The sequence below is a fragment of the Symphodus melops genome (assembly GCF_947650265.1).
Source record: "Symphodus melops genome assembly, chromosome: 5".
NCBI classification, from domain to species: Eukaryota; Metazoa; Chordata; class Actinopteri; order Labriformes; family Labridae; genus Symphodus; species Symphodus melops.
In genome coordinates, this window is record NC_136695.1 from 15,236,670 (window position 1) to 15,364,414 (window position 127,745).

The following is a 127,745-nucleotide window of genomic DNA, read 5'->3' on the forward strand; positions in this document are numbered from 1 at the left end:
GATCCAGAGCAAGATTTCATTTTGTAACTATTAATTTGTACCTTTCTCCCTTGCATGGCTCATTGTCACACGATTGTAAACATCTCTGCCTTTGTTTTGCTGTCTGCTACTTGGCAAAACTGCATGCTTTTAACTGTCATTTAGCCTAATGCAGCATCCAGTTCTGCTTGTTTACATGATGTTTGCCCGACTACTACCACATTAGTTTCTCAGATTCCTAAAGTGATTCAACAAATAGAGTCAACATTACCTACAGTGCAAGTGTGAGTCTCCACTTTTACAATAAAAAAGAATATATTACATACAGTTGACATCTGCAATATGTTAATGGGATTGGATATATTGTTTTTTCATTTATAACTTGTGTTAATATGTAATGCAGGACTTACTTACATTTGTGGCTCTTAAGACTTACCGAAATTAGAAGCATTTGTATGATTGAATCAACATGAGCTCTACATGTATGTTTGTCCTTGGTATTCTACTTGATATTCTACATTTCAGATGGCATAATACATACCTTTGCAGTGTGTTTCTGGTTCAAGGTGTCAGTCTTTAAAGAAGTCACGGTTCTGGAAGTGACAACATTTTATGTATGTATTAATCCCACTTGTACAGGAAAAATAAATACCACACCTGTATAAATAAATAACAATGAACATATATAAACACATGTAAATAATAGATGAGTTGGTTTATCCAATTTAGCGAATATCTCTTCAATGTCTACAAGAAATGTGGATGAGGTATACTTATACTTAAAAATACTGAACAGTGAAAATACCCATACAAGATACAAAAAAATAACAATTACGTACATTTCCTCCTCCTAAATCAAACAACATCCATGAACTCACACAGACAAGTAGAGTTCACCAGGAAGTAAAAGCACACACGCTCACACAAACTGCTTTGTGCCCCTTATGATCCCCTTGTTATCCCCGTATGGCATCTTGCTGAATGAGTGAATCCATCCTGACAACAAATGGGATATAAGACAAAGAATATGTTTCCCCTCACTCTCGCGTATTACTAATAGATAGACTGTTGGGTTGCATAGCATAAATACTTTAACCACGTCACCTCCATTTGTAACTGTGTGGCCCAAACAGATTCAAACAGGAACATATGAAATATAAATTGGCATTTTATAATGGCCCTTCGTGTATAAGTGTGTATAAGTGTGTCTAAGTGTGTCTAAGTGTGTGTGTGTGTGTGTGTGTGTGTGTGTGTTGCATTGTTGTGAAGCTCTGCAGGGGCTCTGCAGCCCGAGTAGACAAAGTAAATTGAGGAGGATGGGAGACCGAAGCTTTTCTGTGGGGATTTGAGCTGCAACAGCAGGCCAGTACAGGGAAAATCATTTTCATCCAGCAACTTTTCTGCCCTAATTAACCCCATGTACCACACACATACACACACATCACACACACACAAATGCTCAAACGCAGAGAGACATAAACACATGAAAATATAAAACAACACCCATCACACCTAAACATGCTCAAACATGGACAAACATAAGAATAAAAAAAACAATTAAATGTGAAAATTTGTTCAAAGCCTTTTGATTCTCAAAGTTCTTCCATAAGCATTCTAATGTTGAAAGTATAATGAGTAAAATTTCAATAATTTATCGTACTGCATAATATATTTTTTAGTTAAGCTTAAGTGTAAACATCTCACCAGGATGAAAAAATATCATGTCCTTGTTTTTTCACTCTTTATATTGAACAATTATTGTTAGAATACAAGACAAAAAGCTATTCAATCAAAGAAGAAGACGCAAAAGACACTGAAATGTGTATTTACAGACGTACGAGTTAAACACAACAGTAAAGGAAGGAGGAGAGGAAGGATACCACAGAGGAAAGAAAGCTGCCTCGAGGTGGAACCTGTTCATTCCTCACCACAAGAGGAAACCTAGTTAGCTGAGTAAATGCACAGAGCATGTTGACCAGAAGCAACATGGTTTCTCTGAGCTTGTACTACAATCCTGTCGGACATCATGTCAACCAGGGCTGATCCATCACACCCAGGAACGCACATGCACTCACACTAGTTGTGCATCTCAGACTGCAAATCTGTCATTGTAAAAGCTGGGGAACATCTTGTCTGTCTTGCAAACACACCAGAGTTAAACTGCTGTATTACATCTTAAATCAAGGATCCATCATTGTTCTCAGTGTAGAACATCAAGCCTGTCTTGTTACAAATCAAAGACAAAGCAAAGTGAGGCGATGACGGCTTCATTGATTTAACACAAACACACACACAAAGAAAATGTTATACTGACTGGACTACATTGACATAATGCATCTGCACACACCATTAGACAGTGGCTTAATTACATGAACATAAATAGCAATTTATACATGCATATTGATTGTGTTTCTTGAGAGAACCCTACAAGCAGAGTAACCAAAGCCAAATGCTTTACTCTTACTTACAGAAAATAGTGCAGAAATCCTGAGCTACGTCTCTAAATCGGTCACGTTTTTGATGGCATGGTTGAAATTGTATTATTTTGCAGTTCAAAACTTTATTTTTGTGCTTTTATTTTGAATTTGTGTACTGTCTTAAGCTGGTGGTACTTCACTTCCTGTTTAGATATAAACATGCTTTTATTTTTTAAATATAACAAGGAGCGTCCAGTTGATTATGGGTTAACACATTAACAATGGAGAAGTCTTTGTAAAATGAACTGAACGAAATACAGTAATCTCAAATAAATTCAGAGCATGGAAAACAATACTTCAGTGGCAAAAAAAAAAAAATAGATTGGAGACTAGCATTTTAGTAAGAAGAGAAAAAGTGGAAATTGGACAGCAAAGTAGAGACAGAGAGGAGACAGAGAGAGTCTGTGGGAGTAGAGACAAGCCTGTCCATCCGGCTCAGAAAAGAGCCAGTTCTGATAGCGCTGAAAACCTTTGATTTAGAGATTATCTCCTTATCCTCTCCTTTGTGATAAGTGGACATTGGATATCTGAAGTGACTCACTGCTGCTCTGTGTCTGTCTGCCTGATTGCCTTGTCTGACACACACACACACACACACTCACAGACACACATCCATGCACTCAAGCAAAAGCTGGTGGCCATACACGAGAAAAATTACATATTTTGAAAACATGGCCAAGTTAAGTTTGAGATCACATGCAAACTCAGTTTTTAGCGTTGACACTAGTTGTGTGTCAGCGCTCTCTCTCTCAAACACACACACACACACACACACACACACACACACACACACATTGAACAATGTGGGGGATCTGAATGTCCGGGGAATGGATTGCATCACATTTAAACACTTAACAGACCAACTGGCTGTCTTAATGTATCTCAGACTCTTGCTCTCCCTTGTTCAGCTGCTGTGAGAGATAGACTGATACTTGCAGGTGTTTCTACTAATGGATCAAAAGACAAATGGGCCTTTAAAGGGGAGAGCTGCCCCACAGGGGTGGTCTGTCTCGGGGAGATAATTATATGACATATATTCTCTGTCTGATGATTACATCTTGCGTTATTTTTATCAACACTGCTGAGAATATATTCTGCAACTTCAGCATTACAATGTATCACATTGTGAAGCACATGTTTTAATAGATTTCAATTTCTATTAGTTATTTGTTTCCCTGTCATCATAACAGAAATGGGGGATTCATTTTGACATTCTAGACATTCTGTTTTTTGTTACTGTCATCGTTTTATTTCCCAGATTAGTGCAGGTCTAAATGCTTTAGTAAAACTTACATTTTTGGCTATGACAAGCTTCTATCTTTTAAACGTGTGCATACTTCACTCTTTATTGCTAAAGATTTTATTTCAGAGAGTAAATGTAAGCAGAAATGTTTGGTAAGTCTCTTACTTTAGTCTCCAGACAGATTGGCTACACTGACCCTGATCTGTTTTTTCAGCTTTCTCTGGCCTGTCTTGAATTGACCAGAGAATGCATAAAGGTGAATAAGCTTTAAAAGAGAAAGTCTTTTGTGTCAGATTTACACAGGTTTTCTGAAAAAGAAAGAGAAATAAAGAACACCAGCCAATGATCAAATGCATATTGTGAAAATATTAACCGATAATTTGTGACTGACTATAGAGGAGAGGTATTCAGTATCCAGAGTTATATAGAGACACAAACATTCACCAACATTATTATTTTTGATTACTAAATCAATGAAAACCGCTATGAAAACACAAGATACTTATTTTGTGTTTTTCTTCGGAAGACATGGTTTGGTTACTTATATCATAAGTTATTTCCTTCTGTGAGCTTACTCGAACCAGCTAAGGCAAAACAAACGTGAATATGAAGATATCAATGATGTTGTGTCATCAATTTGAGAGAGGGGAAAGAAGGAAGAGGTATGAGAGAGAGGGAAGAGGGAGAAAAAAAGAATTAGACCATTAGTCAAATGTTATTAATGGCTTGCCCATTTGCATGGGTTGGACAATTAACTATTCACAGGTGAATGTAACCGATAGGCGCCTTGCTTTCCCTGCGGCAAATCGAATGTACTTTGATAACATCGCTGGCATCCCTCTTTTTTCCTACACTCATTCATTCTGCTGTGTGTGGGTGTGTTTATGTGTGTGTGTGTGTGTGTGTGTGTGTGTGTGTGTGTGTGTGTGTGTGTGTGTGTAGGTGTTGTGTTGTTCTTGTCGGCAAGATGCTGGTGTCCCTTTGGTTATCTAACTATCACCAAAATTTGTTTGCACATCTATCGAGGCGAAAAGAGGGAAGGAGGGCGGGCATAAGAGAGAGGAAAGAGCCTAATTACTTTAGCCTGTTCTTCTGTCAGGTCATTAATAAAACCTAGTTATCTTCTAGTGACGCTCAGCCATGAGCCTCCCTCAGCCATATCAAAGCCTTATCTACTATGAAATATTTGGGAAATTTTTCTGAGAAAATAATTCAAGATTTTTGTCTGAGGTGGACATAAAGAAAAGTAAAAAAAACAAAAAAAAACATGTGGGCTAGTCCAGTGATATTCATGGCATAATGGAAAAGTCCCTCTAAGTGTGTGTGGTTGTGTCCACGTGTTTAAATGTGCATGTCTACACGCGCGTGAGTGTTCAAGCTGGATAAATGTGCTAGAATTACACTGGCCTTGGCTTCATAAACATTGATGGATCTGGGCAACCTGCAAATGCAGATAAGGACTGTGGAAAAATCACTGGGGCAGCTTTTTACTTCTTGGCCAATGTATATTTAAAAAGGAGTGTATACGCTATGGGTTACATATGCATTACTTATTCCTTTACCCACATACATCAATGACAAGCAGGGAAAAATGTTTAGTCAATAATAGCTTGGCAGGGTTGTCCCACTGAGTCCAGCTGTGCATATTTTACACCAACCTCTATCAAATAGAAATAGTTACCTGATACTGAGTTCATTTCCTGTGGTGTAACCTTTTTGGCCTGTTTGCTTGGGAGTCTGGAAGATAGAAAACATAGCACAGAGTTTGTAAATCAGTCTGGGAACATGTGGCAACATGGTTTTTTACCTCTTATCATCAGTCTTGCTACAGGCCTGGCACTAAGTTTACATTTTTTATCCACTACCTGCTTTATCAATTTTGGCAAGCTGCTCACATGGCTTGGGTTGAGCTGCGTATGGGTGCATTAGTAAAAGTCAAAGTGATTTTTCATGGATATTATGTTGACATCCTTTGTTATTTGTCTTTTGGTTTGTGTGTGTGTGTGTGTGTGTGTGTGTGTGTGTGTGTGTGTGTGTGTGTGTGTGTGTGTAGGTGTGTGTATGTGTGTGTGTGTGTGTGTAGGTGTGTGTGTGTGTGTGATAACAAAGTCACACAATGGAAGGCCTACACTCTCATATCAACACGTTATTTTTATTTGCAGTGACTTAACATACACAGCAGTCTCCATCTGTTTGGTTTAGCATTTGTTTACTAGCACTTTTGAAATACACCATTTAAATATCCTTTTTTGAAATAAGTACACACATCTTTTATATTGCATTTTTTTACTGTTTGTATGTTTCGTTGAGTTATACTGTATCTATTGATTTCCCTTTACTTGAGTTACCTGGCCGATGTGCTCTCATTGTTTACCTCCTGATTTGCTTGTTTTCCACCTTTGTGCCTTGACTGCTTGTTCCAAAAGTGTGCGTAATGAGTGTAGGATTGTACAAGTGCAGCTGTCTGGCTTAAGTTTCCAAATCCTGTTCTTCAGGTATCACAATTTAATGCATGAAATATGTGCACACATGTGTTAAGAGTGGACGATAATCCTGAGCTTTCAGATACAACCCATTATTGCCATCCATTATCTCCAACCCCCTGTGATGACAACTCGATCCCAGCTGCTTTGAAACAGTAGCGCCCTCAGCTGCGTACAGGTCTCTGATCACACAAGAGCTGCATTCAGCAGGAAGTTGAGTCACTGGATAACTTGATATGGAACATAAAAGATGATGTTCACTCAAAATATCCACTCCAAAGCATTCCAAAGTAACTTAACTCAGCTGAAGAGAGGGAGGAGGACACATGTGTAGAAAACAAAATGTGGGGAGATAACAGGAACAGGTGTCTCCATATGTTCAGCGCAAAGAAACAGCGGAGGACTAGATTCAATGTAGTTTATCCCAAGTCCCTCTGAAAGTCTCACTTTCAGACTGCTTTTATAATGGTACAATGATTTGATTAAGACACTTTTTTTAATTGTAAATGTAATCACATTTTTTATTCAGTAATAACCAAACTAGGATTTCTGGATTTTGCAGCCTTAATCATAACCAAAAATGTTTTATTTTTTATATCTTTAACTTTTTTTGCATGATTCCGCTTAATATGAAAAAGCTGTAATATTTATTCTTAGCCCCATACTGACAGATTAATTTTGAATATGATTCTTAATAAGCAATGATCTAGAAACTTCACCAGGACATACTGTATATGTATAACTGGTAAATACTGCATGCAATACTACGATCTCCAATTTGAACGCATGTTTTAATTGAGGGATACAACTCAAGCACATCTGACATTTTGTACAAAGAAGTGCTTTCTGTTTGTAATTTTAGCAACTTACTTTTCTAAAGATATTAATACATTCAAAACACGAGATCAAGTCAAATATATATGTGCATGGGAAATTCGGGACGCAAAACCTCCAACCTTCTGCTTGACCTCTTCTGTCATTGTCAGAGTCAGAGAGGTGAGTTTAAGCAAGATCCTTCAACAAGTTTTAATAAAACATACTACTGTATATGTTCTTTGTTTGGCCCTGTAAATAAAATAAACATCATAGCTGGCATAGTGAGTGTGATTCAATCAAACTGCTTTAATCTAATATCTCCCCACCCCCACCCACACCCCACACACATATACAAACACACACCATGGTTCAGGGTCAGCCATGCCCATCTCCTCTGCTCTGCATTTAGGACTCATGAATAAGTAATGACATCTCTCATCACCTCAGAGCACTGACAGTCGGGCCAAGAGCTTTCATCTGCTCCTGCCCATGTTCAATGTTAATGTTTTTCTTCCTCCCTGATCATGTGACAGACAAGCAGCTGACCCAAAACCACCAGAAACAGAAGCAACCTGTAAGTGCATGACGGTGAGGAAATGGAAATATCCAGCTAGATCATTTTGATTTAAAGTCATTAGTCAGACAGGGTCAACACTTTAGTTTCGGAACTTTGACACACCCCAGTACAATGTAAAGTTTTACAACAAATGTCCTGGAGAAGATCATATTAGAAATGATTTTGTATTATTCATTTTAGGAGAATATAGTTTGGAGACCTATAAAAAAAATTCTTAGAAGCCTACAGGATGGAAAAATACATTAAATAAAGAGATCAGTGTTTGGGAAGGACTTAAGGAAAGAGGTCGCTCTCAGGTCCAGGGGAAACAAAAAGATACAGCAAATTCAATAAGAAGACAAAGCAACAACCACTGACTGGAATGTTCATTGACTTTTCTGGACAGCTACCTGAAACAGACTTGCCTTGCAGTTTCTTAGTCCCCTAAAGAAAATTCAGAACATTTGATGGTTAGACTCACTTCAGATTATGGAGATATTTAATAGGATTTTTATTTTGGTGAAGGAACATATTGTGTTATTCTTTATTGATTGTCATCCTCCTGAAGTTTAAATAGGCGTCTTACTCTGTCCATCTCTCTCTAACAACCACAGACATTATTACACATCAGAGGGTCATCAACATGAATTAGGATTATTGAGGTGAAATACTAGAAACTGTGCTCCTCTTTAACTTGTCATATTGTTTTTGATGTAAGGATTGTTACCACTACAGTTTCACCAACAGCTATGCATGTTAACTTGCTTACACATAACCTCCACCTGTAGATGATGGAATTATTCTGTATCCATTAGCAAGAATGTGTATGTCCAAAGCTTGTGACCTTGTGTATCAGCATACGCAAAACACAGAAACTCATACTTGAAAACAATGTTCTTGTCTGCTTGTAGAGGTCAACAGGTCTAAATTGCCAGTTTGAAATTAAAGTGTATGACAATATATTCTAAATCAGATTAGAACAAGTTCAAGCATCTTATCATGTGCATTTAGTCATTTACTTATTTAACATTTTATACTGTATGTAGTCTGAAAAAATATTCCCTTGCAGAGTGTGTCCTTGTTCTGATGTATACAAGTAAAAACTCATTGTGGGTGTTTCCCAAGCAGTTCCACAAATGGCCACTAGAGACAGCCTCAAATTCTATTGACTGTATCTAAGAGATGGTTGCCAAAAAGCAGCATTTTGTCTAGAAGCAAGCAGGAAGAGACTAAGAGGCAGCTTTATGATCTGTATAGCCTTTTTTTCCCAAGACTAAGATGTAACAATGCATATCCATCCTGTTTTGTGCAACTATGGTCATTTTTTGTTTTTATAAAATAAACCAAACCATACTAACGCAGGTTTGTAGCCCCGCTCCCCCAAATGAGTGCGAGAGCCAATAGATTACAAGGTGCATTGGTGCTTTCATGAAAAAAATGAAGCGATCTTTTTCAGTCATAATTTGTCTTAAGTCTCATTTTGTAAAATAAATCATGAGAGAATTGTATCATGAACCCAATATCGTGAATCGTTTCGCGAGTTGAGTAAATCGTTACATCCCTCATGAATCTTGATTCTGTTTCGGTTTCCCTGCACCTAATTCATCATTTAGAAAACCTTAACATCTGAGATGAGTGGGGGGGTTTTAGGTAGTAGCAAATAATATCAAACTATCCTCATAAGTTTTTTGTTCTTTTGTCCTTTTGTCCTCCTATTTTCTTCATCATAGTTGAAGACGTTGGCCGTCCCCCCCCCCCATCCCCACCACTACCCATTCTTCCTCTCCCTCATTTTGCATATTCATTTCATGTTAAATTGATGGATTAAGTTATCCCTGGCTCAAAATCAATCGTGGCTCGCATCCCCTTATTCCTTTACACTGGACCACAATCCCAGGGAGGGGGAGAGAGATGAGGACAGAGAGAAACTGGTGGAGAGAGAGAGAATGCATTGAGACACTGATAAGGCTCAGTCCCATTATGTGTCATTTTAAACAAAGAAGCAAAGCAGCCTGTGGAGACTTCCTATCAGCTATTAAACAGAGACGTAGCATGCAGCCTGAGATTGATGATTAGCATTTTCTCCTGGTAGAATAAAGATGCCGGCCTGGACCATTGATAACCGAGAGTAAAGAAAGAAATTGCCTCCCTATTTTTCTCTCGCCTTTTTCTTTAAGTATTTTTTCTCTCTGTGTTCTTGAGTCCATACATATCTATATCTCTAAGAATGACTATGTATACATCTTTTTTTCCACTTGTTTCCCTTTACTCTATCCATTTTTTCCCTCTCCTATCATCCACTTAACTCTCCCCTCTCTCTCTTTACCAAGGCAAATAAATGCACAGGCCATGTTGTTGTTCTTTTGTCTTGCGTCCTTGTGTAATCTGTTAGGAGTGGACAACATGGAATCCCTTATGTCACAGCCGGAGACTTGTAAGTCCTGGCCAGATACAAGGCAGAATGACACAGAATGAAAGCAGGGTAAAAGAGGGGATTTAAGTAAGGGTTTGATAGGAGCATGTAGTGCCATTGTTTTCTTTGCTGCAAGACCAATGTCAACCATTGTGCCAGGACAGTTATAACACCATGTAAGTGCTGTGAGATGGCCTCAAGTGTAAAATGTAGAGAAGGGACGTTTCTGCTTGATAATCTGTCTGCTGCTGGGATTTTTATTGAATGAAGCCACGGTCGAAATATACAGTCACTCTTCAAAAGTTATTGGACCCTCATACTCTTTTTTGCAAGTAAAATATTTGTCATTATAATAAAGTCACAGAACTTATAACCCCAATTTGCAGCATTAAGTGGAAACTGACATTAACTGTTGCTATCCGCTGCAGTATGTCTCTGTTAAACAGTTTTCTATTTTGACTTTTATTTCATTGATTTAAGTCATATTACAAGGGATATGTGTTTATCTATTTGTCATCTATGCATACACAGCATCCATAACTTAAGCTATGAAACAGATATATCAGTCTGTTAAGGAACATTGTGTTAAAACAGATACCTATTAAATTATTCCAAAGCTCTAAATGTCAAATATGTAGGTGTGGCAAGCTTGTGGAAACTCTCCAACCCATTTTTAAAAACCTGAAGTTCTGAAAGTTGAAGTGCCTTTATATTTTCTAAATCCTTTTTATCTTCCAGATTCCTTCAAATAAATAAATAAAACACACACACACACACACACACACACACACACACACACACACACACACACACACAAACACACACACACACACACAATGGATAGATTCAAAGCCTTGCTGACATCTCAAACAATCAAAGTTCAGCTGGTGACACCATAAACTTGTTAAGACTCCCTTCAATTACAAGAAGTATCTGCCTTTCTCTATATGGACTAAGAATCCCATGAAATAGCCTCTAATCATCTCTATTTGGTGTGCATGATGATTAACACATTTAGTACAACACAGTTCTTTGAACTGTATCATTATTACTTTGTCAGTACTTTTTTTTTTTTTTTTACAATGAAACCCCCTTAGGCTACAGCCAAAATACATTCTTTGCCATTCATAAAATAAAATACAAATGTGCAAAAGGTACAAACATACAGCAAAAATACAGAAAGAGGACATACCCTCGTTCATGCAGATGTAGTCACTAAGAATCACACACTGTCATAATATAAATGTACTGTGGTCCTACCAGTGGTCTTCCCTAGTGATCAAAAAGAAGCACTAGAGCTCCTCCACTTGCTCACAGCAAGTACTGCATCAACAACAACAACAAAAAGTGCTGATTACCAGAAGCAGCTGAAAAAAAACAGAGGGATACTGTATATACTACAGAAATATATTTGAAGAAAAGGAGACAAAGAGGGACACAGTGTTTATTTAATTTTAAATGGGACACATGTCTTTCTTTATCTTAAGTACCAACAATGAAAATTATAATAACTGAAATACCAACTTAGAAATATGTTCTAAGACCCAGAGCTATGGAAAATATTCTGCAATGATTAAAGCTGAAAACATTGATGACTATGTTGACAGGAACAAATCCCAGGTAAGAAAAATGCTGAAACTATTGTTTAATCTACATATTGATACAGTAAAACAGTTATTCAAACTGTTTAGAAAATAATAATAATAATAATAATAATAATAATAATTAGTCCTGTTTTTATTGATTGCACACAACATTTTACATGTTTATCATGTGGATTTTTTGGTAACATATATCTATCAATTTGTTTATTTCCTAAGTGGGCATGACAGCAAAAACTTGGTGTCAACTTGATGACCAATGAAATAGTGGTATATGGCATATAAAATGGTTTGCATTGCTCAACATGAACATGCCAGTTAATCAAAGTCAAAGAGGCATGCTTCTCTTTACTTGTTAATACACTACAGTCATATTTTTCAACTTTTAGGATAAGAGGTGAGCCCTGAATTATACTGAAACTTTGCCTCTGGGTTTTCATCATCATCCATAGGGATTTGAACTTTTGATGCCTGGGAGATCATGGGAAAATGAGATGAAATTTTCAAACAGGGCAATAGAGCATTAAATCAAAATTCTTGTAACTTTGATAGCACATGTTGCAGGGTTGAAAGTTGTGGAGAAATGTCCCCCTCAAAAAAATTAAATAACAATGTGTGACACAGGATGATACGATGTGGGCAGATATCAACCTTTCACCAATTTGACCCTACTCATGTCCAGACTTCTTGATCAAAGTTCCCATCAAAGAGGTCGACTTTGTTTTTACGTTTGTCTTTTCAATAGCTTGTGAAGAGATTGGCTCACCTTCTGTTGGCTGAGGTGATGAAAAAGTACAGGGTAATTTCTATAATTTTAACCCAGAGAAATCCAAACGAACATTTGCAAGGTAGCTGAGTCCTTCCAAAGATAATACGGCATGTATGATTCACTTGTTGTCCCATTATTTGCTTGATTCTGGCTACTAGTAGGAAGACACTTATGACACTAAGATTTAGTTGAGGAGCTCAAAAAACAGTTGCGGCACAATGAGTATGGGACAATCAGTATGGGCAGGCACAATCATTTTCTGGAATTTACTTCAGTGTCCTTGCAATCTCACAATAATGACCAATAACCTATAAAGTATGATGACCACGATCAGTGTTTTTAAAGTTAGTTAGTTTTTATTTTGTTTTTTTCCTTAAATTCATATAGGACAGCTGAAGAGAAAAGGGCAGAGACAGAGAAATTGAGCCTGTGGCCGATGAGTCGAGGACTGTCACTTCTGTATTAAGAACACCTGCTCAACTCACCTGGCTAAACTGAGACTGCGAGCCCTATGCTTTTCAATATTTTAAATTATTTTGTAATTTGTTCTTCTTTCTAAATTAGAAACGCTGACTTTACTTATTCTGCATTTGTGCTAAGGTACAATAATGACAGTCAGCCTGAAACCATGATACTGCTTGACTTTCTATAAATGAAATAAATGACATACAAATGTGGACATACCAAAGCAATCTGCTTTTTAACTTAAGGATCATTGTGAAAAAACATTACATTGTCCAAGTATATGTCATCTTCTGTGTGCGTTTGCACACATGTCCTCATGTGAGATTAAATACATCCACTGTGCACTGCAGCACTTGTTTATGCTTGAAAACATGAAATCTACCTTTAGAGTGAAAATAAGATTTGGCAAGATTTGGCGAAGTGAAACCTATTATGAGACATATAAGAAATGACAGTTATCAAAGTGAAACACCTCACATATATCATTGGATATGGAAAACTGAAGTGCTGGATGCGCCTTTTAGTGGATATCATTTAAGCCAAATCATATACATAATGGATTATTCCTACTAAATAATGAAGCATAACACCTGCCACACTGTAATGATGGCGGTGTTGTTTCTTCACTAACTAGAGTGTTGCTTATTTAAAAGACCTCATTCTTAACCAGTGTATCATGGTCGTGTAATGTGAGATCTTGTGAGCATAAAAATAATTGTAGGAAACAAATATGAGATTAAAAAAAAAAAAAAAAGTTCAAGGCAAATATCCCACTGAGCCAAAGCTTTGGTTTTCCGTTTGTCACTCCGCACTCAGATATAGGACATTTAGGTCCTAGTTTTTTTTTCACCCCTTTTTTAGCACTGAGACGGATCAGTGGTTTCTGTCAGCTAACACTCAACCCTCAACGATAGCACACCAGGCCATGGGTAATTGAGTGTTGTGGGTTTGTGTGTGTGTGTGTGTGTGTGTGTGTGTGTGTGTGTGTGTGTGTGTGTTTGTGTATGTGTGCAAGGGGGTCATGCAAGAGTTTATCTGCTTCCTCTTCCTGCTTTTTATCATCTCGTCACATTCCAAAGCCATGACCTCCCGTTTTAGGCTGCTAATGTCTCCATCAGTTGTCGATCATCTCAATCCTTCTCTAAGTTTCTCTCAGTATGTGAAAATTGTAAAAATCAAAGTTCTCAAACATTCAGACACTCAGTGTTCAGACAAGTCACAATCCAGCTTTCTCTCACGCTCAAAGGTCATCCTTTGAATATTCTGGCAAACGTTTTCCAAAAGTGGCAAATGTCACATTCATTTGTACAGCATCAGTGTCACCTCTTGAAAAGCTGCCACTACAGAGATGGAGGGTGATGATATTCCCCTTCAAACATTGCCCTTCAGAAGAGGGCACTCTGCACCACTTACTGAATTCCTCACAATGAAAACACACACATAAAACAAACGCCTGTATAATCCCTCTTTACATGCCCCCCTGTGTAGCATGTCTTTGTTTTTGCCTGTGTAAAATTACAGTCGTACAGGTGTCCGGCCAGGAAAGCACCGCTGACAGACAGGCATGCAAAGGACAGCCAAGCACTTGTGTTCGCCACAAAGATCTTTCTTGTCTTACAACTGTCTGTCCTGCTCAGCATGTGGCTTTGGTTACAAAACCCTGCTCTTCTACCGCAGCAGCCGCCTTCATCTCCCCGAGGAACACAGAGGACGGACGCTGCTTTCCAATATAAGCGGCAAAGTGGCTTCCCCTTTCAAAGGGCGGAGGATGTGCATGGCTCACGGATTCCTGTGTTAGCTGTGAGATAGTGCGGCACCTGGAGAGGCCAGACAGGAAGAAAGGACAACAAGAGACTAGAGGAAAGAGATGAGGAAAAAACACACACAGAAGCCGCTTAGATTCCATGCCAGGGAAGCTCTCTCAGATTTCAAATGCCTGTCCTAAGAAGTCAAAAGCTTATCAACAGTATATCGTAAAATGTAGCTCTCACAAAAGCATGCTGCTTACAAAACATGCAACCCCTTTATGGGATACTTATACAGTGTTGTACTTTGAAGTTTTTAGTTTTCATGTGAAAACATCTGTTTCTTCCTGCAGTCAAATTTAAACAAAAAATTGCATGCTTTTCACGTATCCCATAGACAAATGACACAAAAGGGAACATCTTTGTTCTTGGAGCTTGAAACAAGAGTAAAACAAAGGGCCTTTGGTGATTGACACATCCAGACTGTCCCCTGCCAATCTTGCACACAATCCATTTCCCCAAGCCAAAGTGTTCTCTTTGTGTGTTGAATATGTTTTGGAACATGCCGGCCATTGATTGACATAGGCGCAGGGTCTGGTAAAACATTATGGAGAAGTGAAGGAAACATTGGCCGTCACTCCGTCAGTCTGCCTCAGATGTTTGGCCTGAGGGGTGTGTACTGATTTAATAGAGGTACACAAATCTGGACATTCCCGGCTTTTGTTCTCGTTCTTCTTTTGAATTTCATTCAATTCTTACAGCTCTAAAACGACCTCATTTGTTAAATTGCTCTATTTAACAAATGATTTTTAACTCCTGACCTGTTCTCCTGAGTGTCTGCACTGATTTGCTTTATGTATTTTTTCCTTTTTTGAGGAGTTTTTTGTTGGTTATGAAACAGATTTAAATGAAAACTTATGCTTAAACATATAGCTATAAAACAAATGAAACCATCAGTAGTAGGACTTTCTTGTTCCCGTGTTGTGTTATACTTTGAGTCATATGGTCATGAATAAATGTTATGCTGCTCAGTCTGAAACCGTGTTTCTGTCAGGTGTTATCATGCTTTGTTATTTTGTATTTTTAGAATAATGCATTAAAAACATTTTAACAGAAAACAAAAAGGAGGAAAAAGTGTTGCAGTTGTGATGAGAGCAAGAATGCCTGTGTTTCTCTTTGTAAAACAACAGAATGGAAGTTGAAATAAGTTGGACAGAAGTTCCTGCAGCCCTCGAGTATACGATTGAGTTCCTATTCCCGGTTAAACCAGGAGTGAAATCCATGCTGACAACCGGGGCTATAGCTAGCCAGCTATAGGCAAAGGCATACTCACCGGGGATTTCGAGTCCCACAACAATTTCTGTCCACCTCCATTCCTTTACTCTATCATGGTGCAGAGGGGAGGACACATCAAAGAGGCATTCTTACGCTCTTCTTTACACCTCCCACCCATGTTTACTATTTGTCAGCTTCCTGTTTGGTGCTGGTGAGACTGCTTCTTTTGGCTATTAACAGTGGCCACGGCACTGAACAACCAATTTGCATAAGACAAGATCCCAACCTGTGACATTATTAAACATGTTAAGTCTTATCGTAACAACAAGATGCAAAGACTGCCTGCTATTGACCACCTAAAACCATACGGCCGTGTCCCAATTCCAGCAAAACTCTCATGATTTCATTTGGACCTTAGACATTTTTCAGTAACTTTGGAATCGCTAAAATACACAATCAACTCATCAAACATGTTTTAAATGATTACAGAATAGATTAACATGTCACTTTGAAAATCCAAGCATATTTATGTTTACGGCATGGTTGATTAATTAATTTCAATCAAGCAATGAACTCTGGATAAGTCCCACACGGAAATCTGCAGAAATGAGGAGACAAGGAAAGTAAGTAATTTGGCTTATAGTCCACATGATTGTCCTCTCTCCCCTGTCCCTCTGCTGGCCTGCACTCACAATCCTCCCAGCCAAACCGGACCTGAACAATGGTTACCACTTGCACATATAGCATATAGTGTGATAAAACTATAAAGTGGCAGATTTTCATTGCATTGGCATTGGTGTATGAGTTTATGTGAGATGTATCCAGCTGACTTGTGTTTGCCCATATTCTGATTAAACACTTGACACCTCTGCATCAGATCAAGCAATAGTTTTAAATGATTACTGCGTGGAACGATCCCATCAATAAGGTTATACATCACGTTCATGTTGCATGTCCGTGCTTGTGCATGAGCAGTTTTACTGTGCCAAAGCCCACCTCCTCCAACCGTGTCAGGGCAAGAGAAGTGTATCGTACTGAGCGTTCAACAAACGAGACTTTCAAATATGCTTGGGCACAGTATGGATTAACTTGGCCCTATGAGCTCTACATGCTCAATAATTTGTGAGTTGATAAGCAATATGAACACACACACACACACACACACACACACGTGGTTTGACCTTGAGATTTAGCCGCACTTCTTCTGCTCACCAACATGACTGTGTCCACTTGCAGCTATGATATATGGTCAAAAACTGTCACGATAGTATAAATGTTATTGTTTGTAACAGCATCTATAAGCGTGTATGTGTGAATAGAGCTAATGATTTTCACCATACTGACATTGTTACAACAAAATAAATGGAATTCATATAATGGACCTTTTGAGTATATCCAATATTGAGCAATGCTGGTGACATATTCATACTTGTTTAGGATATTGAAACTTCTCTTCTCCCCTCCAAACAGTTGGAAGGCATAGTAGTGACACCCAGTGCCACCTTGCAACTTTCAGTTTCCAAATGAAAACAACAGAAAAAATGCTGTATATATAAAATGTCCTGATACTTGTGTATTTCCAAAATGTCATATGGATTGATTCAACTCTGGCATTACAATTTTAATCAGCGGTGTAGAACCAGGTGTTTAAACGCATGCGGCAGCGCTCCAGGCCATATGAAATTGGACAAGGCACCAGGAAATTGTGTCTCCTCCAGAAACAAGTGTTTTGTGATTGTTTACCCCATGTCTTTAAATTGCATTTCTTCCTTTTTAATTTAAGCACCTTGGCTATGGGATTGGAGGGGGAAAGAAAGAGGGAAAGGGAGGTAGGAGGAATGAATAAACCTTTTCTATTATTTTCCCTTCTTTCTTTCCCTCCATCCTTACTAGCGTTAACCCTGTCTGATGTGATTCCTGTCAAATGCAAATGTCACGACCTGATATGGTCAGCCCACAGGGCACTTTAACTACATGTTCTACAGCCAAATTAAATATGTAGTTGAATGGTGTGTGTACTTGTGTCTTAGTGTGTATATGCACCTGTAAAAACACATGCATATGTGGGTGTTCTTGGCATATTTGCAATTACTAAAAGATGTCAGCAAAAAAGGATCACTGGGAAGACAAAAAGAAGTCAAGTGTGATAAATAAATTACAGTTTTCTAAATGTAACACTTGCATTTTCACTTCATGCTTTAGTACCTATACAGCATATGAACATGCAATGCAATCAATGGGTTTGGAAATGAGGAACTCAGGACATTTTAAAAGACTCTTCAGAAAGTGCTGTTTCAGCACAATTCATTTTACCAAAAACAGACAAAGAACTGATAAAAGGTGAAAAGCAGCTTTTCTCTCTGTGTTACTTAAGTAGCGTAACATGGTTATTTTTTAACGAGTTGAATACAAAAAGATTAATTTTGATTCAAGTTGCTCAACTGAACAATCAGGTTCAAGTTTTTTTTAAAGGAATATAAAATGGATTGCCATAAAAAAGGACGTACAGAGGCTAACTTCTTCGTCTTTACAAAATTCACTTTTTTTAAAGAAAGCACATTTGTCATTAACATTTTGTACAAAATAATGGCAAAGCATACCTAACTTATATAAATGCTTTGCACAGTTTTGTGGGGTTATAAATGATAACTGATGAAATTACTGAAATTACAATACAGAACAAATATATTCTCTAAAATGTATTGTATACCTCGATGGAGTTAGTTATCTAAAAAAAACAACCTGAAAATTAGATATTCAAATGTAGGTTGGTTTGGAGTTATTTCATTGCCATTAATGTATAAATAAAGCCTAAAATATGTGTCAAACATTAATATTATTAGTGAAAGCTGAGGAGTTGGAGTAGTTAATCAAAGTTATAATCTTGGAAACACCCATAATTCTTGTAGACATTCTTGTCACTAACCTCCACCGCGTCATTATGATCATCAGAATAACACGATCACCTTTCCCTTTAGGAATTCTCCTAACACATTTGCTTCGCCCCATGGCATTATCACAGGGTTAAGATAAAGTGGATGGTGAAAGTAGATGGGAGGGAGAATCCGAATGCACACTATCTGCTGCTGACTTAGTTGCAGAGACAGTTAGAGGAAAGTCAATGGACACATGATGATGAATATAAGTCTTTAAAGGTCCCATATTAGGCTTTTTCTGGTTGTCTGTGTTTTCCAGGTATTTTGTGCATGTTTATGCACATCTATTTGCAAAAATTCAAAATCTGTGGAAACGCAGCTTCTCCTACCTCCTCCTGTTAGCAGTAGCAATAACTGCATAAAATGCTTGGCCCCCCTTGTTGAAAATGTGTGGTGTGACATCACAAGACAAAGACGTCAGTGATCCAAGCCCATGGGCTCGTTGTAGCAAGCACAAGTTGCCCTCGGACTGACAGTAGCATTCCCAATGTGGTAAAAGGGGCAATGGGGACCCTTTGTTTGTTTATTTTTTTCTCTTTTGTGGGGGATTCTGATAAAAAAATACAGGTAGAAATACAGGTAGATAAGAGATCTGCATGGAGCGGCAGTACATAAAAACAGACACTTGTGTTGAACATGGGGAATTGTGAACTTACTTTAGTGTACACATAAATTAGATATGAACACCCAAAAACGGCATAATATGGGGCCAAAGGCAAGTTTAACATTGTTCATATTTTACCTATGTAAACAGCCTGATCACATAATGAAGACAGACAGAGAAAAACTTGCCAGTCTGCCACATGTTTGTGATGAAGAGCTGATAGTCATTACAGACTGGTTGCATTGCAAATTTAGATATAACCCACAATATTTATTTCTTCTTTTTATGCTCATAAATCAGGTCAGGACGGATTACATATAGCTTTACTTTATGCACATACAGAATATTGTAGACATGTCAGTGATATGTCCGCTATATGTGTGTAACAAAAGGTAAACATTTAAACTTGTATCAGCGTTTACATTTGTTTTAGTCTAAACTTTCTGTAGCCAACAAATGATAGTTAAATACAGATTTTGTTTGCAAATGATCTGTTAATCTGTTCTTTTATTAATGTGTGTTCGTATTTGTATTTACTAATATTTCAAGTAAAGGTAGTGCACTATATTTCCTAACTATGCTTTGAAATTAAAGGGATACTTCACCCATTTGCATTAAACTTTGTATCATTAGAAACATGGTAGTAGTGTTGAATGGTCGTGAATCCAGCCCTCATTTTGCCCTGACGCTTTAATATTTCATCTTTTGAGTCAATCTTTTTCTAAAAGGTTACCTGTATTAGTAGCATCTAGATAATTGAGTGTAGAGTCTTTATAGGCGATTGGAGGAGAAAGTCCTAAAACTGTACATGTGTTTGTGTGTGTTCATGAAGTGGGTATGTAGATGAATGATGGGCAGTGTGTAAGGGTCTTAATGTACTGTGATGTTTCCAACACTAGGGGGAAGCATTCAACCAGTTATGAAGATCTATTGAAATAAAACAACCCATAATACTACATCATGTAGCCTAGGTATAAATATTGGTATAATAATTGAATGGTTTTCCACAACCTTAAAATGATAAAAAATGAATGATATGTTGGATATGATGTAATTCTAAATGGTTATGACACATTGCACAGAACCAATGACTGCACTCAGAGCATTACACCTGATCTATTACACATACACACATTAAAAAACGCGTTTGTAGAACATATAGCCTACAGTTCATTTTCACTTTGCAGTTTAATAATAAGAACCAACTTTTACAACACCTATTCTACTCATCTGCCACATGAGGCACTCATTATGGTCTGCTAATAATAGGAGTCACCTTTAATATGTAGGCTACTTAAAAAAAGCAGATGGTAACACCTCCCGTTTAGAAGCATCAGCAACCGGACAGACACACAGACAGGCAGATCTCTTCACTCATTCATGAATTGAAATATTTCCCCATGCTGTGTCTTTTATAATTTCCCGATAAAATATAGGGAAACACGAAAAAAAACGAAGATGTTCAGCCATCTGGAGAGCATTGCGAAGTTTGAAAATACGATGTCTTGGAGAGCCTAAAAAGCAGCATCACATCTTGTACTCAGAGTAGGACAGATACAAATGATGTATCTTGCGCATGCGCTCTGCCAGAAACGAAATCGTGGCTCTGTTAGCATCCTGAGCTAGCGAGCTGGTTGGGGAACACCGTGTGGAGGAAGGCGACCTGCGCACTGTAGGCACTAAGATATCGGCGACTTCAAAGCTAATCCTTGAGCTAACCATTATCCCTCCATGCTGTCCGGGAAAGAAAGATAACGGTAATAACCCTCAATTAGCCACCGTGCACGGAATATTGGGGGGAAACTGTGATTCGCGTGACGAGTTTTTATTTCAAGCAGAAATAATTTTCTATTTTGAATATACAGAATTAAGCTTCAACCTCGACCTACGTTGCTCCTGTAAGAATGAGGTTGCCGAGTCACAGACAATGTGTGGTGGAGGGAGATGGAAAGAAGATGGACCAAGCTCCTCCGTTCAGAAACCCTTTTGTGCACCTCTTGAAATTTACCCCCCTGGAGAAAGCAAAGGTAAATAAATCCACTGCAAATGTCCTACTCTCCTACAGATATGTTAACAAGCAGTTTAGGCGTGCTGTCGTACATTAACACCTCAGTGCGACAATGGAGAGGCTGTCATCATCATTTAACTTCACAGTTTTTTTTCGTTTCATGTTGTCAGCTGAGCTAGTGTTAGCTGGTCAGCTAACTGTAGCTACATACATGTTGCTCTCCCCTTCTCTCGCATTGGCTTCCTTTTGTGCCTTAAAGCTTCTCAAATGACGGAGTCTGTTGCTTATGTGTGTTTTTTCCCCCAGGTGTTGCAACGTCATGTATTTCTCGTACGAGCACAGACAAACTAACGTAATATTTTGTTCTCATCCAGGGATCCGCTAACTAACCACTAAATGGTACACCGCTATTTGAGCATGACCGCCTGTCCATGATGGGCCTAGCTTGTTGCTCTTTAACTGTTGTCACATCCATTATATTGTTGCATGCATGCTTTTTTTTCTTCTTCTTATTGCAGTAATATTTAAGTGGCCTTTAAAAACAATGTTAATACAGAAATTCCTGCAGTCACACAAGCTTTGTTGGTTAATCACGGTGCGTCCCAACAACCAACACGTGTGGATGTGGAGGTTTGGAAACTGTCAGTTGTGTCCTTCCTTGGTCTTTCACAAACGTTTCTGCCAATCTCTGAACTGGTGTATGAATTGTAGAAAAACACATTTAAATAGTTTTACAGCACACGTCATATTTGTGCAGACCAGCCATCCTTAATTGTAGCTGGACGTGCGATTACAGCTTTTATCAATCATCAATCTTTATTTGTATAGCGTCAATTCATAACAAGTGTTATCTCAAGACACTTTACACAAAGCAGACCTTTCTGTAAAAAGATTTTTACACGAGACATAACTTGAATCTTCTAGACTCTTCATATTTTTAATGTATTTGGACACAGATGCATAGCCGTTACAAAACAACAATTTAAAATCCTCCAAGCTGATTCATGTTGCGAAGCAGAAAGTAAAAGTTGTCTCTGCCTTGCTAATATTGCAACAAGCGTTATTTCAAACTGAGGCTGATCAATTTGGAGGCACATGTGGGCTCTTTGTGGTTCACCTTAAAAGATCTCTCTTTGAATAGCTTAGTTAGGTAAGTGTCCACGTGTTTATGTCTGTGTGTATCCACACTTAACCTTGGGTGAGCATTAAAGTAGATCCTGGTTCAGTAAAACATATATTTGTACAGTGAGGTACGAATTGGATTTGACAGCCAGTCTTTGTGTATTGTTGATAGACTCACTCCACCCTGAGCTTAAAGATAAAGGGGAGAAAAAAAACATCTTATGTCCTGAGAAAACAACTTAGCACACCTTTTTTTTAAAAGCTTTGAGGTGTGAAAAAAGCAGCAGTTATTCTAAACTACATTCTGATAGATGCCAAGAGTCCATCTTGTTATATCTTTAATTAAATGTTATGCACATTCATTTCAAGTATATGTAAACCTTGCAATTATTAGAAAAGCACATACGGTACATTGTTGAGTATTTTTAAACTTAGCTCTGAGGTATTTTCAGAAACTGTTCAGTGTGGTGGGAGAGTCTCAGTTTTATGAATGGCCTCTGCGTTGGCATAGCAAGCGTACAAGCGTGTCGTATTACAAGTTAGAAAGGTGACCTAGGGAGGTTAAACAATGTTCTTTGCCTTCAGGCTTTTGTAAAAGAGACTGAAAGAAAAACAGGTGTGATGTTAGGTGGATCAAAGTTAAGGGAGTAGCCAAAATCATGCAAACATAATGAAGGCAAGGAAGTTATTCATAAGCACTAAAGTTTTTCAAATGACTTTAGAGCAAGTCTAATGTAAGTCACAGGAACCAGCACTACATGTGCAAGTTAACATTCGTAAAGAAGTGTCCAAAAAAAAAGACAAACTATTACTCTTAATTATGTCATTTCCCCAACAGTGACATGTCATTGTGATGTCCTTTGCTGCGGAGTTTCTCTTTCTGTACTCACACACAACTTTACATAATAGAAGTCAGAGGGGCTGGGCACTTAAAAACAGGTTCATTGTAAACACAAAGTGCTGAAGCAAAAGTGGGTCGTCGTGAAGCGGTGGAATTGAGTTTCCTCGTTGTTCTGATGTAACTGAGGAAAAAGTGTTTTCAGCATGTTGCGCAGATCTTGCTTTTGCATCTGAAGCAGCGAGAAAACAAAGTAAAGTGAAATTTAGCAACGCTAAAAAAAAGGCGATGAAACAGTTGACTGACAGATGAACCGACAGAAACTGAGTTTAAAGAGAAAAGCAATCGTGTGCACCCATATCTATCAGTAGAAAAAAAGATTACTGTGAAGTGAAGGTCTGCAACGGAAATGTCTGAAATGAGTCTGAATAAATGCATCATCGTTTATAAATGCATTGTAGTTTATAGTGCATGTTGTATTGGCTGGATGAATACACATTTATTATATCCATTTTTCTTTTAGGACATTATTTTGGCCACATTTATAAACCCATCAGGTGCATTTTAATGGCATCATGTCATGTTGTCTTTTCAAATTACATGTATTTTAAATCTGTGCAGTCATTATGTGTAATCTCCAATGACCAAGCACTACTTTTCTTTTAAGGGTAGCATAAAGGCCCAAAAGATAATTGTGTTTATCATCTCAACAAACATGTTTGTTTCTGATCACTTTTGTGCTGCTGCTGACAATGAAAGAGTCGTTGTCGCAGACCTTGAAAGTATAAGAAACCTGTTCACTTCACACCCAACGTGTGGCCCTCCAAAAACTCATTTGGCTTCTTTTTAAAAAATCACATTTATTAGCTCAACCTTTCAACCCTTTTAATGACCCTCTTGCATTCCTGAGAAGCTAATTAACTGAGCTGATCTGACGTTAGACGTGATGTCATAATGACGTAGAACTGTCATTTTGTTGTTTCTCTGTCCTAATCGACCAAAAGTTGGTGAGGCGTCAAAGAGCGAGCTGCTACAAGGCGAAAGCTAACTTGATTCCTTCCTTTACTTTAACAAGCTTAATTTGTGTGCATTGTGTGGTTAATGGGAAAACCAAACAAAGACTTCTTTTTTTAATCCTGCCAAAGAGACAGGAAGTCAATAGCCCATTCCCACAGCACAAAGATCAGTCATTCCAGGGCAACATGTAGGTTTCTCACTTGCAAAGTTGTTTTCACTAGACAGACTAACAAGGCGCCGTTGGCTGAATTTAAAGCTTTAAGTTGAGGAGGTTAAATGACTCAATGTATTGTTTCATTGGTCAATTTTTCAAATTCCTTGTCACTGAAATCTAAATGCCTATTTATATAGTTCAAACTAATTCATGAACTATCCTCTGCTGTCCCAGATCAGTCCCCTACAAAACCGTCATGCAAAGCAAGGACAAATTCTGCTAAATCCGTTTCCATCAGCTAAAGGCCCCAACCTTACCTCACAGTAACCCTGTCACTGGGCCTGTGAAACTCAACTTGCTTCTGCAGCATTTCTCCGACCAAGTTCACCAAACGTGTTCAGACTTGACGGTGTGAAACCTCTTCATATCCCATTCTGAGTAAAGGAAGCTGGTGCATTTATTGACCCTAGAAGGTGTCGATTCGAGCCTTCATATCATACGGGGTTTCACTGCGTTTAGCAGCACTTCCTGTTTCACTGAGTGTAAGGTGAAGATGAGTCAATGACACCAGACAGAAAGCATATCACATAACCATGGCTGTATCTTTGTCACTGGGAGAACATTAAGGCCTTCACACCCATTAACACAGTTAGAAGAAACAAATGTGACACATTGCTATCGGCTACATGATGGGCCGCCGACATTTTCAAAATGTTAGTGCTGACAAAGTAACATGGCTACTGTGAAATTGCCATTAAAACAGATGATTGTAAGCATGTACAGTCTGTTCTTTGGGGACTAATTTAAGCCTTGCATGGTCCTTTTCTTGTGTGGAGCTCATAATTCAATGTTGTATTGACTTACATTTTATGAATGCAGAAATGGCTACACCTTCCATGTCCTTGTTATAATACAGGTTCTACTTTTCCCACTACAGTGTTTATTTTATTTTCACGTTTGGCCAAATCAGTCTGAAGTAGGCCTGGGCAATATGACTGAAAATGGTGTCACGCTAAAAAGTTCCTTATCAGTTGATATGGATAATTATCACGATAAATGGTTAAATCATTGAGTCTTTCCAATTATAAAAACATATTTTGGTTCCTGAGTGAAAGTTGAAGAAACCAGATGGTTAAATTATGGTTTAATCGAGGCGGCAGCAGTAGCTCAGTCCGTAGGGACTTGGGTTGGGAACCGAAGGGGTCAACGGTTTGATTCCTGATGCGAACCAAAATATGAAAGTTGGTTTGGTAGCCGGAGGGGTGCCAGATCACTTCTTGAGCTCTGCCGAGGTGCCCTTGAGCAGCCGCTGCACTCTGACATCTCTTCCATTAGTGCATGTCCACAGTGTCCTGGGGACACACAGGAGAAGCATGTCTCTAGAGCATGTGACTCTCAGACTGTAAATATCCAAACTGTCTCCAAACTCCTGCAGCCGAGCGTCCTCTCCTGTCTATGATGTTTTCTCCGTGCTTTGAATTGGCAGGCTCAGCGATTTCTTCCGTGTCGTTAACACTAATTTCAGCTGTGTTTTTATTCTGCTCCGAGCGATAAGCCCGCCTCCCCATATCCCTGCCACATGATTGGCTGTTTTCGACGTCTTTTTCTTCTCTTTAATGTTGGTGGCAGCTAGTGTTTGATGCACATTAGTGCACCCTGTTTCCCATAGGTTGTGTGGCGTAATAACAGGTTAAATTCTATTGAACATTTTTCACATTTATTGTAAGAAAAATTATATTGTAATAATTATTGTTTTATCGCCCAGTCCTTGCCTGAAGTAAAGCTTACTTTGTTCTCCTATTCACTCTTACTGTTAATTCTTATTGCATGCATTTTAAAGTGCCTTTTAGTACGATGCCTCAGTTCACTCCAACTCCTAAATAGCCTCTCTGCTTTTGTGGCTTTGCTTTTATTTAACTTTAAGTGACATTCATGCATTCTCATGCTTTGGGTCTGAATAAACCTTTCAACAAATGCATTATACAGTGGCTCTCAAACATTCCCTGTAAGTCACCTTTTACTGTGAGAAAAAAGCCCCATTAGTTAGTCAGTCATTTCCTTTTTTTTGTGCTAAATTGTGTTCCTCCTATGTGTGTATAAGAGAACTCTGGTGCTTGGTTTACAACTCATTAATGTATGTTGAGAGGGAAGTAAAAGGAAGCTGTATGAAAAAAAAGATTTAATTGCTTCGGAAGACTTGGAAAAAAAAAACACACATCAATAATAGATGATACCGTCATGATATAAACATAATTTTTTCCTTCCTCTGGGAGTTGTGCGGGTGGGGGCGGTTTACTAAATTCTCCCCAACTCCTGTTATTTAGTCTTTATCTGCTTATTGTTTGTCAACAAACAAGCTTCAGATTGACGGAGCTGTCAGGCTAGAAATCTCTCCGAGTACGATAAGAGAGTGCAGACAACCTCCTGCTCCCCATGGGGCTTAGTTGCTATCAATACAAATATTGACAGAAGATAAGCACCACTTCCACAGAGTCATGAAAAGCTGTAAAGTGAACAGAGTCAACATTGAAGTTCAGCTTTTGTCAGCACCAATGCAGAACATGTTTTTAGACATTTTCAAAATAAAGTTACAGTCCCTTATTACAGGAAGAATACATTAAGGACCAGAAGCACACTCTTTTTTTCAAATATACAATACATATAACACACCCAGACACTGTTCTGTTTTGTATAGCAAAGCTGCAGGATACCACTGTGATCAGCCATCATTTCATCATTGCTATGAGTTTTGTTTTGATGCATCTTACATTTTAAGTGTGACTTTCTAGCTTTTCTTTCTCAACTATTTTGCTTGGATAAAAGTCTAAATAAAAATCTGCCGAGTTCATAACTTCTGACAATAAGTGCCAACAAAGCAGACATGTTGAGAGGGCACTTTCTTTTTTGGGCGTGTTATGACTGTTATCACAATCACTGTTAAAATGCGATCATGTGGGGAAATGAAAGGGATAAATAAAAGTTTCAGCAAAGGTTAAATACTGCATAGACTAAAATCAAAGTAAAACAAGTTTTTATTGGATGTGTTCTTTTCTTAACTCTGTTCCTGTTTCTCTTTTTCTAACTCTCTTGCAGATTGCTTTTATGACAGTCACACTGTTCCCCATCCGTCTACTCATAGCTGCATTCATGATGTTGCTGGCATGGCCTTTTGCCTTCCTGGCCTCAGTAGGGCGCTCAGAGACCACCGTTGAACCCCAGTGCCTCTGGAGGAGGTGGGTGTTTTATGTTCTTCTTTCTTATGTCTTTTTTATTCCAGGAAGAACTCTTACTAACTGGCAATATTACTACTTATCTGTGGTTTCCAGCTGAAACTGAGCAAAAATCAAATCACCAGAAGAGTTGAAGGAGAGTGACACATAGTATGAAAACTAGAGATGAACCGAACCACTTCTTATTTATTTTTTTCAGTTCCAATCGAATTAAGTATTTTTAAACTTTGTGTTGGCTTCACATACAAATGGGTAGCAACAACTTAAAGATGTTTATTGAAAACAATTTTATGGACGTGCAACAATCAAAGTTTTGATCAATCATCATATAAAAAAGCAAATTACGCCAATTTGGGAACAGATAACGGTATGAGAACATATCTGTCCTTTGTACGAACTGATGTGTGTTTTATCTGCTGGTCATGAGAAATGCATTGATAGATTAGTTACAACAATGTTTTTTGTGGCAGTCCTCTGCATGTGTTGTTTGAAAAATGCAGCAGTGACAAGAGCGCTGACATGTTTTGCATGTCAAAGATTAGGCTTTAAGATTCAGTTGTTAAATTACTCATCTCATTTTCAATCAGAGTCATTCTTGAGTTGTCATATTTCAGCTGTCTTCTCTTTACTCGCTGAGTGTTTAATAGTCTTTCGTCTCTTTCTGCCAAACTCATGCCTTTATGAAAAAATAAAATAAAATAAAAAACACTTGAAAGGTAAAATAATCTTTTTTTATAGGAGATATTATTTAAATATGTGCGAGGGTGGATGAGGAAGTGAAATGGTGTTTTTAAAGTGACTGGAGGTTAAAGAGATGAGATGGGACAAGTAGGTGAATGCACACAGGTGGAAACTCATTTTCAGTTTGTCCCTTTGGGCTTGAGAAAGCAAACCACTCAACAAAAGCACTAAATGAAATTATAGTTTGAAGTTGTGCAAGTTTTTGTCACGTTTGAATCCCAGTACCTGCTTCTAAAAAAAAAAAGCCATGTGCAAGATTTGATTGTCATACCTATGTCGGAGTTTAATCTGCTTCTTAATAGCCCTCTTTGCAAACTCTCAGTCTGGATTGATTCATTGTGATGACGGTTTAGCTTTTGACCCATGCTTGCTATGAAGCAGGGAATGATCTGTGACGTGAAGGCAGATCATTAAGAAAGATGACCTCAAAGGATGTTAAAACAGTTTTTGTTCTTAGATGATCACTTTTTATTACTTCACACTCATCTTGTTAATTTCAATCCATAATTCATATCCTTCTTGGCCTCAATTTTAACGATAATTTTTCAACATTGGATTATTCTATGTATCTGTTATTCAGTGTAGGAGATGTGTTATATGAAAGAGTCTCCTAATGCGTGCTTTTTATTATTTGCAGACTGGTGGACATTATACTGAAGAGCATCATGCGGGTCATGTGGTTTGCGGGAGGTTTCCATTGGATGACTGTGAAGGGGCGGAGAGCATTACCTGCGGAAGCACCCATCCTCACCCTGGCACCTCACTCTTCGTACTTTGATGCCATCCCAGTCACCATGACAATGGCCTCAATAGTCATGAAGGCCGAGAGCAAGGATATACCTCTCTGGGGCAGTAAGTCTGAAACCTACTGTATACATGATATTTAGCTGTCGGCACATTTATTGGAATTTTTTGTTAAAGAATAACTACCGTAAATTCCGGACTATAAGCCGCTACTTTTTTCTCACACTTCGAGCACTGCGGCTTCTACTCCGGTGCGGCTAATGCATGGATTTTTTATGGGGGACAGTGAGCTTCTGCCGCAAAAACATTTGACTTCGTCACGTCGGATCTTAATATCAGTCATTTTGCGCTTCATGCACGCACCCTCATCATGGAAAACACACGGAGAAATACATATGATGCAGTTTTCAAGTTAAAGGCGATCGACCTGGCTGTCAAAGAAGCTAACAGAGCTGCTGCACGTTAAGATGACACTGACAGCGACAACAGAGACTGAGGAAGTGAGTAATGAAGTCATTCTGAGGCAGTGAATGGATGGACTTTTTCTTGTGAAATATATTACGGTCATCTTTTTCATCAGCCGTGTTACAGACACCGTCGGCTAGGCTTCGTGTTGTAACGGTTCATGTTGTAAAGTCAGTAGTTGATAATGTGTTCATAATTCCGATTATGTGGAGAGTCAGTGAATGCACCAGCGAGAACGTGTTGAGTGGCTGTATGAGAGAACGCTGGGGGAGAGAGTTGGATTGTTACGGCAAGTTATGTGTTGTTCTCCGCTGTAAACGGCGTGGTCACGGCCGACAGTGATCGGGTTATTAAAAGTTATTATTTGAACGCTCTCGTCGTCCTTTAACGTCCGTACGGACGCTACAGTATTTGCGGATGTTACCGGTAGCCTACGTCTGTGTAAATAGCTCTTGTTATAGCGTGGACACCTGCGGCTTATAATCAAGTGCGGCTTATATATGTACAAATACATTTATTTACTTATTTTTAGCCGGTGCGGCTTATATCCAGGTGCGCTCAATAGTACGGAATTTACGGTAAATCTATGAGACAAAAGATCAAGAAATTCTGTGCATTGTTACCTATCCTGTTCAGCCACATGTTGGCTCTGTTCAAATATAAGTAATTAGGGCGAATAGATTTCGATTATTGGATCACGATGTGATTTAGAATCTAGCACTTTGCAGGGACTGACTGATTATCCCAATTTTTTCTTTTATTTTTGCAAGTTATGAATCTATTTAAAATTTAAGAACAAAAGAATCCAAAGTTTTACATAATCAATTCTCCCCACTTCTAGTCAGTATGTTTAAGTATTTTCATTGTGTTTTACAAAATGAGTGAAGTCACGATGTAAAAACTAGGCTTGGGCGGTATCAAGGTATACCACAGTATTTAGAAATCCCAACGGTATGACTTTGAATTCTGGCTACTTTTTCTGTGAAACTGATGCAATTATAAGATTTTGAGAAGAGGGGTTGTAGTGCACAGCACGGGCCAGCAGGGGTCAGGTCCCATGTAGACTCCTGTTCTCTGGGAAGGTAAACGGCGGGCTAACATGAGACTTCTTCACATCGGGTCCGTGCGTCTGCATGCCTTTACAACGTCACTGCAGACTGAGAGCTCGATTAATGTACTGTAGCTAATAGCAAACTCCTGGAACGAAAAACAAACGGAACTAAAAGAGAGCGTTGTGGACGTTACTGAACACAATGGAAATCGCCACGCAGGAAGACAGGTTTTTTTTCTCTCTGAGAGACATTCAATAACAAGGCGCGTCTTAAATACGGGTGCTTCTTATATTCCGAATTTTACAGAAATTGAAACTCTTCTGCTGTTGTTGTTATACGTGGACTTTAAAAACCTAAAAAGCTCTTCATCTGGGCTGCAAGAGCAGCATCCCAGCAAATGTTCAGCACAGATAGAAAGACAGTTGCACCACAACACTCCGAACTAAACATGTTATGAACTGTGAAAGTTATCACGACAGCAATGGAATTTTTTTTTTGTAACGGATACCACCACAAGCCTATTCCAAGCACTTTCTGTGGTTTTTCTGCTTTATCTGTAAAGCTAGGGGATTTCCCCATCATTTCAGATTTTTGTTTTATTTGGTTTGATGAGTTGAATCCAAGTACACCTTGGGTAAAATTAAACTAGTGAATACCAGGAAATGGGTAGCAAACAGAACAATTTGAGATGTAATAATGTGGATTTAAAGATTACCCAAAAAATCGCAAACATATGAAACATCACTGCAAAAATAACCGTGAGTGATTATATGCTGGCTCCATAGCAAGCTTATAATCATTCAGTTATTTTATAGCTCTTATTAGTGTTGTTTTATTTACAGGTAAATGGAAAGTACAAGGACTAAAAACATACCTTAACCTCAGTCTCTGTTTTTTTTTTTTTTTTGCCAACCTCTAGTGACATTCAAGTCTGACTCGATACCTCTCCAATCAATTTATGAATTAAAAGAATTAAGTCATCTTCTTGCTGTGCTGACACAAAACTGAGAAACTGTTAAGAGCAACTGTTAAAGGAGGATTGATAGCAGCTCACTGAAGCTATGTTGGCACTATGTCCACATGCTGAGGTCAAACAAAAATACTAGTGTGACAGCAGATCCTATTAACTAGCTGGCGGGTTCAGGTACCTGCCTTGTTGCCAGTTTAGGGATTTGTCCTTTTGGCCGTACAGATTGATGTACTTTAAAAGGCCTAGGTGATGGTTATTTTAGTCTTCCTTTCTCCTCCTCCTGTTTTTCCTCTCAGGTCATTATCTGGCTACTTTGCTGCCTTCTGGATGAATGATATTTGCCAAGTCACTGCTGCAGCCTTCATGCTGGTGTTGCAGGGTTAAGACGCTTCATCTGTTTACAGTTGCTCATTGGTCCATTGTTTTCTTTGTCAACTGCTAGCAATCACATGAGAGGTGATACTATGTTTGGCCCATGTACACTGTGCTATCTCCGAAAATGTTAAAGGATTAGTCACTGGCTTATATGATGACATCGTATTTTAAAAGTCCTGCTTGCCTTGCAGTAGGAAGCAGGCCAGGCCTGACCAGACAACTTGTATCCAGAATAAGCATTAAGACCTAATCAGCCATGGTGACATGTGTGAAGTGTCTTTCAAAGTAATAGCCGGAGCTCTAATCCTTTCCTGTTGCAGACAGCTCACAGTAGGAATCAATTTCTACTCCAAAGAACCCTGGCATCAGTCTCTTCATTTTTCATCTTACTCTTGCCAAACTCTTCTTGAGTTATTGCAGCTTTTCTACTTTATCAGGACAGGGCAAGAACAATGTTTCCTCTATCTGCAGAACTCATTTAGATCCAAACGATATCATTAAAAAACAATCTGTGTCTGATAAACTCCTTTGTCATTCTCTTGTAAAATTTTGCCAATCTCAAATTTGAGACCTGTTAGCAATGCTTGAACCTGATATACCCACAGACTAGGGTTTTGGAAGTGACAATTGCATGGCTGATGGCCCTCTCCCATGGAGTCCACTCCCAGTATAGCATTGTGATTAAAAAGTTGCAGCCTCCCACACCTTACTTCCCTTTTTTTCAGTTCAGGTCACACTTGGTTTGACTTTGACTTGTGGTTGAATACCTTTTTTTGTCCCTTGTGAAGAAAAACACAAGATTACCACACTGTTTGAGAAAAAACAGCGAGTCTCTTACGAAAGGTTGCAACATGTAGTAAAGAAGTCGTGTTTGTGGTAAGACTCAGAGTCAGAAATCAGGAAGTTGTGTGTGTTGTTGTTGTTGGTGGTGGTTTTTAAATGGGCTGATGTGTTTTTTGGGGCATTGATAGAAACACCCCAAAGGTTGAAATCAGACTTTTTCTAAAATCAGAAGATTTGAATCAGATGACAGCTTTTTTTTTTTTTTTTTTTTTTTTTTTTTTAATCTTTGAGAATTCCCCTTTAAAATCAGTTGATTTAACCAGTGAAGAATATTTGTAAGAACATATTGAGATGTTTTTCCTGCCGAGATATTTTCAGTTTTAAGCACCCCTAAATGTTTTGCTCCTACCTTTCCATGAACACAGCTGATATGAAACTGAAACATGCTTTGCTGATCTTTGCTCTTACTTGTAGTTCGTTTATTTATTTTTTCAGTTAGCAGGCTATTAAGTCAACAGTGCTGACAGCCATATGAATGTCCCATTAATAGTACAGCCATTAATCCTCTCATCATCACTGTGCTCGTCTGCAGTGGAGTGAAAGTTGAAATGAGGTGCTTAAATTGAGAACACCATTAGAGGTTCATGTAAAGAAGAGCTTTGCTGTCTTCCATGACTTAATTTTAAAAGCAGATACAGTGCAATTGTTTTGATAGTGAATGCATCAGACTCAGTTTTTTAAAGTTTTGATCATCCTGTTTATAGCATCAATATTTATTTTTAAAGGCAACTCACTATTTAACTGTTTACAAGTTTAAGTGTATAGGTCGAAGTTACCTGAAACACTAGATCATGCAGGCACGCTTTAGTTCCTTGGCTGGAAAACATAATTAAAAGTAGTTTTGATTTCCCAATTTGCAGTCTCTTAACTGGTTTTGTTTCTTTCTTTTGCCTCTAGCTTTGATAAAGTACATCCGGCCAGTGTTTGTATCACGGTCAGACCAGGACTCCAGGAAGAAAACAGTGGAGGAGATCAGACGCAGAGCGCATTCTGGAGGGGAATGGCCTCAGGTAAAGGGAATCCAAATTCATCTGCACACATTTTGTTCAATTGTGAGCGCACATGCATGACTAAACATAACCTCATTTTACCAACTTTAAGAACTATATGCCATTTTTTTATTTTTTTTTATTTAACCAGGTTGGTCCCATTGAGATTAAAAACCTCTTTTCCGAGGGAGACCTAGCCAAGACACGCAGCAGCAAAAAAAAACTCCACAAAGTTACAAAAAGAAATACAAAAGTACAGTTCACAAAAGCATAGCACCATGGATTAAAAAAGTGCCATCTAAGAATCAGAAGTTTCAAAAATGTGAAGAAAACGGTTCCAATAAACTGTGATCTTGTACATTTTTAAGCTCAAATCTAATGAATACTTTATATTAACCTGAGTCCAATCTAACAAATAAATATATAGGATTGTGTGTGTAGGATGAATACAACCATGTTATATATATTTGTACAATACTAAGTGCATGGTTAAAAAAGAACAAGATAACCCTGGAATAGAATAAAGGCCTTGTTTACATACAGTATTGTACAAACGGGTCCTCAACAATTACTTTTGTCTGATTACAGAATAAATCAGTGGTTTCATTCTTTCTCATGTCCTTACTAGCTTGTGTAAACGTAGTTTGTGCCTTACAGTGTTCTGTGCATTAAAGTACTAACCAATCAAGCCCCATATTTATTCAGTGTGTTTAAATTTTCAATATGGGATGATCCCTTACATGGGCAGGGTGTGAGACATGTGACAATGACCACTGACATTATAGATTATTTTAATGTAGAACCATGAGGGCACTAGGGTATATAATCTGGATCTCTCTGTCTGAATGTTACCAAAGACTCAAAGAATTGTTGCAATTGGTGAACACCACTTTTATGAAGTTTGTAGAGTTAATGCAGCCGAGAGAAGTAAAAAGCTAACGTTTTGCTCCAAGCGAACTACACCACGACCGGTGGGTTTTGACATCACGACCGTTATGCTTCATCGATCTATTCAGCGTTTGACAAGCTAGTGAAACCATAGCTCAATAAGTTGTTTATTAACCTAATATTTGTATGAGCGCTGAAAGACATGAGTAGAGGCTGTAAGGAGGATTTGTGAGAGAGTTCCTGGTGTGATGATTGTGGACATAAGAAAATAAACAGACAACAATAAAATGTACTAACAACAAGCAAATGTTAATTTATCCAGTAAAATCCAGCATTGAAGAAAACACTGCTACTAAATACTCATCTGATTTAGCAATGTGCACTAAAATAAATGAATGCTAAGCTTTCAGTACTGTATAGTTTCTGTTTGTAATATGTAAACCATTCTGTCTCTTCTACAGATTATGATTTTTCCTGAGGGAACATGTACCAATAGATCCTGCCTAATCACCTTTAAACCAGGTAAATCTTTCATCAGCGTGGTCTCATTCAACTCTTTCTCTTTTTATTCCTTTCACATTATGTTGCACTCAAAGTGTGTTCTGTTGTTTAGTATTTAGTCGAGTGTGCAAATTCACTTTAAATCAATTTAAAGTGTACATCAGATAAATAAGTGTGTGACTTAATGCTAAATAACTCAAAAAGATTGTTGGAAATTAAGGTTTAGACTAATGGTTTCCATAACAGTTAGCTTTGTTTGCTGTTATTTTTGTCTGGTTTTAAGGCATATGATTTTGAAATGCATATCTTTATTTTTCTTGCAGGGGCCTTCATTCCAGCTGTACCAGTGCAACCTGTGGTGATACGTTACCCGAATAAGCTGGTAAGCCAGTTGTCCAGATCAATAACACAGCAAATATATGTATAGAAATTACAAGCAAGTTTGTCTTTTATACAGTCAAGAAATGTACTTTGAAAAATGATATTATAGAACATATGAGGGCTTTTTAGCGTCCTTCACTCTTAATTCCTTATTCTAACCTTTCCACAGACATTTTGAGTAGTTAGCTGGGGTCAGGTAATCACCTGAGTTAGCTTAGTTAGTTTACATCTGCAGTCCCTCAGTAGGTCATGGCAAAGATGTGATTACGTTAGCTGTAGGTAGCACGGAGGTTCATCAATAGTACAGGGCATTTAGAAAGTCTGGTGTTGAGTTAGATTATCATTCAAAAACATCTTTGCTTACATGCTATCTACTGTGGTGTGTAACTGTTTAGGTAGCCTATATTTTTAACAGTCAAGACTGATAGGATTATGTAGCATGGAAACATAAATGTGGAATTTAGGTTTTTAAACTTGATTGAAATATGTGAAAGGCCTCACTTGGTATATATTTTCTAATTTTTTTTTATCTTTCTACTTTAGTTCTAAGTAGCATTTGTAAGGGTTTTGATTGTTTATATCTGTATGGAGACTTTGCATGCTCTGTAGCCTGTGTGGCATCCTTCCAGAGTCTTACTCAGGTAGGCAAAAATGTAGCCGGTCACCACATCAGATGGAGGGTAATGTAGGTATATATAGTATCTGTGAAGAACAAAATGTTCTGGGTAATACACAAGCGTTCTGCATACTCAACAGAAAGTACCGTGGAATCCTCTTTCAGACAATGCTCATGGTCACAGTGTGTCATTTTTGAAGCATAGATGAATTGGTCACTGCTCCAGCCAGGACTCATTTATATGATATTCTTTCTGAACCAATCAGAACTCAGGCTGTGTCTTACTACTTGCACTGATTGGTTCTGAATTGGAGATAGTTCTGCCTTTAAGAACTGACTTTATATTAGGTTTTTTTTCATACAATAATTCATCTAAGAATGTGCAATCCACATCATGACAAATAACAATTCAACTGCTGCATGGATCAGGTCTTCACTGGTATCCTGTGCGTCTATTGTCGGTTTAAAAGCTTGCAAACCAGTTGAGACTGATAATTACAGAGATGCATATTGCTGTACACATGGGACTCATGTAGCAAAAGTGTGCATTATTTATGAATCCATAATTTACATTTGTTTATATAATTTATGAATCATATTTCCTTTCCGTTGTGCTTCAGAACAGCCCAAAGAAATAATCTCGTCAGAGTTTTCCATGTTGATGTTTTAGCAACTTTGTGCTGACCAATAGAGTTGTTTCAGTCCAGTTATGAAAGGAATTCAGTGAAGTGTGCAGAGCAACTTTCTGATGGCCTGACTGGGAATCTGGCTAATCATGGTATGACTCTGAATTCACGTCCAAAGCTCTGCTCAAGCTTGTTGTTCTGTGGGAAACTAGGTGAAGTAAAGACGAAGGGAGAAGGCATTATTGGAGGGTTTTTACATTTCAGTCGACCTGTACTGTTTTCTATTGAATGGGGATGTTATATTTTGATTTCAGAAATGTCCATGTAACAGTTTTCTATTCCAGTTGAAAATAATAAGGAAGTGTGTAACACAAGTTCTATTTTGTTTGTGAGAACTTAGTCATTTCAATCTTGTGCTGAATTTAGATTTCAGCTGAGAAAATTACAAAGGTTAAATGTGTGTGTATATATATTACTCATCTCTCATGTGTGTGTGTGTATATATGTATATATATATATATATATATATATACATATATACACACACACACACACACACACACACACAAACACACACACACGAGAGATGAGTAATTGATTGATTTATTTTTTTAATTAGTCACTTAATGGAGTACGCAATAACGGCTTTGCTGCCCATCTAGAATTTTGACTTTATGTTTGTCTTTGCTTTCCGTATTGTTTAGGACTCGATTACATGGACTTGGCAAGGGCCTGGAGCGTGAGTACACCTTTTTTCTTTTTATATATATTTCACTCACTCTTAATTTATTGTGTCAGTAACAGTAGCTCAAGTGCGCGGTGACATACTGTAGCTTTGGAGATCCTACCATCAATTGTTTGTGAACATTTCAATCCTGGCTTATGTATGCCAGTTAAGGATGGGGGTCATCACAAGTGGCTGATGTGCAAACATGATGGGACATTAAAACAAGGTTTGTGCACAAAAATGCCATTCCACGCCAAGTTAAAGCTATTTACTCATTTAGCACCCAGCTTCACATGATCAGCCAGTTTTAGAGACTGATGTGATCGCTAGAAACTAAGCTCAGGAATCACAGCCTATTGGTCATTGAACACAATTTTGCAGCTAAAACAGAAGCTCCTCTTTCTGAGATGAACTGCCGTCTGAACCAGAATCTCGACAATGAGATCTCAAATAGACTGGAAGCAGATTAGTCATGGCTGCAGGAGAAAGACTGCCCTTGTTATCAGTCTCTGTGGTGTCCTCAGAATACTTTGGCCTGTTTTTGTTCGGCTCCATAGGTGTGATTATTCTGTGAATGCAGTTTGCTGTCATGTAACCACAAAGGATCAGAACTCCATACTATTCAACTTAAAAGTCAGCCGTTCTGTGTGTGTCTCAGGCGTGTCTCTAAACATGATGTAAGTTAAATAGTTTAACTCTTTCCATACCCTCGATCATTTGACCTGAGATGCATACAGGACAAAACTCATCTTAAAAAACACATTTTTATTCTTCGGCTTTCAACCCAGCATGAGACTCTGTTCTTGTTTTAGTGTTTTATTTTTTATTGTTTTAACCCTGTTATTGTTTTTTCTTATGTTTTATGTTTTGTGCTCTTCATGTATGTACATCCCTTTGTCCTAACTATGGCTGTTTTAAGTGCTTTAGAAATAAAGTTGAGTTGAGGACATAATGTACCTCGAAGTGGTGTTTAATAATTTGCTACTTTTTTTTTTGTCTGTATTTTTTTTAACTTGTTTTCTGTTTCCTGTTTTTTTTTATCCAGGTTTGAAATCTTGTGGCTGACACTCTGCCAGTTGCACAACGAGTTTGTGATTGAGGTAATGAAAACGTCTGGACTGCATACACGTGCACTACTAAAATAAGTTAACACTCAAAAGGGCTGTCTTTTTTTTATTTTTTGGTAATGGCCTCATTATGAAAGACGCACTGTACACAGTGACACCATGATGTTGGAAACACAGAATGAGGTGTGTCTATCACCTACAATACATTTGCCTTCCTATCCCAAAAATCACTGAAGTGAAACAAACACTTAAAGTATGAAACCCACTGAGGACTCTCACATTATCCCTCACTTATTGTGAGTATATAAACCTTTAGATAATGCCCTGTTTATTCTCAAGGATCATTCAATGCATGTTGAAAAGAGACTCTGGTAAATAATTCTTCAGTAGATGCTTGATGAATGAATGTTGGATCGATGAACAAATATTCGTCCCCAAACAGTCCTTTTTTTTAATATCAAAGTGTCCATACAACATGAAATAAGAATTGTGATGTCTTTTCATTTGGTTCTCTGCAGTTCCTCCCCATCTACACACCGTCAGAGGAGGAGAAAAAGAACCCTACTCTTTTTGCTAGCAATGTGAGACGTGTCATGGCAAAGTAAGTTCAAATGACTTCTTCATGTTGTTCATTTTTTCCAGATGGGATTGGTGGGAGCTAAATGTGGCGTTATTGTTTCTGGATTTGTTTGGATGCGTTAACCTCAAATACAGCAGTGAACAGTTGTGTCAAAGCGAGGCATAGAGCTGTGGAGCATCTCATTTGTCTGCATGCGTCGTTCAGTTCCTCTTCTACATAGAGAGGGTCATAGTCACAATTTACTTTCATCGTTTCATTGTTGTTTTATGCCAACATATTAGATATAAACTTTGCATGTACTGTATATGTTTCCCTTTATTTCCCTCTCAATAAGTGTGCGTCCTGCATAAGATCATACCTGTCCATCTGCCTTGAACAAAGCTCCCAAACGGATCTTCAAATTCTGTACCATCCAACTTTACCCTCTATTTCAAGTCAAACAGTGCTAAGGTTAAACAGAGTGTACCTAACACTCCCTCACTCTGGGAAATCGCTGTTTTTTTGCAATGGATTAAAAACATCTCAACATCCAAGTATCCATGTGAGCTACTGCTCTGGCCTTAATAAGCCTTGGGGAGGTATCGATTTGCACAAACTGATGTCCCGTCATTGTCTCCTCTATGCTGTGTTCAGAGCCCTGGGGGTACCCATCACAGACTATTCATTTGAAGACTGCCAGCTGGCCATGGCAGAAGGCCAGCTGAGACTGCCAGTCGACACCTGTCTGCTGGAGTATGCCAAGCTCGTCAGGAGACTGGGGTGAGTCACTTCAACCTTCCTATGCACTCCTACCAAAATACTCATCAAACACCAGAGGGACCAAGATGTGGTGTCTGGATGTGGTATCCTCTTTGTGCATTCCAGCATATGCAACTGGTCGTGTGCACAGGTGGGAAGGCAGTTGGAGATTGTGTACTTGTCACTGAGCTGGTGTCTCCCACTGGTTTGTCAGGTGCCTGCAGAAGGAGGGAATCTGTGGAGGGAGATAGTCTGATCGAAACTCAAAGTACAGTTTTTTTTGGTGAACCTTTCTCTGGTGTGGCAGCACTGTGTATATCGAGGAAGAAACTGTCTGCTACTCCCACGGTCCAACAGTTGGCATTAGCACGAACCAATGCAGTGAGAAGAAAGGGGGGCGGAGTTGAAATAGAGTAAAACATGTGAATTGGGAACAATGGCAAATATTTGAAAATGTTGTCAGAGGTGATCTCACTAAAATTGATACCACAACTCTTGAAGACGTTAATAGAAAAAACTTGTCTGTGTGAGAGGAACCTTTTTTTCTTTTTCTTTCTTTCTTCCTTCCTTGAATGCGGCGTTTTTTTGGTGATGCTACGGCCAAGCTGTTTATTAACATGATTTCTTGCCCTGCTGTTCCAGGTTGAAACCTCGCAACACAGAGAAGGTCCTGCAGGAGTACGGGAACAGAGCCAGGAAGCTGGAGGGACAAAAGCTGGACTTGGACGGTTTTGCTCAGTTCCTTGACGTGCCAGTTTCAGACATGCTGCGAGACATGTTCGCTCTTTTCGATGAGGTAAAGGCGGGGGAATCTTTTCAAACGTTATAGTAAGATAGCTAATTTTATGTGCATCAGTTCATGAAATCAGCTAAAATGTCAAAGCTCAAACAAAGTTTTTGGTTATCTCAGTGCTTTTATAACATCTTAAAGCAAGCAGAATGAAGAACTGGATGCTTTTTTGAAAGGAAAAAGAGGAAGTCACAGTAATCAGTTTTTCAGTGTGAGGTTTAAATGTCTTGTGACAATTAAGATTTGAATGCAGCAGTGTGTCCCTTAGCTTAGCTGCGGTCAGCCAAGGGTTCTTCAATGAAATCAAGATTTAGTCCTGCTCTCTTCGTCATATCTTTTCTAACATGTTTTGTTCTTTTGTTTTGTTTTTTTTTAGCATGAAGATAACTGCATGGATATCAGAGAATTTGTGATAGCCTTATCTGTTGTATGCAGACCGGCCAAAACTCTGGAAACGATGAAGCTGGCCTTCAAGGTATGTTCTGTTTCAGGCTTTACGCTTCTCCTACCACCCGGCAGACTACAGTCCCTGACAAAAGTCTCGTCACTTATCCATTTTGTAGAAACAACAGTTTATAACCTGACTTTTAGTTAGCCAGTCGGTTTTAGAAATGCCTCATATGAAAGCTAAAATACTCCAAAATTATGTTTAATATACTAAAATAAATTTGCTTCACTGAAGAAAGATTGATCATTTAATGAACACAGGAAGGTCAGATTTTGGCAAGACAAAAGTTGTGTTGCCTACAGAGTGTGAAAATTGAACAAATCATTTACTTCAAATACAAAAATATGTTGCAGCATGCCTGAGACAAAGTCAGTGATATGTATTTCTCCACTTTGTTCCTCCTCCAGATGTTTGAGGCAGAAGAGGACGGTGTCATCACAGAGATGGAGTTGGCAGTTATCCTGAAGACAGCGTTAGGAGTCAGTCACCTCAACGTGTCGCGTCTGTTTGCTGCCATCAATGAAGAGGACACTGGAAAGATCACGTTCGGTAAGATGCAGAAATGTACTGGGAGAATGGGCGACAGGACTCTACTCTCGTACAGAAATACTCTTAACCCTTACACGTGAAACAGATGTATCAACAAAGCCAATTCAATTTGAAGTGCATGTTGTCCCTTTTTAACACCGTATTTCATGTTGCCTTTGTCTCTGTCGCCCTCTTGTGGTCATTCTACAGACAAGTTCAGAAGCTTTGCAGAGCAGCACCCGGACTTTTCTGAGGAGTACCTGTACACAGAAAACGAAGGCCTCCACAGCAGCCCCTGCCATGGTCACTATACAAATCCCAGCCTGTCTTCCCCAAACCCGCAAGGCACTGCCACCCCCAAAATAGCTAACGGTATCTGCCCCGACTTCAGCCCCAACGACCACGGCACAACAGATGGACTCCGAAAGAAACACAACTAAAAGGGTTACAAATATGTTGAAGCAGAAAGTAACACAGTCTCTCCTGGTGAGAGGGTGCTGAGTAGGTAGTTACTTGTTTTCCTTACCCTTTGTTTTTTTTATTTGTATTGTTTTCATGAAATTACTGAAGTTATTTTCAGCCTGGTAACGGTTTTTTATTTTTTATTTAAACAAATGTTTTGTTTTGGGGGTTTTTTCATAGCAAAGGTCGTCATAATGCCAAACAATGGATGTTTCAGATATAATGCTTGAATACTTAAAGGGCAAGCACTTACAAGGATTCATGGGGCAAAAGTAAATTTGTATTTTTCTTCCCTCTAACATAGTGCAAACTGCATGTTTTTAACACGAGGGAAGCAAGAAAACCAGACTGCCCCAGATGGTAAAGTTTTCAGTTATTTGCGACTTTTATCCATTTCCTCTCTTTAATGGTAGCTGCCTTTTTTTAGCTGAAAGTGCAGAATGCATGGGCTCATGTTATTTTGAGCAGTATTGAAGATTATTCATGTTAAGAAGGGAGACCCGAGGGTACCAGTGACAATTGTGTGACTTCTTTGTACCAGCCACATTTGAGGCAAACCCCGGGTCTCTGTGGTTTGATGGTCATATTTGCTATGAGCCTGTTACATATATATGAATATATATACAGTGATATATTTTTATTTAGCTCAGGGTTCAGTGACAAAAATGAAAAATTTAACTTGTATGATGTCATCATTTTTGGCACTCACTGGGGTCCCGCGCATGTCTCTGTTTTTCTCAGTACTCTTCTCACCTTTCATTCCTTTTTCACATGAACTTCATCAATGTTATTCTTTCAGGTAAGCTTATTCAAGTGTCTTCTTTGATTGTTGAAATTTCACAACGTGGACCAAAAATGCATTTGGTGGTTTGATGTCACCTGTCATCTTAGTGTTTTTCAATCAGTATAATAGCCAAATGGGAGTGTTCACAATGTGTGGCCACTGAAAGCACATTAAGCTTGTTGGCTTTGCTCGGTCGGCTCTAAAGGCAAGGTCATTCTTCTCCCCTGTGCTTTACACGACTACATCTTTGACCATTCCTACATTATTCCACAGCGTATTATCTATCAGCCTAAAGTGTGACAGGATCAAGACTTCAAACATTGGGCCCTTGGTCACATGTAGATTTGACCCTCTTGCTCTTTTATTAGACGTGCTTTAGAGAAACTGTATGCTGCTTTAATTCACTGACAGGGACCCAGGCACCTTTGAATTCAATGTCAATATTTAGGGCCAGAAACAATTGGAAATATCAAACTTTGGTTACATTACTACCAAGTTTTCTGGCATTGGTCCAGTGTTTAATTTACCTCTCACAGGTCTTTGTATTTATTTTTTGCGATATTGGAATGATCAAAGCACGCTGTTACCTTAACTAATACTGGGGAGGTAGCTGACTGTGTTTAATTTGTCCATTAAGCTGATTTGATACTAGAAACTTGACCTGAATGTGTTAACTAAACCTTTGACAAAAAAACGGTCATTTAAATCATTTCACAATATGATTCTTGTCTCTGATGAGAACACAACAAAAACCTTTTAGATTCGAATGGAAAAAATGAAAGTTGTATTGTGATGCAACTTTTTCACATGATGTGAATTTTGGGGGAGAATGAATAGTAAAAGGGAATCTCTCTCCTGAGCACATGAACTTATACGGATCAAGAGTTTGTCTGTAGCCACTCAATACTTGGGATATGTGCATTCATGGCTTAGTGCTGTTGTCTTTTTGTCTATGGCTATTACATTACAATACTCAACCTCAGTCTTTTTTCTTCTTCGTTGTGTTGAAATGAGTTGATCGTGCAGGTGAGCATCACATTTAATTCCCACCACATCCATGACCATGCATTCTGTATTTGTGACCTTGTTACGGCTTTTAGTGAAGCAATATTTCACATCTCTTAAGCCTTCTCAAGACATATGCTTTTGAAGAGTTCTGATATGTATTTTGAATATTCCAAATGCCGGACATTTTGTGAATTTTTGATATACGTATATGAATGATTTTTATTTCCACTGCCATGATAAAGATCTGTGATCTTCTCTCCTCAGCAGATTGTATTGATGGTGAAAAATGAGCCACATTTCTGTTTTTTCTTTTGTATGATACTGCGATTGTCTTTTGTGCTGTATTCCTCCTACACAGTGTAAAGTTTTATTGTTATATTATTAATGTTATCGCTGAGTTGACTGCTTAGAAACAAAATGCAGATTTCTTATGGAAGCCGATAGCCTTGAATCTATAGAATTTTTATGCTAAAAAAGAGAATGTATAGACAATCCTGTCACAATCAGAAGCTACTCACAGCGTTGATCTCTAGTGGACATTTTCTGAAGAAATCCTCGTTTTAAAAATGTACAATTTTTAATCCCGTTTAAAACCTCTTTAATTAACTTTTGAAGTTTTTCGTTGAAGTCGTGCAGGTTGAAATGAGCAGCGTTTAAGTGCACGTGTGTCAGGCCTTGAGGTGAAGTCTTCCACCGCATGACGGGCCGCATCACAAAAACACAACGGCTGTCCGCACGTTAAAAACTCATTTCAAATGTTGATTAACAATCTTATAGTATTTCCCCATCACTATTTTTAAATGATACATATTTGTGCTTGCACTTTATATTCTTTATCATCGAAAGAAATATCACATAGCTGTAAAGCATTTTAAGTTTCCAGGTTACACTATTGTACCTGTTTTTTTATTATGAATCCTTTTTGTTTCATTCATATGTTAACTACAATAGAAATTCGGAATCACTCATTTAAAGAAAGCTTTCCCTTGCCCGTGTTTTCTTGTTATACGATAAAAAATAAGTTTGGTTAGTTGAAACACACTTTAATAGTCCTCTGTTCTGTTTTCTCTTAGTTTTGTGGACATTTTTTAGCTTGGAGTGACTCGTCAACATCAAGACTTCCAAAAACATACAGAGCTGACTAACATACAATCGTTTTGCACCCTGGAATGGAGTGTTAAATGTACTTTTAAGTAATGTGAACTTATAGTGGGTGGAAATAATGTAATTCACTTTGTATGAATGAGGGAAACTACTTTTTTTAATTATTTTTTTTTTAATGGTGGGGAATCTAATTTTGAAATAAAAGCGAAACAAGGAACTGATAAAAAAGACTTGACCCAGAATGAAATATAATGAGCCAACCCTCAGGCTGTTTCATGTCTTTTTAACTGAAAATGTCATTTGAAGGTCAACGGGGTGATAACATGTTTCATCAGCCAGCTGAATATTAACTTTTCTACGTATTTATCTTCTACATTCAGAATAATCTCACATCGAGGCTGTATGAACAATCTGGGACCTTCTTCTTTTTTTTCTTTTTTTTTTTTTTATCCACACCTGTTTCACTTCCCTTTATCCATGATACCTCCATGGAGGTGACCCTTTTTTTGTACTTGCTGTCAATGGAAAATGTAAACCTGCAAGAGGTAAATATGTATATTTATGCTACTGCTGCCTGCCTACCACAGTTTGTCCAGCAGTGAGCCTAAGACGAAAGACTTGTGTACTCTTAACAGAGAGCGATAGTGTCTTTCCGATGGCTTAGTGTCTGTGGACCAAGAAACCGAACTGTTTTCTCTGTAGCTTTACTTCCTGTCTTTTTCTATACTCAACAGGTTTTATTTTATTAATGCATTTTGATGATTAAGAGTCATTACTGCAAGCTACTTTGAATTTGTCTGTTCAGGACTGCTATGATATAACTTGTTAATGTGACTCTTGGATCGAATAAAAAAAAAAAAAAACTCAAATACACAGTTGTCTCTTTCACAGGATAATTGTTGGTGTATTTGGTTGCATGATGTCATAGGGAAGAAATGAGTTTTATATGATGTGTGTACAGCAGCTAAGTCTATTCCTCTCCTGTTGGCCTATTTCAGAAATGTCTCCCTCTTGAGGTAACATTATGCCGGTGCAATTTCAAGTGCTGAATGCTGCTTTCAGGAATTTAGACACTATAGGTAGACACTATGGACTATAGATTTAGACACAACTGATACTGTAATGCGCCCTTCTCATTATCAAAGTCAAGCAGATCCACATATCTCCTTTAAAATTGCTCAACAACTTGTAGATTTTTTTGTGGTTTGTTTTGTTTTTAACAATTTTGTGGACATGTTGCCAATCTGTCTTGGTGACTTTTATTCTGGTGCAACCCAGCAGGTCAAAGATGTGATATTGTTACCTCAGTATCTACATTTATGACAACAAGTTTGTATCGGACCTTGACATATTCTTATCACTTCACTTATGTTCATTTCCTTCTAGCTCCACAGTGTCCATCTATAAGACTCATTGGGTGGACTCCCACAACAGTTAGGCTACATGCTTTGTTTCTGTCCATCATTAATTCAGGTAGTCTGTGCCATATCTTGAACCACGAACAATCATTTGAAAAAGGTGATATGAAGATTAGACCGCTAACTTGCTAATTGACGGTACATTTTAAGCGTTGTAATGCATATCAACTCCTTAACCGAAATGTTGGCGTTGTTATGAAACTTTGCTATGCTAGTACCTAGCTCAAAACACTGCTGTGTAAAGCCACTCAGTTAGCGTCAAGAGACTTGACCTAAAGTGACATCTCCTTGAGTATAGGATTCAGCTTCTGTCCTTCTGTTTTTTCCATGCCTCTTTTAATTAAGTGCATTTCGTGTTTTCTTATTAATTCTGCAGACAGTGCAGTGAATGTTTAAAATGAGCACTTGATAATTGAATGTTTAACTCTTTTTCTCTTGCAGAACTTATTACAGTATGCATCATTTATAACTTAATGAGACTCCCCACTGTGTTGCTCAGCAGGTGAAGTGGTAGTTTCTGTCTGGGGGGGAAAGTTTTAATTGTCTGGAATCAGTGGTTATGGTCATGACTCAATAGACAAAGAATTTGTCCTCATTCTTCTTTTGTGTTTTTTTTTGTATTCCTGCAAGAGTCTGCAGACAGCACTCAGACAAAGAACGTCAGGTGGAAAGAACATTTGGTTGATCTGATTTTTAAGTACGTTACTAATTTCAAGGTTTTAATTACAGCTCTTTTTCAGAACGGTAGTAAAAATACTAGCAAGCAAACTAGTCTTTTTTGAGAAACCAAGATTTTGCAAAGCCCACGACAATGTTATTTGTGTTGTATCATTTTAAAAATCCACTTATTGCTTTTCTCCTTGATTTCCCTCCCATTCGAGTTATCAACTGTTTCTTGCTCTTTCCCCTTCCTTCGACCTCCCTCTCTGCGGGTCTCAGCTGTTGCATTTATGAAAACAAGACACTCGATCATCTTCAGCTCACCATTGTCAGAGCTCCTTCGGAAACCTCATACATCCAGTGCTGCTTAAATCGACCCAACAATTTGTGATATAAGGCCTGAGGCTTGATGGATGATTGCACTTTAAAAGTGTGTGTGCTGAGGTGAGGGTGGTGTTGGTGTTTGGGATTAGTGGCCAATTGATCAATGTGATGGGTTTGCAAAAATAACAGGCTGTCATTACAGACATAACAATCATAAATCTGTCCGTGGGGTGTGGGCTGATCGTGTAATTTGATGTCCCAGTGCTGTTTTGGTTGAGTTTGAAATGGGTGAGGTCTTTGTGCCAGAGCTGATTGTATTAATGCCGGTCAGACATTACAGGTAAGGATGTGTTTGCTTATTGGCAGGTTGGGTGGGTTGCTGGGTGAGTCTTTGAGGTCTATTGAAGGATGCAGCAAGAAGAGAGGAAAACAAAAAGGGGAACTGATTTCATTGAATTTTACAGAATATGTTGATGAAGTTTTAATTCTGGAATTGCAGCCATTTTTGTGTCATATTTTCTCAGCTACAAATGCATTATGTCAGATCAGGTCAACATAGGGCTAAATTAAAAGTGAACACTGATCTGATTCATTTTCATTTTTCACTGGGCTGGTCCCAGTGGTACCAGGCTAAATAAGTGGACCAATGGTGGACTGTATAAAACATGGATCTTATCTCAATCACCTATCACTGATTTGTTTATGAAGTGAAGTTTTTAAGCGTTTTGATGGCCATGGCCATAATGGAGATGGTCTCTTAACCTATCTTTCCAAGGGATAACAAGGCATTCTCAGGTCAGATGGATTTACAATCCCTATAGTAAAGAACTTTTGGACAAACCCAACAACCTCTACAAAAGAAAGACTTCCCCTGATGGCAGAATCCATTCTTTTTCCATGAAAGTGGTACCAGAGTTGGTACTTTGTTGATATGAGCTCCATTTTTAGGATTTGGTAACCACTCTTTGTTTCTTCCTTGGTGCCTTTCACATTCTTTGGACCAAACTGCCATGCCATGAACTTGACCCCATTGCGTATGCCGTTGGGCCCAAAAAGCAGAAGTTTCACATCGCTATTTCCTGGTCAAAAAATGCTTGTCAGAGAGTTCTCCCCCCTCCAATGTGTAGGTAGTGTTTCTTTATTCCCCATCCAAGTAGAGGTTGATTTGATGTTTTCCTATGAATCCCACTCAGTATGGATCACAGATACAGTACACAGGAACCCTTCCATCATTTTAACGTGGAGGGAGATTTCATGTCATAGAGGAGTTCCTACTATAGCTGCAACCCTCCACTTTTACACATTGAAGTTGTTTTAAACAGAATGACAAGAATATAATGACTATCACACATTTGTACTGCCAACAGGCTAACAAGGTGTAAAAACAAGATCATGATATTGAGTCAATTTCAAGTGAAATTTTCTGACATGTATTCTTTTTTTGTAGAAAATTCCAGTAACTGACTAGTCATGAACAACATTCAAATGTTTTTATTTCCATATGGTTTATCAACATGTTTCATGAGGACAACATAGTATTGGTATTCAAAGCGTATTAAAACAGTGTATCAAGCAAGGGACTTACACTACAGGATAATATTACAAAGGAAATATCTGCCTTTCAGTTGTCTTCTTGTTTTCAATATGAATAACCCATCAAATAAAGCGTACATGATCCTGCTGGTATTTTCTAAAAAAAATTGTTTTGCAAACAAAATCTATAATGTATCTACTGAGAATTACAACATACGAAAATATTAAACTGGTAAGCAATCTTATTGTATCCTGTTTTTAGCTTGACATAATTCAGTTGTTTATGTTTAATCAAGAGGTTTACGTTTGCATTGGAAGGAAAGTCATCAGGAAAACAGGTGGGAAAAAAAATGCAATGACGGGAGAGAGGAGGAGGAACAGATGAAGCTTGGATTGGAAGGGAGGGAGGGAGGAGAGTGACGGCGATGGGGGGTGCTGTTGATTGTTTTTTATACAAGAGTGGTATCGCGGACAGATCTCTATTCCAGACCACAGGGTACTCTGGGATCAGGAGCCTAAGAGGGTGGAGAGCCAGCTTGAACCTTCACACTTTACCAGATCATCTTTTTTTAAATCTCACCTACATATCTTAATCTTTTTATCATTTCAATTCCGTTGAACCTTTTTGCTTGAATCTCAGTCTAACTTCTCAAGGACATTCTGCATAAATATGGTCAGCATACATTTTCAGAGCTCTGAAGAACATCATCACAACTGGAATTAAATTGTCCAAAGTGATAACTAAAGAAGATTTCACTCATCATTCCTTAAAAGTAAGTATTTTTTATTCATAAATATCTATTTTTTTCTTTCTTTTAAAATTGCATACAGTTTTCCAAATTGTTCTGATATGTTATTTAACAGCATATTGCTTGAACCTTTAATGTTGTTTTTTTTTGTCTTATGGTGTTAGCATTCCAATACATTGTGTAATCTCGAAACACTTAAACTTTTTAAGTTAAATGCTGATGTGATGAACTGGTGAGATTGTGTTGTCTTAAAATGTTAAATATTTTGCGCAAGATCTGTACAAGAGCAGCTTGATATTCATGTCACAAAAAATTAGAGACTTAAAAAGAGTTAAAAAAAAAAAAAAAAAGGGAACAGTTTGTTTTTGCTAAACTTGAAGATATAGATCATTTATTATTATTATGAAGAAGTAAACTTAGCCTTTAATTTATTTCCTCATTAGTAACAGTATTTTAGATGCACAGTTTAAGTATAGCCATCTCAAACATAAAATGTTTATCTGAACAGCTTGTAGTTGTATGATATGGTTGGTAGACACTGGGCCAAATCTGCAAGCAAAATGGCGATCAACAAGTGTAAAATGAAATGAGCATGCTGTGATGGCCATTTAGACCCGCTCCCCACCCCCCTGCTTTTCCTCAGCCTGGATCCTATTGCCCAGGGTCCCTTTTCTCCCCCCTCCATCTGCTCTTTTTGCATATCAATATTACAACTTTACATGCCGACTAGCTGTTTGATACGACTCTTACAAAATCATCTTATGTGCTTGTGTTTCTAATATGTTTTTAATTTATGGGCTTTTTTCCTGGCTTTGTGTTGTACCCCAAAAAGTACTTATTTTTGTGTTTGGATAACAATCTCTCAAAAAAGGTATTCATTGTCATTATCTGTTTTATTTGAACTCAGCACTCTTCAGTGTTGCTTAACCTCCCTCCTTGCCAACAACTGCCAACATTTGGCTCCAGAGGCTGTGCATCCCCTTCATGCTCACAGAGAAAAGTCCCTGTCGGCCTGATGTCTTCAGTGGTAGCCCCAGAAAAACCCTCCTCCAACACCATGGGTCCCAAAGAGGTCAGTGCAGTTCTGAAACATTTGTACTTGAGTCGATTATATGCCATTCATTTTCCATGTCGAAAACCTAATTGCCTCACTGCATGGCGCAAGGCTCTTAATGAAATGCATTTCTCTCTAAAATGGTCTGTTTGAATTAATTTATACCCAAAGAGCTTGGGTAACAAAAAACCCCATAATAATAACAATGCCAATTTTCTGAAAGCCAAACATCTCCCTAAGAATACACATTGAACTAATCCGCGAAGAAAAAACATAAAGACTGGTAATTAGGCATAAAAGGAATAAAGTTCATTGCCACCCGTTTGTATGTGTGGTAAGTGAGAGAGACGATGACATAAAATTAACTCTTTAGTAACCGAAAAAAACAGCCTCAATACTTCAAACAAATATAATCTACATTCTTGTAATAGTGATCTCGGCACTTGACTTGTATTACTCCTTATATGTCTTTTATTATATCTACTTGTGTGTGCAAGATTTTGAAAAACATGGTAAACATGGTGTGTTTAGGTTAAATATTGTTTAATCATAACATTTTAACTGCAACTTACCATATTATGATTGAAAAACCTATTGCACCTAATTATGTAATACTAATATTTTAACTCTTTAGGTGGAGCTGATCTTGGTGAAGGAGCAGAATGGGGTTCAGTTCACCTCAACCACCCTGGTGGCTCCCACTCCCACTCAGACCGTACCCAGTGGGGAGGAAGAACGGGAGACCTGGGGGAAGAAAATTGACTTCCTCCTGTCTGTAATCGGTTTTGCTGTGGACCTCGCCAATGTCTGGAGATTCCCATATCTCTGCTACAAGAATGGAGGAGGTGAGGAAGCGCATGTCAGCCTCTGTCTAAGAACTCTCAAACTGGATACTTGGTTAAAAAATACAAAACATTTAAGTGATGAAGAAGAAGTGAGAGAGTGGAGAAAGCAAGAGAGAGGAGGACAAGAGTAGGAGAAGGTGGGGTTTTATGTAAGAGAAGAAAATATTTCCCCTGAGACTAGTGAAGGAAAGATAAAGACCTCACCTTGGGATTTTTGTGCTTGGTTGTGTGAAAAGAAAAAAAAAATTGCGGCACAGTAAAGTACTTAGAAATTAGAGGGGAAAAGGTGAGATTTAAATTTTATGTACACTCATTTGCATAGTTCTACATCTTTATATTATGCATGCATACATTTGCATGCATGGGTTATTTTGCACATATATGCACTGGCAATGTGTGTGAAATAGTGCTGTATTTTGTGTTTAAGCTTTTTTTTCCCCAGTTGTCGTTTGAGATTTTTCTTTTGCTCTTCACAGAGATCAAAATAGGGTAAAAACCACCACAGCTGCTCTGAATAGATTAGCACCAACAATCGCCGCCACTAATTATGGCTGTTTAACATAGAGCTTTCATTATGTTTCAGAGCTGGCAATGATACTAACCATTGTCAAGGCTTGTCATGTGTTGCTGATCCAGTATGTTTTCATACCTGTGTTGACAGGAATAGTATTAGCAGTTTAATTTGCGGAACCTTGAATGAAATCTTGTTTTTTTGTTTGTTTGTTTTTGTGCCATGACTTGCAGGAGTAATGTTTTTATTTGATGATTTACCAAAGAGACAAGATATCAAACAGCCATAAATAAAAAACATGTGCAATAAAGTTATTAACTGGCTGCAAACCAGGAACTTTTTTAGTGAGCGAGCTGTATAGGTCAACCCAACCAAAAGCATTTCTGTGAGTTTCAAAAACTCACACGTTTTCAGCCTGTACTGATATCATGTGTTGGCTTAAGGTTCCTATTCCTCATTGAACTTTGCATAGCTTTCGAAAGCCACTCTCTATAAAAAAAGTACCTTTTTAAACTTTCACAAAGTCTATGATGAACTGTTGATCATTGGCAGCTGACATCCATGCTTGGCATCTTGCCTTCGTGGGTTTTTGCCATCAACCACGGCATGTAATTATTTGCCTGACGTGTCAAGAAAGATAATGAAATCAAGGATGAGGTGCCAGTGAACTGACAAGGAATGCTGTCCTTTACTCAGTCCCTCATTTGTTATAAGTTAGGTTTGCATGTTCGGGCTTAGGTTTCACTTCAATCAAAAAAAAACTGCTTTTTTTTTTCTTATCATATGACTGTATTATTTTTGATGTAACCTGTGTGTGCAGGTGCGTTCCTGGTGCCATACTTGTTCTTCATGGTGATAGCAGGCATGCCTCTCTTCTACATGGAGCTGGCTCTTGGACAGTATAACAGGGAAGGGGCAGCAGGGGTCTGGAAGATCTGCCCCATATTTAAAGGTAGGAAATGAACTTACTCGGCCACACATCTTGGTATACAGATAGGCAACTGACCATACTAAAGGTTGTACTCATGCAAATACCTTAGTTTGACACCTGCCTGTTTCAAAGGGAGGTTTGCACAAAATGATCAATCTGTCATGCCGTGTCACAAGTTTCATTCTGTCCCTTTGTCCGTCTGCCTACGTGCCTGTCTATCTTTCTGATAGCTAACTTTAATATGTACATGTCTCTCTGTCTACTAGTCTGCCCACATGCCTGTCTTTTGTCCTCTTGTCTCTGCTCTGAGAAGCGACAGGCGCTATTTATCCTCCGCAGAACATCAGGTTTTGCTGGCACTCAGATGGAAAGCAAATGAAAATTGGGCTTTTAGACTCCCATCTTGATTGTCCAAATTCTTCTGTCAAACAGTGCCGTGGAACACCGGCTGACATTCTTCAGGGTTACTTTTCAACACATCGATAAACGAGGCACAGTTTAGGAAGATGTCATCCAAACTAATTGAGAAACAAACAATATTAGGACAATATCATTTCCCAAAACACGCTTAGTTTGGTCGAACTTTTCATGATTTTCACACAGTTGCTATGTCAGTCTTTTGTGTTTTAACACATTTGTTGTACACATGACATTGATATCAATTTGTTGAAGAATTTCCAGGTTTCACTTCATCCATGTCTGTAATTGAAAGCTGCGACACAAATATAACCTCTAGTCCCATTATTCCAATCAGACCATCTGTTGCTTCAGGATTTGATGACATACCGCCGTCTTCAGTTGCATCATGTCCTTGCTCATCTGAAGGTGGTTCACATTGTGTATGTGCTCCTTCATGTGTTTCTATGCGTGTGTTAGCCTCCTGTGTGTGTGCACATTAGCCGTCTGTTAGGGACCACACTGAGTAGGTTGACGTGCTAATCACACGCTTCACTCTCTCCCTGTCTCTCAGTGGGGGGATAACTGTAATTATTCAAATACACACATACACATGCACATATTGACAGTAATTATTCTGATCAACAAGCTGGTTTCCTCTGAGGATCAATGCATTCAAAGAAAATGACAGGGAAAGGGAGAAGTGGCTAAGATGGAGAGATAACATGGCCGCATGTGGCGCAGACAAAAGGCCTCGCTCTCCGTACAAATATCACATCCACATTACAAAGGGATCAATAAGGCTCAATTGTGGTCATGCCTCTCAGAAAAGTTGAACACTTAAATTCAACCTTAGAAGAGTGGTCAGGGTTTCAGATTTACAGAAAGGGCAGATGGGTTGATAGTAAAGAGGCGATCTTTAAGAGTTGTAATGCTTTCAAAGGCGCCTGGGCTCACACTGGATGAGAGGTCTTGCTTTCCTGCGGTGGAATGTCGGCAAATATTACAGTGATGCCTACTTTGTACTGTTAAAGGAATGCATTGCTTTATTTATTGATTCCAATAGCTCTACATACCAAATATTCCAGAGCCATACAAAGCCTATATGAAAGTGGCAAATGACTCCTTTCAGCTGATAAAGGTGACTCTCTGTTATATTCCTGTTAACGTTTCGGCTGTTACAGAAATCCTTTACCTTCTATCTTCCATTCCAACCAAGTTCCCTCTGTGAGGATTATTTTGGTTCCATTCCTTTTCTTAATGATGTCTAAACTTGATCAAGCCACTCATTATCCCAATTTTAAGAAACTTATTTCATGGCTTTTGAGGCATACACAAACGTGAAAAATGCACTTCTCATATGCACTTCTCATTGTAGTAAATCTACAAGTCTTAAGTAGAAGTCTGGTGTTGTTTGAAATACTTCTAATCAGTTTCTCTGTATCTATTCCAGGCATATCTGGCCTTTTTTGTGCAAATGACTCCAAAGAGATAGCAGCGCTAACAGCCATGCAGAGTTAGAATGACTTTTTTATATATTTCGCTATTGTGGGAAGAATAAAGGAGTACATTAGGGGTGGCAGTAGCTCAGTCCATAGGAAATTGGGAATCGGATGGTTGCCGGCTCGAGTTCCAATGCGGACCAAAAATATAAAAGTTGGTCTGGTAGGTAGAGAGGTGCCAGACCACTTTTCGAGCACTGCCGAGAAGCAAGGCATTGAACACCCAACATCTCAGGGGCCTCTTCAGTGAGGGCAGCCACTGCACATCTTTCCTTTAATGCAGATTGTTTTGCCAGAAGATTCACCAATCATGTTGAATGGTCCCCTGACGTACAGCACCACTGCGATGCTTGCAACACCCAGGGTTGGACTGCAACTAATCATTGCAGTCCAACCCATAACTACCTGCCTTTTGAAAATCATCAACTTCACCTCTCATAACCTCCAAAATCTTAAAACTGACAAAACAGAAATTGTCTCGTGTGCCACACCTAATACTGTTGCTTAGGTTCAGCACAATGTTAGACCCCTAAAACAAAACATTAAGCCAATTACACAAAATGTAGTCATCAGTGTATCTGACTCTGGCCTTTGGAATATATATATATAATAAGGAATTTATTTATGTTTTTCCATTTTAAAGCTCCTGTGAGGAGTTTTTAGCATGCTGTGAAAAAGACATGATTTTTGTATGGGCCACAAAAGTAAAGGAAGAAGATGGAATGTTTTTATATAATTATTTTAAATGCCTGTTTCCAAAGCTGAGGGGTAGGTGTGACAAAGTCTAACCACACCACAGGATTTTTGAGTTGACTTTTGGGCATTATGTGAACTGTTCCTTCGTTATGTAAAAAACCTACAAGCAGGTTGTGAAATACAGGGGGTCTAGGGGGGTCTGAGAGCCCCTGATTGACACTTGAACCCCCCTGAAAACCTCAAAAGCAACATGTTGGGAAGTCTCTGGAAAAAAAATCACCTGCATTTGACTTTATACTCTGCAGTGCACCAGAGAGCCATGTCCGCTGTTTGGTCTGAGAATACATAGCACACAAACGTTGTATTTTCCCGTTTTGTGTAGCTGCTTGCTGCAGATGTGATTTGGCGCTCTCTTGGCGTTTGGCGTATGGACAGATTTGCGGCAATGAAAGCTGGCCATAAAGAGCAAAGACACTGATTGGGTAGTGGGAGATTTGATTCAACTGAGGAACCCCCTGTGAATGTCTTTACTAATTCTTATAGTGTGCACAGCCAACGTTTCGGTCTATAAATGTCTGTAAACACCAACCATTGTCTCCTTTCAACAGGTGTAGGCTTTACGGTGATCCTCATTTCCCTCTACGTTGGTTTTTACTATAACGTCATTATCTCCTGGGCGATGTTCTACCTTTTCTCATCTTTCACTGGCGATCTACCTTGGGTCCACTGCAACAACACCTGGAACAGTCCAAACTGCTCTGAATGGGCTGAAAATGGCTCGGTCAGTGACATTTACAAGGCCACCCCTGCTCAGGAGTTTTTTGAGTAAGTCAGCTGAAATTTCTGCTCTGCCATTTGTCACCAAATGTTTAATGATAAATAAAAAAAATGTTCTCATTGAAAGAAAATAACTACCGGTAGATTACAGTCAGTTTAAAGCCCCACACGGATCATTGAAATACTGAGGTATGTATAAGTCAAACTTACATGACTAAATATTGAAGCTAAATTAAACTGTATTTAATAATATAATTATCAGTGTTGTCATTGTATTGATTAGTTCATCTGTTTTCAATGGCTTTAAACTGCGATTTCGTTTCTCAAAATTAAGTGATGCTACTCTTTGTGTACTGTGTTCAAGTTAGATTGTAGTTTGTCATAATCTAAGTCTTTATACCAACAGCAAATGTGGAAATGGTCATTTCAATCAAACTAAAAAAACGTATTTGATATAAACACCTACTCACAAGTGTGTGTCTTGCTTTGGCTTAGCTTCAAGTTATCTCAATTGCATATATACCAACCACACTTTCAAGAAAAAAGATTTTTGGAAGTAAAGCGATGCATTGTATCCATATCAAATAATAGCAGTAGATTCAAAAAGCATAAATAGCAGATTAAAGTGATGCTCAAAATACACATCAGAGTTTGGCTGCATTTAAATCATGCAGCACACTTTCCTGTGAAGCCGAGCAGGTGTCTCCCTTTTCAAACAACTGTAAGCATGGTGTGTTGTGACAGTTGAGACATGTCAACCATACAGCTGAAGAGGCTGCATGCTATTTACATAGAACCACCTGCAGACAATTTGACCACATCAGTTTAACATTGGCTTATCATACTCAGTCTCATCTGTTTGGCTGTGCATGAAACCATCTGACTCCAGGTGGGATCAGTCATATAGTACACTTACATTAAATTTGGTATCAATATCTTTGTAGATAATTGTTATTTGATGTTATTTGATTGAATTTAACTTAACGTAAAGTAACATTTTGCAACAAATACCAGAACGTCTTCTGTTGATTTCTTCAGGCATCTTTCATGTACACTGACATAGATGAAGCCTCGGTACTAAGCTTCCAACAAAGACAAGTGTTGCTGTAAAACCATTAAGCTCAAGACCAACATATTTTAATATACTGCAGTTTAACTGTTGAAATGAATAATAATTATGTTTATGAAAGTTGCAGTATTCTCTGTATTTGGATTATCATTCCAAGAACATTGCCACATGCACACTGAAAGCATCAGTGGCACATTAGGGATAGGATAGGTGCTGCCAGGTTGCCTCCAGCCGGTCTATAAGAGTTTTTCCTCAGAACATATCTTGGTTTAAGTTGTGGACATTCTGTGAACGTGTCGTACTATATATGAGGGTTTAGAAAGTAAGAATGCAACTAATTGACCCATTTATATTTGTCATTTTGTGGATTATGTTCCAACCTCTTTACAATCACATTAGGAACAGAAATACTCGGAAAACATGACGATCTTTGGAGTTTGTTATAGTGCGCCCAATTTTCTTGAACTTTCCCTTCAATTTATCCCTCTATTTAAGTAAGGTCTGTGCTGTAATCACAGGTCTGACCAGAATATTCCTTTCCTTTTAGACGAGGTGTGCTTCACATCCAGGACAGTAGCGGTATTGACGATCTGGGCCGTCCACGTTGGCAACTGACTGCATGTCTGGCTGTAGTTATTGTTCTGCTCTACTTCAGTCTCTGGAAGGGGGTCAAGACCTCTGGAAAGGTAGGAAATGACACAGTAGCTACAGGTGCTGATGTGGAAAGCACAATATTAGTGCAATTCCTGCAGTTTGTTTTAATGAGAATCATTTTAAGTTAAGTATAGCATTTAAGGAAATAGGCTATAATGAAACTGCTACTTACTTCAAGAAAACATTTTGTGTACATATCAATTTGTGTAAACACATAAATATTTGTGAAGCTTTCTCTGTGAGCTTGATCTGTTTGTGTGTATCTGCATGTGTTTCCACCTTGTGCAACCCTTTCAGGTTGTATGGATCACAGCCACTATGCCCTATGTGGTCCTGACTGTGCTGCTGCTCCGGGGAGTCACTCTGCCTGGAGCCATCGATGGCATTAAAGCCTACCTCTCTGTGGACTTCTTGAGACTCTGTGACGCCAAGGTGAGTGTGTGATGAGAGAGGGTATCAAACTGAGCGTGCAGAGGGGGTACAAGAGAGGGAGAAAAAAAAAAAAAATGCTTGACATTTTTTGTTTTTTGTTTTTTTGTTTTTTGGGGGTTTTTTTTAAATCAAAGTGGAGGTGCTGGACTTGTTTCTTGCAACACATTTGGTCAACTATCATTCTCAAGCCTTAAGCTGGACTTGATCAATGGATAATGATACATGGCAAGTCTTATCATTGCCTGTAGTAATACCAGTAACAACAGCAACACATAAAGTTAAAAAAAAGAGAACAAAATATGTCTTTATTGTTGTTTATTGTCTAATATTGCACATCAGTTGCAGTGTATAAACAACCTGTTAAAAGAGATCATGCAGAGTTTCACCAAAATTCAGAGAAATTAAAGAAACAAGACATGGTTATCAAACGTATGCTGTAGTGACACACAGCAAACCAAAATATTGTACACACAACAAGTTGACTTTTTTTTTTTTTTCTAGAACTGAGCTACAAAAGCTCTGACGAGGAACGTTTACTGTAAACGTCACAACAAAATGAGTTAGTACATCTGAGAACATTAACCTCCAGTCGCTAGCCTTGTATTTGTTTTGTGGTGCTGAAACACTCATATTTCTTATCTTAGACCCTGTGAGAAAAAATAATCAATATACTGTATTTCAATGTGAAGTACTGTTGAGTGGCATTTCACCAAGACATTAGAATTAAATGTGAGAAAATTGTTTGTGTTAAACCGTTGTAATATTTTCCTCACTGTGAAACCTGCTATCACATCAAACTATATCTTATTTACCTGAATAGACACTGAGGAGCTCAATAAGTAAGCTTACAGGACTACAGAATGTAGTTATGGCGAATGAGATAGAACGCAAGAGGGATAGAGAGATGCACAGCAGCAATCAGAGAATTAGATTAGGTAGATGCATGGAGCAGTAATTTGCAAAATTACCCCCCGTATTCACGAGCGTCTTTCATCTACTGCTGTTGAATGAGTTTCCTGCAATTATCCCTAATAATGGCTTTTTTCCTCTCCTGTGCCTTTTGTTTGCCGCTTCACACAAGTGTGCTTGTTCTGTCGCTCCTCAGGTCTGGATTGAGGCAGCAACACAGATCTGTTTCTCTCTGGGAGTGGGGTTTGGTGTGCTAATTGCCTTTTCCAGCTACAACAAATTCAGCAACAACTGCTACAGGTAACGACACACAGAGAGAGGCAGAAGGAGATTTACAGATGGCGACAGGACCGGAAGTAGCACACACACACACACACACACACACAAATACACATACACACAAAGATGCAAACACGTGCGCACAACATAAGCAGTTGAATTACAAGAACCTTTGAATGTCCTTGACACTGCTATGTCTTGTACACCTCGCTGTGCAACTGTCAGCCGTAACACCAATCAGAACTGTCGCGCTCTTTGAAATCAACCGCACCCTGCTAGAGGCTTTGATCTCCCTTTTTTTTTTCCTTTTTTAACATTTCTGATTAAGTGACATCGTCCACCTTGTGCATTCTTCTTTGAACATAAGAAAAATGCTTAAATTACTACTTGGTGGTTACTGGTTTAAATTACTACTAATTCAGCCTTATGCCAAAAAATGTCTGACTTTGATGTCAGGAGTAAAAAATCTGTAAATCGTGCTTGTATTTGATAATTTATTCACCTTTATTCTTCTAATGTATTGTTTCAAACACCTCTTTTTAATAAACACTAATGTGCTACCAAAATCATTATAGGGCGAGTCAGAATTCTTTTCACATGGAGGCTGAGAGGCAAAAGTCTTGGCCGAGCCCTGCTAAACTTCTTGGCTGACAAATGAATTGGCTGGTCAATAATGTTGATACAAATTGTGTAATGGATGATCAACAGATGATGAACTGTTGAATTAATTTAATACTGTCATTCTTGGTTGTTGTATCTTTTTTGTTGTATTGATGCAGAGATGCCATCATTACCAGCTCAATCAACTCTTTGACCAGTTTCTTCTCTGGCTTTGTGGTCTTCTCCTTCTTGGGGTACATGTCCCACAAGCACAATGTGGCCTTGGACAAAGTTGCCATTGACGGTAAGGTTTCACTATATGTCTGTATTTGGACATTAGACGGCCTGGTGATTCTATCACTCACGCCCTATGTAAAGAGGTTGTTTGGAGTTCAATTTTCACCCTCTGTAATAATGCATGTCATTTCCCACTCTCTCATCAAGGTTTACTTGCTTACAATAAAGGCATAATAGCCCAAAACTTGTTTTAAAATAAACTTTGAGAAATGTAGTGCCAAATTACTCGGTTAAAGTTAGGAAGTTACTTAAAAAAAACAGCATACATGTTGCAGGAAGACATGACAATTTGTCCAGAAAATGTACAGAAGCCAAATCATATTGCGTTTCTTTTTTTCATTTAGTTATGAGGCAGACCTGCTATTGGAGGTTCTTTTCACATGTCACAAGCCACATAGGTTTAGTTTTTTCAGCACGACTCCAATATCTGTTTAACAATATGATTAGCTTAGCAACATTTCCAAAGACTTTTTAAGTCACTTCCTCATTCTTTTTGTGTTGTCTTTCACTTTTTTTTGTACCTTAGGAGCTGGTTTGGTGTTTGTTATTTATCCAGAAGCAATTGCAACTCTCCCTGGTTCATCAATATGGGCGGTTATTTTCTTCATTATGCTGTTGACTCTGGGCATTGACAGTGCTGTGAGTTTGCACCCGTACTCACGCAGTCACACATGTACTTTATTTGTAGAATCATAGGCAGCGGCTCTATTCAGACATCCATCTGGCAAAAAAGTAGACCAAACATTACACTACAGTCAATGAGCAGCTCAGCTGCTGCCGACTTTGCGTCCCATTCTAACTATTGTGTCTTGTTTTGCAGATGGGTGGGATGGAATCGGTAATCACAGGGCTGTGTGATGAGTTTAAATGTCTCCACAAGCACAGAGAGCTTTTCACCCTCTTCATCGTTGTAGGCACCTTCCTCATATCACTCTTCTGTGTGACTAATGTAAGTAGCATTCTATGAAGTCATTTGTAACATTTTGAGCTTGTGTGCTTGATTCTTAAAAGTCAACATAAAATTTCCCAGGGTTACTAAAATGTTTATTTATCTGTCATTAAATGAGATTCATATCCATTTTTTTTTTACAGTATTTTCACACCAATTAATTTTCTTTTCTTTTCCTATAAAACAATTCAAATGTCTGAAGACTCTTCCAACCAATTAAAAAGCTTTGTCGAAACTAATTATCCAATCAATTTCATCTGATTTCTATGTCCAGCCCTCTGTCTTGTGATTGGGTCTATCCCCTTCGAGCTGGATATGTCATAACATGATAGTGGGATACTCTCTAAGTTCTGTTTCATGGGGACTTTATTATTCTTCTTTAGTCATTTTTTAATTTGTTTTATTCGTTTATTCTATTGTATTCTTTCTTTTGGTCATACAAAGTTGCTGAACACAATAAAATAACACACTAATAATAAATTCATTATATCTCTCCAGGGTGGAATGTATGTGTTCACCCTGCTGGAATATTACGCTGCAGGAACATCAATTCTCTTTGGAGTGCTTATTGAAGCTATCGGCATCGCATGGTTTTACGGTGAGAGACATCGACAGGTGAATAGAGGAAATAGAAACAGATGATTCATATTTTCATGATCAGCAAAGCTGATGCTATATTAAGGGTTTGATGAAAAATCTGTTGGCATAGGGGAACTGTGACTCAGATGCACATATTTCCATTAGACGTCAGGATACTGCAGCCAGTGGGTCAATCCCCAATAATGGATTTCGCCTCTTCATCTCTGTGCATGTATTGTGAAGGTACAAGGCTATACCGCTGCTGCGGTAGAGTTTGGTTACCTCTGTGTTCAGCCAGCAGTGCTGAGCCACCACATAAGTAAATTGCTGCTAGGAAAAAAGCTCTTCCCATTTGTCATTGACAGGAGTCAGCTGTCTAATAGCTGGGTTGAAGATTGTTGTGGGTGGCAAGTGGAGGCGAGAACAAAGTAAATTTGTATCTCCAGATGTCCGAACACCACAAGAACTCAGTTTAACATAGTTTATAATTATCTCTCAAAATGTTTTTCTTATTTTTGTTGTTTTCAAGGTTTAAAAAAAACAAAAAAACACTACATTTCTTTTATTTTGTTTGTTTGAACTTTAAATTATCCTATCCTATCCTATCCTAATAAGTGCTGTCCTTTTGTTCTTTTTGTCATATTTCTTTTTATTTGATTCGTCTGAAACAAACCCTAAACCTCACCCTTCACAAACCGCCTGGTTACATTGTAACCTTGGTTCTCTGAGTAAAGAAGTTGTCCCTCCACCAAACATATTTCTAATACCCATTTTTGGAATATGTTTTCTGAATGGATATGATGGATGATGCTTATTCATGTATTTTCACCCATTGCACAGTACGCTGACTCGAGAACAGACTTTTCATTGCGTGACTTTTGAAACACCAGTTGGAGGAAATTATTATACAATCAGTCTTAAGATCAGGGAGAATAGTTGACCTGAACTTCTGTACTTTTTTCATGTCTACTTAACCTGACCGTTAGAGGATCCATGAAGGGCTAAATAGAAACAGGCCTCAGGCAGTGGGGTCAGCATATTGCCCCACTTTGGTGGGTCTCGACCTTGGCAAGCCAGATAAATCAAGCCTAAGGCATGAGCAGGCCTTTTTTCCCATCCTCATAACTGCTGACAGAAACCCTTGACCCCTGTCCACTGTGGTCTTTTCTTCTGATATCCACAACAAAGTACATGAAGCTGTGCTGGAATCCTGCTCGTCAGACTGGATATATTCCTCTGCAGAAAGAGGTGCATCCCAGGTAGAAAGGCATGTGGGAAAAAAAATGCACTGCAAGATTTATGAGAGTGAAAGTTATGGGGAGGTAAAAATGGCACACAGATTGGTTATGGTAACATTTTGTAAACTCTTACTTATGGAACCACATAGAAAATAACTTAGGACCTTGATAATATTTCCAATTACCTGGTATTTTCATAATAAGGACCTTACACCAAACCTGATGTGAGTCCACATAGCAGTTCTGTATATTTATTAAATAATATTACCATGAGCTGTTTAACTGTGTGTTTTTAAAAATAATTGGAGGTGGAATGAAGAACTTCCATTTGTTTCAGGGGTGGACCGATTCAGTGATGACATCGAAGAGATGATTGGTCAGCGACCTGGATGGTACTGGAGGCTTTGCTGGAAGTTTGTCAGCCCCTGCTTTCTTTTGGTGAGCCAAATGCTCAGACTTTTTGTTCATCGGAGTCCTAAAAAAATCGATTTTTAAAACACACAGAAATATTAACTTTTACCACAATATATTTCTTCCAAAAGTTCAACAGTTCATGGTTATCTATTGAGCAAACGTTGAACAGATCAGCCCACATATTGCTTGTTTGTTGCCAGTTTTCTTCACAAGTGTTCCTACAGGCAATATAATCAATACGATTCCTCTTTTGTATGAAGTAAGATTCTTACCATGCAAAAAAAGAGGAATCATATTAATTGTTCTTACCTGAAGAACAGTCAAACATTTGTATTCTAGTCTAGTCTAGTCTTTAGAACTTAACACATGGCTTAACATTATCCAGAAATATTCAATACACAAAGTGTCTGGTTTTATTAGTTGACAAACAGAAATCTTTCTTTTTACTAACTCTTCAATGTAACACGCTTGTGTCAAACATACATTCATTGCTATGAAAGTGCCTGAAGATAAAGTTGATTGAAGTCTTTTTCACTCCAATAATTCCCTTCAAGTTTATGGTGATGGTGAGCTTTGCCACATACAACCCCCTAAGCTACAGCTCCTATGTGTTCCCTCCCTGGGCCAATGTGGTAGGATGGTGCGTGGCCATGTCTTCAATGGCCATGGTGCCTCTTTATGCCATCTACAAACTCTGCACACTGCCTGGAAAGTTTTGCGACGTAAGTGCATTTTCCACTATCATTATTCATCTTCCATCTAAAGTTGGATTTGTCTTACAACACCTTGAAAAGATCAAACATTTTCTTCGTAAAAGAGCTCTAACATTTCATCTGAACTTTGTCTCCTGAAACAGAGATTGGCATATGCTATCACCCCAGAAACAGAGCATCATTTGGTAGATAATGGGGAGGTTCGGCAGTTCACAGTGAGTACTGGATTATCTTATTAATATTATTATTTATTTGTTGTTGTTGTGTTATCTCTGATCGGTTTATTTTACAGGCTATGACTTTTCTCACAAGCATTATCCATTTTCCCAACAGCTGCATCACTGGTTGGTGGTTTGAAAAATACAAAAGTAAAGTGAAAGAGAGAAAGATAATGAGAGTATGGGTATTGGGTGGATGAGTGTGTACACAGCAAAGGTCTGAAGAACCAAGAAGATGATTCAATCTCTATGTTGGTGAAGGAGGTTAAAGAGGTGTAGAAGTGCCGTCAAAAAAAGGGGAAAAAAACAAACCTAAATTGTAATGTTCTTAATTTTGACAGTGGATGTGTGAAGCTGTGCATTGACCCTCTCAACTGCCAACACAGGTGAATGGGATTTAATGAAACTAGCAAATTCAGTCTTCAGCCAACTTGTTCCACGAACATGAAACTAGTTTAAGGAATATTGTGCAAGATTAAAGGTTTTGAATCTGCACTAGTAACAATGTGGGACGTGTTGTGCAATTGCTCAAATTCTTTAGAAGTAGGCAGTAAAACGAGAGGACAAATTGTATCATTTTACATTGTGTCAAGTGCAAAGTAACACAAAATAAAATAAAACTCAATGCTGCATGTTATGTCATTGAGACACAGAACATTATAGAGAATTAGCATTTCGTAAGTGTACATGGTTTGAATATATTGAGTTACACGCAGCATCAGGAAGAATTATTTCTAAAAAGGTGGATTTTTTCCGTTTTCATTAGCCAATCATCTAAAAGCAGTTGCTGTAGTATTTATCTCTCAAAAGTCAAACATTTGATGAATGCTGCTGGTTTTAATGGGTCCCAGTCCATGTCCATGTGTGTTGTGTTTACCACTTTACTTGCTCTTTTTTTAAGACTGTTATGACTCACCGATTTTGGTAAACCAAGATGTCTCGTTGCATACAAATCTATATAATTGATGGGCTTCCTCTTAACATATTCAAGCTTGCATTTGCATTAACATCCGACCCAGTAGTACAGTTATAGAGTAATCAAAAGTCAATTTGTTCTAAGTCCACTATATGGTTGAGCATACTCAAAAAATGTTGTTGAACTAGACTTGTCTGTAATCAGACAAGTCTAGTTATAAGTCTTAATCATTTTAAGGGTCCCATATTCAGCTTTTTCTGGTTTTATATGCTCTTTAATGTGTTTTCCACATGTCTTATGCATGTTTAGGCACATCTTTGTGAAAAAATTCAAAGTCTGCGGAAATGCGGCTTCTCATACCTTCTCCTGTTAGCATTAGCAATAGCTGCATGTAACGCTCGGTCCCTAGCCCCACTCATTTAAAATGGGTTTATGACATCACTGATCCAAACCCATTGACTTGTAGTAAAGCACAAGCTCCCCTCGGACTGACTGTGGTATTCCCAAAATGGTAAAAGGTGCCGGACATATCCGAGAACAAAGTCGAATGACTGACCAATTAGAAGAGAGCAGATTGTCCGACCAATCAGATCAGACTTGGCACTGGGGATCCTTTTTTATGCGTTTTTTGTGTCAAGCGTTCAACATACAGGCAGATAAGAGAGCCTGCATGAAGTGGCAATACATAAAAAACAGAAACTTTTTTCTAACATTAGCAATTGTGAAAGTACTTTCGTTGGCACATAAATTAGATATATGAACCCCAAAAAGTGCATAATATGGGACCTTTAACATCCACATAATAACCAGTGACACCTAAGAGCGACATTATCTAGCACACTGCTGATCCAATCAACCAAAGACTAAAAATAACTCGTAAAAAATCTTGTATTCCTTTCTCACCTGAGAATATTTTTGCCAAGGGAATTTCTTTCAAAAGACCAATTGATTGTTAGCTTAATTCTGCTAAAACATGGAGGCCAGAAACTGCCAAACCTTCATAAGTTAAAATACAAAAAGAAGACATGAAGAAGACTTTATAAATAAACTAGTATGAAATGCACCAACAGTAATATAGAGAAAAAAGTGGGCATGATTTGGTTAATAGAATATGATAAATATTTATATTTTGATGCTTTATCAAAGTAAGTCATGGACCTCCTGCAGAATGTCAGAGCTTTAATGTGCTTTGGACCTATAGGAGGACGAGAAAACACATTTACATGAGAACAATCCTCTGAAAAGGAAATTCTGTTTCGTTTTTGTTTGTTTTTTAATTCTGAATTAAGTCAACAACAATTTGATAACCACGGTATGCGCAAGAATTTTAAATTCTTGATTTAGTCATGGGTATTACTTAATTATTATGGGGCAGGTTTTCTTAATTTTTTGGCAGTTTCTGTCTTCCATAGCCCGGCCAGTATTTCTTCCCCATTATAACAGGGTAGTGTCAATACACCTTTATGTCCTCACAAAGTTTCAGTTGGTGATTTGAAGGCTATGACTGTCACATTATCAGAAAGCATAAAGCTTTAATTTTACTGTTTACAGAATCTGATTCAGAATTTCATGACTGTTGCTGCTTTTTATGAACTGCAAATGAACAGTGTGTAATGTAATATATGAAGTCAATCCAATTATATATGCGTAAAGGTTAATGTATTGTGGAGGGGCTTGTATCGTATTGTACTTTATGATACTGAATAACAAGACCAACAAGATTATATATATAAATATATGGATTATTGTTTTGTTACTGTATGGTAGATATATACGTTAGTCTTAACGATCTTTCTGTTTGATCAGAAACCATCAAACATTTCAACGTGGTCAGCAATGGCTTATATTTACCTTGTGGTACATGTACTACAGGATTAATTATGTCCCAAATGGTATGCCTGTGCTGCTGTGCTGTGCCCTGTGGTGTTTCTGACTGTATGACTTTGTTTTGTACTGTCAAATAAAGTACAATTAATTAAATTAAGATGTACATCTGTGTTCTTTCCTTATCTGTGTTGCTTTAATAATGAATGCAAGATATGGAGGGGATGCTCAACATGTATGACCCAGCAGCCTACCTGTCTACCTGTTTTAGGGGTTTTAGTTTAGTTTAGTTTTGTCAGTAATCTAGCCAATATTGCAAAATTACCAATAATTTGATTTATAATATTTTGGAGAATTGATTTTATGATTTTATCAAAAAAAACACATTCTACATTTGAAAAAAAAGGCGATGAATATTCACCATTCAGTCACCCTTTCAGCTCATATACTTTATTCTCTCATCATGGTGAGTTTTTTTTTTCATTCTACCACTGAAGCAATCATCGAAGTTTGAGATTTGCACGCTTCAACATTTTCCATTTCCTTCCTGCTGTAGCAGAAGGGCCAGGGTCTGTCTTAAACACTTAACGATCCATCGTAATGAAATCTGTCATTCAGTTTCCGACCCAAATCCATCCATCACGTTACTTAAAACAAACAGAGGAAGCACTAATAGGGAAAACAACAAAGCCCTAATGTAATGAAGAGAATCTATAACAGCTGTTAGCTCTTTAAAGTTAGCTACGTGTGACCTGGAATAAACACTCTTCATTTTTTTCAGTAATCAAAGAGTCAAAACACACTGATGTACAATCTACAACGATAAAAGATTCACTATCTACTGCCGACATTGTCAGTAGAAAATGACTGCCTGAATGTGATATTACTCGTATACTTATATGACCTTTTATATTTCTAAAAGGAACCAGCCGTATGTATTTAAGGCAAGGCAGGCTGACCTCCTGAGATAGATAGGTAGATAGGGCCTGGGGAACAAAGTTTGTGTCCATGTTTAGTGACCAGTCCAGCTTGTCATCCAACTGCAGCTCCAGATACCCGTAGGTCCTGACCACCTCCATGTCTCTGTTGGGTGGGTTACTCCACCGGCATTTCTGTGCTTGTATTATCCTCCTCAGCGACGGGGGTGCTGATGCTACGTGTACTTTGGGTTTCTTCCCGTCGCGATCCTTCAATCGACTTATTTGACTGGTTGCTTCTTAAGAAGTACTAGTCAATGCAAGGCCCTTGTCACCACTCTCTCAAGCACCCTCTCTTTCCCTGGTGGATCCTCAACCCCCTAAATTACGTTATTTTCACCCACCCACAGGTGCACACCTGAAGTTAGTGTCCAGCTGCTGCTGCTGCTGCAGTTTTCTTATGTGCCGTGTTCTAAAGTTCTAAACTGTAAGTGTACTATAAAAGTATAAAGTGCTGGAAGGTGTCAGCGTGTAGGTTTAGCATCCAATATTTATACTTTATAACTCAGTAGTTGCTCCTTGTTTTTTTTATTGAACCCTTTATAGGAAAAAAGAAGATGTTGCGGAAACAACATGAAATCTTTTTCTTATCACTCTAATTCACCCCTTTGTTTGTTCTTTTGTGACTAACACATGCTTACAACACTATACAACCAACAGCAGCTAAGAGCAGTGACATTTTTATGCAACAAATACAAACATTATTATTTAAGTATTACATTGATTGTTACAATGAAGGATTTTATATATATATATTGATAGATATAGATATTGATATCTATTAACCTAAAGAAAAGTGAATATATATATATATATATTCACTTTTCTTTAGGTTAATAGATATCAATAACCAGCAGATCATAAGTTCTGTAGCATTACGTCACATTAACTGAATTGAAATACTGTTGTAGCAGTAGAGACCTCATGAAATATACACTGTTTTCCAATTCAATTGTAAATGTGTGGCAGTACACTTGTTGATGCTGCTTATGCCAACACCTACCTGTTATTTACTTTTTAAGTTTCAGGAAGTGGGTTTATAGAGTCTGCCCCTCTTTCATTTGATGACACTGCTTAAAGACAGTGACAAATGGTGGCTGTGAGGCTTCAAATTTTGTGTCAAGCTAAGACAATTTTAAAGCAATTTTGGCCATGTGAGGATAGGGTTTAAAAGGTGCCGATGACATCCAATAAATGACACCGATTATGTATAATTCCATGCCCTGCCAAGGACAATTAAGCTGTCAGGATATACTCAAGGAGAGGTTAAATGATAAAATAGTTTTTCAAGAGGATGTGCACTGCATTTTAGGATATTGGCTTTTCCTTAAATTGTGTCATGAGGGTTTTCTGTAATTGTAAGCAAATCAATACCATATTTCAAGGCCATCACTCAGCCCTCTTCCATTTTGTTATATCTTAAAGCAAGCTTTCTTGGCCCTGAAACCTTCTGAAGGTACCAAATTTGCTACATAGTACATGAACCCAGATACACACGCACAATCCACAAATACATATATGCATTGTTTTTATACACTTTATTATCATGCCAAGAAGTTGTCCTAAAACACTTCATCGCTACTGAAAACTTCTCTGCATGAATGTGAATGTGTGTTTGTTCCAGTGCATTCTCTTTCTTGTTCTACACTACCCTCTTCTGACAACATGACTGCATTACACATACTATTGTCTTTAGTACATATTTTTTTCATTTCTATTATTGTCACGTGGGTCTTCAACATCATTCAAAAAATAAAAAAACATCACTTTCTTTTCTCTGCCATTCAAGCTAATGATAGAGAATGGTTGCCAATATACCAATATATCAATCAAACAAAGTTAATTTATAAACAGGACGTCTGGCTAATATATGGTTGCTGGTAGGGGTCAAACGCTCTGCAACTGATGATACTGCAATGAGAGACACCAGTCAAGAGGGTCAGGATGTTGTCCTCCTGCAGGAGACAGGGACTGAATGTACTCAGTTGCATAGCTTCATGGGGATATTTTCCACACAGCCACTCCCAGCTCCAGCTGAGACCTGCTGGATCATTGTCTACTTGAGTATATAAAGTTATAAAATGTTAGGTTGGTTAACGTGCAGCCAATGAATTTATGTTCTGTGAGTCATTTGTGTCACTATGACAGGAAAGATTAAATAAGCTGTTGAGAGCCAGTATAGACATTCAGTATCTTGTAGCTCCTCACTTTGAGTCAAATAGGACGCAGGAAGTTGAGGGGAACTTGCTGTATATGCTGTATGACATTGTCAGTATATAGTAACCAGAGGTGAAAAAACACGGCAATGCACAGAATTTATCTCACTGTCAGAAACATACTGGAGATTTTCATCCACCACCATCTTCCTCACTCTTTCAAAGCAAACATTGAAGTAGTAAACATTAAACAATTGTCGCACATAGGTAGGCTGTTTTGGGATGAGTAACACAAATAAAGACTGTTCTGAGATCAGTAACGTATAGGCAGGCTGCTCTGGGATCAGTAATGTAGGCAGGCTGTTCTGGGATGAGTAACACAAAGATTTACTTTTCTGGGGTGAGTAACACATAAGTAGGATGTCCTGGGATCATTAACACATAGGTAGGCTGCTCTGGGATCAGTAAAACAAATATAGACTGTTCTGGGGTGAGTAACACATAGGTGGGCTGTTCTGGCATCAGTAACACAAAGATTCACTGTTCTGGGATCAGTAAAACAAAAATAGACTGTTTTGAGATCAGTACACAAATGTAGATTATTCTGAGATCAGTAACATATAGGCAGGCTGCTCTGGGATCATTAATATAGGTAGGCTGTTCTGGTATCAGTAGCAAAGACTGTCTGTTCTGGGATGAGTAACACATAGGTAGACTGTTCTGAGATCAGTAACTTTTGGTTCATAAAAATTTTGGTTACAGTTTTTACATGAAATTTTATACATTTTGGACGTGTTTCTTTCATGAAAATGTTGGATTTTTTTTACAATTACTTCAATTTTTTCCGGGGGGGTGTTATGTTTTTTTCGAAAGGACCACAAAAAAAATGCAACTTTTTTTGTAATTTTTTTAATTCTCTCGTAAGGGGGGGGTGTTATGTAAAAAAACAAGTTTTGTGGTCTAATTACTCGTAGAAACTACGAAAAGGTGACTTCCGCTGATGGCAATGGTCAGATGACTCAGGAATGATAGACAGTATTACTTTTGGTGGTGGCGGAAGTCAGAGTATTCATGATGTTATTATTCATGATTCATGATAAGGCACTCACAGTGGCAGCCATGATCTGATGACTCATGATGGCTATGGCCAGATGACTGTGTTACAATAAATTGGGAATGAAGTCCACCAGGACTTTGAACTTGTCAATACCCACCGGGGCCTGAGTGTGACATTGTTTGATGACAGGGAGTTATGTTAAACTGTAGAAAAGAGATAAGCAGCGAGTGTTTAGGCTGTGTTGCCCTGTACTATTTGTCTGCTCTCACTTTCTGTTGTCTCCAGTCCAGGTGAAGTCACTAATTGCCCAACGAGGCGCAGGCCTCAAAGCTGTGTTGTTATTGTTGATTATATTAGTTTTATGTTGATTGTCTTTTGTTGTCTTTGTGTTGTTTAATAGTAATAAACCCCCTTCTTTGAACTTTGTTAAGTGTGTTTTAATGGATTAATTTGTGGATTGTTGTTAGCTCCATAGGGCCATCTGATGATGGGGCGAAACAAATGGGGTCTTGTCCAGGATCAAACAAACATGAGGTGTGTTTTTGTAACTTGTGGCCTAAATTGAGTTTTCTTTTTTGATTTATGGTGATTATTAGTTGAGTATAGTGCAACAACCAACATTATCTAAACCAGATAACCAAACACATACACCCACACAAATAAGAAAGCAATAATAGGCTAATAACAATAAATGTGTTCATATCCAAGAACCCCTTTCAGAACATGTAAAACACACAAATACAATTATTGATGTGAAAAATCTGCAGTCCAGTAAAATTGTTCACTCTAAAATGATTCATCTAATCCAACGGAAAACACAAAGCCTTCCTCTTTTTGTGCATATTTTTCATATAATATTATAACTTATATTATATGTTTTAAGAGCATAAAATCAATATCGCCGAGTGTTACTTTTCATAAATTATAGGCTATTTCTACAGCAGCTTCCGATTTTCCCATTATTTCACATAAAATAGGTAACAACAGCACCATCAGGTGGACAAAACGGAGAATCACATTTCAGGCAGATTAAACCGTATTAGAGGATGTACGTTGGACTACAAGGACTACATTGCCTGCGAATTGGTCGTAGGTCACACTACATTTTCTACAACGATTCCATGGAAGTTCTGTCGAAGGTTATGGGCCTTCATGGCTTTATACAATATCACCCAAAATGTCCCAACCTCGCATCTGCTGATGACAGAGGCCATGGCGACCCTGAGGTGATTTTGATGAGGAACATAGGCTGCAAGAGGTTTTGATTATTAGGTTATTTATTATAATAAATTACATAAATTAATGTATTGAAAGGTGTATTACTTTATTTGAGAGAGAGACTGTGTACATTTAATTTATTATCAATTTTATCAAGGCTACATTACTTTTTCTTTAATCATCGGTTTGTATTACAACAACAACAAAAAAGACATGTCACTAGACAATATATGCAAAAGGAAAAAGCGAGGGTACACATCTTCATGTTGTCCGGCAACACACTAATAATACACAAAACAAACATGTTTTTAGTCCCACATCTGGGATGTCACCGGCAACACCGATTGTGCAATTGGTCTCTTGTTGCCCAATTAACTCTCTCATGTGGCCGTTTAAACGTTTACAGCGACTTAGTCTAACAGGCACATACATAACGTCAAAGAACTCGTTGTGCCAATGTTTTATGTACCTAACACCTTGGCAGAACACTTGTAATGAAAAGAGTCTATTTTTTTAACATTGGTTAAGGATTTACCTGTTGATTGCGACTGTGGAGCTGTCCCTGGTAATAGGTAATTGGACAGCAGCTTGTTCCCATAGATACATCCCAACAGATGAGCTCCCATGATGCCCAGCTGACATCGGGGTATACTACAGAACCAGTTTGGCTCTTAACATCACCTGCTGCTGCGTAACGGTGGACAAGAGCCTGACAACTCGTTTCCTCTGTAGTCGACATAGATTCTACTAAAATATGGATAGTTTTCACGTTTTTCGCCGGGATCAGCTTTTCCATGCATGTGGTTTTATTTTTAATTAGTCATTTACGCACAAATAGTAGCCATAGTCTATTATTGTGCCGGACACCTTCTTGTCCCCCTCTGCTGACCTTCTCGAAGATATACGTGCCACGTCCAGCTCCTCTCAACCCTAAACGTGGTTCCTGGATGGAGCTCTTAATGTCATTATAATGGCTGAGAAAACTTTATCTCGCAATTGGGAACAGTCTCTTTAAAGATAGTTATAACAAAGATCTTCTCCGTCGCACGCCCACTTGATTTTTATGCAAAATTATGAGCTCGGAGAAGCCAAACTTTCTGTCACAGCCGATCGTGAAGAACATTTTCATGTTCCGCAATGGGGATCCTTACTACGAGGCACGACGGATTGTGATCAACCAAAAGAGGGTGTCCAACTTTGAGACCTTACTCAGAGAGGTGACTGGCGGGATACAAGCCCCGTTTGGTGCGGTGAGAAACATCTATACACCGAGAGGAGGGCACAAGGTTGACTGCCTTGAGAGCCTTCAGACCGGGGAGCAATACGTGGCTGCTGGGAGGGAGAGATTCAAAAGGATGGAGTAAGAACAAGATAACATTTGTCATTTAAAAAAAAAATTTTTTTAAATATTTGTTTAAAAAGAAAATCAAATGCGTAATACTGGTACAATATATCAGATAGCTACCTCTGTACTTGCAGGTTTAGTCTGCATACTTTTCAATTGGGACTGTCTGATCATAACAACGAATTAAAGTCTCATTTTGCATACTGTGCAAAATTAAATATGTTTACGTGCAATGTAGGCCTACGTCATAACTCAAGTACACGTAAGTTTAAGCTTTGAGCATCAGACCTTTTCCATGTTTCACTGTGTCCTTTTTTCTGAGAATAAACATTTCAAGTAAACATGCCAAGTCATGCTTAGTCACAGCATTATGCCGATGAGATAAGCAATCAGAAGTATGCGTTACCGGGGGCTAAGATTAAGTGAATTTATGGTCTATATGAACTTTGTGCAACTGGTTATTCATAGAATGCAGTGGTGGAGTAGTTGAACGTGCTGGAAGCAGTGAAAATGTATTACAGCGATTAAGTTGACATGCTTCTTCATAAAGATCGTTCATTTGCCTGAGAAATAGCCTATATTGTGTGATCTGCAGTAGAGCTGATGGGATTAAACAAACTTTTTGTATTGAAAATCTAGTATTTCCTCGCCAGCCACATGTTATGAGTTACGTTTGTACCAATCACGTATAAAACATAGCTGGTATTCTGTTTTCAAGATGACATATACCCCTCCACTTTTTTCAAACAGCCCCCTGTGGTCTAAACGAAATATCTGTGCTGTGCTTTGGTCAACATATGACATGAATGAAGCAACAGAGACGCTCCATTTTGGTGTGTGTCACTTTAAATGATAAGAGCGCCCTTTGAGTTTTCCCAGAAGACATCACTCCTCTGTAGTGAGAATAACAGTGGGAGACCTGAAAAGTTTCCCTCTATAGGCAGGGGGTGGAGATACCAGGGAGGGGGAGGGTATTTTTCTACCACAATCCAGTTTGTGATGTCACAAATTGAGGAAAATTTGAAAATGATAAACACTCAGGTTACCCACATATATGTTGAAAACCCTGTAAAAGTGGATTTTTCACATTAAGTCCACTTTAACTAGTATGTGCTTAAATAAGACGAAGGCTATATTTGCATTTTGAATGAGTTGTGGCAGAACAGTTAGTAGCAAGACAACCCATGATTATAGTTAATAACAAGTTAATAACAAGTACTTGATAAAATAAGATACAATTTTAGTATGATAAAACAAATTGCCCTATTGACTTCATGTTATGGTTTGATTCTAGTTATCTACAGATTGGCTCAAGGAAGAAGAGAATGATGCAGACTCTTCCAATTCAGGTAAGTGGAAAGTGCTGTTAAAATGGAAAGGAGGCTGAGTTTCAGTTTTTGTTTTTTTAGATCTATTGAAAATCGTAGTTTAGAGAAGTCCGTCAAGGTGTGTAAATTCCTATTGCAGACAGTAAAAAAAAGCAGTGCAGCTGTAGCTGTATTTTCTCAAAGGCTTGACCCGATTCCAACATGAATCACTAAAGGAGCTGTGTAAAATTTTGACATTTATGAAGAGACATAAAAAAGAAGCGATGTCAACAGAGAGAGAGAAATAGAGCTGCCTCGAAGAACCCAATGTCCTTATAATCTTTGGCAGCACACTAATACAACCTGCAGTGATGGAACTTGTTTACATAATTAACATGGTCCTGTCCATCAACCAGACAGTTTTGGGGTATAGCAACACACTTATGTTATCTTGCCAAAAGATTCTCAGGTTCCTCTCTGCCTCCTGGTGTTTTAGATTTGCAGGATGATATACTTGGTCTCATTTAATGATACAAGAGCCGCCCGTTACTTACTGTTTTAAATATTCTCTGTTGACTTTTAGCAACATCGCAATAGTTAAAAGAACACAAACACATCAAACATGTTTGTTTGTTCATCTGGATTTTCAATGTTTATGTTCTGTTATGGTTTTATGGGCCAGAATAGAATACAGTGCCTCAATATTGCACATTTCTATTATTTTTTCCATTGTTTAAAACAAAGTTATTGTGATTTATAACATCACTCACCTGCTATATTTTCAGTGCATGGGTTCAGGGGCAATATTCTTTCTTCATCCGATTTAAAATGCCACTATATTCAACATGGATTTGAAAACATCACCTCAGCATTCCTGCCCCAACCCACAGTGTGAAGGTTTTAGAAAGATCATTTAAGAAAGGTGTAATGTTGAGCATTGCTCTCCATTGTTCTCTGTGAAGAATCACTTTGTTGGCGTCTCAATTGCCATGCATTATTGATTTTTGGATCATAATCATCCCAGCCTTTCAATGCATCTTTAATAACCAGCTATGAAGTAACAGCCAAAACAAGAACAGCTTAAAGTCAGGGAGACCACAGGCTCATGTATTTTAGAAGCCAACTGCAGGTCCTCTTTCAAAATAAGTTGTTTACATGTTATAAAATAAAATCAGGTTATGGGATATGAGAGATACTTTAACAAGCCCCAAATATCAAATCTTGTAAGTCTTTATAATAAAATAAAAAAACAATGATATGTAGATTTTTTCATAAAAGTTTTCAGTGAAGGCAGCACACAGCCCATTTACCTTTCTTTGCCCATGACTTTCATCCCTGGCTAAAACGTAAGTATTTTGCCTTTGTTGGTCCTGCCTCTGTTCTCTGGGGCATGTTAATCATACCAACAGAATCACAGTGCTCTACTGCCTTGATTTTGTCTTCCCACTGGATAGCAAGAAGACTTTTTTCTGAGCAATAGCCTTAAGGACTTTGTTGGTGCTGTGATTTTGTGAGGAGCATAATGAAAGCCAATTAACTTCACAAGGACCCTGCTTCCCCCTCAATACCCTTAACCTGTCTGATTGTGACGATTAATGATGAGAACAGTTTGCTGGCTAGATGGAGGGCAAGTCATTTCATGTGCTTATTGATTCTAGAGCATTATTTGATGGGTACATCAAGAGAGTTTACATTGGTATATTTTTCAACATGGCTTATTTTCACCATGACATGCTTCCTGTTATATAAGGTCACATACTTTTGTTTCTTTATCTTTATTGCGGACCCTATCTTTTCTTGTAAGCTCAGTGTTCCTCTCAAGCAACACTGCTGTTTTCAGCAAGTGTACGCTTACAAGACCAGGTCACTGTATTGTGTACAAAGTAGCTTATTTGTAATAGGCTAAACTTTCATGGTCAGGGGGAACAATCACACAACAGGTGCGCCTGAGGAGCTTTTAGCAACCAAGGGGGTGAAGACTCAGGGTGGGGAAACATCTAGGCGTTCTGCTGTTAGGCGTTTCCACTGATAAATCTGTTGTTGAGAGGAGAGAAGACAGAAGAGAAATTTGGTTTGGGGAGGGTCTTGAGGAACAGGAGTTAAGAATCAAGGGGCTTGATTTACTAAGATCTCAATTAAAGAGTACTAAATTGCGTGTTCACTGCAAAAGTTTGCATGTTTGGTTTGTGGGCGGTTTGCGGGTGATTTACTGAGAATATTTGCGTGAATGACATCAGGTGCAGACCTTGTAGAGGCGGTAGTATTTCAGTCAGGCTTTTGCGTGTTCTAATAGTTTATATCACGTTGAATTTGGACGGAAAGCAGAATGACTGCAAGCGCAAAATAGGCATTAGTGGGAGAGAGTGGACATTCATTAGTGGGAAATGAATGTCCAGTATTTTCAAGTAATAGCAGATAAATCTGAATATAACAAAAAGAAAACGTGGCTTATATTAAAACCACGACATTAAAAAGCTCCTCTCTTTTGAAAGAATTGTCATACATTGCACAGGAGGTGCGAGTCCTCTGTGACACGGGTGCTCAGTGTGTGTGCCACTCGTGCCATTGTTGCGCACCAGAAGCTGGTCAGCGCTGTGTGTGATCTGACATAAATGCCATGGCAACAGGTACTCAAGTTGGGGGTACAAGCAGTGGTGATGTCCCCCAATCCAAGCGCCCTACAGCGCAGCAGCAGGGGAGGGGGCTGTAGAGGGAAGAGACGAGCGCACTCGGGAGAAGCGCACCGGAGACACATGCAGCCTGGAAAAGAGGAAATGCCCAGTTTAAAATGCAAGGTTGGCGAGAAGAGGGAAATAGGAAGGCATAAATGTCAATGTTCAATTCTTTAGATTGCGAAGGCTTTGAATGTTCACTTAAATTAGTTTAATCATGGTGTTTCTTTTAAACTTTATAAAAATGCATACCATTTATGCATACCATTTATACCCCCCCCCCCCCCCATAACACTGGGCTCCTGGCTAGTAATGATGAATTGCATATTTTTAATAGTACGCATTGTTTTGTTTTATTATTTTAGCTTTACCCTTCAACCTTTTGTAGTATTTTTTTTTTGCAGCCAGGGTGTCTCTGCTAGATTATTAAATACCTGAGGTCACATTCTCAACCTTGTGTTATGAAGTACATTTTCAAATCCTATTTCTAGCATTTAAACCTCTCTTACCAAGCCACACTCAAAAACCCCAGAGATCTTCTAATATACCTCCTTAGTATCTCTCTTTCTCTCCCTCAAAGGAGTCAAATGTTAGTCTGAAATTGATAGTGGGTTCGGAGGTCCTATTGGACAAAACCTGCAGTGCTCTCTCTATGCAACCTCCCAAACTCAAAGGATTACCAGAAGCTTATTATTTGGTTGTCACAAGGGTGAGGGACATTATTATTTGACGTGAGAATAAAAGGGGTTAATCTTTGCCTAAAGGCCTTTGATGTCTCACAACCCTGCCCTCCCCTCTCCCCACATAACACAGACTCAGCCCCACAGTCAGCAAACATCACAGTAATGTGAAGGCTAAAACTGTTTTCTGAAAATGTAGATTTCAACTAACTGGTAACAAAATAGCTAAAAACCGAAAACTAATTTCCCCAATTTTAAAAGTATCGTTTGTTTAAAAAATGCCCCCTTTTTCTTCTTTCTCTCTTTTTTTCAGTCCAAACCACTTCCACCAAATCGGATCATCGTGTCAGCTCGGTTCCTGAAGCCCCTCAAAGAGCCATGTACAATATTGTAAGTGCCTTTTTAAACTTTCGATTTTGCATGCAAAGTGTACAGATTTACTTAAAAATTAAGTGGGCAATTATCATTGATATTATCATTGAGTATTATTTAAAATAGGAATTGAAACTCTCAGTCTTGGATCGATCTGCAAATCAGAGCATAGACTTCATTTTAAACGGCTGTTTGTCAGAGAAAAAAACTGGACAAAAATGTTTGGCTTTAACCATGTGTATTTTCTGTACCCAGTGTAGTAGCAAATGGTGATATCTTGAACCCTGCCATGAGACTGTTAATCCACCAGAGGATGCTCAGCCAGTTCGACAAAATACTTGAGACGGTCACAGAGAAGATGGGTTTAAGAGTCCTGGGCGGAGTTCGTAGGTAAAACTTTAAAAATGTGCTTTCACTGCACATATGGATAGCTCATATTTTTCCCTACATTATGATTCGCTTTCTATTGCAATTCCTTAAAAAACAGAAAAGCAAAAGATGACAGAAGAGTCAAACTCCTACCACATGTTCCTCCAGTATAGCGAGTATTCTGATAGGATTTTCCAGCACCTTTCTCCATACATTTGCATTTGTTCTGTTTTCTAGTCTGTACACCTTTGAAGGCCACCAGGTGACTGATGGGAATCATCTGGAGAGTGGGCAGCTCTATGTGGCAGTGGGGAGAGAGAGGTTTAAGAAACTGCCATACAGTGATCTACTTTTCACTAAACCCAGAGGGACGAGGAGGATCAATGGGTAAGCACTGCAGTAGACTGGACTCAATTATGTATTTTTTATTTATTTTTAACTTTTTTTTTTAAATGACTTAAAATCACTTTTATCTTTAAAAATACCCTTCGAATGTATTCAGAAACACATCATTTACAAGCCCATTTTTGGGTTTAGTGTGCCAACTGGATATTTCTTGTAGATCAATATTTATTTGTTTTTCTCCTTAAATGTATCACAAGCCAATAATAAAAAATAAAAATACCCTATTTTATATGACGGCAATAAAGATTTAGATATATTTTACTGAAAGCTTAAAATGTAAAGAACATACTGGAACTACAGGGGTTAATATTATAAGCATGCTAAACCATTACAACCTCAGCTATATCCTTGACAATAATCCTCAGACCTACCATCTATATTTACTAACTATTAATTCAACACTTGGCACACAAGACATAAATTATTATTTAAATATCTGACACCAGGGCTGTAATCAGAGTTTTTTTTCACTGTTGTCTTCCTGCTCAGACCCCTTCTCCTCCAAATCAATATTTTACACTAATCGCTATTTCATCTGCTTTCTCATGTTGGAAGATCAGTCAAATGGCCTCTTGCACAGTAAGTTGCGCTGCTGCAAGCTCAGTCACGACAATGGTATGCTCAGGCCCTATGCTCTTATGATTTCTGTTTTAATCTCAACTAATGAACTTGTAATTATTGGATTCCAATATTTTTATTTTTAGATTATTTTGGTAGAGCAGCAGAGTGCAGGTGTTCGTGCTTGCAGGTTCAGATTACCCGACAGTGTCCCATTCCTTATATACATGATATGATTATTCCCTTGACCTCAAGATGACCCCTGTGTCTTTTTTGCACCACCCCTGTGCATGTTTACTCTGTCACTGTTTTGAGATTCTTCCTCATCAAAGACCAATTATCCTGTTTCAACAGGAACCTGCGGGCACATTTGGTCGGCATATGTGGTGACAGTGTCATGGTCCCCCTTAAACTCTTCCACTAATGTCCTATAAAATACACACAGACATGTCATTTACACTTGCACACTTTCAAGATTCCCAAAAACCACCAAACTGCAAAACTAAAATCTAAGCTAAAACATTAAGGTCTGCATTTCTAGTTCTAAGAAAAAAAAACTGCCAAAATATGCCTTAAAATAACACAGACTCACTTTTTTTTTTTTTGCTGTGTATTTCCCAAATTTGACCTGGAACCGTTTTAATGTACAAAAAAATCATGGCACCTGTACAAAAATAATAACCGGAAGAAAATATATTTCAGGCTAAAACAATGACATTTAGTGCTAGTGTTTTTTTTTACTGCTGTCAAATGCCCAAATAGAACAAATTCAACAACAGTATGTATTAAATCCCCAAAATAAAAAAACAAGTCTTTTTATGAGAGTGAGACACTGTTCAGGAGTCTTGCACATTCAGAGGTATATTATGTTGTTATTCTTGTAGAGTTGTGTAAACTTTAAAATAAAATACTTTGGCTACCAGGCCTTGTCTTCGGAAACCTCTCTGTTTGGGTTGGTGTGTTCCAGTGAGGAAAGTAATTATACTACTCCAGGGCAAAATTGTCCTAACAAATCTCCTATCCCTTAGCTCCATCGTCTATTATATACATGAAAAATGTGCTGCATGTTTTAGCATTCTTCCTTTAGTGTTTCATGTACACTACTGACACACGTTTGTCTAGTCTTCGACTTGAACACACAAAAAAGCTTTGTGGTTTTCCAGCTTTGAAAATCTTAAAGAAACACTTAAATAGGCATATTTTTATACTGTATTAGGTATTCAATGGATTACAGACTGATTAATTCATGTCAACTGTCATCAAAGTCATTGTTTCTGTTTTGCTTTATTTAACTGTATTTGTTACTTTATTTAACAAATTGCAGGTGTGCTCATTAATCACTTGTGTAAAGCAAACTCTTTTGTACTGTGTTCACTGAAGTAAAGTTGTTATTGTATGTTCTGTTTACAGAATGAAAGCTTACTCTCTACCACCCATTTACAGATTCTCCAAGCAAAATGGAAATGTAAGATTATGGATGTGTGCATACAGTATGTTCTTATATGTTAAAACTGAAAGAAGACATTCAACAAATGATTAATTTGCAGTATTATGGATAAAACAGAAAATAGAGAATTGATTTCATTTACTCAATCATGAAGTAGCTTTAAGTTAAATGATAGGTAGACAGAAAAAATATGTAGAGTAGCAGTTATTTTGACATTCAGTTCAAAATGCAAAACACAGAGACAGAATGTTTTGTGCCTTTTATGTCTTAGCTTCATATTTATATATTTATGTTACTTTACTCAAGGTCTGTTACTCTCTCATCGACTGAACTAAACCTTTGTCTTCTCCAGGTTAAGTCTACAGTCAGGTGCAGCGATAGTGGAGATAGAGACTCCAAGGCCTCTCCCCCTGCCAACACTAGCAACAACAAGGAGCATCTGTCCTCCATTGTCAGAGAGATCTCTCAGGCCAGACTCTTCTCCCTGAGGAAGAAAAAGAGTGGACAGAGCATGACCCTCAGCCTCGCTGATAATGGTAATGCAGAAGCACACACACAACAGTCTGGATAAGATCAATCAATCAACCAACTAATCGTTAGTTGTACAGCGTCAATTCATACAAAATTTTGTTTCAAGACACTTTAAAAAAAGATAAGACCTAACTCATTGTTATATTAGCTTAAGACCACCCATTAATCCATCATGAGCACAGTGGCAGGAAAAAAACTTTCATGATAAACAGCCATTTGCAGAATTGTGCTAGGCTTAATAAAAAGGAGAGATGGAGATACAGAAAGATAGATAGGGACAAACAGACCTTACAACCACAACTAATAAGATAGATTTAAAGCTACGATGTTAGAAATAATGGTAAAAGTATGTTTTGTATTAAAGAGATTGAAGTTTGGCAGATTCCTTTTTATATGCACCATGTGTAAACTTGATTTCAATCCAAACAGGTCCCAAAGCAACTTGTTTTTGTTTGTATTATTCATATATTAAAGATATTTGTTGAATTATGGGGTGTAGGTAAAAAAGTTTGTGCTCAGTTTGTGTAGTTGGTCGTCTGTCAACTCCAAGGTTTAGGGTTCGATCCCGAGTTCCTGCTGCCACATGACTGCTACTGCTGTTTTGCCAGCGGCATATGAAGATATATGAATGGCATTAGTTACTTCGGATGGTCGCTTTACATAGCAACCACTGTGTGTGAATCAGTGTGAATGGGTAGGTGTGACCTGTGGTGTAAAAGTGTCTTGAGAAGTCAGAAGACTAGAAAAGTGCTATACAAGCTCAAGCCAAGGCCATTTACATTCTTGCTTATTTTGCATTTGACTTAAGTGATTTAGAGACTTTCTAAATACTAGTTTCGAATGTATTTTAAACCAACAAAAGCAGTTCTATTTAGGTCCATAAGCTCCTTGTTCATACCCTAATTTTAGGATATGATTATTAATGTTGTAGGTTAGAGCTACAAGATTTACAGAGTGAAATAATAATCAAAAATGTGCACTTGTTGTAGGGTAAGGGTGCATTTAAGAGAAAAAGGCTCTGGCTACAAAGATTCTTCTTCTCATCCTCATGTCACATAATCTTACTTGAAGTGTTACATGGCCCTTTACATGTCTGAGTGTCTGAATTGTCTTCTGACATAAATAGTATTTTAAACATGAGACACAAACAGGGCTTTGACACAGTCAGGATTATAAAACAAAGATATATGATGTAATGCATGGCCTATAAAATCTTATGTAACCTGCTGCTTTATTAAATGTCCACATAGTGGCACTGTTGCTCTACTATAACATGTAGCAAGAAGTGTTGAAAGTAGGTCTAGAATGATGACATTTACTTCTATAACAAGAAACACATTACATCATCCACTGGGTTCACAATCAGTACAATGTAATGTCTTGAAGAAACTCTGAATTTCAGCTACTTTTGTGCACATTGTCAGCTGGTGGACCTTTGAACATTAAAAGGTTTAAAAGCTGAACACAAACAGATTTTGTATAACATTCATGGTTTTCATTAAAGCACAGAATGGCATATAACAATATTATAGAAAAATGTGAGCATCGTTCTCCCATCCCATTTTATAGTTTTCCAGTAAAAGGTATGTTGATTTTCCCTCAGATTGCTTCTGACCTTTATGTAAGGACTTCTGCAGTACTTAGTTACGTCATCCTGTGGCTCATGATAGATGTTGCCTGTTTCCTAGTCTGGCAGCAGAGTTGACAGCAGAAGCCCAGAGGAGCGTGGAGAATTGTGTCTTTGGTTCAGGGGAGCTGGCATTTTGCATCAAAAAGAGAGGGATGGGGGATGTGTGTGCATGAGTTCTTTGTCTGTGTGAACATGTATGCTTTTGAAACCTGTAATTTCACCCTCAGAATCCTGCTCTGAACATCAGATCGTAGAGCATGTCGCATTACCGGCAGAGAAAAAAACATGTTGCATTATTGGTCCCCTTGGGTGACATTGACCAAAGATTGAATTAACAGACATACAGCTCAGAAAACAAGATCAGGCATCATGGTTTGAATGGCTTAGAGAGCATATCAAATATTGTGCACCATACCCTCTTGGACCTACGCAGTCTTTTTCGAGTGCTGTCATGTTTACATAGAAATATTTCTGTTATTTGTCCAGCTGAAATTCTGGATTTAGCTGTTTCTGACTGCTCTCATTGGATGGCATTGAGAGTCGACCTCTGTCCATGGTGCTGAACAAATGTTCTGGAAACTAGAATAGGTTGATGTTTGCCAAAAATATCTTCATGATTTATTTTAAAGTCTCTCCCATAAAAAAAAATGCTGAGATCATCAATAATTACAACTGGACATATCCACTGTGATGTCACCTATGTGTATGTGAACCTTCCTTTCAATGCTCATGTTTGTCTTTTTTTCCCATAACTATTTGTTTTTGGAGCTAGACATCCGGTTGGATATTGGTAAACAAGTCACTGTGGTAGGGATATGTCAATTTCAGGTAGCCACACCCTCAAAAGTACCCTGCCTTTTTGTCCATTTAATTCAATAAGGCAGGGTACAAAATGCCCATCATGCTGTGTTGTAGAAGAGTCATATGAACATGTTTACTGGGGTAATTAGTTAAGTGAGAGTAAGGTCATTTTCTCAACTGGTTTAGACCTTTTCTCTTCTCTCACTTCAACATTAGCTTCACATATGAAAGCAGAGGTTCCTTAATTCCTTTGTTTTTTGACATTGGTTGATCCCTCCACCAAAAGAAAGTCCAAAAGGAAGGACAAAAAAGAACAAATAGGGCACTGAAGAAGCCTGATTAAAAAAAAATGGGAAGCTTTCCTTTTTCAAAAACGCCAAATTCAATCAAATCAAGCTTGTGGCTCACTCACACCATGCCAGGTGGAGATGACACAAGTAAAGTAGCAGTGGAAGATTAAGATTCTATCTGTGCAACACAAGATACTCATGAGAAATATTTACTGAGAAAATAGATCCATTTTGCAATCAGGTTTTATACTTTAACTTTTTTGCAACCACTGTGGTCACTTCCTGCTGGTCATCAGGGAGGATGCAGGTTTGATTTAGTTAAATTGGGTTCATACTTGATAGTTGATAATTTAGCCTTGCCATCCTGTTGTGTAGTTTAGCTTCCCACTGCGAACACAGTTTTCTTTTTATCACTTTTATATAGTGATGTGTTGACAGCGTGGAGTTTTTCTTTTTTTGCGTGTGTAATTGTCTCTCTTGGGAAATCCTGCCCTGACTGGTTATTGAGGTAAACACATTCCATTCTGGTGCCAAAGGGAACACATCCAAAAAAAAAAAGTTGTCAGACTGGCAGCTGCTGTGGAAAGAGCACAGCATGAAACCCACACTGTTGATATCTGGTGTGCTGGAACATTGGAGTGAAAACAAAGGATTATTATAAAGGTGTCATCTTAATACAAATACACCAAGACAGGCATTGAGACAAACAAGGAATTGATGGAGAGTGTGAGAGAATAGAGAAGACAAATAAGACAGAGTGACCCTGTAACACGAGATTCTCCCTCTCTGCTCTGTGTGGACTCTGTTGTGACAGGATGGTCGGTTTTAGTGTTTGTTTATCTGTGTGTGTCTGTGTGCGTGTGCGTGTGCGTGTGTGTGTGTGTATGTGTATGTGTATGTGTGTGTGTGTGCGTGCGTGCCAGCCCCATTATTCACTGTCTATCAGCTGCTGGGAAGCAGACTGGGGATAACTCCAGCAGTTTCTGTCTGGTTTATTGTAAAGCTTCTGACTTTTCTGCTTCATTAGAGTGAACACAGCAGTGAGTGACAGCGGAGACAAGGGGGAGGCAGCGCGACAAGTCATGCAGTAAAGGTCATGGAATGAATTTGAACTCGCTATAACAAAGACATTTGGCTTCAAAGACTTAACCAATAAGACACATTGCCTGTTTTATCTTAACCAACATACTTTTTGGAAGTTCACTTATAGGAGAATTGCTGTTCCCATTTAGCCAGTGTTACCTTTAACTTTCTGAAACACAATCATGCTTAGACTGTGGGTAATTAATTAGCAACTGTTGCCAACCCCAGAATAGAAATAGGATGTTTATCTGTGTTCTCTCTCTGAGAGGTCCTTTTTGTGACCAGTTCTGTTAATAACTCCCTTGAGAATGAGGGGGAAAAAATAAGACTTTTAAAGGGGGAAGAAAAAGAGAGATGAAAAAAGAGGAAAGCATTTGTTTTGACAGATCAGGGGACATAGGATAAAAGGAGAGGGAAAAACACAAGAGCCAGTTAGAGAAAAAGGAAAAAATCGTTGAGACAGTGAAGGAAATAACAGTATAGAAAGGAGAAAAGATGAATAAAAGAATACATGTGGAATCATAGAGTGAACATGATGACTAACCTGAGATGGTGCAGCATGACGTGAAAAAAAAAGGCCTTGAGATGTGGAAGGTTAGAGGGGGAGGGTGGGGTTTGGATAATTGCCTTTCATTTAGATAATCTCCCCATTTAAAATCATCAGAGCAGAATTCTACTTGCCTTTGCCCCTTGCTGGGTCCAAATTGCGACTCTAAAAAATCAACAAAAGAACCTTCTACTTCAAGGAGGGCAGAGAAAAGGGGATGATCGGGGGGGAGGGGGGGGCACACGAGAAGGGACGTAATGAGGCGTCTGCTGGTTTTCTGATTGATTATTTGCAGACGCCGACATAATATATATACCTCTATGAAGGAAGGTAACTTACTATTGAGTGTTAGTTTGAAAAAGAGGTCTCTGTACATAATGAAAACCGGACAAAACTGGAAGTTGCCCTCCTTATAAATAAAAGTAAAATTATTGTAGCAGTGTTTACATTTTAACACCGATAGTCGGAAGCACTTCACGTATAACACAATGTAGTTATCTTCATGTTTATTTTTGTTGTTCTTGTAGACTAAGCCCATTAAGTGACTGCAGAGTGGAATAATGGCTGTGTTCTAAAGGAAGAGGCTATGACTATGGTGATAGACTTGTGCAACTATTCAAGTAACCCGAAACCATTGATGTTCTTCAGTCCAGTCAAAAACAGCAATCAGAGGTGTGGTTAATAAGAAGTAGAGTTTATACAATTGATGAAAAATACAGTGTACTTAAAGAGATAAAATAATGTGATTAACCGTATTTAAAATAAATCAACGCATACATTTCAGATGTTAATTCATTGCAATTAATTAGTTACTGCTGACAAGGTCCGACATTTGTACATGATATCAAATCACATTTATTCTCTGAAAGATTTTTAAAATAAGAAACTAAAAGAAAGCAACACAGTAAAAGTTGCTGAAAAAATCTTCGAGCATGTCCAGATGAAAACAGATCCACTTTGGGTTTTCTTCAGTAGGATCAGGATGTGTTCCAAACCCAACTTTCTGAATGAAGAAAGCCACAGCTGAGACCAGGTCAAGGTGGTTGTTGCTGACAAGAGCGTGTAGTAAGAACCCTGTCACAGTGAAGACTTGGCTAGTCTTTGCTGCCCTACTGCTGCCCTTTATACCAGGCATAAAGGGGTAGAACTCTTTTGACCCTGAGATACCAGCTGAGATTTCTGAAGGATTCCCAATGGTACAAATGCTCTGTAAACCCAACCACCAAGGAATAGCACTGGGAGTAGTTGAATCTTATCACCATTTCACATGTCTCCTGCAGTTTATGCTTGTAGCTAAGCATCACCTAAGATTATACATTTTTCAATATTTCAGTCAGGTTCATCTTCCATTTAGTTCACATCCCTAAGTCTGTTGACGGTATATTTTAAACTGTCAGAACTTGCACTTAAAATACAGTATAAGGATATTTAACTGCTTCTTCCTTTTCCTGTACCAAGCTCGATATAAAAGCCATTTTCATTTTTTCTACATGATGGATCCACATTTTGTCACTTTCTGCTAATTATAATGTTGAAAGTTTGAGGTCAAGGAAGTTATAAGTATTGTTAGGTAAAAAATAAAATCATTCGAAAAGGTCAAAATGCCAAAATATCTTGTTATACTTTGCAAATTAAACATGAAGGCATGTAGACTGCTGCCTATGTACGGTAAGCATGTTCATGTGTATCTGCATGCCTTTGCACATGCACAAGCCATCCAGATCAACCTTCTGCCTCTGGTGTCATAAAATGTGATGCCGCCTTGGGGAATTAGCCTTGTTAGCATATGTATCTCTAATTCCTGTCAGAATGGAACAGGGTTCAAAACAGCATCAGGAGGCATGAGACATGTGCACAAAGAGGCTGTGTCTTAAATCTTGTGCTTGTGTGAGAGAGGAAAAAAGCTGCTCAGCAATAACGGATGAGAAATCGCAACATTTCAAGCAAGTTTTTTTCTCTCCTTGCCAAGTTCTCAGAAAGTGCTAAAGATGTTCACATGTGGGTTATGTGCAGCCTTTTATGAATTTTTTTTTTTTAGTGTCACATTTCAAAAAACATGGCCATCTTTCACAATCATTCCTTCATTCATTCTTCACCTCCTTTAATCTCTCCCTTTCCACTTTGGCAGAAAAGGTTCTTCATGACCCTTTGATGCAGGATTACTGGATTAAAAAGTTGTGTTGCTGTACTAATCTGTTACGTTAATCTGCTAAGAAGTGTTTCAGCTGTGACATACAGCAATGCTGGCTATGACATGTAAAGTATAGGGTTAGGTTAACATGTGACAACTTAGGTGACACAAAATGTCTTCATTTCAGTCACATCTAATCTAGCCTGGGGGGGGGGAGTTGGGGGGGGTCGTTTTTTTTTATAGCTGGTTGAGCTGGTGTGGAGGAGTCGTGATAGAGTATCGGCATCTGCAGGGTTTAAATCAGCCTTGACACTAAAACAGCTCTGGCATTCGAACAGGGAGGCAAAAGTAAATATCTGACATTTGTGCAGATCAGAAGTGTGCTCCATGTGTTGGACCTTGGCTTCAGAGGGCATCTAAAGGTGCTGTGTTGATATAAAAAGTACTTTGTGTTGATCGCTGTCGGTTTACTTGCAGTAAATGCTGTACAATCTGTTTCATTCTAAATTATACTGCTCAGGGTCAAAGTGATCAATATAACTGTGCCAAAAGTTGCATTTTAGAATAAGAAAATATCCAACAACAAAAAATTGGCTATTACTGGTAAGTAATAAGTTTTTATTGACACTTACTTACATTGCTCTAGTTAGACTGAAATACAACTTTTATGTCATAAGAACAATGATTAAATGATTTCACTGAAGCCATGACCTTTATAAATATTACTCTGGCTGCCTGAGACCTACATTGTTAAGCAGAGCTTTCCTCTGATTTGATGTGAAAGCTATCTAAGCACAGAGCTGCACATATTGTAGATAAGAGGGATTTTATATACAGGAAAAGTCTGCCACTAAGATGTACAGTACAAGGTCCATTTAGTGTGATGTGTGCTGGAGAGAAACATCAATAAAAAATAAACTACTAATTAGAAAAAAACATCACAAGGGACATTCCTGCTGCATTTAGCCTTCCTAAACACAATGTACTGTAGGAGCTGTAATCTCCTAAAGTACAACCATATTGGTGCTACTTTTATAGTGTGTGGCTTTTTGAGCCATATACATCTCATAAATATTATGTATACTGTAGAGAGTGCCACATGAACAAACGCAATCTTCAGTTATCAGATTTCTCACTACAGTAGATTGTTTTTTTTGTGATCCTCACATTCCCATGAAAACAGCTGGCACTTTTCTATAGGGACATGACATACAGTCTTTAAATGCTTTCGAAAAAACCTCGCTCAGTGACTGGAGCACATATGCTGAGTGGCAACATTTCATAATTGCAATTAAGAGTTACTACCCATGTTGTTTTACACCCTGCAATAACTCTGCCTGAGTGTAAATCAGCAGAGTGGGTTAAATCAGTTGGGTGTAGATAAACTGTATACTGTACTGTATATGGTGATATATGAGGCCTGATTTGGGTACATTAGGTAAGACATGAGTGTGTATGTTATTCTCCGCTGCTAATCCACTTAAAGTGAAATTGGCTGGTGGTTTCGTTGCATAAATACAATATGTTCCAAAACTGTGATTTGTATTTATTTAGAGCTACAACTGCTACCATTGAGGGATTGTTTTTTTACCACCGGTAACACAAAGTGCTGCAATCGTATTGACGATGGCATCCAAAGCATTTCCAAGTACACATCTACCAAGAATGCTTGTGAAGCAGGTGTTAACCTGTCAGAGTCATTAATGCCAGATTGTCTTATGGTGCACAGCAGCAGAAAGAAATGATGCAATAAAAAAGTGTATTGCACTAAGCAGTGGTGAGATGAGGCATGATTTTGTTCTGCTGTCTTTTCTTTCAAGCAATGCGTTGGCTTTAAAGCCTACTCTAGTTAACTTAATATTGATTATTACTACTAATATTAAATGAAATGTTGATACACATTTGCTCTTTTAGTGTTATGCTCATTAGAAGGACAAAAAGTACATTGCAAAAGAGAATATTTTCATTTTTAAGATTTTTTTGAGATTTTAAATGTCATAAATTAAATATTTTTCTTGTTCTAAAAAACACCACCAGACTAGGATTCAACATTTTTTAGATTTATTCTGGCCTCTTTTCCCAGACATGTTATAGTGATAACGCCTATCTTCTTACGCTGGAAAAAATTATGAAAAGCTTCCAGAGAATCAATAATTGAATGGCTTGCACAGCATTTAAAAGCAAATTCTCCAGCACACTGACTTCAAGGCTGTTAAAAGAAACATACATCCTCATTTACACTGTCTGTGCTTCCATTTATATGAAGACAAAAAAACATTCATGCTCTATTTTGAAACAGGTTCCTCTGGAGTCAAGAACATTATTACACTGGATGGGTTTTACTCAGAAATGCGCCCTGGAGGAGTGGAATAACTTGAAAACATTATATTAAATCCTGCAAGGAATGATTGCAAGCTCTGCAAAGAAAACACAGTTAAAATATCACTATGACAGTCAGCAGTGTATCTTTTTAAAACAGTGCCATTGTATAAATATAGATACATAAATATAAAGATTTGTCTGGTAGCTTGCCCTGATATTGTACTGTGTAGTACAGTACAGTTCAGATTTAGGGTTCATCTGAGAGCAGTTGTCTCTCCTGTGATACAGATCTTTGTTTTATTAATCAAGTTGATGAATGTACTCCATAAATATTCCATTGAATAGTATTTACATCATGTTACCTGGTTTAAACTGCACCCTGCATTCCCCTGGCGCGTTCAGGATACTGGAATTGGATGAGCACATCAAATGGAAACACAGATCAAAGCAATGCTGCACAGTATTGTGCAACTCTATGTATCGAGAGATCATAAACAGCCTGCTTTTTTTGTTTTACCAAGCAGGACCCTAAAACTAAATTCCTGCAGCGGTAAAGCAGAATATATGTGTTTGTTTACCTCTAATGGGAGAGATGGAGTTTGTTTGTTGAGGAGTGCGAGGTTATTTAAGTTCACTTTCTGCTATCACTTCATCTGTGAGTTTTATTACAGTTTCATGAAACAACATTTATAACTTTAACTTTCACAAGGACGGAAGCAAAAGCCATTCATATAATATGCATGTGTACACATACTTACACATGCATATTTGTTTTAGCTCATACTGAGATAAGATGTTGTAATACCACTGAAATGTGAGTGTGATTCGTCCAATGATAAAGAAGACCCATACATGACTTTAGACACACTTGCACACATATAAACGAAAACTTGCCCTCCCAGAACCCAAAACTATAGGATTTAATGAAGAGCAAAGAAGGAATGATTCTCAATATTGTTTAATTTGATGAGGCATAAGCAAGCATCATGAGCCAATGTGTCCTTTACAAATCACGTGAGGATGTTGAGAGTAGCAGAGGCTCATCCACTGCTTACTGCTTACACTTCATCGCTCAGCCCTCACTGCTCTTAATGAAAGCAGCAATTTCCATAAAATATTCTTAAAGAGGTCCGTTATTATTACCATAACGTTTCATCTCCCACCATAGCTAAACTTCAATCAGTTTTGCATTTGAAATGCATTAAATGTCTCCATAAACTCCTCTAATCTGTACTGGAGTCATTTTTCTCCTTTAACTGTGTGTATGGAAATGGAAACTAATATTAAAGTCTTTAATTACTCTGTTATGTTCCTTTTCTTTTTTTCCTGCACTCCTGTGCCGCTTAGTTCTGATTGGAAATTTCTGTCTCATCCGATGCTTCAAAAACAAGTGTGTAATTATGTTGTTTATCGGAGCGTGGAGTTGTATTCCTCTTATGATGTTTTGGGTTAATTACTCAGAGGCTTTTGATGGACACGTGAAAACTTTAAATAAATAAAAAGTGTGTTCATTTTGCAGTCCGGCAAACATAACTTGTAGTGCTGATTGCTTCAGTAGAAATAAATGGGGTTTTGATTTTTAGTATAAATATAAAATCAACAAGAACCAAAGAATCATTGTGCTGCAGATCAGATGGGAAATGATGACAATCAAGTGTTTCCTCTGGGGAATTGTGAAATATGTGTTTTGTGTAATCTTGCAGACTGAGTATGGTTCATTAGATGTATGTTTTGTTGTCGCAACTAATCTGCTAGTCCGAGATCCTAAAACATTATGTGGCTGGAATAATACTGACTGGAGCTCGCAACAAAATGGTACAAATTTGGAAATTCAAATCATATTTCATGGATGAACCAGTAATTTCTCCATAATCAGGAAAAAAAGAAACATCTTGGACAAATTCTATATAATGTATTACGTCTATGTGTGTTATTGTTACACTATTCTTTAAAATCAATAATGAAGGCAACACATCTACCTTAATATAGATGTAGTGATCATGATTTGGCTAGTAATACTGTATTGGTATCAAACTGGTATTCTGAAGCTTTTTACTGCCTTGGACTTGCCAGCTGTCCCCTCCTGCCTTCTCCTCTTGAGCTTATTAAACGTTTTCTTGCTCTCCCTGGCACTCCTCCATTGTCTGGGGGAGGTTGTTTACTTGCCTGAAGTCGTCTTCAGTTGGGGTTTTTTTACCACTCCACCACCAGGTGTCACTCTTGTGCTGTGTTTTTTTAAGAGATGTGGCACATCATTTCAACAAGTCACTTACTTGGGGAAAATTAAAGCTCCTCTTATTATTTTGAGTGGTTTTATGATTTCTAAGAACGATGTAATTTGCTTTGACTGATTAATTCAAGGATGAGAGTCTTTCAAAAGAGTCAGCACATAAAGGAATACTAAAATACAAGCGCAACAGGGGACAGAAGTTGATGGTATTTGGTCTTAAATGAAAATCATGCCTTAAATGCCTATTTTGAGTTGTTTCATATTAAATTGAAAAAAAAAATCATTTATCTGACACAGATCTCTATTTTTTTTTAATATCTGGAATATAGTTTTCTGTGTTTTTTTTCCAACAAATGTGGCGTTGAATGTTAATAGGATGACACTGTTTGTTCACTTGCATGTTATATAAACCCTCATAAGTCCACATATAATACAATATCATACATTTGAATGAAATGTCGATCAGTATGTCATGAAGTCACACTGAACCATTCTGTGAAGCAGTTTGTTTAGTCTTAAAGAAACAGTGCGTTATTTTTTGTTTTCTTTTACTCTTTTCACAGATCAGCTGGAATCAAAAGCTTATGATGGAAACACGGAGGACAACACGCCTCAAGAGCAGTCAGTGGAAAAGGTAAACATACTTTATGTACATGATGGACTTTTAAAGGTACAGACAATTGCATCATTGTAAGGAGACCTGTTGATTGGAATCAAAGCATGCAGACACATTTCCTCATATCATGATGTAGGTTCGTTTTTGTTTTGTTTTTTACACATTCTTTCTTTAAGTACACCTAACGAGTATTGCATAATAACGTGTATCAGTCTGCTCAAGTTTAGGAGATTAAACAGGCCTGAACAATACTTACATCAGACAACTAACCCCTGATGAGCTGAGGCTAGAGATGGAATTTATGGGTCCTTGAAGGGAGCCGAATCTTGTTGATCTGTTCCTTTCATTGAGTCGTTCAAAAGACTGGCTCATTTTTATATTTATCTATTTTTAAGATGCAAGCGAGGATGTTACCCATTTCAGCTTGCAAATTATTACTGGGAGGAATGACAGGGTCAGATTTAGCTCAGAATTATTCAAACCTAAAGATCCCACCCATATGTATTATATTGGTGGGATGCCGGAGTTCGAATTATTCAGAAATATAGATTATAATTGCTGCTGAGCTTTGTTTGGCTCATGTTGTTTCCAACTGTGTGTCCTCTTCCCACTTCAGAGACCGCTCTGCTGTATACATTCACGTGAAGGCAGTGTGCATAACTCCGATGATGTAGCAAGCAGCGTTGCATGCGTACTCTACAGCGCTCCTCCCCTTGTCCTCCCCTGTTCTCTGTCTCAGCAGTCTCTCTCTCTGTCACTGGAGTATAGCAATCGGAGCTTGTGTGCGCATCTAAACACAGCCAAAAAAAAAAAAAAACGGCTAGCAACTGCAACTCGGCTTCCGTCGTTCACGTTATAGAACCGTTGAATAGATTTGCTTCGTTTGCGAACGGCACAACTCTAGCTGATGTTACCTGCTGGAAACTGATTGGCTAAATCTGCCACTTCTTTTAAATTTCCTCTTAAATCAATCGTATATTTATTTTTAACAACATTTTTATGTGTTAAAAATGTTAAGTGTGTTGTCTCCTTAATTCTTTTAATGTGTCATTAGACGTTTCCTTAACACTTGAGAACCATTCTTTTGCAAATACATCATTATGTGTTAATTGATAACTATAGAAGCCATGTTAAATAAGAAGCTGCTGTTTCTTCATTTTGTGTGCATATTTAAAAGCATGCCATGAACAGATTCCTGACACAAAAATACATGCATGTTATGCTTCCACTCCATTCATTTGTACTCTTGACTCAATAGAGCTGTCTCTCTTTTAGGAAAGTAGGTCACGTAAAGAATAATTGTAAACAATTCCATTACACAGTGTGCCTGTTAATATATTTAGGTCTATACATTTATTTCTGTGGTGTGATTGCATTATAGAAACCTGCAGATGATGATACAAAAGCCACAGAGGAGACAGGAGAGGAAACAAAGGAGGCTGCTGATAAGAACACAACAGAAGAAGAAGCTTCAGTAAGCAAAGACGAACATAAGGAAAACCAGGAAATAAATGACGAAAAGGGGGATGAAAAAGAGGTAGAAGCAACTGTAGGATTGGAGCAGAAGCAGGTAGAAGAAGAAATTAAAAAGGAGGTTACAGATGAGGAAAAGACTTTAGAAGAAATTAAAAAGGAGGTTACAGATGAGGAAGAGACTTTAGAAGAAATTAAAAAGGAGGTTACAGATGAGGAAAAGGAGGAGGTGACGGATGAGATGCAAAGGTCCAGAAGTAACAGTGATAAGACTCAGGATAGTGAAGAGAATGAGGACAGAAACCATAGGTCTTCTGAAGGTGAAAATGATGTGCAAGACACAAATGTAGATGAAGAGAAGCAAGATGAAGACAGGGAAAAGGGGGAGAAAAGCAGTAAGAACCAAGTTAATGACGTAGACACAGGGGAGGAAGAGAAGGAGACCAAAAACGATAGCAGCAGAAGCAGTAGTAGCCAGGACAAAGACAATACAAGCAGAACCAAAAGGGGGGAAACCAAAGACACAGGCAATGAAGAGAGGAAGTTGAATGGAAAGGTCAGTGAGGATGATGAGGAAGAAAATACAGCTATACGTGAAGGTGTCTCTGCAAATGGAGGGAGAGAGGAGGACAGTGATGAAGAGAATGAGGGCAAAAGTAGGAAAGGAAAGGATCAGGAAGGAAAAAAATAGATAAGTTTAAGGTTAAGTTGAGGTGAGGCAATCCTTTACAATACATGTCAAAATGAATGAGGATGGCAGAGTAAATTCCCAGAAAGCAGAGCATGAATGATGAAGACATAATTCACTCGATGGCCTTGTGAAAACTGCTATCATAAATACGAAATCTCCAAATGGGGCAAGTTAGAAGCTTTTCATACCTGACTGCTTATTGATGCACAAAAATATTATCATGGTTTCAGGTATGTATTCATTAATTATTTTATCTAAACATTATATACAACTATTGTGTGTAAAACAGGTAGAAGAAATAAAAGGTGTAGCAATATATTCATTAAGTTATACTTTTGACTTTGAAAGAATAAATGGTCTGTCTGCAATGTATTGAATGATGCTTTAGAGTGAAATGTAGTGATACAAACTAAATATTTATATTTTACAGGTATGATGATGCTCGCTGTGACTGTTAAAGGTGTTTTTCTATATATGCTATATTTGTTTATGTCCCAAAGTGTAATTAGATGTGATATATATGTGATATGTGAAACATTTTAGTGTATATTAAGTGTCTGAATGTTTCATAATAAATGTAGTTTATAAGTGTCCTTTGCAAGCTTTACCTGATTATAATCCTCTATAAGCCATCATAGCATAACTGTGTAATATATGTCTTCATTCTGACACTTATTCAGGCACTTATTAAAACACGCTTGAATATAACAGATTTTGCATTAACTCCATGTCCTTGTCACTTCATGTGAACCTTATTCAAAACAGAATTTAAAAAAATAAAATAAAGTGTGGTATGTGTTTTATAGAATGGCTTACTGTAAAATGGGAAATATTACCTCAATTAAACAAGGTTTTCTAATAGTGGGATATCTAGGACACTCTCATCCCTATACCGCTATGAGGACAGTTTAAATGCCTGTTTTTTGATAAAGATGTTGGAATTACAAAAAGTTTCACAACATCCTGAATAATTCAATGATAATTGTTGTGACACTACACTATTGCCTTCCTTTGGGGTTACATTAAAAAACATACAAAGCAAAAATGGTGTTTACATGGTGCGCAACAGTTCGTTTTGTCTATGCCATGCAATGCTATGCTATGCAGTGCTATGCTATGCTTCAATGTCTAAGGTTGTGCAATGCTATGCTACCATTTTATTTTGTTATTTTAGTTTATGCTATGCTACCCTGTGCTATGCTAAGATACACTAAGTTATGCTATGCTATACAATATATATTCTGTTTTGGAATGTTTTGCTATGCTGTATACATAATGAGACCCTATGCAATGCAATGCTTATCTATTCTACTCTGGTCATTTATAACTTGCTATGCCATGCTGTGCCATGCCATGCCTTGCTAAAATGAGTTACACTATGTTGTGTTAGTTATTTTAATTCATTTGCTTTACTGAGATATTTGTCCTATAGGTCTACTAGGTAATTTACTGCATAACATTAGGTCGTGTAAGGAGTTTGCTTAACAGTAAATAAACCAGTGAGGCATCATTCACATCTTGCAGTCAAAGTCCAATAGGAGATTGTGTTCCAGTAACATACATTTGTCAGCATTGTGATAATATCACTGTTTACATACAATCTGATATTTAAAGCTCAAGGACAGAGTCTGTTACTAAACAGATGACATCAGAGTTGAGAAGAAAGATCACACCATGAGAACACCATAGCTGTAGGTGCTTTTAGCCATTTCATGTGTGTGACTAATGTGTGCAGAAAAAATGAGTTATACAGTTATAGCTTGTATAGCTGCAATCATTTGTGAATTATTCATATCTTATTTTGGCCTTTAAGAACTAAGGTGCAAAAATAATAGCATGTAGTGTTTGTGTGTCTTTAGCGCCATTCTTGGGTAGAACTATAGGTGAGACAAGAAAAATGAATGTGATATTTACACCGCATGCTACTCTTCTTCCCATGTAACAAAGATTTATAAAGTCACTATAAAATTGCCTCCCACCAACAGGAAGCTATAATGTTAACTGTGATCTAATTCAGCGTCTGCAATGTCGTATTCGCCTCCCTCTTCTCCCTGCATCTGCTCAAATTGGGATTCATTGCCGTCAACGAATTGGTGAGTCACCATCCCTGGGGAGGGGGGGAATGGGTAAGAGAGAGGGTGAGATAGGAGAGAGGCTGCAGGGGAGGGTGTGTGTGAGTGAGTCATATACAGCCGGATTGGTCGGGGTGATGATTCTTAAGGTGCTATTTCTGGAGCTACCATCAATTCTGTCTTATCTCCTCCAGTGATTCCTTCTAGTGTGCGAGTGTGTGTGAGTGTTAATAAGGTTCTGAATACCCTGCACTTCCCCTTACCTAACCCCTTACCTAAATGACTCTCCTTATTGATTACGTTACCAGCTTTCACACTGAGTAATGAAGGCTCGTTGTAATGCTCCACTATTGACATGTTTGAGTTGTTAATAAAACCAATATTCTTTTCTTTTTTCTCATCGTAGTTCAGGGTATTTACTCAAACTATCTTCAAGGACAAAAAAAGCCTTTTTACCATAAATAGAGTAGGTAACTCTGGGGTGTCTGTGGTTTAGCAAATTTAAAATATGTGATTTCAGAATCAAAGCAAGATTGAAAGCAGTGCAGAAGAACATTTTACACAACAAAGAGGTACACTACTTCAAGGTAAATTTGTTCTTTAAGGTAACATGATAAAACTCAAAGTTGTGTTGTTTTAATTAGCAGTGAATTGATTAGGAAGACAAGTCAGAAATGTTAAGCTGCAGATACTTTTATTGTGTTCATTGAAAAATAGACATACTGTATGTATAGACATACATATATATATATATATATACGTATTTATTTATTTTCTTTTTTCTTTTTTTCTTTATCCAATCCAAACTCCAGCACAGTCACTTTTTCATTTAACGGTAGAATCCACTGTTACTGTTACATCAGGACATTTACAATGGGGACCCATTTTTCTTTGATGATCAGATTAAAAGCAAAAACAACCAAAGAAAAATATTTGTGAATATTTAATTGTGATGCAGAACTCAACTTTTGTCAATGTCAGGAAAGAAAAAAATTGCACAAATCACAGCATGAAGAACTACAGGTCAGCACATCTATCGATCACTTAATAACAACCCCAGTAACACCGGAGATTGGCTTTTTATATTTACTATTGGTTTGCAGCTTAACAGTGATTTAACTTTTTTTTAAATCATTATTCATAATGTGCCGTTCTTCATAGTTAGAGCTACGTGTTTCTCTTGTATCTGAGACCAAATGTGTGAAAATGACATCACTGAATTATTAAAAGAAAAAGTAGAGCAACAAAAAAAAGTGGTTGTTAGAATAATAGTAAAAGGCCAACTTACATTAGTTACAACATTGCACCCCAGCATAGCATTCATCAATTTATTCAATAAGAATATGGCATTGATGTGGCGTGGATTTATAGAGGAGATATTGATTGGAAGGGTTCTGCAACATGAATGTCGCAGTGCATGTAGGTTGATTGCACTTGTTCAGTGAGTATGACAAAACATTTTATAACCAAGAAAATGTTGTCACAGTCAGTGGATTAAAAGTATCAAGAATAAAACTTTAAACATAATAGTCTGAATAATAATAAAAATACATTTAAAATAATCTAAGTAAGACAGCATAAGAGGTTAAATAGCAGCATAGTGTGCATGTAAGTTAAAGTGTATAAAATGAATTAAAAAAAAAAAATTCCACACTCAACATCTGTTTTACACAAGTGAATATGAAACCAGCAAATAAGAACTTTTCAGTATTTGTTGGCATATGTTTGTAGTTTCAAGTTTTTGTAAGAGCACAGGGAGGCAGTTATTATATCTATAGCATTTGAAGATCTAAACAGACTGAGCACAATGAGTGCTGCGCTGTCAAATAGAATGTAGCTGATGCGATCTCACTGGAGAGCAGGTCATGCGCCCCTCACACCTCGTTATGTAACATCTCTGTCACGTTGCTGCCTCCCTTTGCACCATTTCACCACGCATCACCTGCACTCATGACAACTAGCTGAGATCCTTTTGATTTAAAGGATTGCTAAAATGCTTGGGTGGATAGGTGTGTGGTCTACCGGCTATTCTTTGTTACAGCTAGTGAAACGAGGGTAATCACGTCTAGAAACTCAAGAGAATTAAAACAAGACTCCATCATGAACGTCTTATTGTGTCATCTTGAAGGTAATCCCTAGATAATCACAGACAGTGTTGTTCTGAATGGTCTGGTTCGATGTACCTCCCATCCATCTGTGCCGTCTCTTCTATCGATCTTGTCTGAAAACTCACTGAAGGTTACAGGCCTAATAAGGCAGAAGAAAATGTCAGCGTGAAATCAACCCTTTAAGGTCTCTCCTAATCTTTGCAGATGATCTGTAAACTTCAAGCAAAGTATCTTCTAAGCCTCCTCTTTTCTTTTATGGGCATGTAAACAAAACTAAAAAGAAGTTAAATCAGCACACGGATTCGTATCATCCAGATTTGATTGACAGCTCTAACTGTGGTTGTTTTTTGAATACACACATACACAAGATAAAAAGAGTATTCAGTCCATAAAGATGCATTCTCTGATCTTCTACACAGAGATAATTGCTGATGTGCTCATGGCTCATTTTGATCATTTCTGTGAATGGAGCCAATCAGAATTACTTCAAATGGTGCATCTGCTGCTCTACACCTCCCAGGCACATACACAGTTCTCTTTCCCCAAATGTGAATCCTCCTAACAGCAAAACACTTTAACTATGATGTTGTTCTTTAGCTGCTGTTGTCTATTGATATCCATGTGTGGTTTGTTTTCTGGGCGTAAAGCTCAGAGCATGTGCATTGTTTAACTAAATTTGAATTTCATACTAATGATGTTCAAACAAAGTAGATAAAATTTGCTCAGCTAGATCAACTCTGTGCCGATATAACCTTAAACATGAAGCTGTAATGTCAAACAGTAAATAAAGATGAAAAACCAATCCTATTAGTCATGTGAGTTGACCTTTCAAAATGAGAGAAAATGCACACGGATCAACTTCCACACACACACTTCACACTCACACACCAGTTTGCTCTCCTGTCAATCTTCACACATATATACACACACACACACACAGATTTCTTCACTGTACGACTTCATGTGGTCTTCTGTCAGGTCTCTGACTTTGTGGTCGTTGGCTGGATGTTCTGCACTTTTGAAAGTGTGACTGGAACTCTTCCCTCTCCGGGTGTTGGTGCCCTCATTATGGGGGAACCTGGGAGAAAAGCAGTGTCTGTATGAAGGATAGTCATTCAAAACAGTAACAAATCACTTTTTGTCGGTCTCTATTTAGAGCCTGGAGTTTCTATCAGTGTCGTTTTGAAGTCAGTACAGAGTGAGAGCTTACCAACTGTTGCGTGCAGATCAGCCAACCTCTCCTTAAACTTCTGCTGCAGATAAAGCTCTTCTTTGGAGTAACTTTTAGCAAAGGCTGACAGCAGGAGACCCACAGCCATGGAGGTGCCTCCCACACAGAACAGCACCGCACCGGTCAGTTTGCAAACATCTAGTGCACGGTTGAAACTGACCGCGTGGCTGTTGAAAAATAAAGTCAATTTTTCAATTGAAACTTTTTTTTGTGCGCGTATGTGTTGCTGTTGTGTGTGTTTTCAACGTTGTAGTTATAGTTGTTTTCAATACAGTACTCTACATTAAGTTGAATACAATTTCATTGCATCTCTCACATTTATGTATAAACTGATCTCACCTGTCAACAAATAGGAGATCATCCTCGCCAAATGCTTCGATCCTGGTTGGAGTGCCATAACCCACCAACACAACTATGAGGCCCACTACTAAGATCAGACTGCCGAACACGAGACAGACCTGCAGGAGAATAATTAGTAGTGCCTTATTAAGTCAGCTCAATGATTTTAGACTGACCGCTATCTGAATTACATCCTGATATCAGCAGGTGAGATGTTGTTCTATTTGATCAGGATAAAGGGCAACCTCACCTTCCAGAGTAAAGAGCTCCACCTACTCGGTGATCTCTGAATCTGAAAATCTTCATCACGTTCCCAGATGGAAGCTGTGCATTCCTCGTAGAACTAGTTTGGAAATCAGAGACAGATCATACATTAAAAATTGAAATTAAAACCTACAAGAAATCAAATCTAAAAAATCAAAGTCTCAAAACGATATACGTTAGATGGTTACAAAACGATGCTGTGATGATAAAGGTTTTTGTGACTTGAAGATGAATGATTTCCAGAAGCCTTACTTGTTTATTTCCTTATTTGTGTAACTTTGTAAGTGTGTTGTACCTGGTGAAGGTAGGAGCGGACTCCATACTGCTGGCAGTTCCCGCTGGCTTGAGCTTGCTCACCGTAGTCCGACCCACAGATCTCTGAGCAGGAAGTCATCCTTCACATCTGTCTACCTGTTTGAGAGCACAAACACAATTATATTTGCATGAATGCATGGCTCACTCACTTGCTGCGAGAAACCACCTACACACTTTGCCGTACATTCATACATTATTATGCACAAGCATGAACCCTTACACACAAAGCCAGTGTTATATAACATCCTGCTGAAGGCATGGTTACCTCAGTACATTGAGATTAATTATGCATTCCCACTCTGTCTGCCGTTATCAAATAAAGTGTGAAATATTGTATCTGTCCTCCTCCTTGGATTCAGTTTTATATCAGCCGCATTCAGAGTGCTGACGTGTATATATTGACGTATTTCCCCGTTTGCATTTACACATCACAACATCGGATTTGTTTGATTTTGCTTTGCATCAAAACAAAGCAGTATATTTGCAGTGTGTTGTTTTATAACAATCAAAGGCAAACTGTGTAACAATGTTTGTGTTTTTGTTTTAAAGACAGGACAATAAGGTTTGCAAAATCAAGTTCTGATTAAATTTGTAAAACTTGGCATGTTCTTAAGGATCAGCAACATCCTATAGAAAGTATTATTCCCAAAGTGATGTGCTCACGTTGAACATTATATTATGTCTTTCATATTACTTTAGTGTTGTTATAAAAGGTACCCTTGCATAAAAAGAAAGAATAACATTGAAAGAATAGACAAAATCTGCTGCAGGAAATAACATTTATTACACATTATTAATTGTCTAAGTTTCCATTCTAGCTCCAGAAATCATTTCACAGCTCAGTGCCTCTGTACGAACAAACACACACCAAATCCCAACTGCTGTGTCTGAAGCCCAACAACAGTAACAGACTGGGGACATGAGTGGGAACAAAATTATTCTTGTTAGAAATTTCCTTGGAAAATCTAAACGAAAAAGTAAATCAATAATGATTTGTACCACATATATATGAAGTCAAAGTTCATACACAACAACATGTGCTGCCATGAAATGCATCACAAAAATGGACCAATAAACTTCCCTTCACAAACAAGCAGTTTTTGTTACTCATGTGGCTCACCACATTTAATCTTGTAAGAAAGGTCTCTCTCAACAAGGGCGTTGATGATTTCGTTGATGGTTTCTTAAATAAAACAGCAGCTGATATTCACATAAAATACATTAAAGAAAACATATCCAAGAAATGTCTCTGTCATTTCTGCTTTTCTATTGTTGGCAGCTATCACGACATATTCAGCTGTACCTTCTGATCCTATAGTCACCGTGGAGGAGGATGGATGACATGGGACACCCTCTATCCTTTGACCTTTGAACAAGGGTGGACCTCTGTCATTGTCACAGTGTTTGTCATCTAGCTCCTTATAGTTGTTTATATGTTGTTGTCCATAAAAAAACCCCCAATACAGTAGATGAAGAGTGCCATGTTCCTAAAAATGAGCTTCACACAGTGAACTGGAAATACCAGTGTTTCCGTCATGATGTGAATTTCAAGGGTGAAATGCAGCATTAAGAAGATGCACACAGTTCCTTTGTTCCTCATGTTAATCATATAACAGCTGATTGCTGAGGAGTCTAATGAACATCTGCTTCTGACCAGATGTTAATTATAAGTCTGTTTGTACTCAAATCAGCATCTTATTCAAGAAAGCTTGTATAAAAAAAGAGAATTAGAGACCCTTGATTAGAATCTACAACTACTTTCCATGTTATAGAGGCTCAGTTGAGGCCCATTTGTCATTTTAAACTGAACTTTAATAACTGCCACTTTAGAAAAAAAAAAAAAAAAACTTTGTTTAATTATGAAAGAAATGATTCTGATATACATGTATTTGCCTCATAAGAGTTATCATTGTCATTATCCTTGTGTGTTTCACAGAAACATCAACACACCGAAACAGACAAATCCACTGAAATGGCCATAGATGTAAAAAACAAAACAACAACAACAACAACAACAAAAAACGACATCGTATCTGACATAGGCCTATGTAATTTAAACCAATACCATTTAAAAATAATAATTTAAAAAAAAAAACAGTGGTCAAATCAGCTAAAAGCTTGCAGACTCTTATAAGGTCAGAGACATCCCCATTCATATGCATCATCTCGCATTTAGTTTTTATTTTTTAGGCTAAAAAATAAAGCGGCTATGATAAAACAGTAAACAAAATTAAAATCAGAATCTATATCACTATTAAAGTAAAACTACAAAAGAATGAAATGTATTAAGGTTGCCCCCTAACATGTCCTTTCAAAGCCGATAGCTATCCATGGTGCTGAGCGCCATTATTACATCCAGCCCTCAGCCCCAGCAGGAAAACACACAGACGTAATATGTGACGCCAGTCTGATAACAGAGCTCATCCATCCGTCCTCCCAACCCCCCCTGAGACTTACATAGACACACATGGAACGCTTTATTTTCAACGTAGAAATGTGCAGGCTTCACATGACATTTCGTCTTTATCAAGTAATTTGACGTACCTTAACCACCTGAAAATGTTATCCTCTAAATTTCTCCTGCGTGTACACACTGAAGGTGAAAGTTACGTCTCATTGGATTAAGATACCAACGCCCAGGACGCTGCTAATTAACAATAAAACGAAATAAATTAGGAACAAGGCTGCACCACAAAGTTTGAAGCAACATTTTTTTCGACATTACGTCCCTGCATGAACGCTACTTCCAGATGTGCAAGATGATATCGCGTTCAAAGATATTCCCGTTGAATGAACATAAGCGGAACATATGTGTTTCCGATTTGTTTAGGCGAAACAACCAACCCAGCTTTTGTCTGAGCTTCAATAGTACCAGGATTATTCCCAAATATGATTAAAATCGACATTTACCTGTCATTACAGCTCGGAGAGTGATCACTCGCTGCTGTTCCCTCAGCCGGGTCCCATCACTCTACGGTCACCTCTCTCTCTCTCTCTCTCTCTCTCTCTCTCTCTCTCTCTCTCTCTCTCTCTCTCTCTCTCTCGAATTCAGATTTCCATACGTCCTACTGCGCAGGCGTAACTTCCATGGCAATCTGATGATTCAATGGCGAATATAACCGGAAGACACCCATTGAAGACTGAAGTCATGTTTACATGTGAGATGGTTGGATGTTAGATAGATAGATAGATAGATAGATAGATAGATAGATAGATAGATAGATAGATAGATAGATAGATAGATAGATAGATAGATAGATGCAACATCTATTTTTAGGTATGTTAATTACTTAGACTCTTGAAATGTTAGTCACCCTCTAACACTCCTCATGAGGAGGGAATAACCTTTAGAGACAAGCCGCATCACGACTCAAATATGGTACCCTGACTGTTTATTCATTTAAGTCAATACATTTCTCTGAAGTCTCGCATAAAGTGTTAGCAAAATGTATGAAGTGGTCAACCCCTTGTAATTCCAGGCGTGAAGTACAAGCTCATGTTGTAATTTTTAGATTTAAAGATGAAAACCCCCTGTACAAACCAAAATGTGAAACAAATCAAAGTTTAGTCAGACATCAGGTTGACATTGACACTGATTCACTAGAAAGAGTTAGAACATTGCCTGGAACACACCATCACCATCAGGAAATAGGGTGGAGGCAGCATCATGTTGTGGGGATGTTTTTTTTTTTCCAGCAGGATCTGACTATGCTTTGCAAACAATGGCCAAAAATGTTAGTCTTTAGATGAGTAGAGCTGGTAGAGACATTCTCCAAAAGACTTGCAGCTGTGATTGCAGCGAAAGGTGGTTCTACAAAGTACTGACTTACTTTTGAATACTTTTGCATGCCACACTTTTCCATTTTTTTTTCTAAATCAAAAAAACATATATCAAAGGAGATGTGTCACAAAATGAGTTGAAAAACAAAGAAGGAGGACCCAATTGCAGGAACTAAAAATAAATTATTTTTACAAACAGGCCAACAAAAACTTAAATAATAAATTTAAAAAAGAAGAAAACACAGGGAGCCAGCCACAAGGAACTGGAAAAATGCAACTACAAAAGACAATGAACCGACAAAGACTGAGACTAAATAGGCACAGCCCCACCTATTAGCGTCAGAAAGAACTGTGCAAACAAATCAAGTTTAATTATGTGTCACATATTATCTCGTAAGGTGTTAGCTATGATAAGCATGTCCGTCATTTGCATCGGATTATTTCTATTTAATTTCATTTTTAACTAAAAATAAATTTGAAATACTCTGTAGTAGGTGAAATACGCTGGCCGGAGGGGCAAACGGGGCTAATACGAATGCGCAGAGTGCTTGTCTATGTAATGTAAATCTGATTAAAAATACGACAAGTGGGGCTCGCAACTCGAAACGTCATGCGTTCTTTTAGATTTGATTGGCTGATTATTCAGAAGGGACTGGCTGATTGGCTGGCTGTCTCTGACCGTATCGAGGAATTTGTCCGCAAGCGGGAGGATTTAAAAGCTAGCGAAGTTGTGAAGATAAATAAAGTGGATTTCTTATTGGAGCACAGTTTTGAAACCCTAAATTAGCAGGAGAAGTTGGAGGTAAAGTGTAATGGAGCATTCCAACCGATGGATATTGTCATCACCCAAACTGCCGGTAAAACAAATGGCGGATTTAATGTGGATTGGTTCTCAAAGGAAAAGTGGCTAACAGTTAGCACCGAGAAGAAGGCGCTCTTCTGTTTTCCGTGTTTGCTATTCGGCGAAGATGGAGTTCAAAGATTTCAAACATCTTTCTGAAAGGATCTCAAAACATGAGAGCAGCGGAAGTCAGCTGGACTGTGTGGTGAAACTGGGATTACTTGGAACAGTAAATGTGGCAGCTCAAATTGACAGCGTTGACGGGCGTTACAGGCGATCCATGGAGCAGCATAACGACAAGTGGAGGAGAACAGGTATGTGCTCGGTCGGATTATCACATGTATTAAACTTTGTGCGTTGCGGGGTCATGACGAGTTGGCGGACAGGCCTTTTTCGTTGTTTTTTTTGAGACCATGAGTGAGGGCGATTGGAGGCTTCAGAGGCAGAATGACGCTCAGCCCATATTCTCAAAGGGACATCCAGCACCATTCAAAACAAACTGTTACACTGCATGTATTAAGTGTACAGGGAGGAGATAGTCAATCAAATGGGCGAGACATCCTTTGTGCTGTACAGACTGACGAGACAACTGATGAGATGTGTCAGAGAAAGAGGGCGTGTGTGAGAGAGTGTGTTGTTTGTGTATGTAAGATTTGAAAATGCACTCTCCATAGTATTTTTTTTTTAAATCATAAATGACCTCTTTACATGTATAACATTAAAAAAAGGTTCATCAGTTCAGAGAGTAATGTCAATTTCCTTGTTTATCTTATCATAAAGGGGTTGTGCCCCACCAATTCATCACACACAGAAACGCCACTGAATAGACGTGAAGTAATTAGACACAGGTGAGACTGATGAGACAGGTGAAGACAATCAGGGTAATCGATATGAGAGGGAAACACATTTGATTTGACTTTTTTGAATTTCGAAATGTGTGAAGAAGGTGAACATTGCTTTTATACATTCTTGTATCGTGTTTGTGGAGATGATTTGCTGTTATTTGATGATGATTTAATACGAGAAATTGTAATAGTCTTATAAAACCTTGTTTATAATTAAGGAAAAGGGACGCAGATCATAGAAGTTAGCGCTGTAAGAATTTGTCTTAAACAACTTTAAACAATCTTAAACCCAGCGATTAACTCTGAACGTGATTTTGATGTTATGAAACCATCAAAGTGAAGTTTCCTGGTATCTAATAAATTCTACCTTTCATTTTAATTCACACCCCGTGGTGTGGCACTGGGGAAATATTTTAGATGAGCTTTTTGTAGTCCATTTTCTGAAAACTGTAGTTCCACCACCACGGCAGGTTAGCGTCACCGACCTCCGCCGTCGTCACATTATTATGACGTCACCTCGTGAGAGCGCGATCGGATTGTCAATACAACGCGATCGCCTTTTCCTAAGTCCTTCATGAATTCTCCTAACACCTGTCTTTAACCCCGTGACGTTTTAACCAGTGAGATGAAATGAAATTAATGGCTTTATTCATTACATAACTGTGTATGTTTTGGTGTAATACATAGTTCAATAAGTGGAATTTACAAACCACTATGATTTGTTTAATGTCGATGTATAAGTTTTATTTACCGCTATTGGTGTTTCATGAAAATCCATCTTACTATCTGTTTTTACGAGAAAGACACAACGTACCTGTACTAGCTGTGAACTGCATTAAGAATACATTTTAGTCAGGATAGGGAACCCATACATGGTGCATTACTTTATTTTGTTTGATTTGTGTGTCACCCCTCTTCACATGAATTGTACCAGATCAGTAACAACAATTGACACGATTTCAGAACTTTACAGCAAACACTTAACAATAGTATTTTTTAAAAAACTTTTCTACAGCTTTCATTTTTACAAGTTCAGAATTGCTGTATTTGACACAAGATCCATATGAATTAGTAGGCCTATTTCCTAAATTGTTCCAACATGTATGTTTTTTTTTTTTTTTTTTTTTTAAAGATTTATTTTTGGCCTTTTTGCCTTTATTGATAGGAAAGTGGATAGAGTCGGAAAAATGGGGAGAGAGTGGGGAGAGACATGCGGGAAAGTGGCCACAGGCCGGACGCGAACCCGGGCCGCCCGCGCGAGGACCGAATCCTCGCAACATGGTACGCGCGCTGTCGCTGCCGCTGAGCTATCGGCGCCCCCACATGTATGTTTTTAAACAGAACTAAAACATCTTGTAATAATTGACTTTTAAACGCTTATTTGAATGAACTCACAGTATTGAGTGTTTGTGCAGAACACTTTCTGGCCAAAGGAAGTAATGGACCTTTTAAAAATCTTATTCTGAAGATAAATTAAAGGCAATAAAAAATGATAAATTGTGAAATTAGAATGCCCTGTGTTTAATTATAGGTGAGTTCCTCTCCAATATATTATTGGTTAACAATATAATCTGTGCTGTCACATTGTAAAATGACATGTGAGCATGCTATCACATTGCAGCATACTAATAGATTTCTGTTTGGAAGAAAATGTTCTGTCATCTCTCTCTCTCTCTCTCTCTCTCTCTCTCTCTCTCTCTCTCTCTCTCTCTCTCTCTCTCTCTGTCTCTCTCTTTCTGTATTAAGCATAGCATCTCTGAGCGGAGCAAGGCGGTTTCTATGGCGACGTCAAAAGGTCACCTTCAGGAAGTTCTCTGTGAGCGTGTTCAGCATGCCAGTGGGATAATCAGGCTTCCCGTAATGACTGATAACAAACCACAGCTCATTAGAGAGAAAGAAAGGGAGCCAGTGGGGAGGGTAGGAGGGGTGTGTGGAGAGATTATTAATCATGGAGCAAAGAAACAAAAGAACATTTATACTAATTGCATGCCACACTTTCCCAATGTGTACATCTCTCTTAGAGGAAGGTGTTGGACTCACATTTTGGTCACATATGCAAATCCCACAGGCAAACAGTAAATAGAAATAATAATAATAGAAAATATTAACAAAATGCTCACTTATATGGGATAAAATCAATATGAAATCTATATGCAACAAAGCATATGACTCAAACTTCTAACTTAGTTCATTTAGGTTGATGGTTATACTGTAGGCCAACAGCAGGCTTTAGATGTTATTTGTTGACGTATGGATTCTATGGCAGAAACAAACTTTGACGAGTTGATCTTCACTCAGATAGCATGTGGTATTAAAGGCAACGCTACCTGACAACCTGGCAGAACATAGTGACCTACATTACAAGTAAAGCTGCAGATGTGATAATAATACTCATAATTTAAGAAATCCAATCATGTAAACAATGTTCTTCTCTTAAGGCCAGAGTACGAGGTATTGAATTCAACTGGATACAATTCTACCTACTCCCTCTCTAAATGTATTTCTACAAAAATAAAATGCTACATATTTATTTCAATTATTCTTACAATAAATTGTCCAGACATATTTTCTTTTAAACTTAGTCATGTATTTTTCTCTCAACGACCTGCATGTTTCATTATCTATAGGCCAAGATGGTTATATCTGTAATCTAGTCAAATCAACAAAGAAAAAATATCGGTCCCTCTACCTAAGATTTTCTCAATGAAAAATACAAAGAATCAACCACAGTCCTTTACATACTTTATTCTTGTCTTATATAAACAAAAAGCAACAGGAGCCTTTGGTGCATATTATGTTTTCCTGCTTGATGTTGCATACTTCTGTTTTCCTACATGTTCTTAAGAAACCACAGAACTACAAAAATATTGAAAGAGTATGTTTAATATGCAAGTCAAGGTGAGGACTTCTTCAGTGCATATTTAAAGATTTCAGCCAAAACCAAAACATTCAGTTAACAGAAATGCAATAGAAAAAAATGTGGAATCTTTGTGTTATGAAGCTGGCAGAAGATTGAGTGGTTAGTTTTTTTAAAATGTTGTCCAATATTCTCTGTACATTATCCCTTTTTTATGATTGTGTACTCTAACAAAAGCGAGAAGAGCCAATACACACATCATGACGTTTACAGTGATACTGCTATAAATGAAATCAATTGATAAATCATTGAAGCAGCTCATTTATGAACCACCGTAAACACAAGCAGGGGGCACACTACAAACAATGTTAACCACTAACAAGGCTGCCATCTACTGGACGTCAGGGGTTCTGCATCAACAAGTAATACACGCTGTGAATATGTTGAATTAATATCAACATCCTTTAAAGCCAACTACAATTAATTCTAACATTACTACGGTATATAGTTGACCCCAAATGTTTCCTCATATTTTCGGTGTGGTGAGATTGTGGTGTTATTACATAAATAGACAGTACAAGTTTAATGAGGATTTGACATGGAATACACTTAAACAACTATTGTCCTGGCCTATGTCTTCAAATGTCATTTATTTCTCTGTACATTGATACAAGAAATGGAGGCAATGATATTTTACTGTTACATAAGACTCTGCCCAAAAAAGCTATTGTTGTGAGTATGGTAACAATAAAAAAAAAAGTTAAAGAAAAACACACCCTCCCCCCCCACACACTCCCCTCCCACTAATATTTGATGATAGATGAGAGGGAGGAACACCTGATCCATCCATCTCAGAAACCTTAGCCTTGGTGTTATTGTCCATTCTTCATCTTATTGATTCTTCTGTCACTGTGATATCAGAGCTGGAAGCTTGGACTTTGCACTTGGGCTGTGCAGTATTTCACAAACCATTGACTGGAGGGGCCAAAAAAATGTTGCTGTGATAGATGCATCATTCTCTTTTGGACAAAGCTGTCAAAGTCTTGGCTGTATGGACATTAAACTCTGGAAACACTTACACAGAACAGTGGTATGCGAATAAGCAATGCATGAACTGATATGACAGGATCACTCTTGTAAAATGGTTTTCATTAATTTTGGTCATGTGACCTCTCTTATAATAACCGGAATACCAAAGAGCTTTGTCATCGTAGCTCCTTCTAGAAATGCTTGGAAAATCATAGACCAACATCTTTATTTCTTAATACTTCTGAGTAATTCAAACAAATGAGAGGAAACATTATCTTTTAAGTCAAATCTGTAAAAAAAAAAAAAAAAATATTAGGAGAAAATATTCATATAACCATTATTCAATCTAATTCAAATTCGAACACATTCTTCCTCACTTCTAATGACATCCACAAATTAAAATTGTGGCCAAAGGCTATCTGTTTAACTCGGCCTTCAATAAATGCAGTTATGAGAAAACATTGTGTCCTGTAATCATTTATTATCAGCCTGAGAAGCTTCAGGGGGGAAACACAGAATCAGGTTAGGATGGGAAAGCCGTGGTTAAATATTTCTGAAGCAATCAGTCAAGAAAAAGGTGGAGCTTTGTGGGCAAAATGTACTGTTATATTGAGAGTTTCCTGTGTGTTTTTTTTTAGACGTGTCAAATCAAACAGTATAAAAATATTTCACAGTTCAAATTAAACATACCTTTTTTTTAACAAAATTGTCTTGGCTCAATGTTACTGTATGGAGTAGAAAACAACGGAATAACTTTTAATTGACTAATTTTTCGCAAAAAAAGAGAATGTATTGTAAAGTGTATGGATATCCATCACAGTAATGTATCATTCATAAACAATGGCCAGTGATTTATTTAAGCTTGATGACAACCATTCACCTGCAGGCTCAGCACACGCGGGGGGAAAAACAACCCACACACACAGAGTTTCTGCGGCTACAGCCTGGTGCTCCTACGGTGATCCTCAGCTTCCCCCATATTTTAATTGTCCTCGTTCAAACATTTTCTCTGAGTGGTCATCAGTCACGGTTCTATGGGGGTTGATGTATGAGTCTTAGCTGTAATCGTCCCTGTTTTGCTCTTCAGGCACAACATCACTTATGAGACACACACTTAACACCAATTAATCTTGCTGGATCACACTCCAACGACTCACTCACTCAGACACAGACACCCATACACACAAAGACACCCATACACAGACAGACGGACAGACAGACAGACAGACAGATAAAACAATCTTTTGAGGAAGCTTTAAATTGAGATACAAATGTTGACAGATTCATAAAGCATCCACAAAAATCTCAGTAAAATGAAACCTTCAAACCTATTACAAAACTAACTATATTAAACTGGTCATTGCCATTTCTCAAGACTGTTTGGACGTTGTAGATCACTTTTCTATCCATACTGATGATACTGTTTGCATTCTCTTATTACATCATCATCGTCACATTATCATCATTCATATCAATGGGGCTGCTGAATCCTTTGCCAATGGTGTTATGCTGTGGCCTATCAAAACCTGAAAAGGACTGAACTGTGTATCCTTGTTTTCTCGCTGACCGGAGCAACTGTGTGGACTAAAATTACAATACATTCTTTCATGCACGGGAGAAGCAACATATACTATACATTGGATGTTCGTTTCCACATTAAATCTCCTGTAAAAGAGGCAGTGGCATTGTGAACACCTCGAGAACCTTTATGTGTTGACAATGTCACTGTCTAAAAACAAAGTAGTATGTTCTATTTCTTTGCTGATCATAAAAGTGGACATATTTAAATCATGTTTTCTGATGCAAAAATATCCTCTTGCTTTACAGTCATTAAATTTCGCTCTGTGAATGTCTTCAATGTACAGTAGAGGTAAACAGGCATTTTCTGCAGCCTGCTGTTAATCACTTCATCTGACAATTACCTTGTGACAGCAGTAAATTAAAAAAGAATAACTTTACTTTCAGGAGCAGGATCACACCTTAACCACACTTTCAATCACCTGACTAGCTTACTTATAGCGACCCCACTCCACTCTGATTGTTTACAATTTTCAACCCATCCTCCTTTCCTCTCATCCAGGATCAGCTCAGAATTACGCCTGAGATGGAACCCCCCCATCCAGAGTCTGCCTCTACCCGGCCCCATGCGTCACATATCAGTCCATCCTCTTAGACAAGCCGAACTGGCAACATCCTCTTGCATGATGATTGTTATCTTAACATTAGTATCATCTATCATTCAGTATCTGAGACACATGTTGTTGTTGAGTGGTCCTTGTAAAGTAAAGAGGCATTTAAAATAACCATGAAGAAAAAGTTTTCTTTCATGGTTCTGGTTTGCTTTCTTAAAGGGAAGGGAAGCGTCATATTGCATCACATGAAGAAAACTTCCAGGCAAAGAAAAACACATTTTTCTCGTCTCAGGGCAAAATGAGGGCTGGACTCACAACCATTCAACACTGCTACCATGTTTCTAATGATACAAAGCTTCATGCAAATGGGCGAAGTATCCCTTTAAATCAAGTATGTTGATGCAGTTTTAACTTGAGTCTGTTTTTTTTTACACTTGGGTTTCGAGGGAGTTTAGTCTAATCGTCAAAAAATCTGACAATCTGGCTATCTTGGTCTACAGATCCACATTATGAGAACTAGGAAACCAAGATTAATCTGTAGTCCATGATTCTCGCAGTATTCATGGCCAGTCTGATCATCCAGGTTAATTGTCTTTTGTGCTACTTCTTGTTTTTTTTTTTTGTTTGTTTTTTTTTCCCAGTGCAAACAGTCCTAGCGTTAAGGACCCACTTTGGGCTTCTAAACAACCCCCTGTCTAAAGCATGTTACTTTCTTGATATTAAAGTTCCTCTGAACCTGCTACATGCCACCTTGCACCTGCCTCACAGTGTTCAGGGCAAGTGTGAATTCCAGCTGGACTTTAACATGGCACACACTTCAGTTGCTCTCCCATCTTTTGCTCTTTTTTTTTTTTGTGTGTTTTTGTATTCCGCAATTTCCATCTGCCGTTCAGTTTCCTCTCCTCCTCGACCCCCTCTGCTTCGGTTCTCTACCCCTTTCTTTTTCCCTCTCTCTGTAATTGGACATTTAAATGAAAAAAGCATCAAATTGGAGGATTAGAGGTGCATGTCTCTCTGTCTGTCTCTCTCTCTATGTGTGAGAGGGAGACAGGCAGTCCTATGGTGATAGGGCAGACACTCTCAGAGGGATGTCCTTAAGAACAAAAGCATCTGGAAGAGGCCTCCTTTGCTCCTTCAGTTACCTTGGTTACAGGCTGGAAGCTAGTGTTTGTGTTTGTATAGCATTTTAGTATGTGGTGCAAGAATTCCCCTTTTTTTGTGGTTGAAATAGCCTGTGCGTTCATATTTATGATAAAAGATATTGTTTTGATTTTAGATATGAGATTAGAAATTACATTTTAGTTTGCAGAAATGACAGGACTAGAATTATCTTCAATTGACAATCAAATGTTGGTTAACGCAGACACTCAAAACTTGAAAGGATTGCCTGAGTGTGTATTTGTGTGCACCAAAGTGTGTGTTTACATGTGTATAGACAGGCTGTCTGGCAAGCTACTGTCACCACGTGGCAACAGCCAACCACGCTTCACTTCTGGCCGCGCCAAGCTCTCCAATTACAGAAGCTGGCTCTGCCAAAACCCCCTCTACTCCTCTCAATAGATGGGATGACTGGGCTGCATCCTCTGACACACACACACACACACACACACACACACACACACACACACACACACACACACACACACACACACACACACACACACACACACACACACACACAGACTACATGCCTGTCTCCCCTCCCTTCTTCTCGTGGTGCACCTGCCTCTCTGCTCTCCAGGCCAGCTCAACTTCTATCAAAGGCACTGAGCTCTTTTCTAGCAGAAAGCTAATCCAACACCTGTCTCCAGGCTTTATACTGTGAATAGAGGAGTGTGTGCTGAGTGAGTACTGTGTGCGTGTGTGTGTGTGTGTGTGTGTGTGTGTGTGTATGTAAGGGAAGAGAGTGAGACAGTTTGCGTTTCTGCAAGATCAAGAGCAAAAAAAAAAAAAATTGAGTGTGTGGCTCTTTTGTGTGAGGATTTGAGAATGGACATATGGACACGACGAGGCAAACTTTATTCTTTTCATTGGTAATGGACAATCAAAGGGCATGGGAGGAATAAATGTGGTTTTATTTTTCAGGGGGGTCAGATTAGCAGTAACTGGGAGACTACGAGAGCTTTTCTTGCATTCTGAATGATCCTCGCTGTTACTGTTGAAGGTTTTTGTTAATGGCAACGACTGACAATATACTTCTACATATACTTCTACTTGTACGTTGCACACTCGCTATGCAACAACTAATTTCAAACAAAAAGCCTTTAACAAGCATGTCAACATACAAATACAAAGAAGAGAAAGTAAACATAGTTTATTGCCACAGTTCTATTTAATGGATTTACTTGTCACATGAGCTGTGTTAAGTTACGACTGAAGTCTGGGGGTTTTTCATTACTTTTTTTTTTTTTTTTTAGCTCTAGGCTCTCACTCCAGTTTTTGTCTCACTTTTGGTTTAGCTTTGTTGAGTTATTTCACCTCTCATGTCATAAGTGACATCCACGGGAATAGCTCCAAAAATCAAAGCCCTGAAAATCATAATGGGAAGTGTTGCATACGGCTCTGTGTACAGAAAATGGATGGTGTTCTTGCTCTTGTCACTCTATAAACATGTGGAGTCGTGGAAATCTTTTCGCCATTTTTTACAGACTTTAATTTAACAGGATGACTCACATAAGGCCCCTCTGAAGATTCGCCTCCAGCAGCAGGGGTCTCTCAAATTGGAAATTGGAGGTAAAATAAATCTAAGATTGCTTCCTTCCCCGTAGAGCCCCGAAAATGGCTGCAGGGGAGATATTAGAGGGAGGGAGAGGACTGAGAAGGAGAGTTAGATGGATAGAAAGGTGGGGGTGAAGAGGAAAAGAGAGAGGGAGAGAGAGAGAAGAGACTGCCAAGAAAGGAAATAAACAGAAGGTGATAGAAAAATGGAGAGAATTGTCGAGAAAAGGAGAGAGGGAGTTAATCGAGCATTATTCACTTCAGCCATCAGGGCTTGAAATAGTCACTTTACCAGCAAGGGGTTTCGGAGATCTTTGGTGTGTATGAGGGAGTGTGTGCATGTTAGTGAAAATGCATGTCTGTTCCTGCAGATGTGTCGTGGATTTTTCTGCATGCGGCAAGGCACATGAGTTTATATGTAAAATGATCATCGTTATGGGGCAAGCAATATGATTGGATAAATCTAAGCACAGCATGTCAAAGTCCCATGAACATGTCAATGAAAATGAAACATTCATTCTATTTGAATCAGACGTGCGGATGTCATGTAGCAGCTGATCAGTCACACTGTACATGCGAACACATTTTTTTTTTCTCAGCATGGACTTGTCCTTACATGAAAACTATCTGTTGGATTATTATCTAATTGTGTTACTAGGTCAATTCACAGAGATAGCACAACGCATGTCAAATTGATTGGTCACAAGTATGGTAGATAAACTCATAACATGTGGTATGAAATTACAGTGTATATGGGTTGTCTGATCCAAGAGTTGTGATATGTGGGGGACCCTGTCAGGAAGTTTTACCCAAAATTGTGTATAATATTTGGGTCAAAGACAGTTTTTGTTCTTTCAACATTAAGAACACTTAAAGGCAGGATTGGTCATTTTCGAATACGAGCATGATTTTAAAAGTAGCATTCCCTCCGCAGTCTTCTCCCACTCTTACCCGTTTCTTTTTTTAGAGCACATGAATTATTAATTTCCGTTCGGACCTAAAGACAATTTTAACCAAAATCTTAGACAATGACCTACCCTGCCTTTAATGGAGAACTCCATGATAGCAATTAGGCAACCTGAAAAATGGTTCAATCAGTAATGAGTCTTCACAAATCATTTATGTGGCATTAGTAAAAGGGCTGCACATCTACCAATCTGAATGTATTTCTATTTACAGTACAATTGAACTTGTCTTCACTTGGGCCCTACTTTCCTGCACTACTAATCATGACACAACAATTTTTTTGAAAGAAGAAGAAGCCGGAAGGAACAGGCTTTAGATCAGACCTATTGCTTTTGTGAGTTTCATGGCCATGACGTAAAAGAATACAAACTAATCGATTGGACTTGTTTGATTAGATACAATCTGACACGACCAGGCACCCACAAATGACCTTGCCCTCCAGCTTTTCATGTGTATTTACAAACTATGTATTTATATATTATTTTTAAGATCAATTTAGAATAATCCCGGCCTCCAGGTATTCCACACACACACACACACACACACACACACACACACACACACCTACACACACACACACACACACACACCTACACACACACACACACACACACACACACACACACACACACACACACATGCACATACACACAGTCAGATTTTGTTGAGTGCCTTAGAGGTAATTTATATACTTTTCCATTGCAATGAGATTATAACTATGTCATCCGGTACTGGCGAGGCAGAGCTTGTGTAACTGGAAGCATGATGAAAAGGGACGACTGGGTCTTTTTCTCACTCTCAAGTACACACATATACACACACCAGCCAGGCTGTTAAACTCATATCAGCAGAGGCTCACTGGATTAGCATATCTGGGTGAGATAAAGAAGCAGACGATGGTTACTTAACTTTGACTTAATGTCCCCCATCTGCCTCTTTCTATCTCCTGCTCCTGCTGTCTGACTGTCTTTGTCATTCCTTCTGTCTGTGTAACTGAATGGCTTTTTATTCCTGCCCCATGCTCATTCTGCCTCATTTTGTGACTAATTGTCTTAAGTTGTCTTTTTCGAGACTCTGTCGATCTATTCCTCGCCTGTTTTGTTTTCTTCTCTTTCCACTCTGCCTCTCTGTATTTGGCAGATGATGATATCAATGAAGGCACATTCATACGACAATAAAACCCTTATCACATTGCATCCACCACGAGGCTGGGGATTATCTATTTTTGCAATAAACTGGTCTGTCTCTCATTGCACATCACTGACACTGCAAATCAAGGACATCTGCTGGAAAGTAAATTTTCTGTTTAACACCTGCAAACATAGACACAACAGACATACAGGCAATAAACACGTCAGATTAAACACAGCGACACACAAAATGCATGGATACACAGATGCACAACACACAAAGATACAGGGATAAACAAAGTTTATACCCCATGCTCAAGAAATGTCACGGGTATGTACATGAGATACAGGACTGTGACATTTTATTCCCACTTTTTGGAATTTTGGATTATCCAGATAAGGATGAGGCGGAAATACCTTGCATGGTGTCTAAACAGCATATCAGAGTGGTTTAAATGGGATATTTCTTAGACGCCTCGCTTCCATGCGCTTAAAAATACCAATTACTTTTTTTTTTGAGTTTCTACATTTCATTTTCATGCAGACTACTGCTTCAAGGTTTCAAATTGTACTCAGGTGTTACGAAAATGTGTCGGATATAAATAGTGGACCGCCAGAAACAGGTATTTCCTTTAAATACAATAATCACTTACATAAGACATGATAACTTGTGCACTCATTAGAAATTTGTAATTGTATATCATGGAGCAGTATGTCACATTGGTGATGCATAAATTAGCCCAACTTGCAAAATGGTTGTGAATCAGTAGCCTGTTTAAGTTAGGCTATATAACATTACAGCCGCTATAACTTAATAAGATATTAGTATTTGAAAACCAAATTCAGCACGGTTAACCTCCCCTGATTGCCTGATTTGATCAGAACTTGTTCCGTATTAAGGCTGCACATTACCAATCACCAAAGATAATAAAATCCACCCACATTTCATTCTACAGTTTCACCTCTTGCATAACCTGAATAACTGTGATACATGGACATAAATGTTCCATTACAATGGCGGTTCAGAATGTCCCAGGCATACATAATCATAAGATTGACCCCTGAGTGATGGCTAAGAAACCAACTGCAATGAAACCAATGGATCTCCATTTTGGTGTAAGTTAGTGTTTTCATTTGTCAGAGCCTAATGGCGCTATTAGGCAGCTCATTGGCATTTGCTGCCCCACACAATGAATTCATACATATGGCTGATTGTCCCAAAAGAGGACATACGTGTTCAGGCCTCCCAGCAATAACATATACACAAACAGCCTTTAATGTGTTTGGCTCTACTCTGCAGACATAATGATAATTTATTCTGTTCACTGTCACCTGTCAGTGTAATTGAGATTTGCTTGCTACTGACCACCCATACCGTCTGTCTGACTGAGTCCCCAGGGTAAACCAGTGATCGTGGATGCAGCCAAATACAGTGATTCAAATAGATAGCTACTGATTAAAAAAGGGTATGCAGTCATGTTCTGTACATGCATACAAGTATGTGTTGAATACACTAATGACAAGTGGATGCAGTGGCACCATCATTTCCCTGAAATGCTACAAAGAATGTGGATGCATGTAGAGAAACAGTAGTAACAGGAAACTGTATCATTTTGTATGATTATTGAACATAGACGCAGATAAACATAAACACACTGTGCAAACACTTAGAATACACAGGTAAGACATTGTAAGCCATCTGAAATGATTCATTGACTTCAACTGTGATATAACTCCAAGGGGAAGTCTAGTTAAAGCAAAAAGGGAAATATTTTTCAGCTCCATTGTAGTTTATTTGAAATCATCTTAAATAAATGAAGATATGTGCTTTAAATAGGTGTAGTCCCCAATGTCTTGGCTGCTGTTTCTATGCGATGAGCTGTTAGAGTAAACCATCTTCTGAGCATCTCCTACTTTCTCTGCAGTTCTCCGCAATGTCAAGATACCTCTCTTCATTTTCTCTTTCTCCTTCATTTTTTTTCTCTTTCCCCTTCATCATCCCTTCTCTCCTCCTTCTCTAATTTACCTCAATGACGGATCCCCAACCCGCCTCAGATAATAAGATACTCCCACTGGCCTACGACTCATTCCCCCAGCATCCATCACTCCCCGAGTCACATTACTGCCCTTTACAAGCGCCAGGATGTTTTTCTCCTTAATTGTAGCCGTATACATACCTCAACCCTCGGCAATAATAAATGGTCTTGTCCTCCATTATAGCCATTAGGGAACTCACACTGAGAATAGCATGCCGCCCACAGTGAGGAGGGCTCGCTTGGTGTCGGGTGTTGTATAGCCAAGGAACGGAATATTGTCCCTGGAAACCAATGTAAAGGCTTCTTTTTATCTTTACTAGGAACGTGCTGCAGATATGATCTCTCTTTCTCACTTTTTTTCCCTGCTCTCTTTGCCTCAGTCTTGCCGCTATAGACAAACACACACAGAAGAGAATAGAAACAGCAGGCTGGCCAGGAGAAGAGGAAAGAGAAGACTGAAGTCTCAAGGGATTGAGCAACATTATACGTCTGCTGCCAGATGTCTCAGACAGCCAGACAATTTCTATTCAGGAGCAGAACCTATCCAGGCCAGGAGATGGCAGTATGTTCCCATCACATTGCTAAAACCCTGTCTCCTACTGAATTCATAGAAAAGCAGGTTGTTTCTCCCCCCCAAAAAAAACATTCAAAATTAGATGCACAGTAGGCCTTGAATGAAAAGGTAGAGGTTGAATGAGTGGCTGTCTAAAAGCTTTTAAACATCCTGGCATTTATATAGTGTTGGCATGCAAACATAATGAAATGTCAAAACAATTAACAAATTAGAGAGAATGAAAACCATGATTTTATGTAGTGATGACGCATTTCAGATTGAGCGAGAGTTTTCCTCATCTTTGTCAAGTCAGAATTTTAGTGCGCACAAGTTAGCATTTGAAATGTTATTCGGTAAATTGAAAACACAGCACAGCAGGGCCCAGATTTATTTTTTTTTCCTCCCCTTTTCAAGCACATTATAATCACAAGTAGTTCTGGATCCTGACACTATCTCTAGTCTCGGTTATGTCCGTTGTCTTCTTTTGCACAAGCAACTGAAGGAAATTTATGAATGAGGCTGCTGTGGGCAGCGTAGTAACAGCAGACGTCGACAGTGTCTTCACTCTGCCACTGAAAATGAACTCTGGTGTTGTTGGGAGGTAGAAACTGGTGATGTCATCCTCTCCTATGAAGTGCTAACAGGTGCAGACAAGGATGCAGAGCTCTTGCGTATCATTTTGCACTTACTGTTTATTGATAACACTAGTGTCATATAAAATCAGTCAAATCACAAAGTGTTTGTAATTGTGGAGGCAGTTTATAATCATTTTGCTAATAAATAGAATATCAGCCTGAATCGTGTCCCTGAACCACATTTCTTATCCATTCAGTTTTAGCTGTGATAGAGACACTAGTGTTTTCTTTTCGTATTATCTGCAAACACATCAGTGTGTTGAATTCATAAAACCAACCACTATTCCTAAAGATTTAATTTACTCAATTTAATTTAAAACTTCAAAAGGTTGGTGCTATAACCATACAGTCTGTTTAGGGTCTCTCATAGGATGAAAAATGTTTACTGTCTTACTACACAGTGATTTGCATTGAGTTCAGTAAAGTCTACAATATGGAGTTTTTGTGCAGCTCTTTCTGACACCATTATGTTTAAGACTGTTGAGTTTGCAATCCTGCTACCTATATAGTAAATGAATGGTAGTTGAGCTGTCGGCCTATACAGCAACAACGATAAAGCATAAAACAACATAAAGCATGGACCCACAATTTGTGACCAATTTGCATGGAGTCGTACTACCCATCTTTGCAGGTTTATTTACTCGATTCTATAATACAGTTTTCTTCAAGTGCGTGATTTTTAACCTCATCTGGGTAAAAAGCTATTACAAAGTTGATCACCCAGTCTGGTCCATTTCATAATGTATCCCATCAGGTTTTGCACAGTAAAGCAGCCACATACAATACACAAGGAGTTGGGGAGAATTTTCAGTGACGTCAGGTCGCATGCAAAGGCAGCACTTGAAGTCATGACAGCGTATGTCTCAGCATTTTATACTGATAAATTGGTTGCACCGGTAGGAAGCAGTCTTTTCTTTTCTTTTCTTTTTTTTTGGTTACAAAAACAGTAGCCATTTCATTATGCTGCACATTAAATTAAAAAAAATCTGATCATCATTTTTGTTTCATTTGAAGATTTTTTTTTTTTTTTAAGTTCAAGAAACTTTACTTCATGTTGTGTCCTTGTCCCATTTTCCTTTTACAAAAAACCCACTTTCTACACAGATTGATCTTATGTGTTACACTAAGACATTTCATCTCTTTCTCAGCTGTCTGCTGTCATGTCTGTCGCTGAATGTCCCTGATACCAACAGGCCAATTTACAGAAGGCGACACAAGAAACAGACAGGGAAATCATTACGGACAGATTCATAAATATCGGCCACTCTGTTTCTTTTAATGGTCAGGAGTCAGAAGTTTAAGGTATGGGAGTCCTGCAGCTAAAAGACTCAAGGATAGATCAATGTCAGCCGTCAGGGGGAATGAAAACCAGTCTGGTGGAAAAAGGGGGAAGAGGGAAGGAGCTTCAGGCAGTGAAAAGTCATATCATAGAGTCGTCAGGGTGGGCTATGGTGGTTTCAAATCATGAATTCTTTAATGTACTAAGTCCAAATGGTCCCCTGTGCCCCCGCAGTGCCTTGCCTGGCAGTCTGAAAATAATTGAGGACTTGAGCTGGAGCAAAGGGAGGGGCGAGTGCAGTGAGGGAGTGAGGGGACGGGACAGGAAGAGGAGGAAAAGGGAGAATGAGGGAATGAATAAATGACAGAAAGAGAGCGATGGAGTCTTTGCTCTTTACAAAAATTACCTTACCTCTACACTTACACAGCTCTCTTGTGACTTAGAGGCTATCATTTGTTCTGTCCTCCTGCCCTCCTGTATCACTCACTCCAATGATGGAGCTCTGGTGGAAGGTGAGGGTAATCTAGTGGCATTTCAGGGAATGGACCTCCGAGGAATACTTCTTTCATCTGAGGTCATTAATCGCAGTGTCCAATCACCTCACTCGTAGATCAATAGCACAGTCTCGTGCTAAAAATGAAGGCATGAAAAGTGATGCTGAAGTATAAAACACGTCGTTTATATTCTCCATCAGCAAGTTTACAGCCAGCTGGGTCAGGGCCTTGGTCCTGTGGCTTTTCAGACGATCATGAAGGAGCTGATCTGGATGTTTGGTCAATTAAGATTTTTGATTAAAGACTCAAAACTGCCTGCATGTCACTTAAAACCCCCCAAAAAAAGGAAATCCATTTGGTTGTTTTTTGTGTGTTAAGTCCTTATATCTGAATTTATGCTTTGAACGATCACATTTAGGAAAATCTGTCCCTGGAAAGAGTGTTATGGCATTTGTTTAATAATGAAAACTGCTGCGAGGCTGCAGCAGTAAAACTAGGGCTCTAAAACCAAGGTTAGAAACATTGCTCTGGGCAGCAATCCTCGATCAGTGCTGTTGGGGAACCTTGATAATTGCCTTTCCTGGTTTCTCAGTTCAGTGACTACTGGCCACTGACTCTCTTAGCTGGTTGGGTGTTCATTAGAAGTCCTCATTCAGTAGTTAGAAGGGATATGAGTTTTCAGCTAGCCCATTAAAGGCCAAATGTCACCAATTTAACTGTGTGCAAGGCTCATAAAAGAAGTCATGCATGCTATTGATGTTCAGTACCTTTCCATTCTTCATAACGAGCTGCCTGCACAGAGCTGCAGCGTGTAGAATGGGTATTTCTAACTTTAAATGGGTTGATAATGAACATTCCTTTCCATTACAATTGTGCATCTGTCTGGTATAGATCGAAGTATTTTAACCCTAATGTTTTGGATTAGCACTCGCGTGGCTTATAAAAACATTGCCTCACCAAACATTTTTTAAGGTTATGCTATTTCCTAGTTCAGCTTCTCCAACACTTGTTGAAGTTGTATGCCGTATACAAAGTATAAACTACAAAGTCTGAGTGTACAAAGTCTAACCTTTTATTCATACTGGCATCTGGTGTTTCAATATGTTATTAGCCCCTTGCTGAATACTTGACACAATTATAATGTATGGTTTTATGGCTGCAAAGAACGATGAAATCCTAAAAAGACAAAGAATTCACAGCCAAGAAACTGACTCTATAATTAATACTCTGAGATAAGAGCAATCACCAGTTCGCTAACATGCTAACAATGACGCTGCTAACATGCTTAAGCTAGTATACCAATCACCGCCTGAGTGTCACAACTCTGGGTTAACTCTGGCACATTTTATTTTATTTTCTTCATGTTTCATGTCTTGTGTTTGTGTTTTACTTCGGTTACTTACCCTTGTCTCGATTTAGGACTGATCCTTCATGCCCTTCCCTTCAGTTTCTCCCACGCAGCTGATTACCTGATGTGTCTCACCTATGTCCTGTTGTCTCCACCTCCCTCCAGTATAAAGTCTATATGCATCCCTCCCTTTGTGCCAGTTTGTCTCGTACCTTGTGTCCCAGCATTTCAAGGAGCCTTTTCTAATAGCCTTCTGATCTGGCCTGTTTTGTATTGTGACTGATAGTACAAATTTCTGAGCATTCATTCAGTTTGGTTACACTTTGTAGAGGTGACTTTGCTGTTAGCAGACTACGATTTATTCTGAGAAGCTATGACCATATTTGAAGATGGCCTCAGTTGACAGTAGAATGAGGGATTGTTCTTCAAAAAGAGGTTTGACATTGAAAGAGTAAAGGTGATGTGATTCTCCAGAACATGTATAGAAATATCCAAAGTGGGAAGGAATTCATGACACCTGTTGTACTGTATATAATGGCTCCACACTGATCATTAAATTGTCTATCTTTCAGCCTGCACAGAGTCTCAGTGTTGTCTGTTAGATCAGAACCACGGCCGTGATATGCTGCGTTAATATTATCCAGTCTGTTGATAGATTCAGCTTTAGGGACATTTATATTATTCAACCCATCAGTGACTTAACCTTTAGCCTTTCGTTTTGGATACCTCTGCTTGGAGTTTTTGGATTTTTGCGCACCGACCCAGCTTGTAATAAATGGACTTTGAAACTGCCTTTCATCTCCTGAATCGTGTGTTTGGGTTTCTGGAATCTGTCATGACACTGACACTGAGTGTATCTTGTAAGCATACAACATTTGCATTCTGAATAGCATTTGATATTGGTAACCATGACGCTTTAACAAAAGTCTTGAGGATCGAACATAGTCCCTGGTAGAGTTGTCGTCTCTCAATCAAAGGGTCTGGGGTACGATCCCCAGCAACTTGTCCGATGTGTCCACGGGCAAGTCACTTATCCCTGAATTGCTCCCGCTGATTCCTCTGCGGCATATGAATGGGATTAGTCGCTTCTGATGATCTCGCTACATTGCAACATTATGCCATCAGTGTGTGAATGGGTAGGTGTTACATGCGCTGCAAAAGGAGAAGACTAGAAAAGCACTGTATGAGCTCGACATTTAACAGTCCAAATTTTGAGCTCTTGAAGCCTAAACAAAAGCGGTGAACACACAACTTTCTTGTTTGGATGTTTCAAGCCTTACAGTCTGCTGCAATAGAGTATAGTATACTGCAACATCAACCCAAATACACTTACTCCATGTGTTCAGCATGAGGGGACAAATAACCCACATCAGCGGGCCTCTCAACAACCCACATCAGCGGGCCCTCTCAACTTACCCACAAGGGGGAGGAAGAAAGAATGGGATTGGGTTTATTCCAGAGATGAATGTGCCTTGCAGCTTTTTGGGCACACAACACAAAAACCAGCGAAAGGGAAACATCGGCATCATTTGATGAGGCATTCCAAATGTCTCGAGGGGGCAGAATTGCCAAGGGGCTAAATGACAAATATATGTTGTTTGGTGGTGGAGAGTGATTCTGCTGGCTGCCCTCAGGTGCTCTGCGGCTGCCAGCACTATTCCATTTGTCCTTGAAGATGTTGGCTGAAAATGCTGTCATCTGCTGTGGTTGTCTTTTGTGCACAGTTTGTGTGTGTACAGTGGCTGTCTCTTTTTTTCTTGATTCTGGACTTGTGAGTTTCACTTCTTGAAACTCTCGATGAAATGTCCCACCGTCTTTACTCTAATGCACGTTTTTATTTGTACTTAATATTGTTGTGTTCATAATGTCTTGATCATTTTTACCATGCATGCAGTGTAACATATTTGAAGATAGCCAAAAAATAATTTTATATAAGACTTAGTACAAATCCATGTTGCTTAGGGGAATATATGTACTGTAAGCTAAGAGAATATGCAAAAATACATTGATATGTACTGTATACAGTCAAAAAGGCCACTTAGCAAACTTTAAGGGATAAAAAAAGTTAAACTCTTATGGTCTGCAGAATGTCAATGGATTTCCATGTTACATTTCAGCATAATGTAATACAGGCTGCCTACTCACAAAAAAAAACATTTTCCCACACTGTACCATATATACTTCAGAAAAAACATTGTTCCCATTTCATAGTTTTGATAA

At 38.3% G+C, this 127,745-nt stretch overlaps 4 protein-coding genes across 4 annotated transcripts; 3 read left to right on the plus strand and 1 right to left on the minus strand.

The window, feature by feature from the left end:
* Positions 1 to 20,905: 20,905 nt before the first annotated feature.
* Positions 20,906 to 45,386, plus strand: LOC306824455 (lysophosphatidylcholine acyltransferase 1). The gene is made up of 15 exons (XM_079344613.1): positions 20,906 to 21,119; positions 21,228 to 21,389; positions 27,595 to 27,734; positions 29,110 to 29,324; positions 33,819 to 33,931; positions 35,260 to 35,320; positions 35,623 to 35,681; positions 37,627 to 37,661; positions 38,695 to 38,749; positions 39,235 to 39,317; positions 39,930 to 40,055; positions 40,677 to 40,830; positions 41,201 to 41,299; positions 41,680 to 41,821; positions 42,011 to 45,386. Exons 2-15 carry the CDS (start codon positions 21,267 to 21,269, stop codon positions 42,238 to 42,240), a joined length of 1,635 nt encoding a protein of 544 aa, XP_079200739.1. The 5' UTR covers positions 20,906 to 21,119; positions 21,228 to 21,266; the 3' UTR covers positions 42,241 to 45,386.
* A 4,389-nt stretch (positions 45,387 to 49,775) lies between these two features.
* Positions 49,776 to 66,975, plus strand: slc6a3 (solute carrier family 6 member 3). Its single transcript, XM_079344774.1, has 16 exons — positions 49,776 to 49,866; positions 50,750 to 50,914; positions 51,531 to 51,741; positions 53,073 to 53,204; positions 56,386 to 56,602; positions 58,171 to 58,309; positions 58,575 to 58,709; positions 59,815 to 59,918; positions 60,677 to 60,801; positions 61,321 to 61,433; positions 61,615 to 61,743; positions 62,242 to 62,341; positions 63,898 to 63,998; positions 64,529 to 64,696; positions 64,831 to 64,902; positions 65,021 to 66,975. The coding sequence occupies exons 2-16, from the start codon at positions 50,858 to 50,860 to the stop codon at positions 65,042 to 65,044; spliced, it is 1,827 nt and encodes a 608-aa protein (XP_079200900.1). The 5' UTR covers positions 49,776 to 49,866; positions 50,750 to 50,857; the 3' UTR covers positions 65,045 to 66,975.
* A 7,089-nt stretch (positions 66,976 to 74,064) lies between these two features.
* LOC306824144 (neuronal migration protein doublecortin-like) lies at positions 74,065 to 97,276 on the plus strand. Its single transcript, XM_079344156.1, has 10 exons — positions 74,065 to 74,413; positions 75,693 to 75,747; positions 79,371 to 79,447; positions 79,685 to 79,819; positions 80,036 to 80,185; positions 82,172 to 82,226; positions 82,561 to 82,744; positions 94,337 to 94,407; positions 95,771 to 95,983; positions 96,068 to 97,276. Exons 1-10 carry the CDS (start codon positions 74,127 to 74,129, stop codon positions 96,551 to 96,553), a joined length of 1,713 nt encoding a protein of 570 aa, XP_079200282.1. The 5' UTR covers positions 74,065 to 74,126; the 3' UTR covers positions 96,554 to 97,276.
* A 2,281-nt stretch (positions 97,277 to 99,557) lies between these two features.
* nrsn1 (neurensin 1) lies at positions 99,558 to 105,899 on the minus strand. The gene is made up of 6 exons (XM_079344778.1): positions 105,793 to 105,899; positions 102,863 to 102,978; positions 102,554 to 102,646; positions 102,304 to 102,422; positions 101,944 to 102,131; positions 99,558 to 101,811 (listed from the first exon to the last, which is right to left on the minus strand). Exons 2-6 carry the CDS (start codon positions 102,959 to 102,961, stop codon positions 101,708 to 101,710), a joined length of 603 nt encoding a protein of 200 aa, XP_079200904.1. The 5' UTR covers positions 102,962 to 102,978; positions 105,793 to 105,899; the 3' UTR covers positions 99,558 to 101,707.
* Positions 105,900 to 127,745: the final 21,846 nt, after the last annotated feature.

Excerpts from the sequence above, each read along its gene's own strand:
- LOC306824144 (XM_079344156.1), top strand. The coding sequence starts at position 74,127 with ATGAGCTCGGAGAAGCCAAACTTTCTGTCACAGCCGATCGTGAAGAAC. Across the intron at positions 74,414-75,692 it reads GAGAGATTCAAAAGGATGGA|TTATCTACAGATTGGCTCAA; the intron begins GTAAGAACAAGA and ends GTTTGATTCTAG. Across the intron at positions 82,745-94,336 it reads CCTCAGCCTCGCTGATAATG|ATCAGCTGGAATCAAAAGCT; the intron begins GTAATGCAGAAG and ends CTCTTTTCACAG.
- nrsn1 (XM_079344778.1), bottom strand. The coding sequence starts at position 102,961 with ATGACTTCCTGCTCAGAGATCTGTGGGTCGGACTACGGTGAGCAAGCT. Across the intron at positions 102,647-102,862 it reads TCCGCTCCTACCTTCACCAG|TTCTACGAGGAATGCACAGC; the intron begins GTACAACACACT and ends TTTCCAAACTAG. Across the intron at positions 102,423-102,553 it reads GGAGCTCTTTACTCTGGAAG|GTCTGTCTCGTGTTCGGCAG; the intron begins GTGAGGTTGCCC and ends ATTCTCCTGCAG.
- LOC306824455 (XM_079344613.1), top strand. The coding sequence starts at position 21,267 with ATGAGGTTGCCGAGTCACAGACAATGTGTGGTGGAGGGAGATGGAAAG. Across the intron at positions 39,318-39,929 it reads GTGAGACGTGTCATGGCAAA|AGCCCTGGGGGTACCCATCA; the intron begins GTAAGTTCAAAT and ends TGCTGTGTTCAG. Across the intron at positions 41,300-41,679 it reads CGATGAAGCTGGCCTTCAAG|ATGTTTGAGGCAGAAGAGGA; the intron begins GTATGTTCTGTT and ends TTCCTCCTCCAG.
- slc6a3 (XM_079344774.1), top strand. The coding sequence starts at position 50,858 with ATGTCTTCAGTGGTAGCCCCAGAAAAACCCTCCTCCAACACCATGGGT. Across the intron at positions 62,342-63,897 it reads CGGCATCGCATGGTTTTACG|GGGTGGACCGATTCAGTGAT; the intron begins GTGAGAGACATC and ends CATTTGTTTCAG. Across the intron at positions 63,999-64,528 it reads TCAGCCCCTGCTTTCTTTTG|TTTATGGTGATGGTGAGCTT; the intron begins GTGAGCCAAATG and ends ATTCCCTTCAAG.